Raw genomic sequence first — 144,179 nt, forward strand, 5'->3', positions numbered from 1 at the left:
GTGGAGTAAATTCTTCCCAGCACTTCAAACTGGATAGTTTACATAAGTTTTCAGTGCCTGTGCACTGCAATCTGCATGTGCAATCTGCAGAGATTACAGACATGATCCCCAGGCCCCACTGGCCCCTGCGGTGTTTTCCTGGAAGTTAGAAACATGTGCCCCTTCCAGGAGATCCAACCCCTGGATCGCACTGTTTGGCAAGACAAGCACTAGCTAGGCTTTCTCCCTGGCATGCCTTGTGTTCATTATCTATCTGCCACAACAACAGCAAAATGTGTTTTGCGTGGCAGAGTGTGCCCAAACTCAGTGACTTAAAATGACAGCCACTTACTGCTCATGAGCTTCTGGGTCACCTGGGAAGTTGTGGTCTGAGCTGGGCTCAGGGGACGCACTCAGCATCTGCAATCGGTGTGAGTCAGCTGAGCCGCTTCGCAGGGCTCTCCCTCCCATGTCCAGGTATCGGTTGAGAAAACAGGGGCAACCTGAGGTCACTTCTCTCATCCTGCATTCAAATAGCTAGGATCCATTACATGAAGGCGGCAGGGGTCCAAGAGAGGAATAAGCAAAGGCATAGAAGAGCCCTTGAAGTGCAGAACTGACACACTGACTTTTCCATCACATCCTGCCGTCAGCACCAGTGACAAAGGCAGCTCGGATTCTAGAGGAAAGGAAGCAGGCACCGCATTTTTTTTTTTTTTTTTTTTTTTTTTTAGTGCTGGAGATTTAACTCAGGGAGGGCCTTATGCATGCAGACCACATCTCCAGCCTAGACTGCACTCTTGATGGGAGACGCTATAAAAACTACATTTTGCACAGAGTGTGGATTTAGGGATGGCAGAAAATTTGGGGCATTTTTTTCAATCAACCTGCAATCCCAGGATTTGGAAGGCTGAGACAGGAGGATCACAAGTTTGAGTTCAGCCTCAGCAGTTTAGTAAGACTCTCAGCAACCTAGCAAGACCTGTTTTATAAAAAAAAAAAAAAAAAAAAAAAAAAAGAGCTAGGCATGGTGGTGCATGCTTGTAATCCCAGCACTTGGGAGGCTGAGACAGGAGGATCACAGTTTCCAGCTAGCCTCAGCTACATAGGCCCTCCACAACTTAGACCCTTTCTCAAAGTAAAGAATTAAAAATAGGGCTGAGCAGCCAGGTGTGGTAGCGCACGCTTGTAATCCCAGCATTTGAGAGGCTAAGACAGGAGGATCGTGATTCACGGACAGCCTCAGCTACTTAGGCCCTTTGCAACTCAGAGAGACCCTGTTTCAAAATAAAGAATAAAAAATAGGGCTGGGGTGTAGCTCGGAGGCAGAATGCCCCTGGATTCCACCCCCAATACTGCAAAATAAATAAATAAATAAATTTAAAAACGAAATAGGACTGAGGTTGTGGCTGAGAGGTAGAATGCCCCTGGGTTTGATCCTCAATACCCCCCTCACACACACACACACAAAGAAAACCCCCAGGTGGCCAGTCCTGTTTGGACTTTGCAGTGCTCTGGTTATCCATCCTATGTCTTCAGGTGGCATGTGTCTTTTACCTGGTCACTCGAGAGTTTCCTGACTCCTTTACAGATCTCAGTCCAGTGGGAAGCAGTGAGCTGTATCTGCCCAGCAACCAGTCTTACCCTTCTGCTGGCGAAAGCTCCCTGTTTTCCTTTGGAAAATGATCCTTCCCCTACTCCCAGGCCCTGGCGTGGTGCTAATTGGGTATGGATGGTTTTGTGTCAGGCTGGGCAGCTCCAAGCCAAACCAAGACTTAACCTGAGACTATTTGAAAAGGGAGGCTTCCTTTCCTCTGGAATTGCTGGGTGTGTAGTGGGTGGGAACCTGGAGAGAGCTGTCTGGGTATAAAGCGAAAAGAAGAGGGAAGGTCACCATCTTCATCTCTGTCCCTGGGTCTAACTGTGCCTGAAGGAGATAGCTGGATTTGTCAGTTTCCAAGCCACCAAATTCCCCCTCCATTAAAAAAAATTAAATTAATTATTTAACTGATTAATTTAGTGATTCTATGGATTGAACCCAAGGGCATTCTATTTCTGAGCTACACCCTCAGCCCTTTTATTTATTTATTATTTGTTTGTTTGTTTGTTTGTTTTGCAGTATTAGGGATGGAACCCAGGGACGTTCTACCTCCCAGCCCTATCTTTTAGCATTTATTTTGAAACAGGGTCTCACTGAGTTGCAGAGGAACTCACTAAGTAGCTGAGGCTGTCTGTGAACCACGATCCTCCAGTCTCAGCCTCCCAAATACTGGGACTACAAGCACGCGTGTGCCACCATGCCCGACAGCCCTTTTAATTTTTTATTTTGAAATGAGGTCTCACTAAGTTGTGGAGGGCCTCACTGCATTGCTGAGAGTGGCCATGAACCTGAAATCCTCCTGTCTCAGCCTCTCAAGTATTGGGCCCCTCCATTTTTAAATTTTTAAAATTTATTTTAACTTCTAGCTGGACAGGTTTGTGGCCAGCCCTGGCAACTTAATAATGTCCTCTGTGACTTAGTGAGACACTATTTAAAAAAAAAAAAAGATGCCGGGCGTGGTGGCGCACGCTTGTAATCCCCACACTTGGGAGGCGGAGACAGGAGGATCGCGCAGGTTCGAAGCCAGCCTTGCTGGCTTAAGAGACCCTGTATTCAAAAATAAAAAGCATAATATAGGTCTGGGAGTGTAGCCCAGAGGTAGAAGGGCTTCCAGGAACCCCAGTACCACCAAATAAATAAATAAATAAATAAAATAAATAAATAGGGCTGGAAGGGTAACTCAGAGGTGGAATGCCCCTGGATTCAATCTCCAGCACCAAAAAAAATTTTTTTTAATTTTAATTTCTTAGGTTAGTTCAAATGGGTTTCAGTTACATGCAACAATAGAAAGGTTGATTCACACACCCATCAATGTGGCTTATAGATGTTTAGTCCTTTTAACATGCTCAGTGAGCTCCCTTCATCCATACATGCCTTTGCCAATACTTATTGACATGTGCCAGACAGAATGCGGGATGCAGTTATTGCATAGGTCAGCCTCTTCGAGTTTAGTTTTCTGTCTTTTATGGTGGTTCTATCCCAGAGTCAGTGCACAGTTCTATATGAGAGCCTATGTGTCTCCTGCCCCCAGTTCCTCACCACATAACAATATGTGGACACAAACACTTAGTGCCCCAGGAAGTAATTTATCTCTGAATAATACTAACATAACTATGGAGTTTAATTATGCCCCACCTTTCCAAATAGTAATATCAGTTGATGTTTTACCAGGTAGTGTGCTTAGTGTTTTTACATGTTTTATTTTCTTTTCGCAACAACCCTCTGAGGTAGGTTTTGTTTTTACAAATAAGAGTCAGAAACTCAGGATATGTGACTTGCTAGATCTAAAACTCAAGTCTGTCTAAATCCAAAGCCCATTTTCTGAATAGAAATACCTTTGTTTTGCTAACACAATTCTTTTTATTTTATTCATTTTGTGTGTGTGTGTGTGTGTGTGTGTGGTACTGAGGGTGGAACCCAGGGGCTTTTCTACCTTCGGGCTATACTCCCAGACCTATGTTATACTTTATTTGGAAACAGGGTCTCACTAAGTTGCTGAGAGCCTCACTAAGTAGCTGAGGCTGGCTTTGAACCTGTGCGATCCTCCTGTCTCAGCCTCCCATACCGAAGGCAGCAGATACTGGTGACTCCAAACAAAAGCTCTTAGCTGGGCACACAGTGATGCATCCTGTAACCCCAGTACTTGGCATGCTGAGAAAAGAGGATCACAGGTTTGAAGCCAGCTTCAGCAACTTAGTGAGGCCCTCAGCAACTTATGAGACCCTGTTTCAAAATAAAATAAAATAAAATAGGACTGGGGTATAGCTCAGAAGTATAATGGCCCTGGGTTCGATCCCCAGTATCACTAAATAAATAAATAAATAAATGCCAACCCGGCATGGTGGTGCAGGCTTGTAATCCCAGCATTCGGGAGGCTGAAACCTGAGGATCACGGCTTGCAGACAGCCTCAGCTACTTAGGCCCTCTGCAACTTAGTGAGACCCTGTTTCAAAATAAAGAATAAAAAATAGGGCTGGGGGTGTAGCTCGGAGGTCAAATGCCCCTGAGTTCCATCCCCAGACCCACAAAATAAATAAATAAATAAATAAATAAATAAATCCCTTACCTCTTTTCTCATTTTCTCTCGCTCCAGCCTTGCCTGTATTAGTTCCCTTCAGCCACCATAACAAAACACCACCGACTGGGTAGTTAAACAACATTTGTTTTCTCACAAGTTTTAGAAGCTTGAAGTTTAAAATCAAGGTGTTGGCAGGTCTGGTTTCTCCTTGGCTTGCAGATGGCTACCTTTCCCCTCCATCCTCACATGGTCTTTCTTGGTACCTGTGCATCCTTGGTGTCTTTTCCTCTTATAAAGATATCAGTCCTCTTGGATTAGGGCCCTCCCATATGCCCACATTTCATCTTAATTACCTCTTTTTTTTTTTTTTTGGTGGTACTGGGGTTTCTGAAAGCCCTTCTACCTCCGGGCTACACTCCCAGACATACACACACACACACACACACACACACACACTTTTTTTTTTTTTTTTTGAAACAGGGTCTCTTAAGCCAGCACGGCTGGCTTCGAACCTGTACGATCCTCCTGTCTCCACCTCCCAAGCGTGGGGATTACAAGCGTGCGCCACCACACCTGGCTTAATTACCTCTTAAAGACCTTGTCTCCAGAGGATTGCATGTTTAAGGCCAGCTTTATCAACTTAGCAAAACCCTGTTTCTAAATAAATAAGTAAATCAGGCTGGAGATGTAGCTGGAGGTAGAATAACCCTGAGTTTAATTCCCAGTATTGCCGGGCGTGGTGGCGCACGCTTGTAATCCCCGCGCTTGGGAGGCTGAGACAGGAGGATTGCGCAGGTTCAAAGCCAGCCTCAGCTACTTAGTGAGGCTCTCAGCAACTTAGTGAGGCTCTCAGCAACTTAGTGAGGCTCTCAGCAACTTAGTGAGACCCTGTTTCCAAATAAAATAGAAAATAGGTCTGGGAGTATAGCCCGGAGGTAGAAAAGCCCCTGGGTTCCACCCCCAGTACCACAAAAAAAATAAAATAAAAATAAAAATTCCCATTATCTAAAAATAAAAACAAATATACTGTCTCCAAATATACTCACAGACATGTCCACAATTCAGTCTAATACTCTCCCTTATAGGTGCCAAGGAGAGCATAGTCCAAATCCCAGGAGTCCTCAAAGATCTCTGGGTAAGCTGATGCTTCATAGAGAAAGGAGTCTACTGGGCAGGACCCCCTCCCCCGCTGCAAGCTTCCATGCACCTGCCCCATTCTCCATTCTCATCCCATGGCGGTCAGGCCCTGCCCCCCTGCCCTCTTCCCCGCCAAGTGGGAGCTAATTTTCCATCTGTACCATGCACCCGCCTCCCCAAGCTCCCAGGGCCCTCAGTCCATCAGGGACCACAGATCACTGTCCACTGGCTCTTTTAGCTTCTCCTCCCGCCACCCTAAGAACAATTCCAACCCCAGCAGCTGTTCCTTACGCGTCCCCCTTCAGAGCAGAGCCTTTGGGGGCATTGTCTCTACCAGTTACCTCTGCATCCTCTGCTTCCCCCTGGGCATTCTGCGGTCTGACTTTCCCACCAGTTCCCTAAATCTGCCATGGCCCCTGTAGGAAGCCACAGGGGAAGCTTGTTCTCCTTATTTCCTTTGACCTTGAAACTCAGGCACTGTTTACCCTCCCTTGGCAAATTCACACACACCCAGAGTTCAGCCAGCAGGTACCTGCAAATAACCTCGTCAGCAGCTTAATTCCCATTGCCCCAGCTGCTTCTCCCCTTGTGTACAGCAAGTGCTCAATAACTGTCCATTAAATCAAACAGATAGTATCAAGGTAGGGGCCCCCAGCCAGGCGGGGGGGCGCACGCTTGTAACCCCAGCATTCGGGAGGCTGAGAGCCGAGGATCACGGTTCGCGGACAGCCTCATCTACTCAGTGAGGCCCTCTGCAACTCAGTGAGACCCGGTTTCAAAATAAAGAATAAAAAATAGGGCAGGGGGTGTAGCTCGGAGGTCGAATGCCTCTGGGTTCCATCCCCAGACCCGCAAAAATAAATAAATAAATAAATAAAAAAGTTAGGGACTACCAAATGGCCAGCTCCTTCCTTCCTTCCTTCCTTCCTTTTTTCCTGTGGTACTGGGGATTGAGCCCAGGGGCTTTCTACTTCTGAGCTACATCCCCAGCCCTATTTTTTTTTTTTTTTTATTGTGAAACAGGATCTTACTAAGTTGTGGAGGCTGGCCTCAAATCTGCAATCCTCGTCTCAGCCTCCCAAGTACTGGGATTATATAGGTATGCATTTAAGCAAGGGTTGTAAATTGAAAGTCTGGACAGCGTGTAAGAAAACCACGGCACAAGGCCAAGGGTGACACAGAGGGGTGGGGAGAGATGACAGGAGGGCTGGGGCCAAGGGAGCAGACGACTCCATGGGACTCTCTGATCCTTTTCAGCTGGTAGAATTCTACGAGGAAAGGCAGCATTTCCCAGCCCTTTTGCTGCCTGATCTTCTAGTTTTCTCAAAGGAAATCAGAAATTCAGATTTATTTATTTATTTATTTACTTATTTATTTTGGTACTGGGGTTCCTGGAAACCCTTCTAACTCCAGGCTACACCCCCAGACCTATTTTTTTTTTTTTTTTTTACTTTTTATTTGGAAACAGGGTCTCTTAAGCCAGCACAGCTGGCTTCAAACCTGTGTGATCCTCCTGTCTCCACCTCCCAAGAGCGGGGATTACAAGCATGCTCCATCACGCCCAGCTATTTATTTATTTATTTTTGCGGTGCTGGCGATAGAACCCAGGGGCATTTACCTCTGAGCTACACTCCCAGCCTTGTTTTTTAGTCTTTTCATTTCTGAAACAGGGTCTTACTGAGTTGCGAAAAGCCTCACTAAGTAGCCGAGGCTGTCCGTGAACCCTGATCCTCCTGAATGCTGGGATTACGAGCATGCACCACCACCCCTGGCTTTCAGATTCTTGTTTTATTTTATTTTTCTTTACTTTTGTTTATAAGTAGAACATATTGAAAATGGTATACATTTAGACTGTGCTTGGTGCCCTCTCCCCCGCCCTGTTCCCCTTTCCCCCCTCTCAACAATGAATGTCCAGGATAACCATGCTGTATTCATACTTTTACCCATATTCAGATGTAGCTCCTCCATTAATCAACCTCACCCTTCTTCCTCTCCTATCCTTCCATTCTAGCTTTGCTGAGATTTCCCCTCCATTATCTGGAGTCCTTCTGGTATCCCCAGTGCTCCCTAGTTTGGGCATATTAGAGAAAACATATGTCCCTTCTCTTTCTGTGCTTGTCTGGTCTCACTTAACATAATGTTCTCCAGATCTTTCCATCTTCTTGTGAATGCCATGATTTTGTTCTTTATAGCTGAATAGAATTCCATTTTGTGTATTTCCCATAATTTTGCAAACCATTCATCTGTTGATGGAGATCTGGGTTGGTTCCATTTTTGGCTATTACGAATTGTGCTGCTATGAACATATGTATGCATATGTTACTATAGTTCTCTGACTTCAACCCCTTTAGAAAAATACCCAGGAGTAGTAGAGCTGGATCATACGGTGGATCTATTCCCAGTTTTCTAAGAAATTTCCACACTGATCTTCATAGCAGCTAAACTAGTTTGCACTCCCACCAACAGTGTAAGAGTTCCTCTTTCCCCACATCCTCGCCTTGATTTCTTTATGCTTGCCACTCTGATTGGGGTTAAATGGAATCTCAGCGTAGTTTTGATTTGCATCTCCCTGATGGCTAATGATGTAGAACATCTTTCATGTATCTGTTGGCCATTAGTATCTCTTCTTTTGTGAAGTGTCTATTCAGTTAAGGCTATACTTTCAGGGATCATTTCTATAGTATGTTACTAGTCATACATCTTAATGGGATAAAAGATTTGTGGAGACATACTTGCACAGAGTCTTATTTTATTTTATTTATTTATTTTGGTGATACTGGGGTTCCTGGAAGCCCTTCTACCTCCGGGCTACACTCCCAGACCTATTTTATACTTTTTTTAATTTTTGGAAACAGGGTCTCATAAGCCAGTGCAGCTGGCTTCGAACTTGTATGATCCTCCTGTCTCTGCCTCCCAAGTGAGGAGATTACAAGCATGCGCCACCACTCCCGTCTAGTCTTATTTTATTTTATTTTTTTATTTTTATTTACTTTTATTTTTGGGTGGTACTGGGGTTACTGGAAACACTTCTCTGGGCTACACTCCCAGACACCTATTTTTTATATTTTTATTTGGAAACAGGGTCTCTTAAGCCAGGGCGACTGGTTTCTAACCTGCGCAATCCTCCTGTCTCCGCCTCCCAAGTGTGGAGATTACAAGCGTGCGCCACCATGCCCGGCTAGAGTCTTATTTTATTTTATTTTTATTTATTTATTTATTTATTTATTTATTTATTTTGCGGATCTGGGGATGGAACCCAGGGGCATTCAACCTCCGAGCTACACCTCCTGCCCTATTTTTTATTCTTTATTTTGAAACCGAGTCTCACTGAGTTGCAAAGAGCCTCACTAAATAGCTGAGGCTGTCCGCGAACCGCTATCCTCCGGTCTCAGCCTCCCAAATGCTGGGATTACAAGCATACGCCACCACGCCCGGCTTAGAGTCTTATTTTAAATGAACTGTTTTTTTTTTAAAATGTTGGCAAACAATTCATGATGTGAAGGAAACTGATCAATTATGAGCACACTTCTATTCTCCAAATGGAGCCCACCTTCAAGATTACAATTCCCAAAATAAAACACTCGTGCCGAGGGCTCGGATGTGACCTAGTGGTAGAACTGTTACCTAGCCCACATGAGGCCCTGGGCTCAGTCCCCAGCGCTGCAGGAGCTAGGATGAAAATTGTGCCATTTGACACATTTCTTCATTCCGGGGTATATTGGGATGCCTTCCTTTCATTATTAATTTTTCAGGAAAGGGAATCGTGCTTGGGGCTAGCTGGCAGTTCTGGCTTCTGGATGGAAAGACTCTGACTGCCTCATCCTGAAGATACTCTTGTTTTAGGAAAGTAGCACCGATGGCACCTTTAGTCATGAAAGACAAGACCCTCACGGCATCCTGGGGGAACCATGAGCTCACCATGAGCCATGTGTGAGCCACAGACTGAGTGGCTGTGGTTCTGTTTGGATGTACAGGTTTCACTACATCTTTTGCTGTGTGTTTATCGTACTAGGGATTGAACTCAACATCATTCTACCTCTTGGGTGAGCTACACTTCAGCCCTTTGCACCTTTTGTTTTGAAACAGGATCTCCCTAAATTGCTGAGGGTCTCATCAGATTGCTGAGACTAGCCTGTAACTTACAATTCTCCTGTCTGAGCCTCTGAAGTACTAGGATTACAGGCATGTGCCACTACGCCTGGCTTGTTATTTATTTATTTATTTTTATTTTGTGTGTGTGGTACTGGGGATGGAACCCAGGGGCATTCTACCTCCAAGCTGCATCCCCAGCCCTATTTTTTTTAATAATTTATTTTGAAACAGGGTCTCACTAAATTGCAGGGGGCCCAAGTACCTGAGGCTGTCCTTCAACCCGTGATCCTTCTGTCCTCCTATCTCAGCCTCGTATTTTTTATTTATTTTATTTTGGTGGTAATGAGGATGGAACCCAGGGACCTTCTACCTCCGGGCTACACTCCCAGACCTATTTCTTTCTTTCTTTTTTTTTTTTTTTTTTTTTGGTGGTACTGGGGTTTCTGGAAGCCCTTCTACCTCCGGGCTACACGCCCAGACCTATTTTTACATTTTTATTTGGAAACAGGGTCTCCTAAGCCAGTGCGCACGGCTGGCTCCGAACCTGCGCGATCCTCCTGTCTCTGCCTCCCAAGTGCGGGGATTACAAGCGTGCGCCACCATGCCCCGCCATAATATTGATTTTGAAACAGGATCTTACTAAGTTGCTATGGCTGGCCCACATCTTTATTTTAATAGTGCCCTGGAAGATAAGAAAAAATGTTTCTTTAAAAAGAGATTTTTTTTTTTTTGGTGGTGGTGGTGGTGGTACTAGGGATTGAATCCAGGGGCATTCTACCTCTGAGCTACACACCCCAGTCCTTTTTATTTGGAAACAGGGGCTGGCTAGGTTGCTGAGACTCTCAGTATGTTCCTGAGGCTGACTTAGAAACTGTGATCCTCCTATTTCAGCCTCCAAGTATGAGATTACAGGCATGTCTAGGAGGAAATAGATGTCCCATGGTAGAGCATCAAGGGGTAGGAAGGACTGTATGGTATGGTAGGGGCTCTGGGGTCTCCTGAGACATCCCTGAAGTCAGGTGGAGCACCAATCTGGAGTTTCTGTTATTCCCCAGGGGACCCAGGCAGCCACCACAATTTGGCCTTAGTTGTACTGGCAGGACTTGCACATGTCATTAGGGGGACATTGGTGTGGAGATGCAAGACAGAGTGCTCAGAGGAGCTGAGCATGTGGAAGATGGGCCAAGGTATAAGGACAGATTTGTAGCTCACAGGGCAGGTCCTTGAGGAGGAAACCCCAAGACCAGACTTCCTACCAACTTGAGTTACAGTGATTAGAGTCTTGGAATCGTTGTGACTGGAATACTTTTAAAAAAGCACATTACCAAACACCCCAATCCAGTGCTATGAGTCATATCAGTTACTAAAATATTTACCCCAAGCTGGGAATGTTGGCACATGCTTGTAATTCCAGCATTTGAGAGGCTGAGACAGGAGGATTGTGGTTTGCAGACAGCCTCAGCTATTTAGTGAGGCCTTTTGCAACTTAGTGAGACCCTGTTTCAAAATAAAGAATGAAAAATAGGGCTGGGAATGTAAGTCGGAGGTAGAATGCCCCTGGGTTTCATCCCCAGTAACACTAAGAAAAAGTTCACCCCAAGAAATAATCAGTAATGCACATGAACTTTGAGTTTTATGACTGTTTATTGTGGAGTCAATCAGAAGTAACCAAAATGTTAAAAAAATAAGAGGTTGGTGAAATAAATTATGTGATAGTCATATGTTAGAATATAATGTAGCTATTAAAATGCTAAAGGAAACTGGGTGCAATGGTGCAGGCCTAAAATCCAGTGGCTGGGGAGGCTGAGGCTGAAAGATTACAAGTTCAAGGCCAGGTTGGGCAATGTAGGGAGACCAAATAAAAAACAAAAAGTTCTGGGGATGTAGCTCAGTGGTAGAGCACTTGCCTAGCATGTGTGAGGCCCTGGGTTTAGTCCCTATTACACACACACACACACACACACACACACACACACACACACAGAGCTGAGGGCAGCTAGACACAGTGGTGTACATGTGCGGTCCTAGCTACTCAGAAAGCTGAGCCAAGAGGATTACTTGATCCCAAGAATTCAAAAGCAGCCTGGGAAACATAGCAAGATCATGTCTCAAAGAAACAAAACAGTGCCAGTCATAGTGGTACATGCTTATAATCCCAGCATTTGGGAGGCTGAGACCAGAGGATCACGGTTTACGAACAGCCTCAGCTACTTAGTGAGCCCTTTTGCAACTCAGTGAGACCTGGTTTCAAAATAAAGAATAAAAAGTAGGGCTGGGGATGTAGCTCAGAGGTAGAATGCCCCTGGGTTCCATCCCCAGTACCGCAAAAAAAAAAAAAAATAAATAAATCCCAGAGATTCCAGCCTTGTAATGGCTGCTGCTCTGGGTTAAAAAAGAGTGTGACCTTGCCAGGTGGGCCAGAAAAGCAGAGAACAGACCCCATAGTCGGACTAAAGAATCGGGTACATACCATTTCATCTGTTTTTTTCATTTCTTTTGCTGAAATTAATCTCAGATACAACCTCATACATATTGAGAGACTACATTTTAGCAGCAATCTTATGTGCAAAATGAAAGAATAAAGAAAAAAATATAATTTCATATCATTATATTACATAGCAGACTAAACTATGTCTCACAAACGCTAGGAGAGTAGGGGAAAAAAGATTCTATGAGAGCTGGGTATGGTGGTGCACGCTTGTAACCCCAGCATTTGGGAGGCTGAGACCGGAGGATCACGGTTCGTGGACAGCCTCGGCTACTTAGTGAGGCCCTCTGCAACTCAGTGAGACCCTGTTTCAAAATAAAGAATAAAAAATTGGGCAGGGGGTGTAGCTCAGAGGTAGAATGCCCCTGGGTTCCATCCCCGGACCTGCAAAAAAAAAAAAAAAAGATTATACGGGAATTGCAAATGCCCCCTTTTTATTTTTTTTGAAGATTTAAAGAAGTTTATTAAAAAGATAGAAATAGCCTGGCGCACTCTTGTAATCCCCGCGCTTGGGAGGCGGAGACAGGAGGACCGCGCAGGTTCGAAGCCAGCCGCGTGTGCTGGCTTAGGAGACCCTGTTTCCAAATAAAAATATAAAAATAGGTCTGGGAGTGTAGCCCGGAGGTAGAAGGGCTTCCAGGAACCCCAGTACCAAAAAAAAAAAAAAGATAGAAATACAGAAGATAGTTACAGCTCCGTGCCAGAATGGCATGGGGGGGTTCAAATGAATGCCCCTCCCACAAATGCCCTTTATATGTCTATGTCAATATAAGGCAATGTGTTAAAATTTTTACTAAAAAAGTAGCTCACAAAGCCTCCTCTATATTCAAAAATATATAGACATATTATACACAAAATGGAGGGAGAGATGGACAGAAGGCAGCTTTTTAAGTCTTCCAGCCATATCCCATCTCCCTCTAGTTATCATCCAGTGAATCTATTCTTTTCTTTTTGTACTGGAGGCTGAAGAGGCATTCCACCTCCCACAACATTGACAGCCTTGTTTTATTTTTTACTTTAAAATAGGGCTAGCTAAATTGCTGGGATTGTAGGCATGTACCCGTCGCCGTTCAAATATATTTCATCAAATGGATGTATCTGCTGATGAGGTTCGCGTCCTCATGATTCAGTGGTTTCATCTCTGAACAAGGCATTGCCAACACAGGAGCTTTTCTAGGGAACATTCCGAATCATATAACATGCATGTGGAATGGCTTTTCATGGACCCCAAACAGCACAGAAACATAGCATGTAAGACGGGAAATCCTAACAGGGAAGGTATACTCAGTGTATATTGAATTAGAAAAAAAAAAGTTTAAGCTGGGCTTGGTGGCACACACATGTAATCCCAGTACTTAGGAGGCTGAGACAGGAGGATCACTTATTCAAAGTCAGCCTCAGCAATTTAGCAAGGCCGTTAGCAACTTAGTGAGACCCTGTTTCAACAAAATAAAAATAATAAAGGCCGGGGTGTATATCTGTCCATGGGGACTATGTTTGTTCCTGGTCTCTTCTTTTTTCTCCCTCTGCTTCCTGGATGCCATGAGCTAAATAGCATCTTCCACCATACGTTATTGCCTTGATGTTTCTGTCTTGGAGCTGGCCAACCATGGACTCAATTCGCTGAAATCATGATCCAAATATATCTTTCCTCCTCTAAATTGCGTGTTAGCTGTTTTGGTCACAGTGACAGAAAACTAATATAATGCACTCATGTACAGACCACAGATTTGGCAAAATTAATACTGGTGATTGGACAGCAACACTGTTGTAGAAGCATCTTCTTATCTGACCATGCACATGATTTTGTGTGTGGGGGGGGTCTGGGGATGGAACTCAGGGACATTTGACCTCCGAGCTACACCCCCTGCTCTATTTTTTATTCTTTATTTTGAGACAGGGTCTCACTGAGTTGCAGAGGGCCTCATTAAGTAGCTGAGGCTGTCCGAGAATCGCGATCCTCTGGCTCAGCCTCCCGAATGCTGGGATTACAAGCGTGCACCACCACGCCCGGCTACATGATTGTTTTTGAATCAGCCAATAACTTCATTGGCTTCTTCAGGCAAATGCAACTTAAATCCATTAAAAGCTCCTGGAATTCTATAAGCTAGAAGGAACGTCAATGCAAACAAACAACGAAGTTTCACACTGAAGTTTTCGCTCTTACCTTATGCACAGTCAATCAGCTCATCTGAATTTTCCACCAAATGTATGGAGCTGAAAGGAAACACAAACTTTATTGGTTACACCTTAAAATTTGCTTTAGAAGTCTTGATCAGCCAGCCGTGGTTGTAATGCTTGTAATCCTAGTACTTGGGAGGCTGAGACATCATTGAAAGTTCATGTCCAACCTCAGCAATTTACAAGGCTCTCAGCAACCTAGTGAGCCTCTGTTTCAAAATTTAAAAATGAGTCAGGCGTGGTGGCGCACGCTTGTAATCCCCACACTTGGGAGGCAGAGACAGGAGGATCATGCATGCAGGTTTGGAGCTAGCCTTGCTAGCTTAAGAGACCCTGTTTCCAAATAAAAATATAAAAAAATAGGTGTCTGGGAGTGTAGCCCGGAGGTAGAAGGGTTTCCAGGAACCCCAGTACGACCAAAAAAATTTTTTTAAATGAAATAAAATAGCCAGGCATGGTGGCGCATGCTTGTAATCCCGGTGCTTAGGAGGCGGCGACAGGAGGATCACGCAGGTTTGAAGCCAGCCGCGCTGGCTTAAGGGACCCTGTTTCCAAAAATAAAAAAGTATAAAATAGGTCTGGGAGTGTAGCCCAGAGGTAGAAGGGCTTCCAGGAACCCCAGTACCACCAAGAAATGAAATAAAATAGAGCTGAGGGTGTAGATCAGAGGTAGAATGCCCCTGGGTTCAATACCCAGTACTAAAAGAAAGAAAAAAAAATGAAGCCTTAATTACACCTCTAAATCTATCATTATGTATTGGGGATTTGACTGAAATCCATCAAACCTCATAAAATAAATAAATTGCATTTCCCTGTCATTAATTTATAAGTGAGTAGCCAGATGGCTAAGGACTAGAATTCTTTGGATCCAACAGGGACATATTAGAGATTTTATTATATTATTTGTTTATTTATTTATTTATTTTTTGGTAGTACTGGGGATGGAACCCAGAGGCTTTCTACCTCTGGCTATACTCCCAGACCCATTTATATTTTATTTTGGAAACAGGGTCTCACTAAGTTGCTGAGAGCCTCACTAAGTAGCTGAGGCTGGCTTTGAAACTGTGCGATCCTCCTGTCTCAGCCTCCCAAGTGCGGGGATTACAAGCGTGCGCCACCACGCCAGGCTCGAGATTTTATTTTATTTATGTTTATTTATTTTTGGTACTGGGGATTGAGTCCAGGGTCTCTACCTCCGAGGTATCCTCCCAGCCCTAATTTTCATTTTTTATTTTGAAATCTCGCTAGGTTGATGAGAGTCTCACTACTTGTTGAAGCTGTCCTTGAACCCGTGATCCTTCTTTCTCAACCTCCCAAGTACTGGGATTACAATGTGTACCACTATGCTTGGCTTAGAGATTTTAGACTTTAAGGATTTTGATTTTTCAGGATTTCAACATTTCTGACTATGGTACCTGAGAATGTATCTTGTGAAATTATAATGGGTATTAGTACACATGATTTATTTTTATTTCTATGGAAATTTAGCAAAATAGCATGATTATAATTCCTGAGTACCCCTGTGTGAGGTACAAACTCCAGTACAATTCCTGTGTGTCTCTGGATAAAGTTGAATGTTTTATGCATCATCCTGTATTAGTTGTCTGTGACTGGGTAACAAATTACCCTAAAATTTAGCACCTTCAGACAATACATTTTTTTGTTTTCTTTCTTTCCTTTTTTTCAGTACTGGGGCTTGAACCCAGCAGCATTCTACCTCCGAGCTCTGCCCCCAGCCCTATTTTTTATTCTTTATTTTTGAAACAGAGTCTCACTAAGTTGCAGAGGGCCTCATTGAGCAGATACGGCTGGGCATGAACCTGTGATCCTCCTGTCTCATCCTCCCAAGTACAGGGATTATAAGTGTGCACCACCATGCCTGGACAGAATACATTTTCATTATCTCAGTTTCCTCCTCCTCCTCCTCCTCCTCCTCCTCCTCCTTCTTCCTCCTCCTCTTCCTCTTCTCCTTCTCCTCCTCCTCCTTCTTCTCCTCTTCCTCCTCCTCCTTCTCCTCTTCTTCCTCCTCCTCCTCCTCCTCTTCTTCCTCCTCCTCCTCCTCCTCCTTTTTTTGGTAGTACTAGAGATTGGACCAATATAAGCATTCTACCTCCAAGCTACATTCCCCAGACTGGTTTTTATTATTTGGAAACCAGGTCTCACTAGGTTGCTGAGGTTGGCTTTGAACCTGTGATTGGATAACAGGTGTGTGCCACCAGGCCTGACATTATCTCCATTTCTGAAGGCCAGGAATTTGGGAGCAGCTTAGTTGGGTGCCTCTGGCTCAGAAAATCTCACCAAGATGAGTAAACATAAATCTAAAACAACTTTCTCTGGTGCCAAAAAAAGAAGAAAAAAAAAGACACCCCTCCCAAACAGACAACTTTTTCTTTCAGAATTTCCTTTACAAACTTATAAACATACATCATTTTTTATTTCTTTCATATGTGTAGGTCATTTTCAAAGCTAAAAAAGCTTCTTGCCAGTTTTGCATCTCAGGACGTCTTTCTTGGGGACCTCTTTGAAATGTGAACATAATGGGTTGTATTTGCCTAGCTATACAGGAGGCTGAGACTTCTTTTTCTTTGAGAGTGCTTTAGCAGATCTTTGTAGTGGATGGATCGACTGTGATGGTCAGCAGAGTTGGCTTGTCTTTCTTTTCTTTTCTTTTTGGTACTAGGGAATGAACCCAGAGACAGTCTACATTTAGACTACTCCTCCAGTCCTTTTTATATTTTATCCTTTTTTTGTGTGTGGTCCTGGGAATTAAACCCAGGGATTTTCTACCTCCAAGCTACACCTACAGCCCTATTTTCTATTCTTTATTTTGAAACAAGGTCTCACTAAGTTGTGGAGGGCTTTATTAAGTAGCTGAGGCTGGCCACAAACGTGTGATCCTCCTGTCTCAGCCTCCCAAGTACTGGAATAACAAGTGTGTGCCACCATGACTGGCTTTACCCCCTCCCCCACCCTGGTACTGAGGACTGAACCTAGGGGTATTCTACCTCCAAGCTACACCCTTAGCCCTATTTCTTATTCTTTTTTTTTATATATTTATTTGCAGTACTGGGGATTGAACCTAGGGGCATTCTATTTCTGAGCTACTTCCCTAGCCCTACTTTTTTATTTCTTATTTAGAAACAAAATCTCATTAAGTGGCAGAAGTCCTTACTAAGTAGCCAAGGCTGAAGGCTAACCTGAGATTCTCCTATTTTAGTTGATTGACTGATTGTGGTCCTGGGATAGAACACAGGGGTGTTCTACCACTGGGCTACATCCCAGATCTTCTTTTATTTTTTATTTTGAAACAGGGTCTTGCTAAGTTACTACCTGCTTCTGGCCTCGAACTTGTCCTCCTGTATCACTCTTGCAAGTACTGGAATTACAAGCCTGCATTATACCATGCTAGGCTACAGTTTTTTATTCTTATTCAATAATAAAATGGGGCCTGGGGATATAGCTCAGTGGTAGAACTCTTGGCCTAGCAAGCATTGAGGCCCTGGGTTCACTCCCCAGTGTGACAATAAATAATAAATAAAATGGTTTACTTCTTTTCTACATTTTGAGCAGAGGTTTTACTGGGTTGGCAGGATATTTTATTTGTTTATTTTTTGGTTTTGGTTCTGAAGCCTAGAAATAAATCCTTTCCTTCCTCCTTTCTTTATTTCTCTCTCCCTTTTCTTTCTTTCTTTCTTTCTTTCTTTCTTTCTTTCTTTCTTTCTTTGTGTGTGATACTGGGAACTAAATTCAAGAGCATTCTACCTCTGAGCTACACTTGCAGCCCTTTTTACTTTTTATTTTGAAACAGGGTCTTGTTAGGTCGCTAAGAGTCTAACTACATTGCTAAGGCTGTCCTCGAAATGGTTTATCCTTCTGGTCTCAACATTCCAAAAACTGGGATCACAGGTGCCGCAGACTTGGCTCAGTCCAAATGGGGCACGAGTCCACTCGTGATCAAACCGATCTCAGAAAAAGATGGGTTCCGGGAAGATGGCGACCGAGAAAAGCGGGGCTTAAGAGTCCCGCTAACAACCAATCTCCATTACCACAAAAAGAGCGCCTTTCATAGCCAGAAAACACCATCACCAGAAAAACAAAAAAACCACCAGGCTCCAGAGAGAAAGCGGACTGAGAACAGAGCTCAGGGCCACAGAGGAGACACACGCGCCCGAGGACGCGGCAGCAGCGCCATACTGCCGGCGGCAGCGGCGAACTCAGCGGACGGCTACAGCAAGCCGAGGTGAGCCAATGCGGAACAGCCAGGCGGGATCTTTCGGCGCAGACAGCATTTAAAGCTCCCAGTGGCTGAGCTCAGCACACGCTGCAGGGATTCAGAGTGGAAATCAAAACCAGAGAAGAAAAAATACGCCAGCCTCATGGCCGAGGGTGTGGCAGAGGCGCCATATTGCCACCGGCAGCGGCAGCAGCAGTGAATTCACCGAGTCCAGTACAACTACATCTACGTACTCAAGAACAGTGAGTCAAATTGCGGGCCACAGAGGAGAAATCCCAGTATTGTGCCTCCTGGGTCTTGACCCAGTGAGGGAGTGGTGGTGGCAGAGATATCACACCATAGGAGAGCGTGCAACCTGGCACTCCCCCATAGTTTAAAGCAGCCTCTATTGACTCCCTGGGTCAGAGACTCTGTGATACAACCCAGTAAAGGAGTAGTAGGGTCTGAGATAATACAGACTCGAGATCCAGAGCACATTAAGTGAAGCCATAGTGACCCAAGGGAAGAACCCAGAGAAGGCACAAACCTCCGAAATCATGGGAAAGAGGAATAACACTGAAGTAATGAATGTGCACAACCCCACAACATCAGAACCTGATAAAACAGAAAATCAGAGATTTCTAGAAGATCAAATCAGGAAAATAACTGTAGAAATAATAGAGGTGCTTCGAAAAGAACTCAGAGAGAGCCAAAAAGAGATAAAGGATGCAATTAATGAAGTAAAGGCCTCAATTCAAAGCACAAACAACCGATTAGACCACATGGAGAACAGAATCTCGCTCTTAGAAGATGAGCAATCCAAAAATGAATGCATAGTTTCTAATCTAGAAAAAGATATCCAACAGCAGGAATCTGACATTGAAGAAATATGGGCCCATCTTAAGAGAGCTAACCTAAGAATAATTGGAATAGAGGAGGGAAAAGAAAGTGATACCAAAGGGATCAACAATCTCTTCAAGGAAGTAATAGCAGAAAATTTTCCAAATATAGAGCAAGAGGTTGATACACAGATCCAGGAAACTTATAGAACTCCCTTTAGACAGGATCCGAGAAGAGGATCCCCACGCCATATAATTGTCAAAATGACCAATGTGGAAGCCAAGCAGAGAATCTTAAAGGCAACAAAAACAAAGGGCCAACTGACATTCAGAGGCAAACCAATTAGAATCACTCCAGACTTCCCAAACCAAGTCATGAGAGCCAGAAGGGCTTGGAGTAACATATTCCAAACTCTGAAAGAAAACAACTTCCAGCCAAAAATTTCCTATCCAGCAAAACTTTCTATCAAATTAGATGGAGAAATAAGAAGCTTCCATGACAAACAGAAACTGAAGGAATTTATGTCTTCAAAACCAGCGCTAGAGAAAATACTCAAAGAGATTAACTACAAAGAAGAAATAGGTAACACACACCAGAACCAGAGAAACAAGAGTTTCCATCCAACAGACAACTAAGATTGGTTATCTGTGGAGATTCATTATTTATGTTAGTCTTTTACCTATCTCTAAATTGTATTGTTTGCCTTTATTGTTGTTAATTTTTAGGATTTCTAGTTGGAATATTAATATACCTTCAGATATAGCATTTGAAAATATTTTATCCAATTCTATTAGTAACTTTTAACTCTGTTTACATTGTCTTTGGATATACAATATTTTCTTTTATTTTTTAGGGAGTTTGTATATTCTTCTGTTGCCTGTGCCATTGAAATCATATCCAAGAAATCACTGCCAATTTCAATGTTGTGAGGTTTTATGACCCAGATTTTCTCCTAAAAGTTTATAGTCTTAAGATTTATATTTAGGTCTTTTATCTATTTTGAGTTAATACTTGTATATGGGATTAGGTAAGGGTCCAATTTTATTCTTTTCCATGTAATTATTATTTTTCAACAATATTTAGTTAAAAGATTATTATTTCCACCACCAAATCTTCGTGGAAACCTTGTCAAAAATAACTTGACAATATAGGGAAGAAGTTAGCTCTAGGCTTGTATTTAACTCCAATGGTCTATATATCTGCCTTTAGAACAGTACTACACTGTTTCAATTATTGTAGCTTTATATGGTTTGAAATCAGAAAATATACATCTTCTAGCTTTGTTTTTGCTTCGAGATTGTTTTGGGTATCTAGAGTCCATATTCCATATCAGGATAGATTTTTTTCTGAAAAATAAATATATGATAGTTTCACCTAAAAAAAAAGAAAAAAATATTCTCTGGTAAGAAAGAAAGCAAAAAGAAATATTGAAATGTTATCTTTAAGTCATCAAAAGCTTGGTATCAGACAAATGAAACTGTTATGTGAGATTATCATTTTTAATTTTGGATAAATTGCTATAATACTAGATGCCAACCACTAAGCCAAGCATGGGAGGGAGGGATGGGGAGAGAATGGGGTGGGGATCGGGTGGGGGCTGACTGGGCGATGTGTGCATGTATGTCTACAAAAGTTTGTATCCCACTATGATGTATGAATACAGTGCACCAATAAAATAAAATTAAAAAAAAAAAGAAAAAAAAAGAAAAAGATGGACGTGGATAGGGTGCCGTACTGCAGCCACTTATCTGCAGCGATTCTTTCCCCTCTAGGAAATAAATTTCTTTAAGTTCCTATTTATGGCGCTTCTGGAAAGAATCTGACATGGATCAATGCTTCTTGTGCAATCGAACAGTTTATTCTAGACACAAGATTTTTTATATTTCCCCATTTCCCCAGTGATTCCCTAGTAGAAAAGTGCAAACACCCAAAATACAATAGAGAGATACACATGCAAATCACCAACCCTGAACAAGACAAAAGTGAGGCCTGTGACATCACAGGTCCTTGTGATTGAAATCAGTCCCATTATCCCAGGTGGGTCTTGTGCTCCAAATCAGCCCCTCTGGCCTTGCAGCTGCAGAGGCTTTTAGTGGGCAAGTTCCAGAAGAACAAAAGTCACACCCAAAATCACTTGAAGAATCCAGTTTTTAAGAGTTTTCTTTTAACCCTTTCAGAACTTTTATTCCTAGGGCTTAGTCCAATGTCCTTCTCTATCTAGCAACCTCCTTTGAGCTGAATGGGGGACGAAGTCCGAGATTCCAGCTTTCATACATGTAGTTGATGTAGGGAAATCCGTGTACCTTTATGATGATTTTAGAGGATTTCGATGAATGTCTGCTGGATTTTGTCTGCAATACCATCTGCTGTCTGAAAGCTTAAGCAAGCTCATAACACAGTTTAGCAGGTAAACACCAAGAAATAACATGAAGTTTTTAGATTTAGTTGTCAGATGTACTTCTCTAGCAGCTGAGCACTTTTCCTCAAACGATAGGCTTATTAGAAGCCTATTCCTCTTTTAATAATCCATTTCCTCACCACAATCCTTCTGTAACCTGCTTTTAATCTTTCTAATTCCTTTCTTTCCTGTTTGGGACAATCTTAGGATAAGCTCCTCTTCATACAAAAATGCTTTCTTATTCTCACCATATTTTCTTTCTTTCACATTTACACATCTATTTTATCTGTCCTTTGTTTTGACATAGCTATTTTAACCAGGTGGTGTCACCCTGTCTCCAGGCAGCCTATCACTAGGTGCAAAGGTCAAGATTCCTTCTAGCCCTTGGCTCTATTGTAATGGTTAGAATGAAGGTCAAAGATAGGAAGGCGTTCTGCATTTGTAATTACATACTGGAATGCTGCCACTGCATCTAAATTCTAACTAGATTTTATTACCATTTGAACAAAGCCGAGGACATTTAGAGACTTAGACAAATTACCAGAAACTTTATTTTCCACGGACTCAGTTTCTCTTACATTCCTGATCTTACACCACCGGAGCAATTCATGTGGAGAATTAAAAGAATACTAAAAGAATAATAGTTATGAAAGAATATCTAAAAGTGGAGGAGTTTTTTGGCCAGAGACGACACCCTCTCTCGGGGGTAATTGCCGATTTGACTACATGGGGGGTTGTCAGACACATGCAGATGCCGAGAGGAAGTAGGTGGTCTCGGCAAAGTCTCGGCAACAGGTGTGCACTACCATGCCTGACTTGAATTTTCTTTTTCTTCCCTTCTTTTTTATGGGAGGTGTGTTTATGTGTGTGATACCAGGGATTGACCCCAAAGGCATTCTACCCCTGAGTTATACCCCCAGCTCTTTTCATTTTGAAATAAGGTCTTGGCAAGTGCTGAGGGTCTTGCTACATTACTGAGGCTGGCCTTGAGCCTGTGAGCCTCCTGTCTTAGCTTCTCAAGTCAGAGTACAGGCATGCGCCACCACACCAGGGAAAATTTTTATTTTTAATGATATTTTCGCAACAGTTAGTGAAGACATCAGCCAAGATTATATTTATCTAAGGATTGTCTGGAGCTGAAATACTGTCTCCAAGATGGTTCTCATGTGGTTGTTAGCAGAAGGCCCCTTCCTAGAGAGTGACAAGAAGACTTTACCACATGGACCTCTCCACATATTTGCTTTAAGTGTCCTCATGACGAGAGAGAGAGAGAGAGAGAGAGAGAGAGAGAGAAAAGAAGAAGAAGAAGAAGAAGAAGGAGGAGGAGGAGGAGGAGGAGGAGGAGAAGGAGGAGGAGGAAGAGGAGGAGGAGGAGGAAGAGAAAATAGAAGAAAGGAAAGGAGAGGAGAGGAGAGGAGAGGAGAGGAGAAGAAGAAGCTGTTGTCATTTCTACCAGTTATTTATTTATTGTTGTACTGGGGATTAAACCCACCGGCATTCTACCTCTGAGTTACACATCAGCCCTATTTTTGTTTTTCTATTGAAACAAGATCTCACTAAGTTTTGGAAGGCCTTGCTAAGTTGCTGAGATTGGCTGTGAACTTTGGATTTATTTTATTTATTTATTTATTTTTGGTGCTGGATATTGAATTCAGGGCCTTATGTATGCTAATTACATGCTCTACCACTATAATCCTATCCCTAACCTCTAACCACATTGTGTGTGTGTGTGTGTGTGTGTGTGTGTGTGTGTGTGTGTGTGTTACTGAGCCCAGGCCACATTTATTTAATTATATTTTTGTGACACTGGGGATTGGACCTAGGGTCATTCTATCCTCAGGCCTATTTATTTATTTATTTATTTATTTATGCAGTACAGGGGTTGGACCCAGGGGCATTGTACCTCCAAACTATACCCTCAGACCTATTTCTGTTTTTTTTGTTTTTGTTTTTGTTTTTTTTTTTTTTGTTTTTTTTTTTTTTGTTTTGGTGGTACTGGGGTTCCCGTAAACCCTTCTACTTTCGGGCTACACTCCCAGACCTATTTTTATACTTTTTTAAATTTGGAAACAGGGTCTCTTTTTTTTTTTTTTTTTGGTAGCACTGGGGTTCCTGGAAGCCCTTCTACCTCCGGGCTACACTCCCAGACCTATTTTATATTTTTGAAATAGGGTCTCTTACACCAGCGCGGCTGCGCGGCTGGCTTCGAACCTGCGCGATCCTCCTGTCTCCACCTCCTAAGTGCGGGTATTACATGCGTGCGCCACCACGCCCGGCTTTTTTTTTTTTTTTTTTTTTTAAACAGGGTCTCACTGAGTTGCAAAGGGCTTCACTAAGTAGCCTGAGGCTGTCTGCGATCTGCGATCCTCTGGGCCCCACCTCTCATATGCTGGGATTACAAGGCCCTGTTTTATTTTTATTCTGAAACAAATTCCCGCTAGGTTGATGAGAGTCTCACTATTTGCTGAGGGTGGTCTCAAACCTGTGATCCTCCTGTCTCAGCCTCCTAAATTCTGGGACTATCCCAGCCCACTTTTAAAAGAAAGGGAATTAAAGGGGAAGGGAACTAAGCTCCTCCCCTTAAGGGAAGTGTCAAGTAATTTGTGGACATATTTCAAAACCACCAAACCCACAAAACACAAAAGGGCTGACAAACTGGTTAACCAGTATGACCAGTTCCAAAAGTATTGCACATATTAGTCCCTACACGATAAAAAATAGACCAATCCTGAAATCTTACAGCTCATACAAAAAAGAAACGTGATGGAGGCGTCCCAAATGTAACAACTGTCCTAAAATGTCTATATTACAAATAACGAATTGAAAAGAGGAAAAATATTTTCTATCAAAAACATTTTTTATGTACCAGTACTCAGTAAATTGCTGAGGCTGGCATTCTCCTGTCTCGGTCTCTTAAGTGCTGGGATTAGAGGTGTGTGCCCCCATACCCAGCCTTGAAATCATTTTTTAAACTGAATGTGCAACCCAGAATGATTTTTTTCAAAACTTTTTTTTTTTTTTTTTTTTTTTTTGTGGGTCTGGGGATGGAACCCAGGGGCCTTCGACCTCCGAGCTACACCCCCTGCCCTACTTTTTTTTATTTTTTATTTTGAAACAGGGTCTCACTAAGTTGCGGAGGGCCTCACTAAGTAGCTGAGGCTGTCTCTGAACTGCGATCCTCCTGTCTTGGCCTCCCAAATGCTGGGATTACAAGCATGCGCCACCACGCCTGGCTCAGCCCTATTCTTTATTCTCTGTTTTGAAAATGGGTCTCACTGAGTTGCAAAGGGCCTCACTAAGTAGCTGAGGCTGTTGGCGAACTGCGATCCTCCCATCTCAGCCTCCTGAATGCTCGGATTACAAGCATGCGCCACAAAAAAAAAATTTTTTTTTTCAGTACTGGGGATGGAACCCAGGGGCATTGTACCTCTGAGCTATACCCCCACCCTATTTCTTAGTCTTTTTTATTTTTTAAACAGGGTATCACAGAGTTGGGAAGGGCCTCCCTAAGTATCTGAGTCTGTCCATGAACTGTGATCCTCTGGTCTCTGCCTCCCAAATCCTGGGATTACAAGCATGTGCCAACATGTGCCTGGCACAAAAAAAATTTTTTTTCAGGTTTGGGGATGGAGCCCAGGGGCATTTGACCTCCGAGCTACACCTCCTGCCCTATTTTTTATTCTTTATTTTTTTGAAACAGGGTCTCACTGAGTTGCAGAGGGCCTCGATATGTAGCTGAGGCTGTCTGCGAACCACGATCCTCTGGTCTCAGCCTCTTGAATGCTGGGATTACAAGTGTGCGCCACCACACCCGGCTTCTGGCACAAATTTTTTAAAAATACTTTTTTTTTCTTTTCATTTTGCTACTAGAAATTGAACCCAGGGGGCATTCTACCTTTGAGCTATATACCTAACCCTATTTTGATAAAGGTCTTACTAAGTTCCAGTGGCCTGGCTAAAGTTGCTGAGACTGGCCTAGAACCTGTTACTCTCATGTCTCAATTTCTCAGCCCAGGGATTACAAGCATGTGCCATCACACTGGACCAAAACACATTTTTTTTTTTTTTTGTGGTACTGGGGTGGAACCCAGGGGCATTCTACCTCTGAGCTACACTCCCAGGCCTATTTTATATTTTATTTGGAAGCAGGGTCTCACTAAGTTGCTAAGAGCTTCACTAAGTAGCTGAGGCTGGCTTCAAACCTGTGCAATCCTCCTGTCTCAGCCTCCCAACTGCTGGGATTACAAGAGTGTGGCACCACACCCAGCTTTTTATTCTTTATTTTGAAACAGGGTCTTACTAAGTTGCAAAGGGCCTCACCAAGTAACTGAGGCTGTCCGCGAACCACAATCCTCTTGTCTCAGCCTCCCAAATGCTGGGATTACAAATGTGTGCCACCACTCCCGGCCTAAAGCACATTTTTTTTTTGGTGGTACTGGGGGTGGAATCCAGAGGCTTTCTACCTCCGGGCTATACTCCCAAACCATATGTATTATTTGGAAACAGGGTCTCACTAAGTTGCTGAGAGCCTCACTAAGTAGCTGAGGCTGGCTTCAAACCCGTGCGATCCTCCTGTCTCAGCCTCCCAAGCACGGGTATTACAAGCGTGCGCCACCACGCCCGGCTTCTAAAGCACATTTTTTAAATTGGCCATGCTAGATAGAAGAGATTTTTCCATTCTCTCTATAGAAAATATGTCAAATCACTCTCATTAGAAAAGGTAATCAGGCCGGGCATGGTGGCGCACGCTTGTAATCCCCGCACTTGGGAGGCAGACAGGAGAATCACGCAGGTTCGAAGCCAGCTGCACTGGCTTAAGAGACCCTGTTTCCAAAAATAAAAAAAAGTATAAAATAGGTATAGTGTAGCCCGGAGGTAGAAGGGCTTCCAGGAACCCCAGTACCACCAAAATAAATAAATAAATAAAATAATAATAATAAGAAAAAGTAATCAGCAAGTGTACAGTGACAGAAATGTAGGAAAAAGAGTATTACAAAAGTGTATGAGGTAGTTAATCAGTAAAGTATCATTTCCTGTCTTTTGTGTTCTTTGTGGTAGGATATAAAGTGCGCTTGTTTCACAGGCAAGAAGGCCCATGGGCTTTAGAAAGTCCCGCACTCAGCCAGGCATGATAATGCACACCTGTGATCCCAGTACCTGGAAGGCTGAGATAGGAGGTTCACAGGTTTGAGGCCAGCTTCAGCAACTTAACAAGAACCTGATTCAAAATAAAAAACAAAAAGGGTGGAGTGGGACTTGTAATCCCAGCATTTGGGAGGCTGAGACAGAAGGATCGCGATTCATGGACAGCCTCAGCTACTTAGTGAGGCCCTTTGCAACTCAGTGAGAACCTGTTTCAAAATAAAGAATAAAAAACAGGGGCTGGGGGTGTAGCTCGGAGATAGAATGCCCCTGGGTCCCATCCCTAGTACTGCAATAAAAAAAAAAAAAGGTGGAGTGGGGAAGGAGTGTAGCTCAGAGGTAGAATGCCCCTGGGTTCAATTCCCAGTACGGAAAGATAGAGAAAAAAGAATCTCATACACAAGATTTAGACCTCTGCAGCCACTGGCTTGGAGTTTTCTAATACTTTCACCTTTGAATTTGTGTTTTGTAGTCAAGTCCAATGAGACAAGGAAGCATGAGACAGATTCAAAGCCTGGGCACATGTGTGATTTCACCTCTTCCTGCCTTTTTGCCCCCCCAGGGCGGGTTATTGGCCACCTGCTCCGTGATGCCGAGGCTGCTGGCAGCCCCTCACCCTCTGTTCTTGCCCAGTGACTACTGTCCCCCTCCACTGTGCAGAGCCCTGAGTGCAAGTACAGGGTGGGCTGGGTCAGGTCAGAGTGTGTACCCTGTAGCCTCCGGGCAGGGGACAGTAGCTATTGTCCACCATGGGTGTGCCAGGAGACTGTTTGGACAACTTAGCAGGGTAGCGCCTCTCACCCAATCTGGATTCAGGTGCCTGGCACAGGGGTTGCAATATCTTAAAGGTTGCCCTCTACCAGGGGTTAGAGTGACACCTTAAAAAGAATGATCCTGCCGGGTGGGGTGGAGCAGGCTTATAATCCCCGCGCTTGCGAGGCAGAGACAGGAGGATGGTGCAGGTTCGAAGCCAGCCACGCTGGCTTAAGAGACCCTGTTTCCAAATTTTAAAAAATATATAAAATAGGTCTGGGAGTGTAGCCCGGAGGTAAAATAACTTCCAGGAACCCCAGTACCACAAAAAAAGAAAAAAAAAATGATGCCTGGCTCCAGCAATCAGGCCCGAGTGCAAAATCTCTTCAAGTCCTGTTCCACATGAGTCTCTACACTTGCCCATCCAGCAGCCCCTATCTAAACGTGTGCCCCCTTGGTCTGCCATCTATCTGGGGGCCCTCTTCTTTCTTTCGACCTTCTTGGAGCCAGCCTATGTCTATCTCTCTGGCCAACTCCAGGTACCCTCCCCAGACAAACCAAGAAATACGAATCGTGTACTTTCAGTGATTTCCCCATCCTAGATAATGCTCTGTTATTTGCGTTCAAAACTGACATTGCTCAATATAAAGACAGGCGGTAAAATTCGTACTCAGAATTTAAAGTTTTAGCTGGGTGTGGTGGCGCACACCTGTAATTCCAGTACTTGGGAGGCTGAGACAGGAGGATCACAGGTTCCAGACCAGCCTCAGCAATTTAGTGAGGCCCTCTACAACTTAGTGAGACCCTGGGGTTGTTGTTGTTGTTGTTGTTGTTGTTGTTGTTGTGTGTGTGTGTGTGTGTGTGTGTGTGTGTGGTACTAGGGATTGAACCCAGGGGCATTCTACCTCCAAGCTACACCCTAGCCCTATTTTTTTTTTCTTATTCTTTATTTTGAGAAAGGGTCTAAGTTGTGGAGGGCCTAAGTAGCTGAATCTGGTGGCTAGTGAGACTCTGTTTTAACACACGCACCAAAAAATAGAGCTAAGGGGGTAGCTCAGAGGTAGAATGCCACTGGGTTCAATCAGGGTTCAATCCTTAGTACACAGACACACATAAAATTAAATTTAAAAAAATTAAAAAGGGGGTCTGGCTCAGAGGTAGAATTCCCCTGGGTTCCATCTCCATCACCTTTTCCTTTCTTCTTTCTTTCTCTCTTTCTTTCTTCCTTCCTTCCTTCCTTCCTTCTTTTCAATATTGGGGATAGAACCCAGGGGCATTTTACCTCTGAGCTACACCCCCAGCCCTATATTTTTTTATTCCTTATTTTGAAACAGAGTCTCACTGAGTTGCAAAGGGCCTCATTAAGTGGCTAAGGCTGTCCAAGAATCTCCGTCCTCCTGTCTCAGCCTCTCAAATCCTGGGATTACAAGGGTGCATCACCATGCCCTGACTTCCTCTCCTCTTTTTTGAACCAGGGACCCTATATTTTTATTTTGCATTAGTTGTGTAAATTATGTAGCAGAGTCTGTCGGTCGGTTTTGTTCCATTTGTAATTTCTTATGATCTATTTTTCTCATCCCACAGAAACTTCCACTTTTTTCAAATCTAATTTTGCATCCTTTCTTCATCTTTTCCGGTTCTGGGACTCAAACCCAAGGTGAATGTTTGCTTTGGCAGCACCTAACCTAAAAATCCAGGATGACATGTGTTCTACCACTGGGCTATACCCCAGCCTGCATTCTCTTTCTTAAAGTCAGTCCCCAGAAGAGTAAAATCTTCGGTTTCTCACATGAGCCGCATCCTCCAGGACACCCCCAAAATCGACCTAGAGTATGCAATCACGGATTAATTATTTTCTTATTTCACTTTTTCATACAATAAGCCTGTAGAGCTCTTTAAACCAGTCAGTGGTAAGGAAGGGCGGGGGGAGAGAGAGGGAAAAAAAAAAAAAAACTCTCACAACGGAATGTCATTTCAAAAACTAAAGGAAATTGCTGGCACTCGAAGGGAGGCCGGAAGCCGGGCAGAAGGAAGTGGGCGAGGACTCGGGGTCCTCGGCGGCGAGCCCCGCTGGGCCCCGGGGCCGGGCTTGCGCGTCCCCTTTAAGGGGCGGGGCCGGGGCGGGCCGGCGGCGGGCCGCTCTCCCAGGCTGCCCCGCGCGCGCGACGGCAGTTCGGCCACGTCCCCGGCCACGTCGCGCCCGCTCTCGCCATCTTCGCCGCTTCCTCACAGGGGCCGCCGCCGCCTCCCGAGCCGCCGAGCCCCGGGGCCGCCGCGCCGCCGCCACCGCCATGAACATCTTCCGGCTGACCGGGGACCTGTCCCACCTAGCGGCCATCGTCATCCTGCTGCTGAAGATCTGGAAGACGCGCTCCTGCGCGGGTGAGCGGCCGGGCGAGGCCCCGGGAGGCGAGGACGCGGGCCAGCCCGCCCGCCGCCCCGCCGCCCCGCCGCCGCCGGGCCCGCCACACCCCCGCGGCCGGCGGACCGGAGCAGTTGGCGTGGAGGGCGCGGCCCGCGCCGGGCAGGGCCCTGTGGTGTCCAAAAAGTTTGAGATGGGAGCGGGGGTCCGGCGGGCGCGGCCCCCGCCCTGGGGTTCCCGGGACGCTTCTCCAGGCCGGGCCCGGCTGGGGCCCGCGAATCAATGGGACCGGCGGGAGGAGGGCGGGCAGGACCCAGGCGGACTCGGCCTGACGTGGCAGCCCGGCCACCCGCGAGGTGGGGCGGCTGGGGCGGGCGAGGTCGTTCTGTGGTCCACCCGGTGCCCCGAAGGACCGGGGTGCAGGTTCTGGGCCGCGAGGTGTTGAGTCAGGCCGGTGCTTGGAGTTGTGTGAGCTTCAGCTCCGGTTCAGGATCACACCCACCACCGGAGAGGTGGTAGGAAGTAGGGCTTTCTATGAGTTGCTTAGCGCAGTTAATGCTGCTCTGAGAAGTGAATTGGCTCACATTCCGAATGTCTCCATCTAATAACTGGTTCTCTTAAAACTGTGGCGCTGGGGTACCGTTGAGGGCTCATGCAGTTCCTGGCTCCACGTCACCAGTGAGTTGGCCCAGTCCCTCCCCAGGAGTACACACACACACACACACACACACACACACACACACACGTTTCATGCAAGCATTGCTGGGAGGCAGTGAAAGAAATCTCTTGAGTTAATAGCTGAGGCCTTTTACATTTTACTAATTCTAAAAGCTTAAGAATTACTTTTATATACTTTCTTGGAAATCTTTTTTTTTTTTTTTTTTTTTTTTTTTGGTGGCACTGGGGGTGGAACCCAGAGGCTTTCTACCTCCAGGCCATACTCCCTGACCTATTTTATATTTTATTAGAAACAAGGTCTCACTAAGTTGCTGAGAACCTCACTAAGTAGCTGAGGCTGGCTTCGAACCTGTGCGATCCTCCTGTCTCAGCCTCCCAAGTGCAGGAATTACAAGTGTGCGCCACCACGCCTGGCTGCTTTTACATACTTTCTTAAAATGTGGTAGCTTCCTTGAATTTATTTTTGATGCTCTGGCCTTGAAATAACTTTTGATGAACTTAAGAGCTTAATTTTTTTTTTCAGAGGCAGTAAAAACGGGAGTCCTAAAGGACATAGGTGGCAGAGATTCCATTTATCTGACTTATTTATACAAATCTCCACATCTAAAGTAACACTGTTCTTGACTCTGCTATCTGCAGCCCTCCACTGTCTCCTTGGAACGAAGCTGAGATCTAGGAAGTAAGCAAAACTAAAATAGACCTTTGAGCAATCTGAATGGATGTCACAAAGTCCATGTGCTGAAACCAGAGTATCTGAGTTGGAGGTGATCTCAATTTTTACGTAGTTCTGAAAGGCTCGATTGCATGATTTCTAATGAGAGCAGACTTATTACAGCAATTATGATATCTAACATTTGGCACTTGAGTAGTAAGCTAAGTGCTTCATATATATGGCTTATCCCAGGCAGTCCTTAACCTTGGGGAGTTAGTTAAGTGTTGTTAGCCTCATTCTGAGAAGAAAGGAAGCAAATCCTGGGGAGATGAGCAAAAGTATTGACAGAGCCAGGATTAAAACACAACCAGTAATTCACAATTAAGACTTTTGAATAAATATCTGCCTGCTATGGCCTAAGTAAATTTTAGTTTAATCATTTGATGCCAGTAGTTTAAGTTCTTTTTTGTTGTGCTCAGATGTCACTGTTAATCTTTAGTTTTACTCTGATGTCTTTGTATGAGTCTCTTCATTTCTTGTTTCTCAGAATCCCCTCTTCTGGCAAGTAAAGTGTTGCAGTGTGCTGACTCCTAAAATTTATCCAGAAATAGAAATCTTGAGGGAACCTTAAGTAATAAGGAGAAAGTGAGGTTTGCTATTTTGTCTACTTTTTAATATGCTTTTCATTTGGGAGATTTAGGACACTTTATAAAGTACTTAAGCTAAAATTCTAAGAAAGTAAGATAAGTACACAAATTTGCGTGTATTTTTCAAGCATTCCTTGGGTATTATTAAACTATTCTCATTTCCAGACTTAGGATGATTTTCATTCTTGTATGTGAGTTTTCCTGACTTTGTAAAAATCAAAATCACAAAGATCATTTATTTAGAATTAAATGCTAAATTTGACTAGCTGCTTTGTTTTCCCATGCTAAATTATAAAAGTTGTTTAGAGATATTTGAAAGTGTAAGAACTTGATAAGAGTTTCTCAAATAACTGGAATAGGAGATGTGCATCCAGATTGTGTTTCTCATTTTGAAAATACTGGTATTGAGGCCCATTTTAGGATTTCTGCACCTGTTTTGAACATGCCTACAACCTTGGAATCACAGAATTTTTTCCCTCCAAAGGTGAGGAATGGGACAGGCTAATGAAGATAGTCTTTTCCTGGCAGTCTAATTTCATAACGGCTCCCTTTAAGGTTCTGGTTTGTTTGTTTATTTTTTGAGGTGCTGGGGATTGAACCCAGCGCCATTCTACCTTTGAGCTACACCCCCAGCCCTGTCTCAGCCTCCCAAGTACTAGGATTACATGTGTGCACCACCACACCCAGCTTAAGGACCTGTCTAAAAGTGAGAGCCATGTGTTGGTCTTGTCTGAATCTGCATTCCCTTCTGGTTGGATCTGCCATTGTCATTACAGAGGTGTCAAAATTAGATGTGTGTGTGTCTCCTATTCCTAACTATCATTGCAGCTTGTTCAAGTTGTCACTTAATTTTGTCCCAAACCCTGACATGAATAACCTTGGGAGAACAAACTGTTACTTTTATTTTTTTAAAAAAATTTTTTATTGGTGCATTGTAGTCATAATCTTAATGGAGTACAAGATGGTAAGCTGTCACTTTTAGGTAAAGGGCTTCCTATCTACATTATCCTGTAGGCTAATAATTATTAACTGTGCTATATCTACTGAGTTTAAATGACTAATAGAGTCCTTCTGAGATCAGTGACCCCTAGCTTTCATCACCTGGTTTGTTTGTTTGTTTGTTTCCTAGCAGTTAAAATGGGTTTTAAACTTTGCAGCCTACAAAACATGACAGGAGAGAACAGTGTCCCTGCACTTCACATAATTAGATAGTTCATATTTTTAAATAAATCGAAAATACCTTATCTTTTATTGACAGTACTTCAGGAAGTGTTTGTATCATACTCCCAGCTCCCTTTTAGGGCTGTCATCTCTGTTCGTTTGAGTGCCAGTCTCTTCAGTAATCATTGCTCTTTAGCATTTATTGACTACTCACTGCATGCAAAACACCAAGACACAATTCAGAGCAGTAGCCGGCAGAAAAGTTTTCTGCTTTCAAGAAAGCTGCAGTAGCAAAGTGCTTGCTCACTATGTGCAAGGTCTTGGGTTCTATCTCCAGCACAGAAAAAAAAAGAAAAGAAAAGAAAATGGCAGTTCAGTTTTGAGGATAAGACTTGTATGAAAAGATAAAAACTTGAGTGTCAAACTATATAGGCAATAGATCCTACAGTTATGAAACAACAAAAATTCCAGAGATGCCTCATCTAACTTTCCAACAGAAGAGTGTATATGATCTCTGAAGAAAGGAACAAAAAACTTTGCTGATGGACACAGAAGTTGACCTGAATATATATTCATATCATAGTCCTGGCTAGCACCAGCCAGGCTGATGAGGAAGCAAGATAATATATCCTTCCAGATTAATTTATTAATTCAGAATATCATTAAAGACAAACTGAGAGAAGTAATCAGTAGTATATGTGACAAAATAATATCCATTATAAAGTATTCCTTCAAATAAAACAACTTGATAAGCCAGGTTTGGTGGCACATGCCTGTAATCTAAGTACTTGAGAGGCTGAGACAAGAGGATTGCAAGTTTGAGGACAGTCTCAGCAACCTAGCAGAACCTAGTGAGACCCTGTTTCAAAACAAAATATAAAGAGGGTTGGGGTGTTGCTGAGAGGTAGAGTGCTCCAGGTTCCACCCCTGGTACCTCCACCCACATACAAACCCTGATAGAAAAATGAATAAAGATGGAAAGCTGGGCGTGGTGGCGTATGCTTGTAATCCCAGCATTTGGGAGGCTGAGACCGGAAGATCGCGGTTCAAGGACAGCCTCAGCTACTTAGTGAGGCTCTCTGCAACACAGTGAGACCTGGTTTCGAAAATAAAGGATAAAAAATAGGGCAGGGGGTGTAGCTCAGAGGTTGAATGCCCCTGAGTTCCATCCCCAGAACCGCAAAAAAAAAAAAAAAAGAAAAGAAAAGAAAAGAAAAATGAATAAAGTTAGGAGTTTGCAGGAGAATAAAAGACCAGTTAAGCATGAAGGAATGTCTAGCTTCACTAGGAGTTCAGAAGCTGGATATTAAAATGCCAGTGTAAGGGCCAGGCATGGTGGTGCACGCACATTCGGGGACATAGACCAGAGGATCACGGTTCACAGACAGCCTCAGCTACTTAGTAAGGCCTTGTTTCCAAATAAAGAATAAAAAATAGGGCTGGGGGTGTAGCTTGGAGGTTGAATGCCCTTGGGTTCCATCCTCAGACCCCCCCCCCAAAATGGCAGTGCAAGCTAGGCATGGTGACACACACCTGTCATCCCAGTACTTGGGAGGCTGAGTCAGGAGGATCTCAGGTTCGAGCCTCAGCAAGTAGTGAGGCTCTCAGCGATCTAGTGAGACCTTGTTTTGAAACAAAAAAATTAAAAATTGGGCTGGGGGGTAGCTCATTGGTAGAATAGCCTTGGGTTCAATCTCCAGTACCACAATGAAGAAATAAAGAAATAAAATTAAAATAACAGCACATACTGTTTATTCTCCTCCTGTGTAGGAAAAAGAGGTCTATAACATGAATTGTAGACACAGTTGTGGAAAAAGAGTATTCCCATCTGGTATTAATGGATAGGTAAATTGGCACTGCCTTTTCTAGGAAATTGTTTTTATTTTCTATATTTATTTGTTTTGTGGTGCTAAGATTGAACCCGGGGTGTTCACCCCAGCCATATATATATATATATATATATATATATATTTTTTTTTTTTTTTTTTTTTTTTTTTTAAGCAGGATCTCACTAAGTTGCTGAGTCTGGCCACAAACCTGTGATCCTTCTAGGAGAAATTTAACAATTCTTATCAAAATTTAAAATGTGTCTTTTGTTCTATCAATTCCAGGGGGTCTGAACTACAGAAATTATATATATGAATGATACATAGGTATATAATGTTCATTGTATTTCAATAAGTATAACACACTATAGATACAGAGATGTTTGTGCAGGATTCATAACAAACATTGAACAACCCTAATGTCTGTTAATGGAGTGGTCACACAAATTTTGATATATCCTCACTGGAACATTATACAGTCATTTTTTTAAAAATACGACTAAAGCTAGACCTATTAATAGTAGAATATCACAGATCTGATATACTAAGCTCAAAAAGCAAGTTGTAGGGCACAAGGTTGGCCCCACTTTAAGAGATAAACATGTATATGTTGCACAAATACATTTAGAAAAGGGACTTTTTAAAGTCTTAGAAAGGCTGGGCTTAGTGGTGTACACCTGTAAACTCTACTTGGGAAGCTGGAACAGGATTGCAAGTTAGAGGCCAATCTCAGCTATTTAGTGAGATCCTGTTTCAAAATAAAAAGTGCTAGAGGTGTAGTTCAGAGATAGGATGTCCTTGGGTTTGATCCCCAGTAACACACACACACACACACACACACACACACACACACACGGCTTGGAAATTTCCATTTAAAATGGAGAAGGGGGTATGTTAAGGCCTTTTTCACATTTTATTCCATATATTTTAGGTCACTTGAGTGTGTGTGCATGCGCACGTGTGAATTTTACCTCTGAGACATACCCCAACTCTTTTAATTTTGAAAAAGGGTCTTACTAGGTTGATGAGACTCTCACTTCCTGCTGAGGCTGTCCTGCAGGAGAATCTGCAATTCTCCTGTCTCAGCCTCCTAAGTACTGGGATTACAAGTATAGGCCACCATACCTGGCTATTTGTGAGTTTTTGTAAACTATACCTGACCCTGTGGGAAAATACAAGGATGACGTTAAGTTTAATTATTTCCATTTGGCAAGTTATATTCCTTAATGCGGGTATGTGATGCGTTTGCTATTGGGACATTAGTTTCTGAAACATTTACAGTTGAATATTCTCTTTGTGCTTGTTACATGATAGCTTTAGCATCCTTTAAAAACCAGGGAGTGGTAGAGTGCTTGCTTAGCATGCAGGAGCCCCTGGGTTCAATCCCCAGCATCATATACATACATAAATTTGGGAGGTAGCCATTCTGGCTTAGTAGTGGATATTACATACCTGCCCTCACCCAGATGATTTTTGCGCTGCCCCTTCCTTGGGACTTCTGAAAGACAGGACAGTTTTGCTTTTGTTGTGTGTGGTACTGGGGAGTCTACCTCCAAGCTATACCCCCAGGGCAATTTTATTTCTTATTTGGAAACAGTCTCACTAGGTTGATGAGAGTCTCACTTCTTACTGAGGCTGTCCTTGAGATCCTCCTTTCTCGGCCTCCCAAGCATGGGTATTACAGGCATGCGCCACCATGCCCAGCCAGTTTTGTAATTTTAAGGGGAAAAAGTGCTACTTGCTAATCAGGATTCAGACTAGGGAGACCAGTGTAGAACTATGTAAACATCCTTGGATTCCCAGGAGACCAGTTCCTACATAGATTCAACTCCACCGTGGGGCTTGCTGCCATTTCTCTCCTCTGCCCCATGCTCTCCTGGGGCTCTCTGACTCTCCAGCCAAAAGTAAATTAGGGCAGAGCCCATAGCATTGTCTATTTACAGTCAGAGACACAGTAAGACTTGGATATTCTTGAAAACTATTCTAAGATACCACACAATGAGAACTTGCCCCATGACATGAAGATAAGATGAATTTCATTTTCTGTTGTCCATGTGTTCATTCAGCAAATATTTTTGGACTCTGGCATGTATCAGACCCAGTGCCCAGCATAGGGATCACAAAATGGAATAAGGTGTGATCCTGGCCTTTAGTATCTCCCTGTCAGGTTGGGGTTTGGGGAAGACTGGAGGCGGGAACAAGATCATCACAGTGTATCTTTATAAAGCTCTATCAGGAGCTAGGGCAGCAGCTGGCATGAAATAGTTCTCCTTATGTACCTGTGAATGCATCAGCAGCCCTGAGGGAGGAGTCAGAGACGATCTCCCAAAGGAGGTGATAGGTGAGTTGGGTTTCAAGTAGGAGGGATCAGAGCTCTATGATGGTTATGGGTTTTAATATAGGAATGCTGAAAATGACAAAAATCCACCTGACTTCCAAAGCTCCAAACCCTTTCTGGCAAAATTTGCCCATCTGTATCCTTCTAAGTTTTTGTTTGAAATAGTGGAAAGAACCATGTAGCAAATGAATAGAACATTTCTCTCTCAAGGCTTCAACAAATACTAAATGTGAAATGTCTGCTCCCTGTTCTATCTTTCTCCTTTTTGTATTCTTTCTCCAGTTTTTAGCACCATCTTCATAGTTTCTGCTTTGGAACATAGATCTCAGAAGGAAAAGGTGTCTACATTGTTACAGAGGAAAAGACTAAACAGAGCAGTTTGCTGCTTGAATCTTCTCTTTTGGCCCTTGAAATTGATTTCTACTGATGAATTTGAAAGGATAGAATCAACTTTTACTTAATTTATATTTAGATGTCTTGTGAAGAGGCTGAAGCTGTAGTTAACTCATTTTCACAAAGTAGTGTCCTTATATCTGGGCTCTTAGTTTTAGCAAGCTGCAAAATGGTTGTGAAACATTACTGCAAATGTGATTTTCATGTTCCAGAGGATTGTTGCAAATGTCTTGCATGCACTGACATTTCTGTTAAATACATGCTTGCTAAATGTGTAATGATGTGAAATTTTGTATTGTAGTTGAGAGTGGGTAGGTTCTGTTAGCTAGTCAACTCTCAGTTTCCATAAATAATTTGCTCAGTCTCCAACCTCTGAAATCCATTGTCATACTTTTTGTCACATAAACATTGGCCAGGGTAGATATCAGAAAAGCATACAATGTGAATTTCTGGTCTCCTCCAGCCCAGTGTGCATGTGCACCTCTGGAGGTGGATTGGTGATTGGAGTGGAAACAGTTTCAAGATGTGTCAAGCTTACACTAATGCATTAAGATTGGTTATGCCTATAGGTACCTACCCTTGGGTTGTCATTAGCACCTAGGAACATTTTTATGCAAATAAGAGATTGGTTGTATGATGAATCTCAAAGATGGAGCTTTTAAGAATCTTAATATACAGCCAGGCATGGTGCATGCTTGTGATCCCATACTTGGGAGACTGAGACAATAGGGTCACAAGTTCAAAGCCAGCCTCTGCAACTTAGTGAGACCCTGTTTCCAAATAAGAAATAAAATTGGGCTGGGGGATATAACTTGGAGGTAGAATGCCTCTGGGTTCAATCTCCACTACTACCAAAAAAATGAAATAAAATAAAAAAATCTTAATATATCCAAGCAAATGTGGCTCTCAGCAAAGTAGTCACCTTGGGAAGTCCTGCATGCCATTATTCTTGGGGGTGGGGGTTACTGCTCACTCTTACATAAAGCAGTGTTCCTGAGTTGATTTCTCATCCCCTTTATCAGAGCAAATTTCACCTGCATCCCCAAGAGATTTGTCACCATGGATATACTGTTTTGAAATGGAAAGAAAGATCTGAAGGTAAAGACAAGTCAACACTAAATAACAGCACAGTTATTGAAAGAAATTTGTTCCTTTCCAAGGTGACACATTTGAGAAGCATAATGTTTATGTTCACTTAAAGATTACATATCTTGGCATGTTGGTGGCATCATGAAATCCTAGAGCCATCAGTCATAGTGAGACAAAAGTTGATAGGCCCTCTCAAAAGGAATGTTAAAGGAAAGCTGACACTGCTCTTGTTTACTCACAGTCCTCCCAGGACCTGGGCCTTTGACCCCAAGTGTCCACTTTCCCTATCTGCACTTCTTGCACAGAGGGATCTCAGGAATTGTAAAGCTCTCCAGGGTTTTTCTAACACTTTCCTTTTGTTGTTTTTAGGTATTTCTGGGAAAAGCCAGCTTCTATTTGCACTGGTCTTCACAACTCGTTACCTGGATCTTTTTACTTCATTTATTTCATTATATAATACATCTATGAAGGTATGGTATGGCATCCCGTAGAATGTATTTTACCAATAATGCACAGACCTATGGAAACTATTCATTTATGTCAGCTGTGGTTTTTGTTTTGATAGAAGAAATTGAACTGAGGGCTGATTTATAACTGAGTTACATCTGCAGCTTTTTATTTTTTATTTTGAGACAGGGTCTTGCTAAATTGTCCAGTCTGGCCTCAAACCTGTGATCATCCATGTAGCTGGGATCTGTGTACTTTTTTTTTTCTTTTTTTTTTTTTTTTTTGGTACTAGGATTGAACCCAGAAGCATTCTACCTCCAAGCTATACCCCCAGCCCCATTTTATTTCTTATATTTCTTATTTGGAAACAGGGACTCACTAGGTTGTTAAAGCTCTGTACTTTTAACAAAAAACCTCCAAAAATAGTACCTAAATATGCTGTATTTGATTTAAAAACCATCTAGACCATATTGTATATATAACTAGGAATAGTTATTAAGAATACTTTTTTCTGTTTCAAAACAATATATTTGATTAAAGTACTTTGAATTTAGACACTTCTAAACTTAAATTCCTTAAGTATACTAAATCTTCTAAAGCTCTTGATAACCCTATAAAAAAGAGGGATGACTATTATATTTTCAAGCAGTGGGAAATTACAGACTTCTGGAGAAATCCAGCAAGTCTACTGACTTGAGGAATGAAAAATAATGAGGAATTAAAGCTTACTCCAGGTTAGAGTGTCTCATTTTGCTGCTGTGTAAGGCACTATATGTAGGCTTCATTTTTTTTCTTTTTTCCATTTCATTTTTCTTAAACTTCTTCTATGCATGTGCTGACATTGTTTCTTTTGTCATGTTTAAATACCTGAGCCATAATTTACTTAATATTTTAAGCCTTCTGACTTGTCCTGATTAGACATTAGTGTTCTTAAGATTTTTCCTAATTTATACTAAAGCAAATATGTAACTATTAAAATACAAAATATTTGTGCACGACATAACATTTGCTTGCCCTTGGTGGTGGTTCCCCACATTTAGGGAGACACTGGACTAGGCAAGCCTCTGTACTTCCCAAGTCATTGACCATGTGGCAGAAAACAAGCACAAGTGCTGTAGGCTGGTGGGGAAGAAGGCTGCATACCTCAGCACTGAATAAAGGACTGCGATTTGTGAGGGGTGCTCTGAAGGAAAAGTAGCCGTGTGGGAATGCATAATAGGAGGCTTTCAATTCATGTGTTCCTTCTACAAAATCTGAGCACCTGGGTGCCAGGCATTGTTCTAGACTCTTGGTTCTAGGTATGCCCAGGAAAGTAATATTTAAGTTGAAGCCTATTGGTGTGGCATTTCAGTAGCTGCCTTCCTAACAATTTGTGTTCAGAAAGCATATTAAAAACACTGAAAAAACCAGGTGTGGTGGTGAACACTTGTAATCCCAGCATTGGGGAGGCTGAGACAGGAGGATTTTGGTTCAAAAACAGACTTAGCTCCTACTTAGTGAGGCCCTTTGCAACTCAGTGAGACCCTGTTTCAAAATAAAGAATAAAAAATAGGGCTGAGGATATAGCTCAGAGGTAGAATACCCCTGGGTTCAATCCCCAGTGCTACGGAAAAAAAAAAAAAAAAAATAGGCTAGGTCCCTGCTTGTTGTCTGGGCAAGTTAAAACTGCAGGCATTAGAGTTGTGTGAGCCAGAGTCTTTCTCCCTCCTCTTTAGGAGTCCCAGCTCTCAGAGGAATCTTTGCAAGTTGTAGTTACTAAGAAGAAGTAGTGTCAGGCAGTGTGGTCATTATCCCAGTTGTCTCTTCATGAACTAAATCTGCTATTGGATTCTTGGGGTTAATTTTCTGCAATTTAAAAATTGATGTAATTTCAGAATATCAGACTTTTCCTTGGAGTCAGGTGATTAGACGATGTTTGACCTTTTGAAGATGAAAGAACACATCACTTAATTGTAAGCCCTTGAGCAGCAGTGTTTTACAGTTTATTGTTAACTTTAGGTTTTGCTTTTGTTATGTTACCAGACAAAATTTCATTAGCAACAGTTTGATGTTCAGCATTAAAGTAACATAATTTAAGTAAAAAAAAAAAAATACGGCAAAGTTTAACATGATTTATCTTTTTTTTTTTTTTTTTTTTTTGGTACTGGGGATGGAACCCAGGGGCATTCTACCTCAGCTATACCCCCAGCCCTTTTTTTTTTTTTTTTTTTTTTTTTTTTGTGGTACTGAGGATGGAACCCAGGGGCCTTCTACCTCCAGTCTATACTCCCAGACCTATTTTATATTTTATTTGGAAACAGGGTCTCTTAAGCCAGATGAGGCTGGCTTCGAACCTGCGCAATCCTCCTGCTTCACCCTCCCAGGCACGGGGATTACAAGTGTGCACCACCACGCCCAGTTCCCAGCCCTATTTTTATACTTTTATTTTGAAACAGGGTCTCACTGAGTTGCAAAGGGCCTCACTAAGTAGCTGAGGCTGGCTGTGAACCACGATGCTCCTGTCTCAGCCTCCTGAATGTTGGGATTACAAATGTGCACCACCATGCCCGGCTGTTAGTCTTATCTTTTAAAAAGAGTTAGACGTTGGGACGTGGTGGCGCACGCTTGTAGTCCCAGCACTTGGGAGGCTGAGACATGAGGATTGCACAAGTTTGAAGCTAGCCTCAGCTGCTTAGTAAGGCTCTCAGGGTCTCAGTGAGACCCTGTTTCCAAATAAAATACAAAATAGGTCTGGGAGTATAGCCTGGAGGTAAAAAAAAAGTCTCTGGGTTCCACCCCCAGTACCACAAAAAATAAATAAAAATTTAAAAATAAAAAAAGTTAGCCAGGTGTGGTGGTGCAGGCTTGTAATTCCAATACTTGGGAGGCTAAGGAAGGAGGATCACAGGTTCACAGCCAGCCGCAGAAACTTGTGAGGCCCTCTACAACTTAGTGAGAGCCTGTTTCAAAATAAAGAATAAAAAATAGGGCTGGGGTGTAACTCAAGGTAGAATGCCCATGGGTTCCATCCCTAGTACTTCAATAAATAAATAAATACGCCGGGCGTGGTGGCGCACGCTTGTAATCCCCGCGCTTGGGAGGCGGAGACAGGAGGATCGCGCTGGTTCGGAGCCAGCCTCGCTGGCTTAAGAGACTCTGTTTCCACATAAAAATGTTAAAAAAAATAGGTCTGGGAGTGTAGCCCGTGGGAGTGTATACTGGAGGTAGAAGGGCTTCCAGGAACCCCAGTACCACCAAAAATAATAATAATAATAAATAAATAAGTAAATAAATAAATAAATTTATAAATATAAATATATATAAAATGCTAGCTAGCAGGGCATGATAGCACACGCTGTAATCCCAGTACTTGGGAGGCTGAGACAAGGATCGTAGTTTTGAAGCCAGCCTCAGCAGCTTAGTGAGGCTATTGGGAACTTATGGAGATCCTATTTTCAAATAAAATATAAAAATAGGTCTGGAGGTGTAGCTTAGAGGTAGAAGGCCCCTGGGTTCCATCCCCAGTAACACACACACACACACACACACACACACACACACACACACACACACACAGCTATCTAAGAAATACTGTCATGCTAGAAAGAAGTCCATTAGTTTTGAACTGTATTGAATTTTTCATTCTATTTTTTTTAAGCTTCAGTGTAATAGTTTAAGATGAGATTAAAATTTATTTCTTTGGCAGTGTCTTACAAAATTTAATTAACACTTAAGATTTGACCCAGTAAACACATTCCTATGTATAAACATAAGATAAATGAAAATTTATTTATTTATTTTTTTGGTGGTACTGGGGATGGAACCCAATGGCTTTCTACCTCCAGGCTACTATACTCCCAGACCCTATTGATATTTGTTTGGAAAGAGGGTCTCATTAAGTTGTTGAGAGCCTCACTAAGTAGCTGAGGCTGGCTTCGAACCTGCGCAATCCTCCTATCTTAGCCTCTCAAGTACTAGGATTACAAGCATGTGCCACTATGCCCGGCAGAAATGAAAATTTATATTCACATATAAGCCTGTAACAAATATTCATAGAAGCTTTATCCATCATTCCCCCCAAATTGGAAACAACCTACCTGTCTTCTAACTGGATAAACAAATCATGTTTTGTCTATGAGTAAGCAAATTATGGTCAGTCCGTAGAGTGGGCCAATACTCAGCAATAAAAAGGCATAAAGTAGCTGGGTGTGGTGGCGCACGCTTGTAATCCCCGCGTTTGGGAGGCAGAGACAGGAGGATCACGCAGGTTCGAAGCCAGCCGTGCTGGCTTAAGAGACCCTGTTTCCACATAAAAATATAAAATAGGTCTGGGAGGAGTGTAGCCCAGAGGTAGAAGGGCTTCCAGGAACCCCAGTACCACCAAAAAAAAAAAAAAAAGGCATAAAGTATTAATACATGCAAACATAGCTGGACATGGTGGTGCATGCCCATAATCCCGGATGCTCAGAAGCAAGAGAATTTAAAATTCAAGGGCATCCAGAGCAACTCAGACCCTGTCTCAAACTAAAAGGTCTGGGGATGTACTCAGTGGTAGAGTACTCCTGGGTCTAATCCTTAGTACCACAAAACAAACAAAAAACCCCAACAACAACAAAAAACTCATACAATAAAGTTTGGTTAGCTCTCAGATTCATTATGCCACCTGAACAAAGCCAGGCACAAAGGTAGTATGCTGCATGACTTCATTTATGTGGCATTCTAGAAAAGGCAAAACTGGGGACAGAGAGCACAGTAGTGATGTCCAGAGATAAAGCCTGGAGGAGGCTTGATTACAAAGAGGCAGCATGGTGGAATTTTGGGGTGATAGATCATTCTGTGTCCTAGTTGTGGTGGTGGTTGTTATATGACTCATAGAACTATACATCACCTAAAAGTGAATTTTACTATGTTTGAGTGTGTGTGTGTGTGTGTGTTGTATTGTATCAGGGATGCAACCCAGGGGCATTCTACCTCTGAGCTATACCCCCAGCCCTATTTTTTGTTCGTGTGTGTGTGTGTGTGTGTGTGTGGTACTGGGGGTGGAACCCAGGGGCTTTTCCTCTGGGCTATATTTCCACACCTGTTTTATACTTTATTTGGAAACAGAGTCTCACTAAGTTGCTGAGAGCCACACTAAGTAGCTGAGGCTGGCTTTGAACCTGTGCAATCCTCCTGTCTCAGCCTTCCAAGCCCTAGGATCAGTGCCACCACACCCAGCTATTTTTTATTCTTTATTTTGAAACAGGGTCTCACTAAGTTGCAAAGGGCCTCACTAAGTAGCTGAGGCTCTCTGCGAAATGAGATCTTTCTGTCAGCCTCCCAAATGCTGGGATTACAAGCGTGCGCCACCACACTCGGCTTATGTTTAAATTTAAAATGCAAAGAGAAAAAAAAAGAGGGAGCCAGTGATGGTGGTGCACACTTGTAATCTCAGTACTTGGGATGTGGGACAGGCGGATCGCATGTTCAAAGCCAGGTTCTTCTCTCAGCATCCTAGTGAGACCTTGTTTGCAAATGAGAAGTAAAATCGGGCTGGGAGTGTAGCATGGAGGTAGACTGTCTTTGAGTTGAGTCTCCAAGACCAAAATTTAAAAAAAAAAAAAAAAACCAGGATAGGTGATGTAGAACACTTGCAACATACTAATAACTTGGTATTTTTTCTTTCTTTTTTAGCTTATCTACATTGCTTGCTCTTATGCCACAGTGTATCTGATCTACATGAAATTTAAGGCAACCTATGATGGAAATCATGACACTTTCCGAGTGGAGTTTCTGGTGGTCCCTGTGGGAGGCCTCTCTTTTCTCGTCAATCACGATTTCTCTCCTCTTGAGGTTAGTTAAGAGTTATTTTATGACCCTATCTGGTTCTCTAGTAAATAGACCTATTTGCAGATAATGGATTTTTTGTGAGGTTTTGTTTTTGTTTTCCAGACAAACTTCTAATGTAACATAAATTATTTGGTGTAAAATTGTAGATAGGAAGTATTTGGGTGTCTGCTGACAGCTTATTCCCTGACAGTCCTTGAGAATATAAACCCGACCATATTTCATTTTCTTTACCTATGAGGTAACAAACACAGAGCTTTGCCTCTCCTCAGGTTTGAAGAACATGGTCTTTTCCCTACTCTGGCCAGCTTTTATTTCTTTTCCATATATCCATGTATGAATATTGCACATTAATACTATGTCTCCGTATCTCCTAAGCAGCACTGCTAAACTCCTAACCATTGGGAACAGACTTATGGTGCCCCTGGCACTGAGCAATGGGTGGCCTTTTCCCTCTGAGTGAAAAGCTGCAGTTACTTAGTATCCTTGAGTTTATTAAGTTACTGCCCTGCTCTTGGTTGTCTGTCTGGTAGATCCTGGGAAAGGCTGTACTATTTACCAATCCAATAGTTAGAATGAAAAAAGTTCCATGTTGGGCAGAGAGTTTTCATAATTACAACCCAATTTCTGACTCCTTTGAATTAACCACACCAAAAGCCTAAAGAAAATAAAAATTCAGATGTTCCTCAATTTACAAGGGGTAAAATAATGTCCTGATACATATTTTTTTATTTTTTATTTTTTGTGGTACTGTGGACTGAGCCCAGGGACGTTCTACCTCCGAGCTACATCCCCAACCCTTTTTATGTTTTGTTTTGAAACAGTCGCACTAGGTTGCTCAGAGTCTTACTACTTGCTGAGGCTGTCTTCGAACCATCATCCTATCTTAGCCTCCCAAGTACTGGGATTACAGGGGTTCACTACCATGCCCAGCTGAAAATATTATAACATGAAAAAACATTTAGTATGCCATTTATTTATTTATTATTTGGTGTGTGTGGTACTGTGGATTGAACCCAGGAGCTTTCTACCTCTGAGCTACACCCCCAGCTCTATTTTATTTTTATTTTACAACAGGGTCTCACTAGCTTGATGAGAGTCTCACTACTTGCTGAGACTGTCCTCAAACCTGCCATTCCTGTCTCAGCTTCCCAAGTACTGGGATTACAAGTTTGTGACACCATACCCAGCTTAATCTACTTATAACCTACCAGATATCATGGTTTAGCACCAGGATACATTATAGAATGTTGATTGTTTCCCTGTGGGCTTGCTGCTGCCCACTATCACAAGAGAGTATCACAGTGCTTATTAATAGCGTGAGAAAGGTCAGAATTCAAAGTATGGTTTCTATTGACTGTGTGTTGCTTTCCATCATCATAAAGTTGGAAAATCTTGTTGAACCCTTGCAAGTCAGAGACCATATGTTGTGAAAAATTTAGGTAGTCCATAAAAGAGATCAATGAGTGGGGAAAACAGCAGTGAGGAAGTAAAAGGAATCTAGTTATTGTCTAGTTATTGGTATTTCCCCCAGTACTGGGGATTGAATCCAGGGGCACTTTACCACTGCGCTCTACCCACAACCAACTCTTATTCTTTGTTTTCTCTCTCTCTTTCTTTCTTGTGGTACTGGGGTTTGAAATCAAGAGCATTTTACCTCCTAGCTACACCCCCAGCCCTAATTTATTTTTTATTTTAAAACATGGTCTCACTAAGTTGCTAAGGTTGTTCTCGAACCTGTGATCTTCCTGTCTCAGCCTCCCAAGTATAGTGGGATTACAAAACATGTGCAACAATGCCTGGCTTTATTTTTCATTTTGAGACAGGTTCGCACTAAATTGCTAAGGCTGGCTTTGAACTTGTAATCCTTCTGCTTCAGCCTCCCAAGTAGCAGGTATGCACCACCTTACCTAGAGAATTATCAGTATTGTTAACACTGGCAGAAAGTAGGGCTGATTTGGATTCTACATTCAAAATGAGACATGATGGTCCAGGAGAAGCATCATATGTGTAGATTTACAGAAAATTGTACATAGAAGAATAAGGTGTTTGAGAGACAAAGTAATGAAAATTCTAAGAGGTAAAGGTTAATCAGCTTGTCATGGGCAGTGACTTGCTTCTTCAGTATTACTTGTCTATCTGTAATACGTATGGTAGCTAAGCTGCTCTGTTTGGGGTTGAGATGCCTACACACCAGACTTCCCACTCTGTGCTCTTTGTGTATGGGGGTGAGGGTGTACTGGGGCTCCAACTCAGGGACATAATCCCTGAGCTGTACCCCCAGCCCTGTTTTATTTTTTGTTTTGAAACAGAGTCTTGCTAAATTATCATGTGGTGTTCTCCAACTTGGGTTCTTCCTGTTTCAGTCTTTTAAGTACTGGGATTCTGGTTGGCCCTGCCATGCCCTACTCTCGTTAAGCTGCTTCACAGTAAAGTATTTCCTCTGAGATCATGTTGGATGCTGAATTCTAACCAAAGCTTGCCCTTTCTCTTCCAGATTTTATGGACTTTCTCCATCTACCTGGAATCAGTGGCCATCCTTCCACAGCTCTTTATGATCAGCAAGACTGGGGAGGCTGAGACCATCACTACCCATTACTTGTTCTTCCTGGGCCTCTACCGTGCTTTGTATCTTGTCAACTGGATCTGGCGCTTTTATTTTGAGGGTTTCTTTGACCTCATTGCTGTGGTGGCTGGAGTAGTCCAAACCATTCTATACTGCGACTTCTTCTACTTGTACATTACAAAAGGTAAGTAGAAAGCCTCTGGGTTCCACCCCCAGTACCACCAAAAATAAATAAATAAATAAAGTGCTTAGATTAACCTCTTTATATATTTTTTGCATTTATATGAATAGAGGACAGGTGAAATTTACAAATATCTGATTAAAACTGTGGTCCTGTCAGGCGTGGTGGCACACGCTTGTAATCCCAATGCTTGGGAGGCTGAGACAGGAGGATCGCACAAGTTCAAAGCCAGCCTCAGCTATTTAGTGAGGCTCTCAGCAACTTAGTAAGACCCTGTTTCCAAATAAAATATAAAATAAATCTGGGAGTGTAGTCTGGAGGTAGAAAGCCTCTGGGTTCCGCACCCAGTACCACCAAAAAAAAAAAAAACAAAAAAAAAAAACTGTGGTCCTCGCTCAGAAAAAGTGCATATTTATGCCTATGCACAAATTCATGCATACACTTATAGGGAATTCAAGAACCCCTAACCGCAGGTCCCAACTTAAGAATTCCTACTATGCAGAAACATTCCTAATGGTAGACTTGCTTGATCAAAGGGCACATAGATCTTGTCTTTTTTTTATAATAAAATTTTAAGACCCCCCCCATAAATCACATTAAATATGTGTTGATTAGGAGGAAATCATATTAAAGAGCAGCTGGGAATTTGGGGGGTGCTTTTAGTTTAATTTGTATTTTTTAATGCAGTTGCTTATTTCTTTACTGGTTAGAATCTTGTATGTGGCAAACTTCTGGGAATGGCAAGAAGGAAACTAAGCTTGTCAATGTTAGTAATCTTTTGTTTCTCTTTCTCTCTTTCAAATTATAGTACTCAAGGGAAAGAAGCTCAGTTTGCCAGCTTAAGTGCCAAAGACCATCAGCAGCCTCTGTCCTTCAGGGTGCTCGGACAGAATTCTTACCACAGCAAAGGCATGAGATGCTTGATGCGGAAAACCAGAAACTTAACTCTTTTGTTGCAGATCGTCATCAGTGGCTCTATATGAACGCAGAGGAAAAAATGAACCAGAAGGTTTCTGTTTAATGCATCTTGCCTTATCTTTTTTTATTACTATGTACAAAGATTTTTTTACACAAAGAAACTTAATGCTGTATTAATAAATTCAGTGTGTAGCTTAATTGGTATGGATAGTTCCAAAAGTGATTTTGTGAGGAATAAGTGCAAACATTTTTATTTTAAAAAAATTCTTTGAAATTGTTGATTCTTTATGTCTGCAATGAAATTGTACTCCTTGACAGTTGGTAGATTATATATTTTAACATCTATCAAACTTACATTCCACTATATTTATTTTTTTGCCAAAAGATGAGCTATATCTGTTTGAACCCAAGACACTATGTTCTGTTATGTATCTGTCCAAATTTATTCCCACCTGCCATGGAAATCCTTGTGTGGACATCATAACACTACATGTAAGGTCAGTGGGGATGACTTGCAAGTCACATGGCTTTCATTACCAAAATGTTAAGGTTCTGAATGTAGATGGGGTATCAGCTAAGAGTCACCAAAGGTGCCTGCCCTTCACCCCTGCTGAGAAGTTCAAGTTGAGACTCTCCCAAGGGTGCCAGAATTCATGGGCGGGGTTCTGGGCTGCTTCCCAACTGAGTGTGTGATGGGAGGGACTGTAATGATTCGTTTGGATATAAGACTACTCTGAGGAATTGAACACAAATTGTTACCTATCACTTTCATTTGCAGTTCCAAAAATTACTATCACCATGCCCATGCTCAGATTGAATTATTTTTTTTTTATCCCTTTTGGGTAGTAAAATGATTTATAGCTTTTTAAATTGACAGCACCAATTACCATTCCTTATATTCTATTCTTTTTCAAATGAGCTCTTGCCTGTTACCATCCTAAATAAACATTAAACATAGAATAAATTCTTTTATGATTAGGCTTCTGAACAGCCTATATCGGAGATGATATTTTTGTTTTTCATTTGGCAGCAAAAGCTGTATGGGGCTGCAGACATTTTAAGTCCACTTGTAATAATCTGTAAAACCTTCTGTATTTTGTGGAAATACTAGAATTTTTCCTCCTGATTTTGCCATTATATTGATTTGCAACATTTTCTGATTTATGCAAAAGTATATGACTTTGTTTTTATATGATGCACCATATGAATATGAAAGTGTTGAACACTAACAGTGCTTACTACAAGGAGGATGTAGTGTTTTTGCTTCCTGCATTAAAATGTCTCATGGAGGGAGCTGGATGAGTTGTATTTTTATTTAATGTGGGTCTTAACATCTTTCTAAATTGGTGGTATAATTGCATATTTTAATGCCTCTTGTGGCTCTCATCTTACTGTTTCCCTTTTGCCTCATCTTTTTGCTTTATGTATCAGAGAACCTTTCTTCCCAGCATCTTAGTCTTCATTTAGTTGCTGTGGTCTGTTTTCATCTTCCTTGGGACAATTCTGAGAGTGTGGAGGAAAGGTGGGAAATTCCGTTGCAGTAAATCAAGACTGCTGCCGCCCACACTCGGGGTTAGGGTGGGGTGGGGGGGCTCACACTTGTCTTTGTGCATGTAAATCAGACACAAGCTGGGGTCACTCATTGCAGAGCACAATGCACAGAACAAGGATCTGGAACCTCAGCATGTCAAAAGCCTTTTGTAGTCGTTCTTCCCAAGTAAAAAAAAAATTGGGCAAGATGTTACCACCATTTTATGGTCAACTAAGATGACATCGTATTAAGGAGAGTGCCTGAGTTGGAAACAAAGGCCTTGCCTTGTGCAACACACCTTATGAAGCACTGTTTCATAGTTATTTCATTTCCTAAATAAAGGTTATCAGGTAATTAATATTTTTGAAGTGTTTTTATGTGTCTGTGAATTGATTTTTCTTTTCTTCTTCTTATGGAACCTGGGAACTCATACATCCTAGGCAAATGCTTTACCACTCAGATATTCCCCCAGTCCATGTATATGTGAATTTTTAAAAATGAAATCATGAAAACAAATAGAGTTCACATTTATAAAAGCTTTTGGGCTGGGCGTGGTGGCGCATGCTTGTAGTCCCAGCATTTGGGAGAATGAGACAGAAGGATCAGGGTTCACAGAAAGCCTCAGCTACTTAGGCCCTTTGCAACTCAGACCCTGTTTCAAAAGAATAAAGAATAAAAAATAGGGCTGGGGGTGTAGCTCAGAGGTAGAATGCCTCTGGGTTCCATCCCCAGTACCAAACAAAACAAAACAAAAAACTTCTGAGACAATACCAATCTGGGCCTGTCCAGTTCAGTCAGAGTGTTTGAATCAAGTTTCCTGCTGCCTCATGCTCTGGCCAAGAGAGATACAGGTAGAGAAATACTTTGGATAGAAATTATATTGTTTTAAGCCAGGCGTGGTGGTGCACACTTGTAATCCCAGCACTTGGGAGGCCGAGTCAGGAGGATCACACAGGTTTGAAGCCAGTCTCGGCTACTTAGGCTCTCAGCAAATTAGTGAGACCCTGTTTCCAAATAAAATATAAAATAGGTCTGGGAGTATAGCCCGGAGGTAGAAAAGTCCCTCAGTTCCACTTCCACTACCACACACAAAATTATATTGTTTAAAGGAACCCTAAATAAAAAGCTCAAGCTTTGGGCTCAGACAAGTATTAAGAGTCTCAACTGCTAAACCCTGGGATTTATTTATTTTTGAACTACTGGGGATTGGACTCAGGGTCATTCTACCTCCAGGCCACACCCCAGCCTATTTTTTATTCTTTTATTTTGAAACAGGGTCTAAGTTGTGGAAGACCTCAATAATTAGCTGAGGCTAGCGATGAACTTGTGATCTTCCTGTCTCAGCCTCCCAATGACTGGGATTACAAGTATGTGCCACCATGCCTGACTGGCCTGGGATTTAATATGAGCCTCATCCCCCTGTTACACAGTAAAACTACTGCCATAGGATTTCTGTGAGGCTTAAAAGAGCCTCTGCTGGTAAAGCTCGCAATACAGAGTTTGGTACACAGTCCCTCCCAAGACCCCTTTTCCCCTCCTTAGAGACAGCACCCTTGAAAGCTGTCTGGAATCTGGTACTGGCAGGAGCTTCTCTGGCCCAGTTTATGACAGTGGTCAGTTCTGCCAGAAGGTTCAAAATCCTTGTTGGAGAAGAGAGAGAGAAATTGACTCTTGGGTACTAGTGGGTTTTTTTCTGTGTGGTTTTGCCCTCTAGTGGCTAGATGTGGAATTTCCAGGTAACCTGAACTGCCTAGAACGTGCCCCCCTCAGAGGTCTGATCCTCTGAAATGTGGAATCTTGCCTAGGTTCTGTAAGGTGTTTCTCTTCCAGGTTTAAAATAATTCCTGCTTTTATACCTACAATTTATAAGCAAGTTGCAACATAACCATTATTTTTTTAAATAATGACACGAGGATACACATCTTAGCCATTTTTATTTTTCGTTTGAGACAGGCCAAAAAAAAAAAAAAATGCCCCCCTCCATCCAATGTAGACAACAGTGGTGAACACTAAAGTACGATTATTTTTTATCTGAGTCATAGGACTTACTCAAATCAGACAGTCACGTCCTAATCAGAAACTGAGGCTATGAACCAACCAGTTGGGAAAAAAATGAAAGATGTTAAAGATCCGATTTTCCAAGTTAATATGAAGATATAAAATGCCAAGTCTCGGAAGAATACTCATGGCGAGCCCTCAAGTGTTGGGCAGCCCTCAAGTGTTTCCATTTTATTGTTTATTTTTGTGGGAATGATGGGTTGAACCCAGGGTCATTCTACCTCCGAGCTACATCCACATCCCTATTTATATTTTGAAACAGGGTCTCACCAAATTGTTGAGGGCTCGCTAAGTTGCTGAAGCTGGCCGAGAACCTGTGATCCTCCTGTCTCAGCCTCCCAAGTACTAGGATGACAAGCACGCGCCACTACGCCTAACTAAAAACAATAACAACAACAAAAAGGCGTGATGAGCAGGGCGGGGTGGCGCACACTTGTCCCAGTACTTGGGAGAAGGGACAGGAGAATCACGGGTTCAAGCGTAGCTTCAGCAATGTAGCGAGCCTCAACGATCTAGCGAGACCCCGTTTCAAAAAAAAAAAAAAAGAGGGTAGGGGTGTAGCTTAGAGGTAGAATGCCCCTGTGTTCAATCCCCCAGAACCATATACACACACAGCATGATGAGTCATTCACCTTCTCAAGAGCTATACTTTGATTTGGGTAATTCATTTCGAAGTTATAAAATAGACCTACTGATGCCAGCCTGCGGCTTAGGGTCCAGCGTGCGAACGAAGTCCGGGGACGCCGGGGCGGCGGTGGAGGAGAGCAGGGGGCGTGGCGTCCTGCGCAGGCGCCGGCCTTGTCCCCGCGTGAGCATGCGCAGACCCTCGCGTGCGCCTACGCCTGCGCGGGCTCGCGGCGGAGTTCGCCGGCGGAGCCCGGAGAGCTCGGGGCTGCAAGTGGCGCGCCGTGCCGGGCGTGTGGTTGAGGCCGCGCGGCCGCGACTGCGCAATGCCGGGAATGGTGCTCTTCGGCCGGCGCTGGGCCATCGCCAGCGACGACCTGGTGTTCCCTGGGTTCTTCGAGCTGTTCCTGCGAGTGCTGTGGTAAGCGCGGCCGCTCGGCTGGTGGCTGGACAGCGCCGAGGAGGGGCGGGGGCGCGCGCCCGCGGCGACGGAGGTGCCCGCTCACCCGGCGCCGCGGCGCGTTCCCGGCGTAGTGCGCGCCGCCGCGGAGGGGTCGGTGCTGGCGCTCTCCGCCTGCGACTGATGGCAAGCAGACCCCGAGCGGTTCGCCGGGCGGCCCCGGGACACTGCGCCGCAGGGCAGCAGCACCGCCCCGGGTGGGGCCCTAAAGCCTGGCACAGGGGGAGCGAAGACGTCACTACCTACCAAAAGTCGTGGCCTCGAGCTGTCCTTTCTTGAGCCTGGTGCAGCCACTAGCAAAGAACCTGCTCCTGCAAAATTGAAGTTGGAAAACAGTGCTCTTCCTTGCCATTCTTGAGCCGTTCGTGGCTGAATTTTATGAGGCAGTCAGGCAGCAATTTAGACTCTTGTATTTGTGTGTGTGTGTGTGTGTGTGTGTGTGTGTGTGTGTGTGTTACTGGGGATTGAACCCACGTGCAGTTGTTACTGGGGATTGAACCCACGTGCAGTCTACTCAGCCCTATTTTATTTTTATTTTGAAACAGTCTCGCTAGGTCGATGAGAATCTCACTACTTGTTGAGGGTGTCCTTGAACCTGCGATCCTCCTGTCTCAGCCTCCCAAGTACTGGTATTAACAGGTGCGCGCCACAGTGCCAGGCTCCGTTCTCTTTCAATGTGTGGAATCTGGGAAGCAGCATTCGTGCATGAAGTCAGTTAGCAGAGAGTCTGGGCAGGGAATATCAGTTTTATGAAAAAGTTGATTCTTGGGGGGAGGAATATAAAAACAAGAAATATGCTTTCTCAGAATTTTTCTAGTTTTCAGAGCCAAGTTTTTCTGAGATCATTTTCCTGTTATTATCTCTATACATGGAGCCTGGTATTACAAAATTGACAGAAACAAAACGTTATCTAGTCCAATTCAATTCTTTCTTTCTTTCTTTCTTTCTTTCTTTCTTCTCTTTTATTTCCTCCCACCAGTGCTGAGGCTCAAACCCAGGGTCTCACACAAGAACTTTACAAAAGAACCAAATTCTCACTTCCCAGTTTCACTTCCTAAGAGGTCTGGGCTTAAATCTTTATTATTATTATTATTATTATTTTCTGGTACTTGAGATTGAACCCAGGCTCATTCCTTTTATTTACAGCCCTTTGGGTTTTTTATTTTTTTAATTAATTAATTTATTTTTGGTGGTACTGGGGATGGAACCCAGAGGCTTTCTACCTCCGGGCTATACTCCCAGACCTATTTTATATTTTATTTGGAAACAGGGTCTCACTAAGTTGCTGAGAGCCTCACTAGCTGAGGCTGGCTTCCAGCCTATGCAATCCTCCTGTCTCAGCCTCCCAAGTGCAGGGATTACAAGCATGTGCCACCACCCCTGACTTGAATCTTCAGTAAGACATTCTTGCCACATGATGCTCTGTATTCTGCTGAAATCCCTCTAGGGACTATTACTTTGTAATAGTGTTGACTTTCATTATTCTGCACTGAATTACAAAAATGTAGTTATGAGGCCAGTGGGCTTCTTTTGACTTTATCAGTCTTTACTTTGGAATATCTTTGCATAGCTTAGTTCCTTGCCTCTTGATTTTGAATTACAACACAACAGATTACAATGTTTGTTAATTTTATATTAATCTAAAAATGTATAAATTTCCATTCATAATTAACCATATAGTTTGGTTTACCAGTTGCATATCTCTGAGTCATAATGGATGATTTTCCAGCAGCTTACATTGTATTTACTTATTTATGGTTTTAATTTGTTTATTTTATTTTAGTTTTAGTTTTTTGTTGTTGGTTTTCTTTTTTCTTTTTCTTTTTTTTTTTTTTTTTTTTTCTTGCGGGTCTGGATGGAACCCAGGGGCATTTTATTCTTTATTTTTTTTGAAACCGGGTCTCACTGAGTTGCAGAGGGCCTCACTAGGTAGCTGAGGCTGCCCGCGATCCTCCGGTCTCAGCCTCCTGAGTGCCGGGATTACAGGCGTGCGCCACCACGCCCGGCTTATTTATGGTTTTAAATGGATTATGGCAGGCATAGAATAAGAACAGTGATTAAAAATAGGAATTATAGAAATCTTTAAGAAAAAAGAAAGCTATGTTCTTTAGTTGACTTAGGTGTGGGTGTGTGTGTGTGTGTGTGTGTGTGTGTGTGTGTGTTGCTGGGGATTGAACCCAGGGGCATTTTAACTCTGAGCTACACCCCTAGCCCAGTTTTATTTTTATTTTGAAACAGAGTCCCGCTAGATTGATGAATGTCTCACTACGTGCTGAACCTGTCTTCAGACCTGTGATCCTCTTGTCCTCCAAGCATTGGTATCACAGGCATGTGTGCCACCACACCCAGCTGACTTAGTGGTTCTTTTGTTGGTGAGAATTATGTTCCACAGCGAGCCCTACCTTGTTTTGGAAAACATTAACTCCCTTTACTTTTTTATTTCATGTTTTACAAAACAGCTCCTTGAATTCCTTTTCTGATCCTCCCTGTTTCTGAACAGGTGGATTGGCATTCTGACTTTGTACGTCATGCACAGAGGGAAGCTGGACTGTGCTGGTGGAGTTCTACTCAGCAGTTACCTGATCGTTCTCATTGTTCTTCTGGCAGTCATTATATGTACTGTGTGGGCCATAGTATGTGTCAGCATGAAAGGTAAAGAGTAACCTTTTCTATTTGATACTTATTCTTTTCACTTAATAGCCTTATTGTGATAATTTGCATACTATACAGTTCACCCATTTAAAAAATATTTTTAAATGATTGGACCCAGGGGCATTCTACCTCTATAGTTACATTGAACTACATATCCAGCATTTTTTATTTTTCTTTTTGGTGGTACTGGGGATTGAACTAGGTCTTATAAACTGGGTGTGGTGGCACATCCTTGTAATCCTAATACTTGGGAGGCTGAGACAGAAGGAGGAAGGATCAAGGTTCAAGGACAGCCTCAGCAAATAGTGAGACTTTCACCACCCTAGTGAGACCCTGTTTCAAAATGAAAATAACATAGGGCTGGGGATATAGCTCAGAGGTAGAATGTCCCTAGGTTCTATCCCAAATGCTATACAAAAACAAAAAAGCAAAACACTGGAATTATAGGTATGTGCCACCATGCCAGGCTATACCTACTTCTGAAGATCAGTTTTTTCTACATATTTTAGTTATATGCAATCATTTCTCTGAGGCTCTCTCTAGAAATGTTGGAATTCTTTGATTGCTGTGGTTCATAAGATGAACTGATCACTGTTGATGACTAGTAAAGAGATGCATTAGTAAATAAAAATTCAGCAGGCAGAAGAAGGGCTGTATGACATGTCACCATCCACCTTGTTCTGGTGTGTTAGCACTGCTTGAGTCAGGATGTAGGAAGATGCTTATCAAATTGTAGATGATGACAGTACACTGAAAGGGTGACTGATATAGCAAGTGACAGAGTCAAGAATTTTAGCTAGGCATCGTGGCAAGCGTCTGTAATTCCAGTATTTGGGAGGCTGGTAAGGAGGATCACAGGTTTGAAACCAGCTGTAACAACTTAGGGAGACCCTGTTTCCAAATAAAAATTTAAATAGGGTTGGGGATGTAACATGGAGGTGAAATGTCCCTTGATTCAATCCTCAGCACCACAATCTATCATCAGTCAATCAATAAGTAAATAAATAGATAAATATTTCTTACAGATTGGAATGATGGGCAGAAACACGTATTAGCTCATGGAAGAAATGTGTGGGGTGAGATCTTAGTGACAAAGTATTTCATGAGGAAAGAACTTAAGAGTTTTGGATGACTAAGAAGCATGGCATGTGCTCATTTACTATGATAACTTATAGAAAATAGAGCTCAGTGTATTTTAGTATACCTCCAAAAATGGATGCATGGAGTCTAGATTGAAGCAGGTCCAAGTTCTGTTGTCTGTGTTGCTCCCCAGGTCTGAGTTTTCATTGGCGCAAATGCTGAAGGAAAAGAAGGAGTTGAAACCAGGTGTGATAACATACACTTATAATCTCAGTGCTTGGGAAGCTGAGAAAGGAGGATCACTAAGTTGGTGGCCAGTCTTAGCTATTTAGTGAGGCCTCAGACTCTGTTTCAAAAAAAAAAAAAACAAGCCAGGTATGGTGGCACACATTGTAAATCCAGCTTTTGGGAGGTTGAGACAGGAGGATCGCAGTTCACGAACAGCCTCAGTGAGGCCCTATTTCAAAATAAAGAATAAAAAAAGTAGGGCTAGGGGGATAGCTTGGAGGAGAATGCCCCTGGTTTCCATTCCTAGTACCAACAAAAATTACACACACACACACACACACACACACACACACACACACACACACACACGGCTGGTGGTCTAGTTCAGAGGTAGAATGCCTCTGAGTACAATCCCCAGTACCAAGAAAGAAAGAAAGAAAGAAAGAAAAGAAGGAACTGAATGTTTATAGCTTGGCTTAGCAATATGATACTTCTAAAACATTAAGAGTTTAGACTGGTGTAATTTTAAAGATAGCATTATCTGATTTATTTACTCTTTTTTGTTCATATATGTTACATTCTGTTTAGACCATAAACTATTTTCCTCTTAACATTTGTTTTTCTTCATATACTTTTTGGTGTCAGGGCACATTCACATTCCTGTGATGGATGCTCATATTCATTTCTCCTAGATATTCCCATGATGCCTGCACCATGACATACCCATGATCAGAGCTCAGGATTCACCTGCAGGTCATGGCAGCATCGTGGGTTGACTATCCTGCAACCTCCTCCAAATAGAACCCAGTTTTATTTAGTGCATTCCCCATCTCCCACATACCAAGCATGTGTCAGAGAAGCTGGTCATAAGCCCAGCTCAGGAATGATCCTCCTGTGTGGATGTATGGTTCAGCAATGGACATGGGATCTGGTTTGGGCCAGTGAAAATCAGGAATATTTGCTGGAAGGTTCTGGGGAAGTGCTTCCTTGCCCATATAGCAAAAATCCAGAAGCCACATGTGTTTTTCTTTCTGAATTGGTGCTGCTTCTCCACCCACAACCCAGGATGAGCAGGCACACCGAAGAAAGCTGTGCTCTGAGCTCTGTGTGGGGGCAAACACCTGTAATCCTAGTACTTAAGGCTGAGACAGGAGAATCACAGGTTCAAGACCAGCCTCAGCAATATAGTGAGATCCTATTTCAGAATAAAAAACACAAGCTGGGAGTTGTGGCACATGCTTTTAATCCCAGTATCTGTCAGGCTGAGACAGGAGGATCACAGGTTCAAAGGAAGCCTCAGCAACTTAGTGATGCCTTGTTTCAAAATAAAAAAAATAACATAGGCTGGGGGTGTAGCTCAGAGGTAGAATGTCCCTGGGTTTAATCCGCAGTACCAAAATAAAATTAAATTAAATTAAAAGGCAGTGCTGTGAGAAGCATGATGCCCCTTGACTCCCTACAGGTCCTTCCTGCCTTTAAACCAGTTTGAGTTGGATTTCTTGTTGCTTGTGACTAGAGGGATCCCAACTGAACTGAAAACAACATTTTATGAAAAACATTATGCTGAGCTGAGTGTGGTAGCACACATTTGTAATCCCAGTACTTGGGAGGCTGAGATAGGAGGATTGCAGGTTTGCCCCCAGCCTCAGCTACTTAGTGAGGCCCTCCACAACTTAGTGAGACACTGTTTCAAAATAAAGAATAAAAATTCGGGCTGGGGAAGTAATTCAGAGGTAGAATCTCCAGTACTACAAAAAAAAAAAAAAAAAAAATCAAAAAATCCAGGCGTGGTGGTTCACTCTTGTAATTTAGGAGGCTAAGACAAGAGGATCCTGTAGGTTTGAAGCCATTCTCAGCTACTTGGTGAGGCTGTCAGCAACTTAGTGAGAAACTGTTTCCAAATAAAATATAAAATAGGTCTGGGAATATAGCCCAGAGGTAGAATGCCCCGGGTTCCATCCCCAGTACCACTAAAAATATTTAAAAATAAATAAAAACATGTTAGTTTAATTACTGATTTGCTACAAATAATTAGTACTGGATTCTTTTTTTTTTTTAATTTTTATTTTTGTGGTACTGGGGTTTCTGGAAGCCCTTCTACCTCTGGGCTACACTCCCAGACATTTTTATTTGGAAACAGGGTCTCCTAAGCCAGCACGCGTGGCTGGCTTCGAACCTGCGCGATCCTCCTGTCTCTGTCTCCCAAGCGCAGGGATTACAAGCGTGCGCCACCACACCCGGCTGGATTCTTATTTTTAAAAAAACATTTATTAGCCTGGTATGGTGGTACACGATTTATAATATACCCAGTACTTGGGAGGCTGAGACAGGAGGATCCAGATTCGTGGACAGCCTCAGCTACTTAGTGAGGCCCTCTGCAATTTAGTGAGAACCTATTTTCAAATAAAAAATAGAGTAGGGGTGGATATATAGCTCAGAGGTTAAAAAAAAAAAAAAGCCCAGCACCACACACAAAAAAGTTTTTATCAATTTCAATGAATACAATTTTAAAAACAAGAAGGTATTTATAATACAAGACAAAAAGAGGCAATCTCCTTAGTATGTAAGGGTTTCTGTAATGAATAGGAAAAGCACCCATGGGCAGGAGAAAAAGAACATGGAGATACATGATTTCTAAATGTATAAAATATCCAGCCTCCATCACAAAGAAGAAAACTTTACATTGTGTTGGTGAGGCTGGGCAGAAATAGGTAGCTTATTTTGTTGTTGGGAATCTAACTGAATTTTTTAAGAGGGGCCAGTATGGCAATATGTGTATACGTATCAGTTTATTCCTATATATTTGCACTTGTACAAAGGAGTCCATGTAAGTATCTTCATTGCAGTGTTGTTTGTAGAAACAAGATTAGAAAGTCGCCAGGCGTGGTGGCGCAGACTTGTAATCCCCGCTCTTGGGAGGCAGAGACAGGGAGGATCGCACTGGTTCGGAGCCAGCCTCACTGGCTTAAAAGACCCTGTTTCAAATAAAAATATAAAAATAGGTCTGGGAGTGTTGCCCGGACGTAGAAGGGCTTCCAGGAACCCCAGTACCACCAAAAAAAAAAAAAAAAAAAAAGAAGAAAGAAAGAAAGAAAGAAACAAGATTAGAAAGAATTACTCCTGTCCACAGGTCACTAGTTAAGTAAACTGTTATTTATTTATTTATTTATTTATTTATTTATTTATTTTTGTAGTACTAGGGATTGAACCCCCCCCAAAAAAAAAGTCCATGGATTTGGATTTACGGCAGCATCATCCCCCAGGGCCTCTCTAGTATCTTATGCAGAGCAGACTGTGACCCAGAACTATTGCTTGACCTCTGCCCCTAGGCTGCTGGCACTAAAGCAAGTTGCATGGTGGAAGGGGGAGAGAGAACTTTGTGATCAGCTTTGTGAACAGATAAGGGTTGATTTATAATGGACTAAGGTACAAGACTTTTTTTTTTTTTTTTTTTTTTTTGCAGTACTATGGTTGGAACCCAGGGGCATTCTACCTCCGAGCTATGCCCCATCCCTATTTTTTATTCTTTATTTTGAAACAGATCTCACTGAGTTGCAAAAGGCCTAAGTAGCTGAGGCTGTCCACAAATCCAGATCCTCCTTTCCCAGCCTTCCAAGTACTGGGATTACAAGCATACGCCACCATGCCCAGCTGGTACAAGACATTTTATATCATTTGCTGCTTTTTCCTCAAAGGCTATATACATTTTCATGAATAGACTTCCTGGGAGGATACACAGCCATTGGTTTCCTTCTAGGGATGGTAGCTGAAGGACTAGGGGCTCAAGGGTGGGAGGAATATTTAAAATTTACTTTAAAAAATTTTTTTTGTGTGTGTGATGTTGGGGAGCAAACCCAGGGCATTATCATGCTAGGTAAGAACTCTGCCTCTGATATACACTCACCACTAAAATTTACTTTATACCTACTTGACCTATTAGAACTTTTTAACCTTTATATGCATTACTTGCACAGAATCAACTTGTGTGTGTGTGGGGGGGTACTAGGGATGAAAACCCAGGGGCCTTCTACCTCCAGGCTATACTTCCAGACCTATTTTTTATATTTTATTTGGAAACAGGGTCTCCTAAGCCAGCAGAGGCTGGCTTCAAACCTGCGCAATCCTCCTGTCTCAGCCTCCCAAGTGCGGGGATTACAAGCGTGCGCCACCACGACCAGCTAGAATCAATGTATTTTTTAAAAAATAAACTTTAATTTTCAGGTCTATTTAAAGATAATATGTTGGTAAATTTTATTCTTGGTACATGAATAATTTCTATTGCTGCTTTTGTTTAACTAGTCAATTCTCAATAATTTGTCATTTGAGCTGAAGGAAAATGTATATTTAATTTGGGGCTGATATTCTCTCTTTTAAAAAATCACCAGTTGTAGAGGGAGCATTTGGAACAAATAAAATTTAGTCATCTTTATCTAAAAGACTAACCCCCTTTTTCTTAGTTATAAACATATCTAGATTTGTTGAGAACAATATTGATATTGTGATCTTTTTTTATTTCTTTTTTTTTCCTTTGGTACTAGAGAATGAACCCACAGGCATTCTGCCTCCAAGCTACACTCCCAGCCTGCTTGCTTGCTTATTTACTTATTTATTTATTTATTTACTTACTTACTTACTTACTTACTTAATTTATTTATAGTGATACTGGGGATGGAGCCCAGGCCAGGGGCTTTTCTACCTCTGGGCTACACTCCCAGACCTATTTTATATTTTATTTGGAAACAAGGTCTCACTAAGCTGCTGAGAGCCTCACTACAATCTTCTTGTCTCAGCCTCCCAAGCACTGAGATTACAAGCATGTGCCACCACCCCTGGCTAGCCTTTTTATTTTTGAAACAGGGTCTTCCTGAGTTGCTAAGAGTCTTGCTAAGTTACCGAGGCTGTCCTTGAACTTGCAGTTCCCTTGTCTCAGCCTCCCAAGTACTGGTATTAGAGGGTAGCACCACCATACCCAACGGTCGTTTCTGTTTTTGATCAGAGAATCTCCCAAATGAAATCTTGGGAGATAGTTGCTCTTGTGTGGGTGGTTTAATTAGGAACAGTCCATTCTCATGACTACCACATTTTAACAGGAGAACACCCTTGACAAATAAAGGCTGCCATTCATCATATTTGGCTTCAGTTACGGGGTGTCTCCTTCTCTGGATGTGTTTCTCAGGAGCTCATTGCTTATCTCCTGCTGGAGAAGATGGCTGCGGGGGCTAGAGGCAATTCAGTGGCGCAGGCCTTCTCCTTGTTGCTCTTCCTCATACGTGGCTGTGGCTGTTAAAGGCCATAGGTCATTTAAGGAAGACTGTGGGGGACATTCCAGCACAGCTGTGCTTCTTGATAATGGCACATCAAGTCAGGGTACCTACTGCAGTGGCCAGGTCCACACCAGCCTCTTGACCTTGAGGAGAAAGTAAATAAGGAAATAAAATAAAAATGTTTCTTAGACATACCCAATGTAAAGGAGACTTGTATTCTGTATCTTATTTATTTTCTGGAAGCTTAATCAGAAACACTCCAGTTTTGCTTCCTTGTCTATGTTCATTAGTGCATCAGTGATAACTATTATCACTTGTATTTCAAGCTGAGGTACTACAGACAGTGTTGGGACGTGTGTGTGTGTGTGTGTGTGTGTGTGTGTGTGTGTGTGTGTGTGTTTGTTTGTGGTACTGGGGATTGAGCCCAGGACGTTCAACCTTCAAGCTACACCCTCAGCCCTATTTTTGTGTGTGTGTGTGTGTGTGTGTGTGTGGTACTGGGGTTCCTGGAAACCCTTCTACCTCGGGGCTACACTCCCAACACCTATTTTTCATATTTTTATTTGGAAACAGGGTCTCTTAAGTCAGCAAGGCTGGCTTCGAACCTGTGCGATCCTCCTGTCTCCGCCTCCCAAGCAGGGGGATTACAAACGTGCGCCACCACGCCCAGCTCCCAGCCCTATTTTTTATTCTTCTCTTTTTTCTTTTCTTTATTTCTTTTCTTTTCTTTTTCTTTTTTTTTTTTTTTGTTGTTGTTGTTTTGCAGGTCTGGGGATGGAACCCAGGGGCCTGCCCTATTTTTTATTCTTTTTCATTTGAAACAGGGTCTCACAAAATTGCGGAGGGCCTCACTAAGTAGCTGAGGCTGTCCGCGAACCTCGATCATCCAATCTCAGCCTCCCGAATGCTGGGATTACAAGCGTGCACCACCACACCCAGCTTATTCTTTTATTTTTTGAAACAGGGTCTCACTGAGTTGCAAAGGGCCTCACTAAGTAGCTGAGGCTGTCCACGAACCGCGATCATCTGATCTCAGCCTCCCAAATGCTAGGATTACAAGTGTGAGCCACCACGCCTGGCTTTCATATGGCATTTTTATGTTACTTAGATTTGTATTCATCACAACTTTTTCCCAAAGGGAGAGAGCTGATATTTATGTCAAGAATTAAAGTATAGCCAGACAAAAATAAAGAATAAAAAATTGGGCAGGGTGTAGCTCAGAGGTCAAATGCCTCTGGGTTCCATCCCTACCTGCAAAAAAAAAAAAAAAAAAAAAAGAAGAAGAAGAAGAAAAAGGAAAGAATAATTCACTTCAAAAGTGAATACCTGAGCCAGGCGTGGTGGCGCACGCTTGTAATCCCTGCGCTTAGGAGGCTGAGACAGGAGGATCACACGGGTTCGAAGCCAGCCTCAGCTACTTAGGCTTTCAGCAACTTAGTAAGACCCTGTTTCCAAATAAAGTATATATTAAAAAAAAGGTCTGGGATTGTAGCCTGGATGTAGAAAGCCTCTGGGTTCCACCCCCAGTACCACCAAAAAAAAAAAAAAGTGATTACCTGGAGAATATTTTAGAAAGTACCCATATCAGCCCCCCCCCCTTTTTTTTGGCGGTACTGGGGATTGAACCAAGGGGCATTCTACCTCCAAGCTACACTCCAGGCCCTACATTTTATTTCTAATTTTGAAACAGGGTCTCACTAAGATACAGAGAGCCCCTTACTAAGTAGCTGAGGCTGAGGCTGGGGGCAAACCTGCAATCTTCTTGTCTCAGCCTCCCAAGTGCTGATATTACAGGCGTGCACCACCACCACTTAGGTTTCTTCATTTGTAACATAGGATAATGAGTAACCCACAGTTCATGAGAATTGGAGAGTAATGGGCATAAAATAGTTAGGATGGTATATAGGACAATGTAGATCTCCATAGATGTGGAGCTCGTTTTTCTGGCTGTTAGAATATAGGCACCTATCTCCCTATTTGCTTTGGACAGTTCTGTTGCATGACTAGTAACATAATTATTAACAATTTTAGCTGGACGTGGTGGCACACACTTGTAATCCCAGCATTTGGGAGGCTGAGACTGAAAGATTGGGGTTCGAGGACAGCTCAGCTAATGAGGCCCTCTGCAACTCAGTGAGACCTGGTTTCAAAATAAAGAATAAAAAATAGGGCAGGGGGTGTACCTCAGAGGTAGAATGCTCCTGGGTTCCATCCCCAAACCCACAAAAACAAAAGCCAGGCGTGGTGGCGCACGCGTGTAATCCCCGCGCTTGGAAGGTGGAGACAGGAGGATTGCGCTGGTTCAAAGCCAGCCGTGCTGGCTTAAGAGACCCTGTTTCCAAATAAAAATATAAAAATAGGTCTAGGAGTGTAGCCCGGAGATAGAAGGGTTTCCAGGAACCCCAGTACCACAAAATAAATAAATAAATAAATAAAAGAACACCTGCGTTTTGCTCTCTGAAGTCTCTATTTGGACAGTGATTACATGGTGTCACTTGTCAGAACCCAGAAGCAGCTTTAATCTCCAGTGAGTCTAAGGAATGAATGTGAAGCCAGGCGTGGTGGTGCACACTTGGGATCCCAGTACCTGGGAGGCTGAGACAGGAGGATTGTAGTTTGAGGCCAGCCTTGGCTATTTAGTGACGCCCTCCACTACTTAGTGAGACCTTGTTTCAAAATAAAGAATAAAAAATAGGGCTAGGGGTGAAGTTCGGAGATAGAATGCCCATGGTTTTCATCCCAAGTCCTGCAAAAAAAAAGAAAAAAAGAAAGAAAGGAAGGAAGGAAGGGAGGGAGGGAGAGAAATGGCTGAGGCTTTTTGTCATGCTTCCAACTCTAGGTTCTCACTTGCTGTCAAACTTGGGCATTGGTTATCAAGTACAAGTAGAGGGATGCAGAAGGTGGATGTTGGTACATACAAATGTATGTTCTCATAGCTGTGGAAAGGAAGCTCCTTTCTGAGGAGGCAAGTGAGCAGTTGATTGTTTTCTGTATTTCAGGAACCATTTGTAACCCTGGACCACGGAAGTCTATGTCTAAGCTGATTTACATCCGCCTAGCGCTGTTTCTGCCAGAGATGGTCTGGGCTTCTCTGGGGGCCACATGGGTGGCCGACGGTGTCCAGTGTGACAGGACAGTTGTGAATGGCATCATTGCAACCGTCATTGTCAGGTGAGGTCTTCTCTCTTTTTGTTTCTTCTCATCACACATGCATTTGAGATGCAGGGTAAACAAGCCTTTCTTAAGCTCATGGCAGATAGCCCAGTGTCATGTGGATTTCTTAACAGAGTTAGAATCGGGCCTTTCTGAGTAACTTGTGAAAGCTTATTTGTACATGAGAAATAATTCATCTTCCATTACGCATTTGTCGATGTTTTCTTTCTTATTGGTTCTCACTTTTCTGCATTCTCTCTCTCTTCTTATAAGAAGGAAGAAAGCAGAAGACCACACAAAGACAAAAACTAAAGGTAGAATGAGAAGAAATAAAAGTGTCAGAATTTGAATAGGGAATAATACTCTAGTAAGGTTTCACATCTTCTAGGCTAAAAATCTTAGAGATTTAGTTCTGTCTCCTTATTAGGAATAAGGGAACTGAGGCTCAGGGTATTACCACCTTCCCCGAAGTTACACAGCCAGAGGCAGCGGAGTCTGCTCACGGAGGTGCATCTTCCCAGCAGCACAGCGCTTGTGAACTCACAGGGCCTCACACCATGGACAATCTGGAAATCTTTAAACATGTGGAAAAAGAACTATCAGAGTGTTCCAGAAAATGGAAATTCTTTTAGTTTTATTGGGAAGAACTCTGGAGCACTAAGGAATAAGGGCCTGGACTGTGGGGACCAATGAGAGCTAGATCCTGCTGCTTCTGTGTCGAGGCTGCAACGCCGCCTACCAGACAGCTCCATGTTCCTCTCTAGTGTTTACTTTTAGCACTGATCTTTGTGGGGCCCGAGTTAGCAATGGGTTCATGAGGAAAGGTCTAGAAGAAACCAGTTGCTTGTCTCCCGAGTTCCGGGAGACCCGCGTCCTCCTCGGGAAGGACGGCCTCTGTGGAGATGGAGGAACCCCGGGGGGGCACCGCGGACTGCACCTGGAGGTGGCCGCAGTCACTGAGCCTTTCCACTCTCTGTTTTGCAGTTGGATCATCATCGCCGCCACTGTGGTCACCATTATCATTGTCTTTGACCCACTGGGGGGGAAAATGGCTCCATATTCTTCGACTGGTCCCAGTCACCTGGATAGTAATGATTCAAGCCAGTTACTTAATGGCCTCAAGACAGCAGCTACAAGCGTGTGGGAAACCAGAATCAAGCTCTTATGCTGTTGCGTTGGGAAAGACGACCATACTCGAGTTGCTTTTTCGAGTACGGCAGAGCTTTTCTCAACCTACTTTTCAGTAAGCTGAAGGGATCTGGTTTGGTCTCTTTGTTCTGTTTCAGTAAATGCTTCTTATGTGAAGATGAGCACTCTGAGTTTTAAGCTAGTCCGCCAGTTGTATAAAGTGGTTTTTGAGAACCTGGAACCTTTGGGCATGGGGTTGGGGCCAGTACTTCCAGGATAAGTACCCGGGAGCTGCTACCTGCAAGGGCCATGCTTTTTTACATTCTACCTCACTGGTCAGATGTGTCCTTTCATTGACACCTGCTCATTAGACTGTCGAGATTTTTTTTTTTTTTTTTTTGGTGTCACTGGGGTTCCTGGAAGCCCTTCTACTTCCGGGCTACACTCCCAGACCTATTTTTAAATTTTTATTTGGAAACAAGGTCTCCTAAGCCAGTGCGCACAGCTGGCTTCGAACCTGTGCGATCCCCCATCTCTGCCTCCCAAGCGCGGGGATTACAAGTGTGCGCCACCACGCCTGGTTTACTGTCGAGATTTTGAACTAGGTTTTTTATTTGTGTGTGTGTGTGTGTGTGTGTGTGTGTGTGTACTAGGGATTAAACCTGGGCATTTACCTCTGAATGAGATCCCCCTTAGCCTTTTTAAAATTTTATTTATTTTATTGTGGTACTGGGGAAGGAACCCAGTACCTCCAAGTTATACCCCAGCCTAATTTTTTATCCCTTATTTGGAAACAGGGTCTCACTAAATTGTGGAGGGCCTTGCTTTATAAATTGCCAAGGCTGGCTTCGAACCTGCAATCCTCCTGTCTCAGCCTCCCAAGTACTGGGATTGCAGGTATGGGCTGCCGCACCCTGCTCTTTTTTTTTTTTTTTTTTTTTAACAATATTTCTCTAAATGGCTGGGGCTGACTGTGAATCTTCCTCAGAGGCTAACTCTGAACTGTCTCAGCCTCCCAAGTACTAGGATTATAGGCTTGTGCCACCATGCCTGGCTATAAGATTTTACATTAGGTTTTTTTGAGTGTGTGTGATACTGAGGATTGAACCCCTAAGCATTCTGCCTCTGAGCTTCACCCCCAGCCCTATTTTATTTGTTATTTGGAAACAAGTTCTCACTAAATTGCTGAGGCTCTCCTCAAACCTGACGATTTTCCTATCTCAGCCTCCCAAGTATTAGGATTACAGGTCCTAATTACATTAGGATTACAAACCCAGCTTGAACTAGTTTTTAAGAAACTAAATAATGTAACCTGTACAATCAGGGAATAATTTACCAGTTTTCTCTTTATGTATTCTCTACCCAGCTGACTCAGCAGATACTGTGTATAGGCAGTATCATGTATTTAGAGTAGTATTAGGTAGTAATTTCTTACCACTTTATATCATGATAGAAATGATAAACTATTCTATCTATAAGGAAAGCTTGAATTATTGCAGTGCAAGATGGTGTTGTCATTCTATGGCAGTGTCTTTAGTGATTTGAAAGTACTTGTTTTTCTTTCATATCCAGTTTGTGATTTTGTCTTTTCATATAACATTTTCTGATAAACTGCTGTTATTTTCAGTATTGAGACAAGGAAGGAGGAAGAGTTCTTTTGACATCCTACGCATCTCCCTGCCTTTCTCACTTCTCAGTGGTATCTGACTTGTGCTGTTCAGGGCCAGCCCTAGAGCCTGACACCAGGCCAGAGTAGCAAACTCTGTGTGGATATTAGAGAAGGGTATAAACCCCTAAGTTGTTGTTTTGTTTTGTTTTTGTGGTACTGGGGATGAAACCCAGGGGCTTTTTACCTCCAGGTTACACTCCCAGACTTATTTATACTTTATTTAGAAACAGGGTCTCACTAAGTTACTGAGAGCCTCACTAAGTAACTGAGGCTCGATTCGAATCTGTGCGATCCTCCTGTCTCAGCCTCCCAAGTGCTGGGATTACAAATGTGCACCACCACACCTAGCTTCTCCTAAGTCTTAAAGGAGTGCTTCAACTTGGTCTTAAGATATTCATAAGGAGCCAGGCATGGTGGCCCACACTTGTAATCCCAGCATTTGAGAGACTGAGACTGGAGGATCGCGGTTTGCCGACAGCCTCAGCTACTTAGGCCCTTTGCAACTTCAGTAAGACCCTGTTTCAAAATAAAGAATAAAATACAGGGCAGTGGATGTAGCTCAGAGGTCAAATGCCCGTTTCCATCCCCAGACATGCAAAAAAAAAAAAAAAAAAAAAAAGATAATCAGAAGGAAGCAGAAGAAAAACTGGCTATTTTCTCACAGGATTTCTCATTCCACATCATAGGCAGAACTGATGGCCCAGGGGCCCAGTGACTGACACATGATCCATTCTTTTAAGCTAAAAGTTCTTGCCATTGGTGGAGGATTTCTGACTCTTCCAAATCTGTCCTAAAGAAAGAAAAAGGGATAAGGTCAGGCTCCAGGGGACAGCTCTGTTGCTTTGCTGGTTTGGGGTTTCTTTTGGGGTAGGCTTAACCCAGAAAGCATACATTCAGCCTTGCGAATCTGTCATAGACTGTGTTTTCACAAAACCTTCACAGCATTTTAAGAAATGAGAGTATAAATTTGTGTTAAAATTGTGCATTACTAGCTGGGCGTGGTGGCGCACGCTTGTAATCCCAGTGCTTGGAGAGGCTGAGACAGGAGGATTGCACCGGTTTGAAGCCAGCCTCAGCTACTTAGTGAGGCTCTCAGCAACTTAGTCAGACCCTGTTTCCAAATAAAGTATAAAATAGGTCTAGGAGTATAGCCCGGAGGTAGAAAAGCCCCTGGGTTCTACCCCCAGTATCCCCCCACACACAAATTGTGTATAACTAAAGAGATGAAGGACTTAGTCCTTTATTTCTCCACTTTATAGAACATTTGAGGTAGATTAGAAATAGTAGTCACTTGCAGTAAAATTTTGAGAGATCAATCTAGTGGGTTTGTCTTAGGACAGGATATGAAAATATCACAAACTCACCAATGGAAGGAGTCCTGCAAGGAAAGTACTTTATAAAATGCCTTTGTACATGTAACTGTATCTCTGTTGTATATGTATGTGTGCCTGTGAGGCATATAAAACTGGATTTTAAGGAGTTCCTGGGAAGTTTCTGCTGGGTTTTATGACAGGCTATTTTTATTTCCCACCCAGGACACAGATCTGGTGCCCAGTGACATTGCGGCAGGCCTCACCCTTCTCCACCAGCAACAGGACAACATATGCAGCAACCAGGAGCCTCCCGATGTGAACAGCCAGTCCCCAGGGCATTCCCAGGTAATCCTGAATTCCTATTGGATTCTACAGTTTTGGCATTCATGCCTCAGTGTAGATCTTCAAAAACTATACAATTAGCCACAAGCAGTTTCAGTAATGATTGGGCTGGAATCTGACTTGTGGCTTCTGCTTGTTGTACTGTGTGACCTGTCACTGTAATCCAGATAGTAGGAGCCCATTCCTGGCTAGTTAACCGTGAATTATATTTTCTTTCTTTCTTTCTTTCTTTCTTTCTTTCTTTCTTTCTTTCTTTCTTCCTTTCTTTCTTTCTTTCTCCCTTTCCTTCCTTCTTTCCTTCCTTCCTTCCTTTCTTTCTATCTTCTTCTTTTTTTCGGTGCTAGGGATTAAACACAGAGGCATTCTACCTCTGAGCTATATCCCCAGCCCTGTTTTTTTTTTATTTTTTATTTGGAAACAGGGTCTTGCTAAGTGGCTGGCAGCCTTACTAAATTGCTAAGGCTGACTTCAAGCCTGTGATCCTCCGATCTCAACCTCCCAAGAACTGGGATTTTAAGTGTATGCCACCATGCCCGGGATGCATTGTGTTTTAAAAGCTTTCTGTTTTAGGAAATTTACTGATGGGTTCTATGTACCAAAAAAATTCTTTCTAGGGTGGAACTTGAGTCTGGGGAGCTAAATAGTTTGCCTTTGCTTAGTGATGATTTTCCTGTCATAGATTGTTATGCTTTCAAAAGAGAAAATTGCACATAAGCCATATTTCTCTGTCCCTTGCTAAAACAGCACCTGTTGGAGTGGAGAAAATCTGCTAATGCTTCTAGGCAGGATAGGAAGCACCAGCTTGTCCTAAGAGGAGTCAGAAGACTCATTCTGGTCTCGTTGCTGTTCACTCCCTTTGTCCTTGCTGCATTCCTGGAGGAGTCTATTCCAGTTTGTATTTAAGGGCCAGTTTTTCCTACAGAGGTTCTCTGAGAGTGTTAGTCAGTGAGGAAACTTGAGGGAGAAGCAAGAATCTAAAGTTCAGGATTAAGATGTTGGTTTGTAGCCAGGCATGGTGGCACACACTTGTAATCTCAGCATTGGGAAGGCTGAGACTGGAGGATTGCAGTTTGCAGACGGCCTCGGCTCCTTAGTGAGGCCCTCTGCAACTCAGTGAGACCCGGTTTCAAAATAAAGAATAAAAAATAGGGCAGAGGTTGTAGCTCGGAGGTCTGCCCCTGGGTTCCATCCCCAGACCTGCAAAAAAAAAAAAAAAAAGAAAAAAAATCTTGGTTTGTTCATCCTCCTGTGTGAGTTCCCCTAAACAACAAGCTTTTTTTTCTCTCTCTTCCAGGAAGCTGACTTGGATGCAGAATTAGAAAACTGCCGTCATTATATGCATTTTGCAGCAGCTGCCTATGGGTGGCCTCTCTATATTTATAGAAACCCATTTACAGGACTGTGCAAGATTGGTGGTGACTGGTAGGTTGGCACAGTGTGAAGCCTACATGTCCACATTTCTTCACCCACCGCCATTCTATTTTTGAATACTTCAAAACCTTGCAAAAACAGAACAGAGTCCTCTAAATCCTTTATCTGATTCACCCGTTCTGACTCATCATGTCACGTTTGCTATATGAGGCTCTCCCTATAAATATAGTTTTTCTCCTGAACCACTTAAGGATTTATTTTATTTTATTTGTGTGTGGGGGGGTAGTAAAGTCTGAACCTAAAGGTATCTTACCTCTGAGCTATACCCCCAGTCCTGTTTTTTATTCTTTGTTTTGAAACCAGGTCTCATTAAGTTGCAGAGGGACTCCTCAGTAGCCGGGGCTGTCTGTGAAGCACAATCTTCCCATCTCAGCCTCTCAAATGCTGGGTTTACAAGCGTGAGCCACCACACCCACCCACCCCCCTTTTTTATGCAGTACTAAAGATGGAACCCAGGGACATTCTACCTCCAAGCTACACCCCCAGCCCTATTTTTTATTCTTTATTTTGAAATAGAGTCTCACTGAGTTGCAAAGGGCCTCACTAAGTAGCTGAGACTGTCCACAAATCGTGATCCTCTTTTCTCAGCCTCCCAATGCTGGGATTATAGCATGTGCCACCATGCATGGCTCCCAGCCCTTTTTTATTTTTTGTTTTTTAAATACAGTCTTGCTAGGTTCCTGAGAGGCTTGCTAAGTTGCTGTGCTGTCCTCAAACCTGCGATCCTCCTGTCTCAACCTTCCAAGTATTGGGATGGCATGTGCCACCATGCCCGGCTCTATTTGAGATTTACTTGTACACTCCATGCTGCTTTATTTCTAATTACTTCAGCCTGAATTTCTTAAGGACAATTTTTTTTTTTTTTTTTTTTTTGTGGTACTGGGGTTTCTGGAAGCCCTTCTACCTCTGGGCTACACTCCCAGACCTATTTTTATATTTTTTATTTGAAAACAGGGTCTCCTAAACCAGCGCACGGCTGGCTTCGAACCTGCGCGATCCTCCTGTCTCTGCCTCCCAAGCGCGGGGATTACAAGCGTGCGCGGCCACGCCCGGCAAGGACAATTTTTTTTTAATAATTCAAAAAAAAATGAAAAATTTAGAACTTTATCATTGATCATCAATTACTTTGCAGCTTGTATTCAAATTCTTCCAAATGTCCCAATAATACCCCCTTTCACAATTTTTTCTCCAGTAGGGATTATACTTTGCATTGAGTTGTCATATTTTCTTTTTTGTTGAATTGATGGTGCTGCGGATCAAACCCATGGCCTGTGTGTGAGGCAAGTGCTTTGCCACTGTGCTACATCACCCCCCCAGTCCTTTGCACATCTTTTTTTTTTTTTTTCCTGATGGTACTGGGGATTGAACCCAGAGGCATTCTACCTCTGAGCTACAACCCTGAACCTATTTTTTAATTTTCAAACGGGGTCTCACTAGGTTGCGGAGAGTCTTGTTAAGTTGCTGGGGCTCTCCTCAAACCTGTGATCCTCCTGTCTCAACGTCTCAAGTATTGGGATGACCAGTGTGCATCACCACGCCAGACTTGCTACATCTCCTTAGCCTCTTTTGGTTTGGAACAGATCCTCAGCCATTCTTTGTCTTTAGCGATACTGAGGTTTTGAAGAGGGCAGTATATACTGCATGGGTCTGATGGCGTCTTTCTGATTACATTCAAGTTTGGGTTTTGGGGTAGGAATTCCCTGTGAGGAACTCTGCATCTTCCCCAGTAACTTTTGCCTTGTAGTTTTGGTAGCCATTGATTCTCTCATGTGAATCAAATGTTTCTAGAATGGTTGCAGAATTGTGATTTTTTTTTTCTAAATTCAACATTTCTTCTCTATTATTAGTCCATTATAAAGAAGAGCTTTTTCAGCCAGGCATGGCGACTCACTCCCCTGTAATCCTAGTACTTGGGAGGCTGAAACAGTAGTATTGACAAGCTCGAGTCCAGCCTCAGCAATTTAGCGAGGCTCTTAGCATCATAGCAACTTATTCATTTATTTATTTATTTTTGTGTGTGGTGTTGGGGATTGAACCCAGAGGCATTCTACCTCCAAGCTGCACCCCCATCCCAATTTTTATTCTTTATTTTGAAGCAGGGTCTCACTAAGTTGCAGAGGGCCTAAGTAGCTGAGGCTGTCCGCAAACCTGGGATGCTCCTGTCTCGGCCTCCCAAGTACTGGGATTACAAGTGTGCACCACCACACATGGCTCAACTCTCAGCAATTTAGTGGGATCTATCTTTCTTTCTTTCTTTCTTTCTTTCTTTCTTTCTTTCTTTCTTTCTTTCTTTCTTTCTTTCTTTCTCTCATGTGTGTTACTGGAGATGGAACCCAGGGGCATTCTACCTCCGAGCTACACCCCCAGGCCTATTTTTTATTCTCTATTTTTTTTTTTTTTTTTGGTGGTAATGGGGTTCCTGGAAGCCCTTCTACCTCCGGGCTACACTCCCAGACCTATTTTTACATTTTCATTTTTTGGAAACAGGGTCTCCTAAGCCAGCGCGCATGGCTGGCTTCGAACCTGCGCGATCCTCCTGTCTCCGCCTCCCAAGCGCGGGGATTACAAGCGTGCGCCACCACGCCCGGCTTTATTCTCTATTTTGAAACAGGATCTCACTGAGTTACAAAGGGCCTCAGTAAGTAGCTAAGGCTGTCTGTGAACCGCAGTCCTCCTGTCTTAGCCTCCCAAATGCTGGGATTGCAAGCATGCACCACCACGCCTGGCAGTGGGATCCTGTTTCAAAATAAAATAATAAAAAGGGCTGAGGACAGAGCTTGGCAATAGAATCCCCAGCTGGGTTCAATTCCTAGTACCAAAAAAAGAAAAAATAGGATCTTTTCCTTCCTTACAATTTATTGTCAGTATGAATATATAGATTCTTATTTATTCTTTTGGTTATGATTCATTACTGTTCATTTTGCAATAAGTATAATTTTTATTTGGTGCTCAAAATGGCCCAGGCTTGGCCCTGCAGGCCAACTGACTCCTGTGTTCTTTTGACATGGCCCCAACACTTTTTGATTATTTCCTGAATTTCTGACATAAGATACTCAGCCTTATTTTGTGTTTTCCTTGGAACTGTTTCTGTGGGGCTCCCTCTCAGTGTGGGCAGTGGTAAATCCAAGTATGCATATCATTCTTGGAGTGTTACTGCTTCTGGGCCTTTTCAGGTGATAGAGTTGGGGAAAAATAACAATGTTATGCTATATGACTGACTGACGTTATTTATTTTTTATTTATTTTGTCAAATTGGGCATGGAACCCAGGAACGTTCTACCTCTGAGCTCTACCCCAGCTCTAATTTTTTTTATTTTAAACAGGGTTTCACTAAGTTGCTGAGGCTGGTCATGAACTATACTGCCCACACTGGGATTACAAGCATGGGCCACCATGCCTGGGTCTGTATTTTTTTTTTTTTTTTTTTTTTAATTTAGGAGTTGGGGATGTAGGTTGCTGATAGAGACTAGTGTGCATGAGGCCCTGGATTCTACCTCCAAAACCGAAAAGAAAAATCCTGAATTTGTACTTATGTTCCAGTCCAAAACCAGAGACATTTTCTTTGCCTTCTCCCACACTGCAGCCACAGTACTCATGCTCAGTACCCCAGTCTTCCAAAATAGTTTCAGCATTGCTAAACCCAGTATTGCTACAGAACAGATATGCTAAGAAAAATGTGTAATGTTTGTAGTCCTTTTTTGTTATACTGTATTCAAAAGTTCAGTTAGCTCTTTGTTGCTGCTTCTTCTGTATAATGTTAAATGCTCTTTTTTTTCCTTTTTTTTTTTTTTTTTCTGGTGCTAAGCAAGAGTTCTACCACTGAGCTGCAGCACCCCTACCCCTAATGTTAGTTTGGGAGGGTTTGGTTCAGCTGCTTTAATGGGCAGTTCTAGTGTCTCTCCCATCCTTGTTGGGTTTAATTTGTCTTTAAATATGTAAAGCATTAACAAGATGCTAGAAGTGAAAACTCTAGTAAGAGGTTTACACAAAGAAATGTTTATCGGTCAGCCAGGCTATCCTGGGAGTTGTCGCCTCTAGTCCTCCTGTTTGCGAGGTGTCCATGACAGCGAGGATTTGTGTTTTTGGTAAGGGGCTCAGACAGGCACAGTAACCTCTTTGTGTTCTTTTAGTTGCAGAAGCAGAACAACAGAATATGACTTGGTTGGAGGTGATCAGCTCAACTGCCACTTTGGCTCCATCCTTCAAACAACGGGGCTACAGTACAGGGACTTCATTCACATAAGCTTTCATGACAAGGTATGGTGTCACACAGTGACCGTGAACTACTTTTGGGTCCTGGAGACCTTTGAGATTCTGTTGAGAATTATTCTTCATATAACTTAGAGGCAGTCACACATATCACACCCAAATCTTGTGTGGAGTTCACAGATCCCCTGAAAGCCCACACAGGTTTCTGGATACATATTAAAAACCCAATTTTAACAGAAGGTGGAGCAACAAGGCTTCGTTAGCAATACCATACTATGTTTCTTACGTAAGCCCATCTTTTTTTACAGAACAGAAGCTCTTTCAGAATGAGTCCCATCCAGGTTTCTGGTTGCCAGTCTTAGGTTGTGGGTCTTCAGAGCCATCAACAGTGTGCAGTGCTAAGGGTCTCTTGCTTTGGAGCTTTCTTAGTCACCTTGGGATTTATTTTATTTTTTGTGCCAGATTAAAATAGGGGTGTTGTGCCTCAGAGCCATATTCAACCTTATTTTATTTGTTAATTATTATTATTATTTTATTTATTTATTTATTTATTTTGGTGGTACTAGGGTTCCTGGAAACCCTTCTACCTCCGGGCTACACTCCCAGACCTATTATATATATATATATATATATATATATATATATATATATATATATATATTTTTTTTTTTTTTTTTTTTTTTTTTTTTTTTTTTAAACAGTCTCTTACGCCAGCGTGGCTGGCTTCAAACCTGCGCGATCCTCCTGTCTCCACCTCTCAATCGCAGGGATTACAAGCGTGCGCCACCACGCCCAGCGTCTTAATTTTTTTAAAAAACGTAATCTAAAGTTGTGGAGGGCCTCATTTAGTTGCTGAGGCTGGCCAGGAACCTGCGATCCTCCTGTCTCGCCTCCCAAGTACTGAGATTACAAGCGTGTGCCACCACACCCAGCACCTGAGGAACTTAACGAAGCTGCAAAAGCCAGCGCTGTCTTTTGACATCAGTGGCCTGAGCTCATCGTTGCTCAGTAGCTCCCTGAGTAGTTTTCCTCCACACGAAAACCAAAACACTGTCAGTACGGTGCAGCGTTCCGACTCTGCGGCCTAACAGATCTCCTAGGGAGCTTTTAAAATACCTAAAGTCTAGGCCACCCCCAGATCAACTCAGACAGTGGAGACCAGGCCCACTCAGGGTTTTTAAAGTCTCCCAGTTGGTAGGCTGAGACAGGAGGATTGCAAGTTTGAGGCCTCAGCAGATGAGTATCACAGTAGACCTTGCTAACTCTGAGGATAGGGAGGGAGCAGTCAGTCCTTTCCAGTCGTGGTAAACAAGGTTTCTTTGCAGTAACCTGCTGCATGTCATTAGTGACAGCAGGATGGTCTTTGGTCATTAGCTGTGTACCTCCATTATTTGTCCTCATGTGTGTTCCTTATCTTTCAGGTATATGAGCTGCCCTTTTTAGTGGCTCTGGATCACAGGATGGAATCTGTGGTGGTTGCTGTTAGAGGGACCATGTCTCTCCAGGTAACTCCGGCCCCTGACTGATTAGACATGGGACCTGGGGTGGAAGCAAGGAGCACAGACTGTGAGCTGCAGACGCTCAAAGTGGAGAAAAACATTCTTAGGCCATAGATACAAGAAAACACCAAGGATAGAAAACAAGGAAGTGAACCCAGGGTTGGGAAGTACTTTTTTGTGTGGGGGGGCGGCGGGGGGATACTGGGGGTGGAACCCAGGGGCTTTTCTACCTCCGAGCTATACTCTGAGACCTATTTTATTTGGAAACAGGGTCTCCCTAAGTTGCTGAGAGATTCACTAAGTAACTAAGGCTGGCTTCGAACCTGTGAGATCCTCCTGTTGCAGCCTCCCAAGTGCAGGGATTACAAGCCTGCGCCACCACGCCCGGCTGAGAAGTACTTCTTTGCAAATCTTAAATGAGCTGTTCCCTTCATAAGTGACACCAGTTGGAGCAGAGATGCCAGCAGATCAGCCAGAGGGGCAATTGCTTGGTTCTCCTCAAGCTTTCCATGCCCATGGCTGGATGGGACATAAGTTCAGTCTTGCTGTTGAAAATCACATGATCTTTACCAATTTCCTCTTCCAGTTCCTCACCAGCCAACCCTCCCACCAGTCCCCACACAGCTATCTCTTCTCCAGGAGCAGTGGAAACTCCCTTTGTCTCTCCCCAGCCCCCGGCTCCTCTTCTGTGCTCCACCCCTGACTTCTCAGTTTCTCGGAGGCACCAGGCAGCAGTCTCCCTGTTCAACTTTCTTCCTTCTGCTTCTGTGTCCTGCCTTCTGGTTTCTTCTCGCTGCTCCTCAGTCTCACTTTCATAACTCTCTGCTGATTCTAAAATGCACTCAGGCTCCTCATCTTGTGGAGCTCCTCATCTTCCTGAGAAGAGGGCCCTTGACCCTCTCCTACTTGTGGCCAGCTCTGGGGGCAGCACCCCCAAGCCCAGGACCCCACCTGCATCTTCAAGGCCGTCGGGGCCTCCTCGTGGCCCTCCTCCCCCCAGGCCTGCCTGCCAGAGGCCTCCTGTTTATACTCTTCCCACCAGTATCCTCCCACTACCCAGTGGGGACAGCGAGGTTGTCTTGCTTTCTGTGCTCACCTTTGTCCAGTCAGCTGTGTGTGAAGTCCAGGCCCTGGGCTCCCTGGCCATCTCTCCTCCATTCCCAGCGGTCTTTTCTCTCTGTCCCTGCCTAGGTGCTCATCTTCCCAGCCTCCTTTAACCTTTCCAGATCTTACCGGCCTCAGAAACCGCCAGTGCTCCACACAGCTCTTAACATGCAGTCCACATTTCTCATCATAGCCGCGTGGCTGCTTTATGCCCTGACCGTTACCATTCTGCACACAGCACACTGTGGCTTCTCGGCAAACCACGTGTGGGGCTTTCTAAATAGCGTAGGTGTGGAGCCCCACCCCCAACAAGCCTCCTGGGGTCCAGGGGTACCTGGAGCTTGGGTCATGCCTATACCCTGGGACCTACTGTCCCCCCATTGAGAACAGGACTCTTCTCTGCTTCCTGGACCAGCCTTTCCTTCAAGCTCTGGCTCACGCACCCCCTCCTCCAGGAAGTGCCCTGTTCTCAGTCTCTGTCCCCTCCTGCATCTCCCCTTGGTATGGCAAGAGTCCCATGGGCCTCTTGCTCTCGTAGTCCAGGGAGCTGGACTGCATCTCTGAGGACAGGAACAGTACTTTGTTTAAAACCCCAGTATAGCTGGGCGTGGTGGTGCACACTTGTAATCCCCGCGCTTGGGAGGCAGAGACAGGAGGATGGCGCAGGTTCGAAGCCAGCCGCACTGGCTTAAGAGACACTGTTTCCAAATAAAAATATAAAAAAAAAATAGGTGTCTGGGAGTGTACCCCGGAGGTAAAAGAGTTTCCAGGAACCCCAGTACCACCACCAAAAAAAAAAACCAGTATACTCTGTGCTGAGAGCCCATAGACTGTGCACAGTGGGTAAGGCAGAGGTGTGTGTGGTCTTGGATGTGCCCATGTCCCTTCCGCCATGCATGCCTGGCCCGGACCTGATGCACTTGAACCCTTAGGTGCTGCTTGCTTCTCTGGGGCTTCTCTGCTGAGGCGAGGCACCACAGGATCCGCCCTCAGCAGTCCACCGTGCCTGGCGGGTATCCTGGGGGTGGACGTCGTTAGTCTCAGGGTACACATCCACCTGCAGCACCACAGGCTAACCTTGTTCTGCCCATGCCTTTCTGTAGGACATCCTTACCGATCTGTCCGCTGAGAGCGAGAGCCTCCACCTGGACATCGAGGTGCAGGACTGTGTGGCACACAAGGTAGGGCGCTGGCTTGCCAGTCTCTCCTGTCAGTGCTGGCTGAGTAACGGGGCACGTGCCGGCTGCTGTGCAGAAATGCTTGTTATTACCATGGTGCTGATTCTCACACCAGGCAGGTGTGTGTGTGAGAGAGAAACTGGTTCAAAGAGATTGAATAATTTACCTGAAGCCACGTAATTGGAATAAGTGTCAAACTGGGTATTTGAGTTAGAAAAGCACTGGCGTGTGTGTGTGTGTGTGTGTGTTTCACTGGAGATTGAACCCAGGGATATTCTACTTCAGGGCTGCACCCTCAGCACCTTTTCTTAAGGTTTGTTTTGTTTTGTTTGAAACAGGATCTCACTAGATTGCTCAGAGTCTCACCAAGTTGCTGAAGCTGGTCTTGAACTTGGGATCCTCCTGTTTTAGCATCATAAGTACTGGAATTACAGGCATTTACCACCACACCTGGCCTTGGCTTTTCTTCCCTCTTAATTAAAGTCTGTTGTCATGGTGATAGAGCTTTCGTACAGTTCACACCTAGTACTGTGCACATGATTTCACAATTCTCTGTATGGATGAGGCCAGAGCCCAGTTCTCAGTTTCACTCTTACTATGCTGTGGGGTGGGGTATATGCTCCTCCTGATGGAACAAAGCCACCTGCCCAGAGCAGAGAGTCTTGCTGCTTGCTGAGGCTGTCCTTGAACCTGTGGTCCTCCTGTCTCAAACTCGCAAGTACTGGCATTTCAGGTGTGTGCCACCGTGCCCAGTAGCCCTGGGTTTTTTAAACAGTTTTCTTAATAGTGGTAAAATATACATGATATTTATTCTTTTAACCTTTGTAAGTGTATAATTCAGTGGTATTAGTGAGTGTTTGCACAATGCTCTGTATCTGTCACCACTGTATACCCAGAATTCTCTCTTAACCGCAACATAAGCTCTGTGCTCGTTAAACACTAACAGCCACTTCTCTGCCCTCTGGTAATCTTTCTTCTGCTTTCTGTGTCTGGACTTTCATGCTCTAGAGACCTCATACGAGTGGAATGTAGAATATGGAGACTATTCTTTTTGTGACAGTCTTATTTCACTCAGCATAGTGTTTTCCAGGTTCACCCACGTTGTAGCATGGTGCTGGAGACTGAGCCCGGGGGTGTTCGACCTTTGAGTTACACACCTAGCCCTGTTTTGTTTTATTTGAAAACAGTCTTGCTAAGTTGCAGAGAGCCTCACTAAGTTATTGAGGCTGGCTGTAAATCTGTGATCCTCCTGTCTCAGCCTCCCACATATGGGATTACAAGTGTACACCACCACTTCCTGTATGTCACTTTTTTTTTCTCCAGGTGCTATGGATTGAACCTGGGGCTTTCTACCTCTGAGCTCTACCCCTAGCCCTATTTTATTTCTTATTTGGAATCAGGGTCTTGCTAAGGCTGGCTTCAAACTTGCAATCCTCCCATCTCAGCTTCCCAAGTACTGGGATTACAGGTGTGTACCACCACACCCAGCTACGTCATTCCTTTTTAAGGCTGAACAGTATTGCATTTAGTGGACAAGCCACACCTTGCTTATCTGTTCGCCCACCGCGGACTTGTCTCTGTCTTTGGCTGCCATGACCAGTGCGGCTGTGAACATGGGTGTTCCTCCTTTCACTTCTTCAGGGTATGGATGTAGGAGTGGAATTGCTGGACTATGTGGTAATTTTGTGTTTGTAAGGAGCCACCAAACTGATTTCCACAGTGTCCGCACCATTTTACATTCCAGCTGGGAGTGTTTGAGAGTTCTGATTTCTCTCTATCATTGTCATCGGCAGTCGTTATTTTCATTTTGTTGACGGTACTCCCTGATGGGTATGAGGGTATCTCACTGTGGTTTTGGTTGGTGTTTCTCTGATGACTGGATGCTGCAGAGTTGCTGAGAATGTTGGGATGATTCACTCCCAGAAGTTCCAGTGGCTGCACTTGGGAGGAGGCCCCAAGCTGTCAGTGTGCAAGGCAATGACTTTGCTTTTTACATTTCATTTGTTTTTATGACCAGAACAGGTACTATTTTTGTAGTAGTTTTTGTTTTTGTTTTTTTGACAATGGTGGGGATGGACCCTAGAGCCCAGAGCATACTTAGGCAGACACTCTACCACTAAACTACACCCTCAGTGAGAATTAATTTTCTTTAACTTTTAGCTGTCTTTTGTGCCTCAATTCACAAAAAAACCCTCCAGTTTATTGTTGTGCCTATGTGAAGAGAAAACAAAAACAAAAAAAAATTAAACTCTATCCTAGAGATCTGTCAAAGCAGCTAAGCCCAGATTTTGTTCAGAGCCATTTTCTTGGCCTTGGCTGGGGCTCTAATGAGGAAAAGACTTCCCATGACCACAAACGAGCTTCCCCCTCACACCAGTGTTAATATTTCCAATGACAGTTCATCCATCAGGCTGGGAAGGCAGCCACTCAAGGGCTGTTCTTTTGGCTCCGATGCAGTTGCGGGCCACGTCGTTTGGTTCTGAATGCACAGAACTAGGTACTTAGCAGCTAATGTTGCCTGGAGTTGACTGCATCACAGCTGCAGGAGAGTAAAAGTGGGTCTGGTGGCTGGTCAAAAAGTTCTGCCCTGAGCCAGGCGTAATGGCACACACTTGTAATCTCAGCATTCGGGAGGCTGAGATGGGAGGATCACAGTTCATGGACAGCCTCAGCTACTTAGTGAGGCCCTCTGCAACTTAGTGAGACCCTGTTTCAAAATAGATAATAAAAAAAATAGGGCTGGGGGGGGGTATAGTTCAAAGATAGAATGCTCCTGTACTGCAAAAAAAAAGTCCTGTCCAAAGCCAGGTATGGTGGCACCCATCTGTAATCCTAGTACTAGAGAGGCAGAGACAGAAGGATCATGAGTTCAAGGCCAGCTTCAGCAATGTAGACCCTGTTTCAAAATTTTAAAAGGCTGGGGGTAGCCAGGAGTGGTGGCGTATGCTTGTAATCCCAGCTGAGACTGGGAGGCTGGGACTGGAGGATAGCGGTTTGTGGACAGCCTCAGCTACTTAGGCCCTCAAAAACTTAGTGAGACCCTGTTTCACAATAAAGAATAAAAAATTGGGCAGGGGTTGTAGCTCAGAAGTTGAATGACTCTGGGTTCCATCCTCATACCCCCCAAAAAAAAGAAGAAAAAAAAAAAGGCCGGATATGTAGCTCAGAAATAGCCTGGTTTCAATTCCTAGTACCAAAAAAAGAAAAAAAAGAAGTCCTCTCTTGAACAGACATAGAAGGTCAAAGCCTTTTGATCTATCTTACATGGTGCACAGTTCAAATCTACTTGCAGAATTATCAAGTTATTGAATCTAGGAGATTGCAATTGTTTTAGAGATTATCAAAAGTTTTTCATCCTAGGCTAGGCATAGTGGCAAATGCTTGTAATTCCAGCATCTGAGAGGTGGAGATCGGAGGATCGCACTTCATGGACAGCCTCGGCTACTTAGCAAGGCCCTTTGCAACTCAGTGAGACCCTGTTTCAAAAAAATAAAAAGACTATAGGGCTGGGGGTGTTGCTCGGAGGTACAATGGCCCTGGTTTTCATCCCCAGTACCACAAAAAAGTTTTCCATCCAAGTTCCCTCTACCTCCTCCTCTTAGACCATTAGTCTCATGAGGATGGGGCCCAGCAGAGAAACTGTAGAGGCCCCCCCTGTTCATTCACAGGATACTCTCTCCTCTGTTGGAGCTGTTTTATTTATTTATTTATTTATTTATTTATTTACTTATTTATTTATTTATTTATTTATGGTACTGGGGGTGGAACCCTGGGGAATTCTACCACAGAGCTATACCCCCAACCCTATCTTTTATTCTTTATTTTGAAACAGCATCTCACTGCTGGCCAAAAACCATGATCCTTCTGTCTCAGCCTCCCAAATGCTGGGATTACAAGCGTGTGCCACCATGCTCTGCTATCCCCAGTCCTTTTTATTTTATAATTTGAGACAGTCTAAGTTGCTAAGTCTAGCCTCAAACCTCTGATTCTAGTTTTGCCTTTTTGAGGACTGTCAATGCTTTATCAGTGTCACTGATTTTTTTTTTTTTTTTTTTTTTTTGTGGTACTGGGGTTCTTGGAAGCCCTTCTACCTCCGGGCTACACTCCCAGACCTATTTTTACATCTTTATTTGGAAACAGGGTCTCCTAAGCCAGCACGTGCGGCTGTCTTCGAACCTGCGCGATCTTCCTGTCTCTGCCTCCCAAGAGCGGGGATTACAAGTGTGCGCCACCACGCCCGGCAGTGTCACTGATTTTGAACTGTATACTTTAATGTTTAAAAAGCTCAGTTATGAGCCAAGCATGGTGGTACACACTTGTAATCCCAGTACTTGGTAGGCTGAGACAAAAGGGTTGCAGGCCTGTGGCCAGCCTCAGCTACTTAATGAGGATCTCCGTTACTTAGTGAGACCCTTTTTCAAAATAAAGAATAAAAAATAGGGCTGGGGGTATAGCTGGGAGGTAGAATGCCCCTGGGTTCAAACCTCAGTATTACAAAAAATAAACGATAAGTAAAAATGCAAAAAGGACTGGGAATGTATCTCAGAGGTAGAATCTCCTGTGTTCAGTCCCCAGCAACACAGAAATAAATTTTTGTAAAAAGCTCAGTTATGCCCGGCGTAGTGGCGCACGTCTAGTACATAGGATGCACTCCTAGTACATAGGAGTTTGAAACAGGAGGATCAAAGGTTTAAAGTCAACCTCAGCAACTTAGTGAGGCTCTCAGCAACTTAGCCCGTTTCTAAAGAAAAAATAAAATAGGGCTGAAGGTATAGCCCAGAGGTAGAAGGCCTTGGTGTTCCACCCCCAGCACCATACACATAAAAATAAGTAAAATAAATGGGTAGCTCAGTTATAATCTAAGTCTGACCAGCCACAGGGACTTGGCTAAAGTAAATTGTGGTATATCCATATAACCACAGGAGGGGCTGTAGAATGTCTGCTCACATAGATGTCCCTGGTGTCGTCCATTCACTTAACTACAGTGAGCACCCGCTCCGTCCAGTGTCTGGACCAGGTCTCACACCACAGCAGTGCACAGCGGGGCTGATGACCCCTGCGGATATGCCTTCCTTGGGAATAATTAGAGAATCATAAACAGTGCACATATAGTGTGGGCCTGTCTTCTGGGTCCTGCTGAATCCACCCTGTTTGTGTTTTAGGGGATTTCTCAGGCTGCAAGATACATTTACCGACGACTCATCAATGATGGGATTTTGAGCCAAGCATTCAGCATCGCCCCTGTGAGCTTTCGTTTCGCTTTCCTTTTCTTCTGTCCTTAGCTGTGTGTTGCCTTCACCTTTACTCACACTGCTTTGTCCTCTAGGAATACAGGCTTGTGGTGGTGGGCCACAGCCTGGGGGCTGGAGCCGCGTCCCTGCTGGCCATCATGCTCCGGAGCGCATACCCACAGGTCCGGGCTTACGCCTTTTCCCCTCCCAGAGGGCTGTTAAGGTAATGCTTCCCTGTCCTGTGTGTAACCAGGGACTGCTTACAAGTTCGGTGGTCCACTCATCTTTTATTTTCAATTTAATTATAATTTCTCATTCTCAGAAGTTTGTGTTTTAAAGAACTGTTTAGTTGAAGAAAAACTATAGCCTTTTTTAGGTCTGAATAGAGCTTTAATTTTCTACATGATAGAATTCTAAGATTTGCTCTGCTGTGTATGGGGGTGAGGGTGGTACTGGAGATTGATCCCAGGGCATTCTGCCTCTGAGCTGCTCCCACGGCCCTATTTTTTTATGTTGAAAAAAGTTCTCACTCTGTTGGGTAGGGATTTGCTAAGTTGCTGAGGCTGACCTCAAACCTGCAATCCTCCTGTCTCAGCGTCCCAAGTACTAGGATTACAAGCATGCACCACCACTCACAGCTTAAGATTTGCTTTTTAACTAACTTTATTTTTTAGAGTTTTGTGGAATTGAGCAAAGGTATATAGAGTTCCTGTCTACCCCAACCCCTTGCTCACAAGCTTCCCTGGCTGCCAGCGCCCCTCCAGATCCATACACGTGTTATCATCGATGAACCTGTATCAGCACATCGCTACCATCCAGGAGCCATAGTTTGCATTAAGGTTCACTGTTGGATGTGTACTTTGATGGGCTTGGAGAAATATCGAATGACATTTTTATATGTTTAAAAAGTGTTTCTCAAGCCGGGCATGGTGGCGCACGCTTGTAATCCCCACGCTTGGGAGGCTGAGACAGGAGGAGCACACAGGTTCGAAGCCAGCCTCAGCTACCTAGTGAGGCTCTCAGCAACTTAGTGAGACCCTGTTTCCAAATAAAATATAAAATAGATCTGGGAAGCCGAGCGTGGTGGCACACACTTGTAATCCCAGCCTTAGGGAGGCTGAGGCTGAAGGATCGCAGTTTGCCGACAGCCTCAGCTACTTAGTGAGGCCCTCTGCAACTTAGTGAGACCCGGTTTCAAATTAAAGAATAAAAAATAGGGCAGGGGCTGTAACTCGGAGTTCGAATGCCCCTGGGTTCCATCCCCAGACCCGCAAAAAAAAAAAAAAGCCCCTGGGTTCCAGCCCCAATACCACACAAACAAAAAAAAGTATTTCTCAGAGTTGGGCGTGGTGGCACATGCTTATAATCCCAGTATTTGGGAGGCTGACACAGGAGGATCGCAAGTTTGTGGACAGCCTCAGCTACTTAGACCTGTTTCCAAATAAAGAATTAAAAAAAAAAAAATAGGTCTGGGAGTGTAGCTCAGAGGTAGAATGCCCCTGGGTTCAATCCCCAGTTCTATGGGAGGAAAAAAAGTGTTTCTCTTTGCTGATTCAACATAGTGACTGAACTGTCCTATGTAATCTTTTACCACAATTACAAAATAAATTTGTGCAACAATTTTATTTTTATTTTATTTATTTATTTATTTTTGCGATACTGGGAATGGAACCCAGGGGCATTACCTCTGAGCTACACCCCCAGCCCTGTTTTTATATATTCTTTATTTTGAAACAGGGTCTCACTGAGTTGCAAGGTACCTCACTAAGTAGCTGAGGCTGTCCTCAAACCGCCATCCTCCGGTCTCAGCCTTCCAAATGCTGTGATTACTGGTGTGTACCACCATGCCCGGCTTGTACAAAAATTTTAAAAAGAAACAAATTAAGCCAGACATGGTAGCCCATGCCTATAATCCCAGTACTGTAGCTCAGAGGTAGAATGCCCTGGGTTCAATCCCTAGTATCAAAAAAGGGAGGGAGGGAGTGAGGGCCGGGCAAATTAAGAACCAAAACATAAGAGAAAAAGATTTTGTACCTATCACAGAAAATTTGGAGAATATAAAAAAGTGGGAAAATCTCTTTTTTGTGATGCTGGGGATTAAGCCAAAGCCTTGCACATGTTAGGCAAGTGCTCTAACCCCAGCCCCTAAGTAAAAACCTCAAATGGAAGTGGAGAGTATAGCTGAGCACAGTACTATATGCCTATTGTCCTACTTACTAGGAGGTTGAGGCAGGAGGATCACTAGAGCCCAGGAATTTGAGATGGACTTGAAACCCCATCTCAAAAAAAGAGAGAGAGAGTAGGGTTGGAGATGTAGCTCAGTGGTACAATGTTTGCCTAGCATGCTCAAGACCCTAGGTTCAGTCCCCAGCACCACAAAAAAAGAAAAATAAAGATGAATACAGTATACAAACCTCCATGTAATCAGTATCAGTAATTATTAACACGGCTAATCCATTATGTACCCTCATCCTTCTCCCTATATAATCCCCACAGCTGAATTACTTTGAAGCAAATTGGAGACATGATACCATTTTCTCTATAAATACTTAAATATATCTAAAATATAAAGTGTTAAATTTCTTAATTCCTGGATGTCTAGTAATTGATCACATATTCCAAATTATCGCCTAAATTTATTTTATTTTATTTTTTTTATTTTTGGTGGTGGTACTGGAGATGGAACCCAGAGGCCTTCTACGTCCGGGCTACACTCTCAGACCTATTTTATATTTTGTTTGGAAACAGGGTCTCACTAAGTTGCTGAGAGCCTCATTAAGTAGCTGAGGCTGGCTTTGAACCTGTGCAGTCCTCCTGTCTCAGCCTCCCAAGCGCAGGGATTACAAGTCCACGCCCAGCTCCTCCTAAATGTGTTATAGTTGATTTGTCTGCATGACAATCAAAACAGGGTTCTCACATTGGGTGTGGTAGATTTGCCTTATAACTGTCTTTTTTTTTTTTTTTGGTGGCACTGGGATGGAACCCAGGGCCTCACATTTGGTGGGTAAAAACTTTACCACCAAGTTATATCCCCTGCTGTATAACTGTTTTTTAATGTATAAGTGGGGTTTTTTTTTTGTTGTTGTTGTTGTTTTCTTTTGGTTTGTTTTTGTGTGTGGAGTACTGGGGAATACTGGGGATTGAACTCCAGGGTGTTCTACCTCCAAGCTACCCCCTCCCTAGCCCTATTTTATTATTTTGAAACAGGGCCTAAGTTATGGAGGGTCTCACTTAGTTGCTAAAGCTGGCAACAAACCTGTGACCCTTCTGTCTCAGCCTCCCAAGTACTGGGATTACAAGCGTGCACCACCACACCTGGCTTATGTATAGATTTTCCTCTCCCTCTTCTCTTTGTTGATGAAGCCAGGAGATGTGTTCTGAAGAACTTGTCGCGTTTGGGATTTGAGTCATTGTATACATAGTCATAGTGTCATCAAACACGTTCTCTATCCTATTTAGGTTGTTTGTATGTCTTTGAAAATGGTAGACTTGATCGGATTCAGTATGGATTTTCCTGCAAGATGATGTCATAGGTGGTGGTGTTAACTTCCTGTCACGTTATATCGGGGGCCATGCCGTCTGCTTGTTTCTCTCTGTGATGTTAGTCTTAGTAATTGTTACTGAGACACAAGTTTTACTAGAGGTTGCAAAGGGGTAATAGCCTGTTTCTGTCATTCCTTCTGCATTTATTAGCTGAAAATTATATATAAAGAACTTGTCTAAGCTTGTTCTACAAGCTAGGCGTGGTGGCGCATGCTTGTAATCCCAGCACTTGGAAAGCTGAGACAGGAGGATCACGATTTAAGGCCAACCTCAGCTACTTAGGCCCTTTTCAACTCAGTGAGACCCTGTTTCAAAATAAGTAATAAAAAAAAAAAAATAAGGGCTGGGGGTGTAGCTCGGAGGTAGAATATCCCTGGGTTCCATCCCCAGTACCACAAAAAAACAAAAAACAAAAAACAAAAAACTTGGCTTAGCTGGGCATGATGGCACATACTTGTAATCCCAATACTTGGAAGGCTGAGACAGGAGGATCACAGGTTTGAAGCCAGCCTCAGCAACTGAGACCCTGTTTCAAAAATAAAGAATAAAAAAAAGAGCAGGGGGTGTAGCTCAGAGGTCGAATGCCCCTGGGTTTCATCCCCAGACCCACACGCAAAAAAAGAAAAATAGGACCAGGAGGAATGCATAAATGCTAGAATCTTTCTCATTATTTAGCAGTGGTTGGAAGATGGAGCCAGCATTCTAGCAGTCTCCAGAGACTTGGTTTTTTGTGTGTGTGGTACTGGGGATTGAACCCAAGGGTGCTCTGCCACTGAGCTACTCCTCTAGCCCTTTGTATTTATTTTGACACAGGATCTGGTTAAGTGACCACTAACTGGCCTCGAACTTGTGATCCTCCTGGCTCAGCTCAGCTTCCAAGTACTGGAAACATAGGTGGTACCACCACAGCAGCTCAGGCCTTAATTCCTTCCCCTGTTGTGAAGTGTGATGTTAACGTCTTGTTCCAGTGGTTGCAGCTGCCTATTTTCTGTTCACTGTGTCCAGGTCGCGGCCAGTGGGAGTCCCTTCAGAGGAAGCTCCTGCTGCTTCTGGACACAATCCAGTGGTCTGCTAGTTTTCTTGCTTTCTGGTAAAACAAAATCTTGTCACGTTTTGGGCTTGAAATGGCCTTAGGTTTTTTTCCCTGTTCATATCTGGAATGAAACATTTCTCCAAGGAATTGTGGTGCCTTTTATGGCAAAGAGTCCTTAGAGTCTACAGCTGGGGCACCGGGGTGCTTTCAGTGGAAGGAGGCAGGAAATGGTTGTCATACCCTCCTCCCCGTGTGGATATAAGTACACAAATCGAGTTGCAGAGCATAACTTCTACCTGTATGAGTACTAGAAATCGTTTGAGATACTTGCAGTTTGTTTTATTCATAGCATCTGTTCCTACTAGAGATATATAGGCAAATTAGTTTTAAAATTACTTTAAATAGCTATGCTCAGTTCATTTGCCTCATTTGGCTTTTGATTTTAGGGATAGCTTTTGTGTGTGTATGTGTGATACTGGGGATTGAACCTAGGAGCATTTTAACTGAGCTACACCCCAGGTTCTTTTTTTAACAGAGTTTCACTAAGTTGTTGAGGACAGCCTTAAACCTGCAACCTTCCTATCTCAGCTTCCCAAGTACTGGGATTAGGGATGTTTCACCACACCCATTTGTTATTTAATTTTGTTTTCTAAGTCGCATAACCAAACATTAACATGGTTCCATAAATAACTATGCAAAGCAAGTACATTCAAAAATAGAGTTTCTAATCTTCTCAAAAATGTACTTTCCTAGCCAGGTATGGTGGTGCATGCCTGTAATCCCAGTTCTTGGGAGGCTGAGACAGGAGGATCACAAATTCAAGGACAGCCTCAGCAATATAGCAACACTCAGCAACCTACTGAGACCCTGTTTGTTTTTGTTTTTGTTTTTGGTGGTACTGGGGTTCCTGGAAGCCCTTCTACTCTGGGCTACACTCCCAGACCTATTTTTATACTTTTTTTAATTTGGAAACAGGGTTTCTTAACCCAGTGCAGCTGGCTTCGAACCTGTGCGATCCTCCCGTCTCTGCTTCCCAAGCGCAGAGACCCTGTTTTTTTTTGTTTTTTTTTTTTGTTTTTTTTTTTGGTGGTACTGGGGTTCCTGGAAGCCCTTCTTCCTCCGGGCTACACTCCCAGACCTATTTTATATTTTTGAAACAGGGTCTCTTACGCCAGCGCGGCTGGCTTCGAACCTGCGCGATCCTCCTGTCTCCGCCTCCCAAGCGCGGGGATTACAAGCGTGCGCCACCACGCCCGGCTGAGACCCTGTTTTAAAACAAAAAAATTGCTGGGTGTGAGCGCCGGGCATGGTGGCGCAGGCTTGAAATCCCTGAGCTTGGGTGGCAGAGACAGGATCCTGCAGGTTCAAAGCCAGCCGCACTGGCTTAAGAGACCGTTTCCAAATTTAAAAGAAATATATATATATATATATATACATATATACATACACACACATATACATATATGTCTGGAAGTGTAGCCCGGCAGTAGAAGGGTTTCCAGGAACCCCAGTATCGCACAAAAAAATTGCTGTGCGTGGTGGCACACGCTTGTAATCCCAGTACTTGGGAGGCTGAAACAGGAGGATCACAGGTTCGCAGCCAGCCTCGCCTACTTAGTGAAGCCCTTTGCAACTCAGTGAGACCCTGTTTCAGAAATAAAAATAAAAAATAGGGCTGGCAGTTTACCTCAGAGATAAGAATGCCCCTGGGTTCAATCCTGGGTACCACCAAAAAAAAAAAAAAAAAAAAAGGTTCACTTTGCCTCATAGCTGTGAAGGACTCGTCCTGTAGAACAAGTTACAAGTGTCTGTGGAGAGACACTTGGGTGTTCTCAGCTTCTACTCTCACCAGTAGAACTGCAGTGAGTAGCCTTGGCCTCTACCCTCCTGCGTCTGCCAGTGCGTCTGAGGCAGATTCTGCCCGTGGAGTTGCTGAGCCACAGGCTGAGCGCATCTGCTTGGTCTGCTGCCTGGTCCCCTGGCGTTTTAGCCACGGCGTCTCCGTTCAGTGTCTGCTGTGGCTCCAGTGGAATCTGGCCGGAGTGTCGCGTCATCTCTCCCCGTCAGAGGAAGGAGATGGCGACAGAGCCTCCCACCGACTTGGCCGCGCTGCTCGGTTCCCTCTGAAGCCCCCAACGACTGACTCGGCTTCTCTTGTTTGCAATTTCAGCAAATCTCTTTACGAGTACTCCAAGGACTTCATTGTGTCCCTTGTCCTAGGAAAGGATGTGATCCCCAGGTCAGTGCTGGATGGTTGGTCTGTGGGTTGGGGGAGGTGAAAATGCTGCGTACTAGGTCTCAATCTTCTTTTTTGCTGAACAGGTTGAGCGTGACCAACTTGGAAGATTTGAAGAAAAGAATCTTGCGTGTGATCGCTCACTGTAATAAGCCCAAGGTAATCTGGTGCCAGTGCTAGGAGGATCCGCAGGCGGAGGTCGTACATGGAGCCGAGAGCAGCTGTCCTCCTCTGCAGCCTTATGGCCCAGGGCATTTTATGTTGGGGCTTGAGTTCTGCCCTCTGAGCAATTTTTGTGTAGAACTATGTGTGAAGCCTGAGAGAGCAAATGGTGCCAGGTGTGGTGCCGTGTACCTGTATTCCCGGTACTCAGGAGGCTGAGATAGGAGGATCGCAGGTTTGAGGCACCAAGGCAAGCAAGGAAATGGCTAGAATGGTAGAAATGCTGTACCAGAGCCGGGCGTGATGGTGCACACCTGTAATCCGAGTACTTGTGAGGTGGGGACAGGAGGATTTCGAGTTCAAGAACAGCCTCAGCAACTTAGTAAGACCCTGTTTCAAAATAAAAAATAAAGGTCAGGGGTGGAGCTTAGAGATAGGAAGCCCCTGGGTTCAATCCCCAGCACCACAAAAAACAAAAAAGAAGATACTGTAACAGAGCCATTCCTGTCCTAGTTCAATGATTTGCCTGTCAGGCATCTTTGTAGTGTCTGGTAACTGATAGTATTCTAGTGCTTTTGATTATATTGTCCCCAAGCTTAGAAAATAAGGCTGTCAAATACAGACTTTAGGAGGTACTGGTATATCACATGGTAGACACTATGCAGTTGTTAAGAATGATGATGGAAGCCAGGCAGAATGGGGCATGTCTGTAATCTCAGTACTTGGGAGGCTGAGATAAGAGGATCGCAGATTTGAGTAGTGAGACTCTCGTCAACCTAGTGAGACCCTGTTTCAAAGTAAAAATAAAATAAGGCAGGAGGTGTAGCTTGGAAATAAAATGCCCCTGGGTTCAATCCCCAGAAAGGAAGAAATGAAGGGAAGGAGGGAAGAAGGAAAGGAGAGAAAAAAATTGGGCTGGGGTATAGCTAGAAGGTAGAGTGCCACCGGGCGTGGTGGCACACGCTTGTAATCCCAGCGCCAGGGAGGCCGAGACAGGAGGATCGCACAGGTTCGAAGCCAGCCTCAGCTACTTAGTGAGGCTCCCAGCAACTTAGTGAGACCGTTTCCAGATAAAGTATAAAATAGGTCTGGGAGTATAGCCTGGAGGTAGAAAAGCCTCTGGGTTCCACCCCAGTATCACAAAATAAATGGATGGATGGGTGGATGGATGGATGATGTAGCCAATGATAGTATGCTTAGCATGTGTGGGGCCCTGGGTTCACTCCCCAGCATTGCCCCCACCCCACCCCCTAAGAAAAGGAGAGAAAATTGTATTTATGAATAGAACTGATGTCAATAAATATTGAAGTTTCAAAGGGGGAAGGGGAGAGCTGAGGATGTAGCTCTGTAGTAGAGCACCTGCCTAGCATGCATTAGCATTCTCTGAGCTACACCCTCAGCCCTATTTTATCTTTTGTTCTATTTAGCTAAGTAGCTGAGGCTGGCTGTGAACCTGTGGTCCTCCTGTCTCAGCCTCCCAAGTACTGGGATTCCAAACCTGCACCACCATACCCAGCAAGGACCTTGTTTCAAAACAAAAAGTAAAAGGACTGGGGGTGTAGCTCAGAGGTAGAATGTCCCTGCAGTCAATCTCCAATACCATAAAAATAAATACTGTCCAAGTACAATGGCTTCATCACCCAAGAAGCAGCCAACGCTCACAACCCACATTTGGGTGGGACATGCTGAGCCCTGAGGTTGCTGCCACCTAGCGCAGCCCTGCCGGTGGCTCCGGTCAGGACGGTGACCGCCTGCCTCAGGGGACCAACCTTCTGTTGTCTCGGTCTCACCCTCAGTACAAGATCCTGCTGCGTGGCTGCTGGTACGAGCTCTTTGGAGGGAGTCCCGATAACTTCCCAACGGAGCTGGAAGGAGGCGACCAGGCAGACCTAACGCAGCCTCTTCTGGGGGAGCAGAGTCTGCTGACACACTGGTCCCCGGCATACAGCTTCTCCAGCGACTCCCCCCTGGACTCACCCCCCAAGTACCCGCCTCTGTACCCTCCTGGCAGGATCATCCACCTGGAGGAAGAGGGCCCCTCAGGGAGGTGAGTGCGTGCCTGCGGGAGTCTGCCACTCCCCGCCAGGAGGGAGGCCGAGCTCGAGCGCAGCTCTGCTAGCTGGCGTTCTCTTTTCTGTTTAAGGTGCGGCTGCTGGTCTGCTGCTCAGTACAGGGCAAGGTGGTCACATGAAGCAGAGTTCAGCAAAATACTTATAGGCCCAAAGATGCTGACAGACCACATGCCAGACGTCCTGATGAAAGCCTTGGACACTGTGGTGGCCGACAGAGCAGCCTGTCTCTCATGCCCAGGACACGGGGCCTCGAACGTGGACGTGGTGTAACCAGGCCCGCGGCGGCGGACTCGTGCATCTGCTCCTAAGATGACTCGATGGATGTGCACATACTTCCATGAGGCCAGTACGCTGGCAGGAGATGGTCAATTCAGTGAGCTTCCACACGACTCAACAGTTTACGGAACTACTTTTGAGCATAGCCTTAGCGGGATAGGGGAGCGCGCCAAGGCCGTGGTGCTCCCCATGGGCGGTGTAGAGGCCCCACCCAGTGGCCACCTGAGAACCGCCTCCACGGGCAGAATCCAGCCGCATCGGAAAACCTGAGTGACCTGTAGCCCCCACTTCAGGGTCTTGTTATACCACCGTGTAGATAGCTCTGATGACAACCGTAGTTTGTTTTTCAATATTTTCAGGGCACTAAGAGCGGCCCTGAGCTCCAACTGTGAATGAAGACAGCCAGGGCCAGAGGTGAGCGGAGGCCACACCCCTGCTGCCCAGTCCAGCACTCTGGCTTCTTGCTCACCAGTCGGGTGTTTGAGCAGCCAGAGTTGATTCTTTAATTCTCATAGATGATTCTGGTTCTGAGGCCACTTAGTGGGTTCAGACGTTTTAAAATAAAATGTTTGGGGTGGGGCATGATGGCACACATCTGGAATCCCAGTAAATAGGAGGCTGAGGCAGGACGTTCACAGGTTCAATACCAGCAACTTATAAGGCCAGGCTATTTCAACATTTTTTAAAAATCTAAAAAGGGAGCTAAGGATATAGCCTGGAGGTAGAATGCCCCTGGGTTCAATGCCCCAATACCAAAATAAATAAAGCAGTTATACATCGTGAATGTCTGTAGTTTCTAAGTAGGGCCACTTATGTTTTCTGGGCATTCTGGCCAAAGATTGAAGTCCACACAGGCATCAATCAGCTTTCACCCATGAGAAGCCCAATAAAATGACAGTGGAGGGATTTCTCTAAAAAGCAGAAACCCACAAGGATGGGGAAAACGAGAAAAGGGTAATCAGATGACAGAAGACTGAATCCCAAGGGGAGTTGGGACACAGATTTCCACAAACCTTGAGGAGAGATGGTGAGGAGGCCCAGCGGGTTTGGACAGGAAACCTGGCCCTTCCTTTGCTCTGAGGTGGAGCGAGGGGATTGGACGCCAGCAGGCAAGGAGAGGGGATGGCCTTCCTCAGCTCCTCCCACTCCACTAGCAACATTCAGGGAGAAAGCTTGAGAAATCTGACTTCAGACTTCTCCAGGCACCAGCTGTTACAGCCATGCCTCCATAGAACTTTCTGTTTATGTATTTTGTGTGATACTGGGGATTGAACCCAGGGGCATTCTACCTCCAAGGTACACCCCTAGCCCTATTTTTTTATTCATTTTGAAACAGGATCTCCCTGAGTTGCAAAGGGCCTCACTAAGTAGCTGAGGCTGACCTCGAACCACGATCCTCCTGTCTCAGCCTCCCAAATGCTGGGATTACAAGCCTGTGCCACCACATCTATTATTTTCTTTTTGAAACAGGGTCTTCCTAGGTTGATGTAACATTCACTACTTGCTGAAGCTGGTCTTCAACCTGAGATCCTCCTGTCTTGGCCTTCCAGGAATTACAGGCATATGCAACCATGCCCAGAGTCCCTTAGATCTTTGGAGACCTGCAAAGGTTGTTCCTTAAAACTTTAGTCAAGAGCCAGCCATGGTGATGCAGGTTTGTAATCCCAGCATTCAAGAGGTGGAGACCGGAGGACTGCGGTTCAGACAGGCTCAGGTACTTAGCAAGGGCCTTGGCGACTCAGTGAGACCCTGTTTCAAAAATAAAAAGACTAAACCAGGCGTGGTGGCGCACGCTTGTAATCCCAGCACTTGGGAGGCTGAGACAGGAGGATCACACAGGTTCGAAGCCAGCCTCAGCTCCTCAGTGAGGCTCTCAGCTACTTAGTGAGACCCTGTTTCCAAATAAAATATAAAATAAGTCTGGGAGTGTAGCCTGAAGGTAGAAAAGCCCCTGGGGTTCAACCCCCATCCCATTAAAAAGACTAAAAAATAGGGCTGATAGTGTACCTCAAAGGTACAACACCCCTGGGTTCAATTACACACACACACACACACACACAACTCAACCCTGGGTGAATACCTACAGCAGGGAGGTGGGGGTAATGTTGAAACGGCATGGTAGCATGCCACAAAAAGTTTGTTTGCATTCGCCCTGAGCTTCCCTAGGGGCAGGAAGGTAAGATCTGGCTCATGCTCTAGTGTTACCAGTGTTCCTCTCCCAAGCTTGACCTTAAGCACACACCTGTAATCCCAGTTCGTGGGAGGCTGAGATAGGAGAATCACAGGTTCTGGCCAGCCTCAACTACTTAATGAGGCCCTCAACAACTTTTAAATGAGACCCTGTTTCAAAGTAAGAAAAGCTGAGCCGGGTGTGGTGGCGCACGCTTGTAATCCCCACACTTGGGAGGCTGAGACAGGAGGATCGCACAGGTTCGAAGCCAGCCTCAGCTACTTAGTGAGGCTCTCAGCAACTTTGAGACCCTGTTCCCAAATAAAATATAAAATAGGTCTGGGAGGATAGCCTGGAGGTAGAAAGCCCCTGGGTTCCATTCCTAGTACTACCAAAAAACAAATAAGAAAAGCTGGGTGTGGTGGCAATGGCTTGTAATCCCAACATTTGGGAGGCTGAGACCGGAGGATCGCGGTTCGCAGACAGCCACAGCTACTTAGTGAGACCCTCTTTCAAAATAAAGAATAAAAATGGGGCTGGGGAGCCAGGCGTGGTGACGCACACTTGTATTCCCCGCGCTTGGGAGGCAGACACAAGAGGATCGCGCAGGTTCAAAGCCAGCCATGCTGGCTTAAGAGACCCTGTTTCTAGATAAATATATATTAAAAAAAATAGGTCTGGGAGTGCTGCCCTGAGGTAGAAGGGCTTCCAGGAACCCCAGTACCACCACACACACACAAAAAAGAATGTAAGACTTGAGGAATGGATCAAAGGTAGTACACCCAAGTTAAATACCTAGTACAAAAAACCTGAAGGAATTACCCATCTCTTAAGTTTACACCAAGCCAAAAAAGTTTCTAGTAGAATGGGTATTTTCAAAGATACAAGGGCTCAAAATATACACTTCTCATACATTTTTCTCAGGGACAATCTTGGGGAAGTTATTCAACAGGATAAAGGATTAAAACATGGATTCAGGATGTAGAAAACTAAAAATGAACATATATGAAGTAAAGGCCAGATGATTCTGATACTTAGGAAAATGAAAACTGATAAATTAACATACCTTGAAGTATTTGGACAACAGATGGAAGTTCACAGGGTTATTAAAAAGTACACAGAAGCCGGGAGTGGTGGCACACGCTTGTAATCCCAGCATTCGGGAGGCTGAGACCAGAGGATCGCGGTTCGCAGGCAGCCTCAGCTATTTAGTGAGGCCCTTTGCAAGTCAGTGAGACTCTGTTTCAAAATAAAGAATAAAAAATAGGGTTGGGGGTGTGGCTCGGAGGTAGAATGCTTCTGGGTTCCATCTCTGGTACTGCAAAAAAAAAAAAAAATACAGAAAACTAAAACAATTAAGCATTATCTCAAAGGAAACCAGAAGTACAGGAAAGTCAAAGTCCTGTTACTACATGGAACCACTCTAAGTAATTTACATAGTAGACACTTAAATATAATATTGATGAGAAAGGTGTTTGGGGGAAGAGGACACAGTTGGGAGAGCAGCTTTGTGTCTTCCACAATGGGAATGTCAATAATGGCATAATCTGAAAGATTCAACAAGAAAAGCATAAAATGTAGACATGGAGTAAATATGGAAAGCTAAGCTGGCAGAGCACTTGTTTTTGCAGTGCTGGAGAGCTCCTCCCCAGCACTGCAAAAACAAGAGTTACCTCCGGAGAGGATATAAAGGCCATTAGACTGCTGTTTACAAACTTTTACAACTATCTTTTGTTTCTAAACTGCTTATTTACCTTTAGCAAATAAAAGCTCAAAATTCAAGATTTTTCAAAGAAAACTGATTCTAACATGAACTTTACGTACAAATTCAGGCCCTGTAAGTAGATCATGTGGTCAACCCAGCCTCCACCCTGCATGGCACCGACCTCTGTAGCCCTGAGTTCTGGCCGACGATAGGTGCACATGCACAGACAGGCCTGTGAACACGCACACACGTGCCCCAGTATCTCCATGTGGGCATCTTCAAATCCAACAGGCCCTAACAGGAACCCTACGTCCCACCCCATGTTGTCTAGCTGTGGGCTTACCCCTTTCCCCTAGAAGTGGCGGTCCCTCTGTCCCTCCAGTGTGAGAATGAACACCTCCAACGACCCCAGATTTTTTTTTTTTTTTTTTTTTGCGGGTCTGGGGGTGGAACCCAGGGGCATTGGACCTCTGAGCTACACCCCCTGCCCGGTTTTTTATTCTTTACTTTGAAACCGGGTCTCACTGAGTTGCAGAGGGCCTCACTAAGTAGCTGAGGCTGTCCGCAAACCGCGATCCTCAGGTCTCAGCCTCCCGAATGCTGAAATTACAAGTGTGCACCACCACGCCTGGCGGACCCCGGATTTTTTTAAAGTGAGGCAAACACACACTAGAAGCTTGTTCGTCAAATTCTCAAAAATTCAAGTAGTACCAGGCTTATGATTCAAGGATTTATTAAGTCATACATGCAAAACATACTGCTAATTGCATTAGCAAAAGATCAATGTAAAAACACTCCACAATTCTGCAACTGTCAATTTAAAAAATTTTGTTCTAGTGGTTGAAAGGTCCAACATTGTGTTCTTGCCAGTGAGTCAGGTTGTACAGAACATGGTTAGCACTAGCACAGTTTACAGAACCTCAAGGCCCAAAGGAACATTGTTAGGCAAAGCCACGACAGGAAGCGTGTGTCCGTGTGGGTGAGGTAAAGAGGGTCAGTATTAGTCACGTGACAGTGTTGGTAATCTGGCAAGACAGTGATGTTAGGAAGGTTCATAGTTTAAGAATATCTAAAATATTTTAAAAACCGTTAAGAGTTGCAACACATGATTTTTACACCTAGTTACTAGAAAACTAAGGAAAGCACTTATTAGATTTGAATAAAGTAATGTGAAAACAGGAATGCACTTTTACTAATCTACCAAAAAAATGTCTAATGCGTTATCAGAAAGATTTTATAGTACAAGTCGGAGGCATATTGCTCATTAAGAAGGGATTCTATAAGAAAAGCACTTACTAAGTTAGCAACTATAGAAATGGCCAGTTGAAAGGTGAATTAAATGCCCAATTTTGGGAGGGATGGCAAGTAGAGGAAAAAGGAAAAGCTTAAAAGACACTGATAATACCGACCTTTCTTCATCATCTGCATTTGACAGAAATTAACCTTTAAAAATCGTTACCCGTGACATTTTATTCCATTGAATTATCCCGTGTACAATGTAGTGTAAATTAATCTCCACTTCATATTTAGTCAAAATACTGTCTTCATCCTTTGATCATGCTGTGTTTCACACTCCACCCGGCACACCCACGACTAGGAACAGAATACTTCGTTAGAGAAAACGTGAGGGAGTTCTGTTCGAAGTCTCCGCAAAGGCTAGTCAACTGTTTTAGAAAACCCGCTATGAAATCAAAGACTGATCCAGGAGCTGAGTTATACTCATCCCATCATGACATACAGTACAAAGTTACATAATGAACATGTGTGGTAAGTTACTGGTGTGTTTTGTTAAAACGGCAACATTTCGTTAAGAAGGCTGTGCTGCTTCACACAATCAAACTACTTGGAAGTGTCTGCGCCTCCTGACTCCAGAAGCGCAGTCTTCTTAGACAAAGGTCTCTCAACAGTTTGGTGCTTAGTGTTCTCAGCACAACAACACAACTTAGTTCAGAAGGTATTTTGGCAACTCTTAATCTGAGCAAGAATAGGGGCTTTTGAAAAATAAGGCTTTAAGAAGGCTTGTCATTTTAGGGCTATCTTTTAATAGAATGTGAGTTTGAACTCGTACACTTAGAACAAAACCTTAAAATTACTGATTGGTTCAAAATGGTTTTATGGAAAAATTAATCTGTAACAAAAACTTGGCATTGAGTGCGAAGGCTCCACCGTTTTTGAGCAAAGCGTACAAAGGTTCCAAGGGACAGGACCAAGAATGAAGGACGTGGACATTACAACAGCAGGCATTTTCTCTTCCTCTTCTTGACAGGAGGTGGGCAGAGAACCGCTCGGATAGCTTCATCAAACACTGTCTTGAGGCCTCGCTGTGTGAGCGCTGAGCACTCCAGGTATTTTACAGCACCTACGAAAAGCACAGCCACAAGGCGAGGTCCACCTAACTGATCAGAACAGCATCAAGAGGCAGCTCCCGGTGTCCTAGAACCTTCTTCCAGCATGGATGGCAAAGCCAACTCCTGGCCCCACCTCTACCTCCCACATGTCAGTACTAAGACCCAGAAAGGACCTGGCATAATTAGCTGGTTCCCCAAAAGTTAACCAGACCCTGAATAGGAAAAACATTCTACTTTCCCAGACTGGCCTCCAGCCTCATCACTGCAGACATGCAAAGCGGGGTCTCCTACCGATCTCCTTAGCCATGGCCAGCCCCTGCGGATAGGTGATGGGAGTCAGCTTCTTCTCCTTCAGCTTCTCAATCGTGTCTTTATCATCCCTAAGATCGAGCTTCGTTCCCACTAGGATGATGGGAGTGTTGGGACAATGGTGTCGCACTTCTGGATACCACTAGATGTGGAGAAAGGAACATAGGCTGTGCCAAACTCCATCACAGACGCCCTTCACCTACAAACAGGGCGCCAGACGGTGCCACTCGCCACCTCAGCCCCACCTGCCACAGAGCACGCGCGTCTCACCTTCCACCTGAGCCGTTGGCAACACCCCCACAGCGGGCACACTAGAACCACCCAAGGGGAACGTAGTAGCCTTGGGTGCAATAGGGGGTAAGATTAAAGGAAAAGGTGGAAGTGCCTAGAGGGGCGCTGAATATTTTTTTTCCTAAAAGGGGGCAAAAGGCAGTGAGTTTAGGAATCTAAGGACTATGCCAGGCATGATGGCACACACCTGTAATCCCAGTACTTGGGAGGTTGAGGCAGGAGGATCACAGGTTCAATGACAGCCTCAGCAACTCACTTAGTAAGAATAAAAAAATAAAATCAGGCTGGAGGTATAGCTCAGAGGTAGAAAATGTCCCTAAGCTCTACCTGTCAAGGAGTTGGAGAAAGGAAAAGAGGAGGGAAGGAAGGTGCCCCAAAAGTAAACCACTTTACTTCTGGTTAAAGTTCAATTCATTGGATCATTTCAGAAAACCCATCATCCCCAGGTGTGTGGCTCACACCTGTGATCCCGGTACTTGGGAGGCTAAGAGAGAAGATCACAGGTTCATGGCCAGCCTCAGCAACAGGAGGACCTCCTCCTCCACAATTTAGTAAGACACTGTTTCAAAATAAATAATAAAATAGATGGAGCTGGGGAGATGGCACACACTTGTAATCCCAGCATGTGGAAGGCTGAGACAGGAGGATCTTGGTTCAAAGACAGCCTTAGCTACTTAGTAAGGCCCTTTGCGACACAGTGAGACCCTGTTTCAAAATAAAGAATAAAAAATAGAGCTAGGGGTGTAGCTCGGAGGTAGAATGTCCCTGGGTTCAATTCCCAGCACAGGAAGGAAGGAAGGGAGTGAGTGAGTCATGAGACCAACTTCAAACTGATGCTGAATTTTAGTGAGGAACACCCATTTTCTAAATGAGACCTGAAGCTTTAGAAATCTATATACTAAAGCCATAATGCTTAAAAGCTGAATAGGCACCTAAGTAGTAAAATCACTAAAAACATTTTATTTATTTTTTTGGTGGTACTGGGGGTAGAACCCAGGGGCTTTCTGCTTCCGGGCTATACTCCCAGACCTATTTTATATTTTATTTGGAAACAGGGTCTCACTAAGTAGCTGAGGCTGGCTTCGAACTTGCACGATCCTCCTGTCTCAACCTCCCAAGCACTGGGATTACAAGTGTGCGCCACCATGCCCGGCTACTAAAAACATTCTAAATAACTGAAAATTCCTAACAATAAATGGCATTTTACTTTTCTTCCTGAGAAATGTTTCTTCCTGAGAGTGGGACTAAGTAAGAACATATGTATATATTTAAATCCCCATTAGCCAAGTATGGTGGTGGTGCCCATCTATAATCCCACTACTCGGGATGGAGGTAAGAGGAATGCAAGTTCAAGCCTTGGGAGCTTAGCAAGACCCTGTCTCAAAAATAAAAAACTTAGCCAGGCGTGGTGGCGCACACTTGTAATCCCCGCGCTTGGGAGGCGGAGACAGGAGGATCACACTGGTTCGAAGCCAGCTGCGCTAGCTTAAGAGACCCTGTTTCCAAATAAAAATAGGTCTGTGAGTGTAGCCCTGAGTTAGAAGGGCTTCCAGGAACCCCAGTACCACCAAAAAAATAAATATTTAAAAAATTAAAAACTTAAACTAGCCGGGCATGGTGGCGCACACTTGTAATCTCCATGCTTGGGAGGCTGAGACAGGAGGATTGCACGGGTTCGAAGCCAGCCTTGGCTACTTAGTGAGGCTCTCAGCAACTTAGTGAGACCCTATTTCCAAATAAAGTATAAAATAGGTCTGGGAGTATAGCCCAGAGGTAGAAAGCCTCTGGGTTCCACCCCCAGTAGCACCAAAAACAATAAAAAAAATCAAAACAAAAAAACTTAAGCTGGGTGTGGCGGCACACACTTGTAATCCCAGTAATCTGGGGGGCCCAGACAGGAGGATCACAGGTTTATGGCCAGCCTTAGCTACTTGAGTGAGGCCCTCTGCAACTTAGATGCCATTTCAAAATAAAAAATAAAAATAGGGCTGGGGTTTATTCTCTATACTCTGTGTTCTACCCCTGTACTCAGAGGCAGGATGCCCCTGGGCTCAATCCCCAGTACCGCAAAAAATAAAAATAAATTTAAAAATAAACAATTTAAGCCAAGCTTGATGGCACACGTTTGTAATCCCAGTACTTAAGAGGCTGAAACAGAAGGATCAAAGTTTTGAGGAGAACTTTAACAAGTAGCTAGACCCTTCAACCTAGTGAGAACTTGTTTCAAAATAAAAATAAAATAGGGCTGAGAGTACAGTTCAGAGGTAGAATGCCCCTGGGTCCAATCCTAAGTGCCACAAAAAAATTTTGACAAGCCAGGTGTGTTGGCACACACCTGTAATCCCAGTACTTTGGATGCTGAGACGGAAGATCTCAGGTTCAAGACCAGCCTCAGCAAATTAGCAAAACTTTCAGCAACATAAGGAGTCCCTGTTTCAAAACAAAAATAAGAAGGGGGAGGTGGAGTATAGCTCACAGTAGGATGCCCCTGCGGCTCAATTCCCAGTACAATCAATAAACTAAAAATTTTAAAAATTAAAAATTTAAAGGACTTGGAATATAGCTCAGAAAAGTGCCCCTGGGTTCAATTCCCCATATGGGGGTACAGAGATCCCCCACTTACCTTTGCACGGACATTTTCAAATGATGCAGGACTCACAAGGGAAAAGCAAATTAAGAATACATCCTATAAAAAGGAGACAGGGAAACAGTTAGAAAACAATCTCAATACGATGAATGTGCTTTGCTTTTTAAATGCTGCTGGAATGAGTCACTGGGCACAGCGCGTGCCTACTGGTACCAGCAGCTGATGTCAGAAGCTTGCTCCCCACTCACTCTCCCGCCTGTCAGTCACATGGCTCTCAAACCAGAACCGGCATGTCAAGCAGTCATGACTTGTGAGAAAGGGAAAAGTGGAAGAAGAAATATGCTGGGAGCTGTCTGAAACTGGAGAGGCATTGAACCAGGCCCCAGAGAGGCCTCCTTCTCATCACCCCAACTCTCCACTAGGAACCTATCTGTTCTAAAGAGACAAGTTATGGTCATACTATTCCAATGCTGCTGGTAAAATGTGGTCTCTCAGTTTAAAAACTTATCTACAGACAATACACTTTTCATTAAGTTTTCTGTTTGCTAAGTACAAACATTCTTAGATTATCACCAAGTTCCAAATAAACTGCTTGTCACCAAGCTCCAGGCACAAGACAGTGGCTCGTAGTCGCTATCCAGCCCACTCTTCTGAAGGAAGGGTGGCTTAGTGTAGGAGTGGCATCTTCCTGGCTGACAACCACCCTGACGCTGTCACAGCTTCTCAAGCACAACCAGAAGCCCTGGAGAACGTGCCCCAGGGCAGGAGAGATGCAAAGGAAAAGCAGCACAGAATACGTATTTGGAGAAAATTTCTAACTAATATATGAGTCTTCCAATCTGGTATTATAAAGTAAAATTCAAATATTTACCTGTGTAAGAAATGCCCAAGAATTTCTAAAATGCTAAGTTTATAAAACATATCCCTAGAAAAAGGCAATTATGCTGTTCTGTGAAATGCATACAATTCCCAAGCTAGCACTTTAAACCATCCAGCCGGTTATCTTGTACCTGAAAAGGAAAGAAACATCCCACACAACAGCTTTTTATAAATGACATTGTTTTAGTGCTGGCGCATGCACAAGCTTATCTAAAATCACCCGGGCATCCCGGCATCCAAGTTGATTGGGAACCATCTCGAAGCATGGATGGGTTAGCTCACCAGCGCTGCAGAGCCACCCCAACAGCCCAACCATACAGGATACCACAGCAGAGAGAAAGACCTGGCAGCAAGGTTAGTCCTGCCCCAGCTCCATACACCACCCACGTGAGCTCCCAGGCGGCTTCTCCGCAGCTGCACCTCCCACCAGCCTGGAGAGAAGGCCTCTTTCTAACCCCTCCTCTCATCTGGGAGGACGGGAGCAAGCAGTTCACAAACTGCTTCAATCAAGCTGGTAGGTAAACCGTCACGCTCCGAGGAAAACTTATTACGTCAAGCAAAACCCCACCTTGAGTGAATTAAATATAAAACACTCAAGGAACTTGAGGCTCAATAAGAATTCCTAGGAAAACTAAGTGAAATGAGAGAACAGATAAAGCTTGAGACTGAAGTCGATTGAAAGTCTTACATACGGCAATTGGCTTGTCTTTGCCCCTGGAGGTTATATCCTTACCATACGTGTCTCCAACCTAGTAACGCATGAGAACTTTGTTTGAATTCAGTAAGAACTAAGGAAAACAAAAATCAACGTAACCTACTATTTATTCTTAATCAGAATTTCATCTCAACTCTTCTAAGGGATCCAAAAGCATATAATGTCCTTGATGCCAAGTGCCTCCAAATCACTCCATGGAAACTGGCCAAAAAAAAAGGGAGGCTGTCCATCTGTGCAGTTAACAACAGCGAAGGGGCGCAGCAGAGACATTCCTTCTGCCTGTGGCAACATGCACCAAAAATTTTTTTTAGGTACTGGGAATTAAACCCAGGGGCATTCCACCTCCAAGCTACACACCACCCCTATGTTTTATTCTTTATTTTGAAACAAGGTCTCAGTAAGTTGCAGAGGGCCTAAGTATAGCTGAGGCTGGCTGTGAACCTGCAATCCTCCTATCTCAGCCTCTCAGTGCACCACCACGCCCGGCTTATTCTTTATTTTGAAACAGGGTCTCACTAAATTGTAGAGGGCCTCACTGAGTAGCTGAGGCTGGCCGAGAATCTGAGATCCTCCTGTCTCAGCCTCCCAAAAATAGGGATCACAAGAGTATGTCACCAAACCCGCTTTTAGTATGATTTTGAAACAGGATCTCACTGAGTTGCAGGGGCCTAAGTAGCTGAGGCTGGCTGCGAACCTGTGATCCTCCTGTCTCAGTCTCCCAAGTACTGGGATTACAAGTGTGCGCCACACCACCCGGCTGCAAGCCAGAATGTAATACGTTCCCACCAAGGTAGAATCATTAACAAATGTCCCAAGGCCTGCTGTTAACTGTCACTGGCATCCATCAGCAAGAGGTACATCTTCAAAGAGTTCCATGTGAAGCTGGGCGTGGTGGTACAAGTTTATAATCCCAGTACTTGGAGGCTGAGACAGGAGGATCATAGGCTTGTGGCCAGCCTCAGCTACTCAGTGAGGCTCTCTGCAACTCTGTGAGACCCTGTTTCAAAATAAAGAATAAAAAAGGCTGGGGGTATAGCTAGAAGGCAGAATGCCCGTGGGTTCAATTCCCAGTACCTTGGGGGAAAAAAAAAAAAATCAGATATGGTGGTACACACTTATACTTGGGAGGCTAAGACAGGAGGATCTCAAGTTCAAGGACAATCTCGGCAAGTAGTTAGACTCTCATCAACCCAGTGAGACCCTGTTTCAAAAAAAAAAATAAAATAAAATAGTAGCTGGGCGTGGTGGCCCATGCTTATAATCCCAGCGCTTGGGAGGCTGAGACAGGAGGATCGTACAGGTTCAAAGCCAGCCTCAGCTGCTTGGTGAGGCTCTCAGCAACTTAGTGAGACCCTGTTTCCAAATAAAGTATAAAATAGGTTTGGGAATATAGCCCAGAGGTAGAAAAGCTCCTGGGTTCCACCCCTAGTACCACAAAAAAAAAAAAAAAAAAAAAAAAAAAAAGGAAAAAAGGGCTTGGGGGTGTAGTTTGGAGGTAGAATGCCCCTGAGCTCAATTCCCAGTGCCATGCACTAACACAAAAAGAGTTCCATGCAAATTCTCAAAGATGAACCTAGCTGAAGCCTGAGCAAACAGAAAAGGCACCTGCCTGTGAAATGTTACTATGAATCAGGACATGGCCAGAGCCAAGAGTTCACAATCCCAGTGCTGTCTAAACTTTGAGTCTCCTGTGCAGAATTGTGATCCTGTCTTCCCCCGAGTTCTGGGAGTTGTTTGGATTGACAGACTTGCACTACTGAAATGAAGTGTTATTCTAAGACTTTTAGTTTCAGGGTTCTTCGCAAATTTTGGTGAGGCTGTTCCTTAGTGACAAATTTTAGAAGTGACATTTCCAGTTTTATCAAAATGCTTTCAATTAATTTCTTTGCTGCAATAAAAATCAGCAGACTGAGCCAAGGTGTGGTGGCACACCTGTAATCCCAGCTACTCAAGGCAGAAGGGATTGATCACATGTTTGAGGCCAGCCTTACAACTCAGTGATACCCTGTCTCAACATAAAAATAAACAGGTATGGTGGCTCCTGCCTCTAATACCAATACTTGCGAGGCTAAGAACAGGAGAATCACAGGTTTGAGGCCAGCCTAAGCAACTTAGCACATGCCTGTTTCAAAATAAAAAGGACTGGGCATGTAGCTCACAGGCAGAATTCCCCTGCTTTCATGTACCAAAGAAACAAAATATAAATAATAATTTTTAAAAAGAACTGGGATAAAGGTCAGTGGTAGAGTGCCCCTGGGATTAACTGGCAGTACTACAAACAAAAAACAAAACAAAACAAAACAAAAACATTGTGATACATACTCATCAAGATCAGTCACACAAAGACAAGATCCTTTAAACCTGGAGGTAGCTCAGGCCTGTAATCCCAGTGTATGGGAGGCCAAGACAGGATTACAGATTTGAAACCAGCCTCAACACCTTTGTGAGATTTTGTTTCAAAATAAAAAATAATATAGGGCTAGGGGTGCAGCTCAGAGGTAGAATGCCCCAGTGCTCCCACACACACACTATCCTCTAACTACGTGTGTCATGCCCTTTTCAGCTTCTAAGATCATCTTTTTTTGATGGTAAGGGACACGCACACTAGAGCCACACAGTTCCACTTCCCATCCCATGTGAGCATCACACCATCTGCCTGTTCCTTCCTAGTTCCTTTTCTTCCCCCAGTCTAAATATAGCTTTCAGGAACATGTCTGGTGCTTCTGGTACTTATTTTCTACCATCAAATCCTTCCAACTTTGCTTTCCTGACACCAAAGCACATGAAGGTTGTGCTGGTCTGCCTTGGCGGGTGCGCTATTCTTTCACGTCCAGTAACACTGTGCACTCCTCAGGAGCACCTGTCTTGGGGTCTGTGGTCTTTCTTCTGAGTTAGAATGCCCCTGGTCACTGGTCCATCTTTCTTGTGGATTTGAACATTGCTCTTCTTAGATCAGGACATTTCTAAGTACACCAGATGCGCAGCACACCTTTTACAAAAGCTGCCCATCTTCAATGTCTTTTACCCCATCAAGCCACTTCCTTCCTCACCGGTCACGGGTACAGCTAGACTACTCCCTCCAGCACTCCTCTGCCAGCCAGTGGTACAGGCCACAAAGATGGGCCTGCTTTTAGCAGAAGGACACTGGGCAGGTTCTTGGATGAATGAGATCTCATTATAATCACAAGATTGTTTCTTTCATTTTATTTTCATCCAAATGTTTTCAACCTAGCTTTACTCTCAGATTTAGATTTTTTTTATTCCACCTTGCAGGACTGAATATTGAGCTTAGGGCACTTTACTACTAAGCTATACCCCCAGCCTTTAAACTGTTTTTACTTGTGGTACTGGGGATGGAACCCAGGGGCGTAGCTACCTCCAAGCTATACCCCCAGCCCTATTACAAGCACACACTCGTAATCTCAGCATTTGGGAGGCTGAGACAGGAGCACTGTGGTTTGCAGACAGCCTCAGCTATTTAGTGAGGCCCTCTGCAACTCAGTGAGACCCTATTTCAAAATGAAGAATAAAAATCAGGGCTATACTAGGAATTGAAGCCAGAAATGTTCACTACCTCCAAACTATATCCCCCAGCCCGTTTTTTTTTTGTGTGTGTGGGTCTGGGGATGGAACCCAGGGGCATTCGGCCTCCAAGCCACACCCTCTGCCCTATTTTTTTATTCTTTGAGACAGGGTCTCACTAAGTAGTTGAGGCTGGCTGTAAACCTGGGATCCTCCTGTCTTTGCTTCCTAAGTACTGGGATTACAAACATATACCACCATGCCCGGCAAAAAGGCAAAAAAACCTGGACATATGTCATCAGTGAGGAGCCTCTCAGAAAAACACTCAGAGAGCCAGGTGTGGTGATGCACGTTTGTAATCCCAGCATTTGGGAGGCTGAGATCAGAGGATCGCGGTTCGCAGATAGCCTCAGCTACCAAGTGAGGCCCTCCGCAACTCAGTGAGACCCTGTTTCAAAATAAAGAATAAAAAATTGGGCAGGGGGTATAGCTCAGAGGTTGAATACCCCTGGGTTCCATCCCCAGACCCGCAAAAAAAAAAAAAAAAAAAAAAAAAAGAAGGAAGGCAGGCAGGCAGGCAGGCACTCAGAAAAAAGAAAAGCAGCCTGATCCTTGGGAAGGAACCTGGTGGAGGAACCTTTGCATGGTGATGTAACAATCTCCCATAGGATCAACATCAGACAGGACGCCCCAAGACCATGCTGAAACTAAAGCAAAAGCAAATAAAGAGTAAAAGACCACTTCACAATTTTATGTGAGTAGCAATAGACCCAAGATTACTGTGCAGACTACATAATCACTACACCTCCCTCTCTCCCAGACAGTATCAATGACTACTTCTTTACCCATCACAGGTGTTAGCCTCATACATAGCCAGGTGCAACGGGGCAGGCCTGTAATCCCTGTACTTGGGAGGCTGACACAGGAGGACTGCAGGTTCAAGGCCAGGGCGTGGTAATTTAGCAAGACCCAATTTTAAATTTTTAATTTTTTTAGTCCAAGCATGGTAACACATGCTTGTAACCCCAGTACTACTCGGGAGGCTGTGACAAGAGGATCACGTAGGTTCGAAGCCAGCCTCAGCTACTTAGTGAGGCTTTCAGCAACTTAGTGAGACCCTGGAGATTAAAAAAAAAAAAAAAAAGGGCATGGTGACACACGCTTGAAATCCCAGTACTTGGGAGGCTAAGACAGGAGGATCACAGGTTTGCGGCCAGCCTCAGCTACTTAAGTGAGGCCCTCCAAAACTAAGCAGGACTCTGTTTCAAAATAAATAATAGCTGGGCATGGTGGCACACACTTGTAATCCTAGCATTTGGGAGGCTGAGACAGGAGGATTGCGGTTCGCGGACAGCCTCAGGTACTCAGTGAGGCTCTCTGCAACTTAGTGAGACCCTGTTTCAAAATAAAGAATAAAAAATAGGGCAGGAGATGTAGCTCAGAGGTAGAGCACCCCTGGGTTCAATCTTCAGTACCGCAAAAAAAAAAAAAAAAATAGAAAAAATTAATTTTTTTTTAAAAAGAGCATCAGAGCTCCTCTAGGTTCAACTCCCAGCACCCCTTCTGCCTCCCACAAAATAAAGCTAGATCATAGAATTGCTCTGCCTCCTGGGCAGCATTCATCTAGAACAAACTCCTCCTTTTTTGTGCCCTTTCATTCCCCGATCATTCATACACAGAAGCCCAAGCCTCACCCTACAGTCTCTCCAGCTGTGCCTCCTGGTGGTTACACTATAGTTCCATGGAATTACTCAACAGAAAAGAATATCACTAAATGACTACAGGAAACATAACATCTCTTTTTAGGGTGCCTTAATTAAGAAATAGTCTGCTCTCTTCAAGAGTAGGACATCCTCCCTCTTCAGGAGTAGGTTTGAGCAGTCTTGGATAAGCCACGTAAAGAGGCCCACAACTCTAACTCTAAAATCACAGACGATGTTCCAGTCAGCATAAAGTTTAAGGTTTCCCCTTTATTAACAAGAGACCAGCGTGCCATTCTATAACTCTCAGGCCTATTCCTCTTGGTAGAACAGTGTGGTTTAAAATAATGAGATCATCCAGGAGTGGTAACCCACACACACCTTTAATCCCAATCCTGGGAGGCTGATATAGGAGGACCACAGGTTTGAGGACAGCCTCAGCAAATTGTGAGACTCTCATCAACCTAGCAAGATCCTGTTTCAAAATTAAAAGAAAATAAATAAATAGGGCTAGGGGTATAGCTAGGAGGCAAAATGCCCCTGGGTTCAATCCCCAGTGCCACAAAAAATAATGAGACCTTGCAGGCATTAGTATTTGAGCATTTGGGGCCTACCCCTTAAATGCCAAGGTATTTTCCTTAACTCCAAGGTTCCCAAGCAGGCATATGTTTAACAGTTAGTAGGCAACAGTGCCCTCCCCTCTTTGTTCCCTAAGCAGCCCCTATCAGTATTCCCATGCTGGCACATGGTATATTACAAAGCGATCACTTTGGGGACTTTTCTTGAGCTCCTTGAGAGCAAAAATCGTATCTTACTCCCTTCTAGCAGTCTACCCAATACAAGCAGATAAGGCAGAAGAGTTTAAGTCTTAAGCCCCATAAAGACAACACCCACTTTGATTTCAGGCCTCAGGCATTACAGCTTTATTCCCCCTGAGGAGCGTCCGCAGTACTTACCTGTGTGCCTCAGTGCACAGTGGGACTCTTGCCAGGTCACCTTTGGCTGGCTGCGCTGACTCCCTTAGAGACAGGCCTCGCCCTATCCTGCACCCCTGAGTCACAGTGGTAGTCACTTCTCATTTCTCAGAAATGACACCACACCCTTCCAGATACAAGTAGTAGGGGGTTGGAGATTCCTACTCTACCAGTTACTATGCTTTAAAATCCACTTAAAAATCAGAAATTATTTGATGCTTGCTGGTTATACAATAGTTTTGCAAGATATTATTAAAGAATCTAAATTGTTTGGTGGTGATTATGGCCTTTTTTTTGGGGGGGGTAAAACTCAGGGGCCTTCTACCTCCAGGTTGCACCCCTAGTCCTATTTTACTTTTAATTCGGAAATGGTCTTGTTAAGTTGCTGACAGCCTAAGTTGCTAAGGCTGACTTTGAATCCACACTCCTCCAGGCTCAGCCTCCCAAGTACTAAGATTACAAGTGTGCATCACCACACCCTGCCTGATTTTTAACACTCAGTGATTTAACACTCATAGTGATTTTTTTTTTTTTAGCTATAGATTTAACTGAGAAACCACCCAATTAAAACTTGTCCATGTTATATTTGTGGTCTTTATTTAGCACTGTTAACTAAAATTAAGCTAAAGTAAAATTAGCAAAAATCTACAGCTCAAATAGATTATCTACTGGCAATACTTCCAGCAGAAAACAAAATGCACAAGGCAATGATAACTGGAGGGGAAAAGCTATATTCAAAAATTTAAAACTATCAGGCAATGATAACTGGAGGGGAAAAGCTATACTCAAAAATTTAAAACTATCACCAAACAGGAAGTTCATTTAAAAAAAAAAAAAAAAACAATGAGAAGGGACACTGAAGAAATGTGCCAAATACTATCATTTTAACCTCACCATGATGTATAATGACAATGTACTAATGGAGGCATAAAAATAAAGAATTATAAAAAAAAATCACAAAATTGTGGTAGACTAGAGCTACAGGAGGAAAAGAAGGATTAAGCCAATTAAAGTTGCCTCGCCAATCAGGCTCAAATCCTGCCTTTGTCTTAGCTGCTCCCTTGATCCCAACGCAAGACTCTTGGCCAATGCTGACTTGCCAAGCATGCTCATGGGATATCACGCTTGTGTGGGCACAATGTGGGAATCAGAAGCCTCAAGACTCAAGACTGATCAAGTCACATCAATAAGGAAGGGGAGGAATTTGAATAGCAGCTAACAATGAAGTGTGTGCATTACATGTATCAACTCATCTTACCCTAGAACAAAAAGGCAAAGACCAGAGAAATGAAGACACTGCTGCAGGTCACACAGCCAGGAAGTGGGCAAGCACAATCTGAACCCAAGGAATCCCCTTGCTGCTTCCCACGTGTATGTATGTATGTAAAGCTTTGCTTTCACCAGTTACTGTCTCCAAAACTGTTCTAAAATACACTTTACAAAATGAAGAATAAATGTTATTAAGATCAGCAAATGACATATGTAAGAGCTACTTGTCTAAAGTGGCTTCTACTCAGGACCCTATCTTTTTACAAACCCACTCTTCTTGCTAGCTACTACTCTAATTGGCTTTAGTAAACATTTAGTTGTCTCATACAAAAAAACTAATCTAAATGTTTTTTCTGATTGGACACAGCACACATTTTATAAAACTGAAAAACTGATATGTGAAAACAAACATCATAGTACCTATTTCATATGGTTGTCAAACTAAATGAAAGAATATAAAATGCAGTTGGGCATGGTGGTACACACTTGTAATCCCAATACTTGGAAGGCTGAGACAGGAGGATCACAAGTTTGAGGCCATCTTGAGAAACAGCAAAACCCTGTTTCCAAATTTAAAATACAAAAAGGGCTGGAAGTATAACTCAGAGGTAGAATGCCCCTGGGTTCAATACCCAGTACTGTCCCCAAGAAATGTAAAATGCACAAAGCTAAATATTGTTAATGCTGCCAGGCATGTGGCATACACGCGTAATCCCAGTACTTGGAAAAACTGAGACAGAAGGATCACTCAGGTTCGAAGCCAGCCTCAGCTACTTAGTGAGGCTCTCAGCAACTTAGAGAGACCCTGTTTCCAAATAAAATATAAAATAGGTCTGGGGAGTGGGCATGGTAGCACACACTTGTAATCCCAGCACTTGTGAGGTTAACAGGAGGATCGCACAGGTTCGAAGCCAACCTCTGCTAATTAGTGAGGCTCTCAACAACTTAGTCAGACCCTGTTTCCAAATAAAGTATAAAACAGGTCTGGGAGTACAACCCGGAGGTAGAAAAGCTCCTGGGTTCCACCCCCAGTACCATTTAAAAAAAAAAAAAAGTTGAGTGCCTCTGGGTTCAATGCCCCCCGTCTGGGATTGTGGCTCAGTGGTACAGCATGCACAAACCCCTGAGTTTATTTATTTTTATTTTTTATTAAAGACATATCCAAGCTGGGCGTGGTGGTGCACACTTGTAATCCCAGCATCTGGAAGGCTGAGACCTGGAGGATCGCGGTTCGCGGACAGCCTCAGCTACTTAGTGAGGCCCTCTGAAACTCAGTGACACCTGGTTTCAAAATAAAGAATAAAAAATAGGGCAGGGGGTGTAGCTCGGAGGCCAAATGCCCCTGGGTACCCTGAGTACTTGCTACTACTCAATATATCCAAATCATGGCAATACAACCAAATCTGTAGGTGATAAGCATTAAGTAGACATTCAAGAACTGTAAGAGACACATAAAAATCAGTCGCAATTCTTACTGTTTGTGGATAGGAGAGGGGACGTAATCTGTCATAATCTTCTTGTCCAGCTGTATCCCATAACCCCAGGTTCACTGGTTTTCCATCTACCATAACATTGGCAGAATAGTTGTCAAAGCTGTAGAGTGGTATAGAAGTAGTTAGTCAGACATGGCACCAAAGTCACTGTCCTAGCAGCATCCCAGAGGAGGTACTGAGAAGCAGCAAATGGAAATGGATGCTGCCAGGCCAGAAAATGTCCCTAAGGCATGAAGAGGAGAAGCGTGGAGAGAAGGGGGAACGCTGAAATATATGGGGAACCAGCAAAACACAGAACTTAAGAAAAATACTTGAAAAACAAAGGACGAGCTACAAAATGTAAGTGAAATAAATAACTTTGGGCAATTAAAAAAAATTTGCCTTTAATAAATTGCTAAAGATTTTTCAACCCAAGAAAAATAAAGGGTGGAATTAGTCCCTCTTTCAATTCATACTTGCTGACGTATTTCTGTTCTTTGTTTTTTGTTTTTGTTTTTTTTCTCCCAGATCTGGGGATGGAACCTAGGAGCATTAGACCTCTGAGCTACACCCCAGCCCTATTTTTTATTTTTGGGTGGTACTGGGCCTCCTGGAAACCCTTCTACCTCTGGGCTACACTTATTACAGACCTATTTTATATTTTTATTTGGAAACAGGGTCTCTTAAGCCAGAGAGGCTGGCTTCCAACCCGCATGTCACAATTCTCAAACAGCCTCAGCTATTTAATGAGGCCCTCCACAACTTAGTGAGACCCTATTTCAAAGTAAAGAATTAAAAAAAAAAAAAAATAGGGCTGAGGGAGTAGCTCAGAGGCACACCTGGGTTCCATCCCCAGTACCACAAAAAAAAAAAAAAAAAAAAAAAAAAGAAAGAAAATTGGGCAGGGACATAGCTCAGAAGTAAATGCCTCTCAGTTCAATCCCAGTACCCTTGGGAGGCGGAGACAGGAGGATCGCGCAGGTTTGAAGCCAGCCTCGCTGGCTTAAGAGACCCTGTTTCCAAATAAAAATAATAGGTGTCTGGGAGTGTAGCCCGGAGGTAGAAGGGTTTCCAGGAACCCCGGTACCACCAAAGAAAAAAAAAAAGAAAGGTTTGACAAATGTAGTAATTCTGCTTCTATGAGGAAAGGACAGATAATTCAATGAAATGGCATTATGTTATTTCCCTCCCATTGTAAAAATATAATCAGTGGCTTGCCTGATACTATACCAAAAGTTAATTCAAAATCAATTAAAGATAAAACTTTAGCCAAAAAAAATCCTAAAAAAATGTTAGAGAATATTCTTATATTTTTAAAACAGGAAAGGGAGGACTCAAGAGACCAGTGATATAACAGTGATAGTAGTTCAAAACCCATAGTCATTGAGGATTTAAGCTCTATCTATACATGTAGATAAGGAAAATCCTCGCCATAAATACAGGACAAGAAAAAATACTTCCACTTCCACTTTTAAAAAATGCACACGTCAAGCCGGGCGTGGTGGCGCACGCTTGTAATCCCCGCACTTGGGAGGCGGAGACAGGATGATCATGATCGCTTAGGTTCGAAGCCAGCCTCAGCTACTTAGTGAGGCTCTCAGCAACTTAGTGAGACCCTGTTTCCAATTAAAATATAAAATGGGTTTGGGAGTGTAGCCCAGAGGTAGAAAGCCTCTGGGTTCCACCCTCAGTACCACCAAAAAAAAAAAAAAAAAAAGCACACATCACTTGTGCCTGAGCAGGATGGTACTTGAAGTGGCTCCTCTCCCTGGGGTCCCTGCCTTCACTGGTAGCCACAGGATGCAGATGTGAGGACAGAACTCACTGTGGCCACACGGTGGTGCATCATAAGGCTTGACTACTTGGAGATCTCTGGTAACCTATCATCAAAAAGGCACTTTTCCGCCACCACCCAATTCTGCTGTCTGTGGGGAATAAACAGCAATAGCTAATTCCACCCTCCCACCCTGACTTCAACTCTCAAGCCCTATATAACTCAACAGTGACCTGTATCCCACTGATGACTTGCCAGAAAAAACAAAACCTAATGATCATGTTCCGGTTCCCACAGAACCAAATTTATCAAAAACTTTTTTAACTAAAAAGGGACTGTTTCTGACCAAACCTTGGTCAGGCCCCTTTTGGCTCTAGCTTTATATAATCATCCAAACGCTATACTTCAGTTAGTTTAAACTTTCTTTGCACCGGGCGTGGTGGCACACGCTTGCAATCCCTGTGCTTGGGAGGTGGAGACAAGAGGATCGCGCAGGTTTGAAGCCAGCCGCTCTAGCATAAGAGACCCTGTTTCCAAAAATAAATAGATCTGGGAGTATAGCCCGGAGGTAGAAGGGCTTCCAGGAACCCCAGTACCACAAAAATAAATAAATAAATAAATAAATAAATAAATAAATAAACTTTCTTTGCTTTCCAGAGTGTCTAAAAATCCATCAGGAAACCTGTGTTTGTTCTATCATATGAGAAAACTGTTGTTAAACTAAATATTTTTTAGAAGCCCCAGCCGGGCATGGTGGCATACACACTTGTAATCCCAACATTCTGGGAGCAGAGACTAGAGGATTGCTCGCAGGCAGCCTCAGCTACTTAGCGAGACCCTTTGCAAATCAGTGAGACCCTTTGCAAAAATAAAAAGACTAAAAATAATAGGACTGGGGATATAGCTCAGAGGTGCAATGCCTCTGGGTTCCATTCCCAGTACCACAAAAATAAAAGCCCCCAAATACCTTACAATTAGATCCCACTCAATGTTTCAAGGAAAATAAGCGATATCAGTTAATATAAGCATTAAGAAGGACTTCGTAGCAAAACAAACATCCAAAGAAAGCAGAAAAACATATTGCAAAGAAGTAAACTCACAACTGAAGATACTTACACAGTGGGGATATACTCTCCAGGAAATGCATTGGTTGTGTAACTGATCAGTAGGCAAGTTTTACCTACAGCACTAGAGGGGAAGAAAAAACATCTGCTTAGTCAATATGAATGTTATTCTAGTTTCCATTATTCTGTTAAAATAATTTCTAGGAAAAGGAAAAGAAACCGTGTATACATACCACATTCACGTCGTTAAACAGTTTTTATAACCTTTATTTAAACACTACACATATATCTGTATCAAATTCAAAGTAAACAAACTAGAATTCTTCAGAAAGAGATTTGAGAGCTGTCTAGTTCTATTTAGGCACACAGCATTAGCACTGATAGTTAAAAAATTGTAGTAAAAGACAAAAATCAAAAGGAACTGTGCGTATGTGTGTGTTTGGCTGGGGACTGAACCCAGAGGCATTGTACTCCTGAGCTACACACCCAGCCCTATTTTTTTATTCTTTATTTTGAAACAAGGTCTCATTAAATTGTGGAGGGCCTCACTAAATTGCTGAGGATGGCCAGGAATCTGCAATCCTCCTGTCTCATCCTCCTAAGTACTAGGATTACAAGTGTGCACCACTTTTTTGCAGTACTGGGGATGGAACCCAGGGGCATTCTTCTTCCAAGCTACACCCCAACCCTATTTTTTATCCTTTATTTTGAAACAGGGGCTAAGTTGCGGAGGGCCTCACTAAGCTGAGGCTGGCCACAAACCTGTAATCCTCCTGTCTCATCCTCCTAAGTACTGGGATCACAGGCCCACTATGCATGCTTTGAATTTTTTTCAATAAAATAATCCTAAAAATTGCCGGGCGTAGTGGCACATGCTTGTAATCCCAGCATTTGGGAGGCTGAGGCCAGAGGATCCAGGTTACCAGACAGCCTCAGCTACTTAGTGAGGCCCTCTGCAACTCAGTGAGACCCAGTTTCAAAATAAAGAATAAGCCGGGCGTGGTGGCGCACGCTTGTAATCCCCCCCACACACACACTTGGGAGGCAGAGACAGGAGGATCGCACAGGTTCGAAGCCAGCCACGTGCGCTGGCTTAGGAGACCCTGTTTCCAAATAAAAATATAAAAACAGGTCTGGGAGTGTAGCCCGGAGATAGAAGGGCTTCCAGGAACCCCAGTACCACCAATAATAATAATAATAATAATAAATAATAATAATAATAATAATAATAATGCATCAAAAATAGGGCAGAGGGTGTAGCTCGGAGGTCGAATGCCCCTGGGTTCCATCCCCAGACCCGCAAAAAAAAAAAAAAAAAAAAAAAATCCTAAAAATTAAGGTCAGTGGCTAGGTACAACGGTACATACCCATAATCCAAGCTACTCAGAAGATGAGATAGAAAGATCACAAGTTCAAGGCCAGTCTGGGCAACTTAGGGAGACTTTCAAAAAAAGGGGCTGGGAATGTAACTCAGTGATAGAATGCTTGCCTACCTTGTATGAGGGTGGGTTCAATCCTCAATGTTGCAAAATGAACAAGTAAATAAACAGTAAAGTCACTGCACCATTTGAAGAGGGGGGTTCCAGGTTTCAGTTATAGTACTGAGGATTGAATCCAGGGGCATTCTACCTCTGAGCTACATCCTCAGCCCTATTTTTTTTTTTTTTTTTGGCAGTACTAGGATTGAATCCAGGGGCATTCTACCTCCAAGATACACCCTCAGCCCTATTTTTTATTCTTTATTTTTAAACAGGGTCTCACTAAGTAGCTGAGGCCAGCCATGAATCTACGATCCTGTCTCAGCCTCCCATTACAAGCACCCACCACCATGCCCAACTTTTATTTTATTTTGAAACAGGGTCTCACTGGGTCGATGAGTCTCACTACTTAATGAGGCTGACCTTGAACCTGTGATCCTCCAGTCTTAGCCTCCCAAGTACTGAGTTTACAAGCATGCGCCACCACACCCCACTGTGTCCAAGTTTTATGACACTCACAGGTCAACCTCAGGGACTTGAGAGTGAGTCGCTGCCATCCTGAGGGGTCAATTCACCAAATGCTCTCTGTAATGAGTCTAGCTCCCCTCAATCTTCTGTTGTTACTAAGGCTAAGATGATACACTAGTATTGATTTGTAAGGTTTTATTGTTTAATCTCTACTATACTTCAGGATTTGTTTAAGGCAAAAATGTCCCAACAAGGGTAGATTACAGGCCCATTCAGTCCTGCCAATACTTGTTTTACTCATAACATTATTAAGAGCTTAACAGAAGTTGGAACTCCCCACCCCAAAGACCTCACAGTCAAACATTACATCATCAGGAGTTAACTTCCAAGTGCTAAAGGCTTTCTAAATAGAAATGACTCACTCATTTTGTGAAAGGCTTAGAATGTCAAAATAAGCCCATAGGAGAAAGAGCCAAGGATTTGGAGTCAGAAGCCTGTATTTGAAATGCAGGGCCAACTATATCACTTACTGGCTATCATTTTTTGGCAAGTTCAAACTTCCTTCGTATGCCTCAGTTTTGCCTGTAAAATGGACGCAAAACTACCAAATCTTTGCCAAACTATTGTGAGCATTAATTCAATTCCAATGTATACCAACTAAGTGTGTGCTAGCCAGGAAGTATACTAGGTGCTAAAAATAATTTAATGAGCAAGACTTCATGTAGCTTATGCAGTTATTAAATTTTTAAAAATGAAGCCAAATGTGGTGATGCAAGCCTGTAATCCCAGTATTTGGGAGGAAGATCACAGGTTTGAGGCCAGGCTCAGCCTAGCAAGACCCTGTTTCAAAATAAAAATAAATAAATAAAATAGGGCTTGGAGTTTAGCACAGAGGTAGAATGCCTGAGTTCAGTTGCCAATACCACCAAAAAGGAGGAGGTGGTGGTGGTGTCAGCAGCAATCATTATATTACATAAAATTATAAGTGTGGTATTATTAAAGATGCTATGGATATATATAAACAAGAGCTAACCTAGTCTTGAGGACAGTTAGAGAAGGCTGCCATGTATATTAAGAGTTATGAGAAATAGCCAGGCGTGGTGGCCCAAACCTATAATTTCAGTACTTGGGAGGCTGAGACACAAAGATCACAGGTTTGAAGCCAGCCTCAACAATTTGGTGAGGCCCTCCACAACTTAGTGAGACCATGTTTAAAAACAAAACATAGCCAGGTGTGGTGGTGCACACTTGCAATCCCAACATTTGGGAGGCTGAGACAGGAGGATTGCAGTTTGCACCCAGCCTCAGCTACTTAGTGAGGCCCTTTGCAACTCAGTAAGACCTTGTTTCAAAATAAAGAATAAAAAAATAGGGTTGGGGGTGTAGCTCGGAGGTGGAATACCCTGGGGTTTCATCCTCAGTACCACAAAGTAAATAAATAAAGCCAAACGTGGTGGCACACGCTTGTAATCCCAGCATTTAGGAGGCTGAGATAGGAAGATCCAGGTTTGTAGACAGTCTCACCTACTTACGAGGCCCTTTGCAACTCAGTGAGACCCTGTTTCAAAATAAAGAATAAAAAACAGGGCTGGGGGTGTAGCTCAGAGGTAAAATGCCCGAGTTCTACCCCCAGTACCAAAAAATAAAATTAAAATAGTTCTGGGGGTGTAGCACAGAGGTAGAATGTCCCTGAATTCAATCTCTAGTACTACAATAAATAAATAAATAAATAAATAAATAAATAAATAAATAAATAAATGTTAGGAGGAATGGAGAAAGAATGAAAGAACCAAACCATCATCATATGGGGAAGCCAAGAACAACAACAACAAAAAAGCCCAGTATAATTTAAGAATAAGAAAGTAGGAGAAAAAAAATATGAAGAGATTGTCATCTCTTCTTGCTAAGGACATGGGATGATCTTACTTATAGAAATAACCAAGATTAAAGCCAGTAACTTATGTTCTGTTATAATCTTCATTTTTCCATTAAGACAACTGTTTGAGACCATCCTAGAAAACTCAGCAAAATCCTGTCTCAAAATAAAAAGTAAAAAAAAGGTCTGGGAGTGTAGCTCAATAGTACAGTGCCCCTGGGTTCAATCCTCAGTAAAGCAAACAAAGAAGAAAATGAAAGAGAACGAGACAGACAGACAGACAGATCCAGAGAGCATAAAAATTTTCCCAACTCCAGCCAGGTGTGAAGGCGCGCACGCTTGTACTCCCAGTATTTGGGAGGCTGAGACAGGAGGATCGTGCAGGTTCAAAGCCAGCCTAGGCTACTTAGTGAGGCTCTCAGGAACTTAGTGAGCCCTGTTTCCAAATAAAATGTAAAAAATACATCTGGAAATGTAGCACAGAAGTAGCAAGCCCCTGGGTTCCATCCCCAGTACCACCACCAAAAAAAAAAAAAGTCTTCACTATGTTAAGGATAGAACTCAGGGCCTTGTGCCTATACTAGGCAAGGTGTTGTTTTTCGTGTATGTAGCATTGGGGATTAAACCCAGGGGAATTCTATCTCTGAGCTGACACCCCAGCCCTTTTACTCTGAAATGGTCTAAATTGCAGGCAGTCTCATTAAATTACTAATGCTAGTCATAAACCTGCAGATCCTCCTGTCTTCTCAGCCTCCCAAAGTACTGGGATTACAGGTGTGCACTGCCACATACAAGGGGGAAAAAAACTAAAAACTTCACCCAGGGACATTCTACATTCAAGCTACACTCCCAGTCCTTTTAAATAAAAGTTTTAATTTTGCCAGGCATGGTGGCGCACGCTTGTAATCCCAGCATTAGGGAGGCTGAGACAGGAGGACTGCAGTTTGCAGACAGCCTTAGCTACTTAGTTGAGGCCCTTGGCAACTCAGTGAGACCCTGTTTCAAAATAAAAATAGGGCTGGGAGAGGTAGAAAGCACTTGGGTTCCATCCCCAGTACTGGGGGGGGGGGGGACACCTCAAGGCCAGGAACTCATTTTTATGTTTGTAATACACCCTCACACAGCCTCATGGTAATAAAAACAGAAGCTAGAGCTTAGTTTAGTGATAGAGCATCTGCCTAACGTGAGGTAAGGCCCTGGGTTCAACCTTCAGCAGCAAAAATAACAACAATGATAACTGGCACTTACTAAGCACTCATCAACAGGCCAGGCACTTAAGAGACTCTTAATGTACAGCTTCTTGTTTAGTCTTGTTTAACTTCGCCTTGAGGAACCTCCCATGGGAGGGGGAGGGATTTGCTTAGGGTTACCCTATAAGTAAGTGGTGTATGGGAATGAAGGGAGGATCTAGATCCCACAGTAGGCCTTCAACAAGTATCTGACTAAATAAAAGCCAATATAGGGCTAGAGGTGTAGCTAAGAGAGCTTGCCTAGCATGCTTGATCCCCATGCCTAGCGTGGGGATCCCCGGGTTGAGCCCCAACATTGGCTGGTGAGGGGATACATTAGGAATGGCACAGGTCCCTGATCTGTTACTATTAAATAAATTAAATATGTCTACTGTGCTTATATTTTAGTCTTACAAATTTTCAAATACATACTATGATTGGGTACTGAATTAGCAGCAATTCTATTTATTTATGCATTTAGTTAGTTAAGGGGACTGAACCCATGGGTGCTTTACCACTGGCCTACATCCCCAGTCCTTTCCCCCTCCCCTTTCTGGTACTGGAGATTGAAAGCAAAGGCATCCTACCTATTCCAACCCAGCCTTATTTTATTTTCTATTTGGAAACAGGGACAGGGTCTAAGTTGCTAAGCTACCCTTAAACCTGAGATAGCCTGTCTCAGCTTCCCAAGTACTGGGATTATAGCTGTGCAACACACCTGGCTCCTTTTTATTTTCTATTTGAGACAGGATCTTGCTAAATTGGCCAGGCTGGGCTCAAACTTTTTTTTTTTTTTTTTTTAGTACTGGGAATGGGACGCAGGAGCCTTTTACCTTCTAGCTACACCTCCACCCTATATTTTATTCTTTATTTTGAAACAAGGGCTCACTAAATTGCAAAGGCCCTCACTCACTACTTGGCCTCACTAAATAGCTGAGGCTGTCCAAAAACCTGAGATCCTCCTGTCTCAGGCTCCCAAGTACTGGTATTACAAGTGTGCGCAACCATACTTGGCTTGGCCTCAAACTTTTTATATTCCTGATTCTGCCTCTGGAGTAGCTGGGATTATAGGCATGTACCACCACACCCTACCAATTTAACTCCCCCCTCCCCAGCACGGGGACCAAACCCAGGAGGCGTTCGCCCTTTTTATTTTGAAATGGTCTCACTAAGTTGATCAGGGCCTAGCTAAATTGCTGAGGCTGACTTCAAACTTGTGATGCTCCTGTCTCAGCCTCCCAAGTTCTGGAATTACAGGTGTTCGCCACCAACCCAGCTCCAAATGGACTTTTAAAAAAACTAGCATGTAGCCAGGCACAATGATACACACCTATAATCCCAGTACTTGTGAGGCTAAGGCAGGAAGATCACAGTTTCCAGGCCAGCACGGGCAATTTAGCAAGACCTTGCTTCGAAGTGAAGCCCTCCCAACTTAATGAGAACCTGTTTCAAAAAAAAAAAAAGAATAAAATAGGACTGGGGGTGTAGCTTGGAGGCAGAATGCTTTTTCCAGTAACAAAAAAAAAAAAAAGGATTAGGGATGTACCTCAAAGGTGGAGCGTCCTGGGTTCTCCAGTGCGCCCACATGCATGTACACACAAAAAACTGCTACGTAGGACTTCATATTCTAAGCATTACCAATTCAACATTTTTAACTTTTCAAGTTCAAATTAACTGTGAATGTTCCTAAGACAAAGTGAAATGCAAAAGAATCAAAACTTCATTTAAACTAATTCACTGAGGTCACAATCAAACCAATTAACTGAGCTTTTTCAAGTGACAAAGTAAAACTTTCTTTTAAAAGGTTAAAGAAAGTAGCACACACATTCCTGAGTGAAACTTGGTTACAGAGATAAAACCAGGAAGTGTTAATAAAATCTTTCACTTTTTTTTTTTTTTTTGCAGTACTAGGGATGGAACCCAGGGGTATTCTACCTCTGAGCTACACCCTCAGCCCTAATTTTTATTCTTTTATTTTGAAACAGGGCCTCACTGAGTTGCAAAGGGTCTCATTAAGTAGGACCTGAGGCTGTCTGAGAACCCGGATCCTACTGTCTCAGCCTCCCAAATGCTGAGATTACCAGAGTGAGCCACCACACCTGGCCAAAAACTTTCACTTTTGTGAGACAAATCTCAGACTGGCCTTAGAAAAAAATCAGGAGCCTGGCATGGTGGAGCATGCTTGTTAATCCCAGTACTTGGGAGGCTGAGATAGAAGGATCGATCGCAGGTTCAGGGGCAGCCTCAGTTACCTCCTGAGGCCCTCTGCAACTTAGTGAGACAGTTCAAAAGAAAATACGGCTGGGGGTGTAACTCGGAGATAGAAGGTTCCTGAGTTCAATATCCCCAGTACCACTAAAAAAAAAAAAAAAGAAAGATCAGCTGACTTCCTACTTTACATCTAAATTCCAGAAATAATTTTAAGTTTAACGTAGATAAGGTGTAAATCTGTGAATACATTTAGAGGCATAAAAGCAAAATCAGTTCTAATGACGGGTTTGGAGACTACTGACCAAAAGTTAACAGTAATGCCAGAACTCTTCCCTCCACTTAGCTCTACTTGAAAATGTACCAGTTGCATCCTGCGCTTCATCGAACTGGTTAGCAATTTTCCGGGCTTCCTCGTTAACACTAACCTACACAAGCAGCGCTGAGACGCGCAATTTTGCTCGGATTACACTGAGATTCTTGTTTCTACGGGAGGAGGGGGGAAAAAAACTGAATAAGACGAGTCTTGTCTTCCTCGAGCGCCCGTAACCACCATGGACCGTCATGAAAAGAAATGCCTTGAGTCACCACAGGAAAGCCGGTTCTGCTCCCGCCATACCTAACGCGTTAAGCAAAGGCCAATCTTTTTGCTATATATATATATATATTTTTTTAAATGTAGACACCACGTTCAGAGAGCGGAAATTAAAAAAAAAAAAAGCAACAGTCTCCATCACACACACACAGCCCGCGCTCCCCACGGCTAACCTCTCAACAAGTTTCCCCACGGAAAGCCCGACCCCGACGGTTTCGGGGCCCCCGCCCGGTCCAAGTTCAGTTCCGGGTCACGGTGCAAACGCGCGCGCCGGGGGCTCGGGGGACGCAGACCCCGCGGCGGAGAAGAAAACAGAGGCGCCGGCCTGCATCCCGCCCCCGGCCGCCCGGGCCGCCCCGGCCTCCCCCCGGCCGCCCTCGGCCGCCCCGGCCGGCCGCGCACTCACCCGTCTCCCACCACCACACACTTGATGGCCTGCATCGGGGCCGCGCGCGGGGCCGCGGGGGCGGCGGCGGGCTCGGGGCGCGGCGGGCGGCGGCGGCGGCGGGGCGCGGGGAGCGGGGCCGCGGTCCACGCCGCCTCGCCCTCGGCGAACTGGGAGCCGACGCCGGGCAGCGGCCACCACCCAAGGCTGAGGGAAACTGCAGAGAAACAGGAAATGGCCGCTCCGCTCACATCCGGCCTCCCCTCCCCCGGCGGCGCCCCGCTCCCCGCTCGGGGCGGGGCCGCGCCCGCCCGCCCGGCTCCGGCTCCGGCTCCCGCTCCTCTCGGCTTCGGCCGCGCTCGGCAGCGCTCGGGCCGCGCGGGCGGCGGGCGGCCTACTGGGCGGCCATCTTGGCGCGCGGACGCGCTGGGCGCGGCGGGCCCGGAGGAGCCTGGCGTCGCCGCCCGGCCTCGGCTCTGGGAAGGAGACCCCTCGAGGCTGTCGTGTGTGTGTGTGTGTGTGTGTGTGTGTGTGTGTGTGTGTGTGTGTGTGTGTGTGTGTGTGTGTGTGTGTGTGTGTGTGTGTGTGTGGTGCTAGGAATCAAGCCCGGGTGTGTGTCCGTGTGTGTGTGTGTGTGTGTGTGTGGTGTGCTAGGAATCAAGCCCGGGTGTGTGTGTGGGGGGGGGGGGGGTGTGCTGGGAATCAAGCCCGGGCGCCTGCGGCCTCCGACCTGCACTCTCAGACCACCCCCTTTTTTTTTCGTGGTAGTGGGACTTGAACCCAGAAACTTCCTAACCCAGAGGCGTTGTACCTCTGAGATACACCCCCAGCCTGATTTTTATTTCGAAACAGGCAGGGTCTCGCTAAGAAGCTGAGACTGTTCTCCAACTTGTGTCTCAACCTCCAAAGTACTGGGAATAAAAGTAAATAAAAGCCACCATGCTCAGCTTTTTGGGGGGGAGGGAGTGGGGGTTGGAGTGTGTACGGGGTTGAACTCAGAGGATTCTACCTTCAAGATAAACCCTTTTATATTATTTATTTATTTGTGTGGCACCGGGGATTTAAGCCCAGGGGTGTTCTACCTCTGAGCGACACCCCCAGCCCTATTTTATTCTTTATTTTTGAAACAGGGTTTCGCTAAATTGAAGGGCCTCACTAAGTAGCTGAGGCTGGCTACGAACCTGCAGTCCTCCTGTGTCAGCCTCCCAAATACTGGGATCACAAGCCTGCACCACCAGGCCCGGATTTTATGTTTTGTTGTGTAACAGGTCTTACTAGGTTGATGAGAATCCCCCTACTTGTTGAGGCTGTCCTCCATCCAACCAAGCGTCCTCCTTTCTCAGCCTCCCAAGTACTGGGTCTACAGGTTTATACCACCACAAGCCCAAATAAGAAAGCATAAGTCTTTTTCTTTTTTTTTTTTCTTTTCTTTTTTTTTTTTTTTTTTTTTTTTTTGCGGCACTGGGGATGGAACCCAAGAGCATTCTACCTCCGAGCTACATACATTCCCAGCCTATTTTTAATTCTTTTTTTTTTTTCTTTTTGGTGGTACTGGGGTTCCTGGAAGCCCTTCTACCTCCGGGTTACACTCCCAGACCCATTTTTATACTTTTTAAATTTGGAAACAGGGTCTCTTAAGGCAGCGTGGCTGGCTTTGAACCTGCGCAGATCCTCCTGTCTCTGCTTCCCAAGCGCCGGGATTACAAGCGTGCGCCACCACGCCTGGCTCTTAATTCTCTACTTTGAAACACAGTCCCACTAAATTGCAGAGAGCCTCACTGAGCAGCTTAAGCTGGCTGGGAACCTACAATCCTGTCTCAGCCTCCCAAATACTGGGATTACAAGCATGTACCATCCCGGGGAGAAATCATAAGTCTTGAAACAGGAAATGGAATAGTTCTGGGTTTCTCCACAGTTGCAGTGTTGGGGCAATGCTTTCTTTCACAATTCCGAAGAAGAATGGTATTCAAAGTAGAATTCTACTCATAGCCAAACTATTGATCAAGTGGGCGGATAAAATAAGAACATTTTCAGACAAGTTCTCAAAAACGTTTTACTTCCCACATACCATGTCCCAGGAAGCTACTAGAACATATGTTCCTCCAGCAGGAGGAAACAAAACAAAAGAAGCTATGAAAGGCAAAACCGGAGATCCAGAGGAGCAGAAGAGAGACCCCTCCACACCCAGGTCTTGGTGACTATTGTCAGACCAGGAAGACTATGATTTCAACACACAGAGGCTGCGTCAGGGCCACTCCCTTTAACATGAGCAGCCAGCCAGGAATAGGGAAAGACATGCAGCATTTTGCTGGCGAGCTCTGCCCTGATGACTTGGCAGGGAGAGGAAAACGAGAAGATAAGGATGGGACAATAGAGAATTGTGTCTTTTTTTTCTTGTGGCACTGGGGATTGAACCAAGAGGTGTTCTATCTCCAAGCTACACCCCAGACTGTCTGTGTGTGTGTGTTTGGGGATTGAACCAGGTGCATTCTACCTCTGAGCTACACCCCAATCCCTATTTGAAACCATCTAAGTTGAGGAAGGTGTTACTAAATTGCTGAGGCTGGCCAGGAACCTGCAGTCCTCCTGTCTCAGCCTCACAAATACTGGGATTATAGGCATGGGCCTCCACACCCACTTGAGCCTTGTGTCTTGATATCAATGACTATACCTTTCTTTTCCCTGCCTTCAACATTCTATTATAAAATTTTTTAGCCAGCCGTGGTGCTACACGCTTATTATCCCAGTACTTGGGAGGCTGAGACAGGAGGATAGCAGGTTGGAGACCAGCCTCAGGTACTTAAGCTTTCCTCAATTTAGTGAGACACTGTTTCAAAATAATAGGGGGAAAAAATTAAAAAAATAAAAAATAAAACAAAATAATAGGGGAGCCAGGTGTGGTGGCTCAGGCTTGTAATCCTGGCTTTTGGAAGGTTGAGACAGCTACTTAGTGAGACCCTCTGCAACTCACACCCTGTTTCAAAATAAAGAAAAGCCGGGCATGGTGACACGTGTTTGTAATCCAGCATTTGGGAGGCTGAGACTGGAGGATCGGGATTTGCAGACAGCCTCAGCTACTTAGGCCCTTTGAAACTCAGTGAGACCCTGTTTCAAAATAAGGAATAAAAAAAAATAGGGCTGGGCGTGTAGCTCGGAGGTAGAATCCCCCTGGGTTCCATCCCCAGTACTGTAAAATAAATAAATAAATAATAAAAAAATAAGACTAGGGGTATATCTCAGAGGTAGAATAATTAGGCTACACCCCTAGCTCTATTTTATTATTATTATTATTATTATTATTTTGTGCTGTGCCTTCTACTTTTGGGCTACACCCCCAGACTTATTTTTTATATGGAAACAGGGCCTCACTAGGTTGTGAAGGGCATCACCAAGTTGTTGAAGCTTCAAACCTGCAATCCATCTGTCTCAGCCTCCCAAGTGCTGGGATTACAAAGTACACCCCCATCCCTGGCTCTGTTTTTTTATTTGGAAACAGGGAATCATCAAGTTGTTGAGGGCCTCACTAAATTGCTGAGGCTAACACTGAACCTGCCATCCTCCTTTCTCAGCCTCTTGAATACTGAGATTATAGGCTTGAGCCACCATGCCCAGCTCACGTAGTTTACTACAGCATCACGAATAGACCAAGACACAACAGGAGAATGTCAGCTATAGGTCTTAAATTGCAGGTAAAGTGGGTTGGGGAGAAAGAGAACAAGGGATGAATATTTACTAGGTAGCTCACAGAACAAAAGGAAAAGCTGAATTCAGAAATATAAAATCTAAGCCGGGCATGGTGGCGCACGCTTGTAATCCCCGCGCTTGGGAGGCTGAGACAGGAGGATCGCACAGGTTTGAAGCCAGCCTCAGCTACTTAGGCTCTCAGCAACTTAGTGAGACCCCGTTTCCAAATAAAATATAAAATAGGTCTGGGAGTATAGCCCAGAGGTAGAAACCCTCTGGGTTCCACCCCCAGTACCACCAAAAAAAGAAAAAAGAAATATAAATTCTAGAAGCCGGGCGTGGTTGTGCATACTTGTAATCCCAGCATCCAGGAAGTTGAGACAGGAAGGATCGGGGTTCATAGATAGCCTCAGCTACTGCTTAGTGAGGCCCTCTGCAACTCAGTGAGACCCTGTTTCAAAATAAAGAATAAAAAATAGGGCTGGGGGTGTCACTCAGAGGTAGAATACCCCTGGGTCCCATCCCCAGTACTGCAAAAAGAAAAAAAAAAATTTAACATGCTTATAGTCCCAGTATTTGGGATGCTAAAACAAGAGGATTGCTTGTTTAAGTCCAGCCTCAGCAACTTTAGTGACACGCTCAGCTACTTAGCAAGACCCTATTTCAAAATAAAAAATAAATCCAGGCATGGTGGTGGGTGCTTGTAATCACAGTACTTGGGAGACTGAAACAGGAGGATTGCAAGTTTGAGGCCTGCTTTAGCAACTTAAGACCCTGTTTCAAATAAAAAATACAAAAAAAAAATAGGTCTGGAGGTGTAACTTGGAGGTAGAATGCCCCTGGGTTCAATCCCTAGTACCATAAAAAATAAATAAATAAGAGCTGGGGATTTAGCTTGAAGGTAGCCTCTGGGTTCCATTCCCAGAACAACAACAACAAAAAAGGAGAGAATGTAGGGCCACTCAAGGACTCTCCAGAATCGTCCTTTGGAGGCAGTATCATTACAATAACATAGACCCATCTGCCTCAGGTCTCTGTGCCTCTCCACCCAGGTTTCTATTCCTCATGAGAGAGAGGAGGGAGTCTTGGTAGGTCTGGTGTGGCCACCAGCCCAGCCACTGGAGAAAAGATAGGAGCTTGATGACTCACAGACCCACAGAGAATTGGGCCGAGGAAGTTCTCTCAAAGAACGGGAAATTGTGGCTGGGCATGCAAAAACAAGATAACCACTGCATCATGAGGAGTGGGTTCAGCGCCAGTGACAGAGCCACAGTGACAAGGGCTTAACCAAGATCAAAGTCTGTTTCTTTCATGTGTAAAAACTCAGAGGTAGATCATTCGAGCTGCTGCATGGCTCCTCTCCATGAAATCTCATGGCCATACCATGCACAAGAGTGTAATATCAGTATTTGGGAGGCTGAGACAGGTGGATGGCAGGTTCAAGGCTAGCGAGGGGTAATTTAACGATATTCTCTTTCACAACAAAAAATTCAATAGGATCTGGAGTGTAGCTCCAAGGTACACTCCAGTACCTTGTATTGAATCCCCAGTATTCTACTACATACACACACACACACACACACACACACACACACACACACACAATCTCATGCCCTGGCTCCTTCCATGGGACAATATGGAGTTTAGGTGAGCACATCTATGCTCTAAGCAAATGATGGAGAAATAGGAAAAGGGCAAAGAAAGTGTGATAAGTGTCACTTCAGGATGATTCTGGGAAGCCGCCATGCTTTGTGTGTTTGGGGGGCAGGAGCAGAGTACTGGGGAATGAACCCAGAGTCATTCTACCTTTAAGCTATACCTCCAGCCCTATATTATTTTTTATTTGGAAAAAGGGTCTCACTAAGTTGCTGAAGAGCTCCACCCCCCCCCAACTAAATTTCTGAGGCTGACTTTGAACCTGCAATCCTCCAGTCTCAGCCTCCCAAGCACTGGGATCAAAAGTATACGCCACCATGGTCGGCTAACCACCATGCTGCTTCTTACATCCCATTGGCCAGAACCTAGTCACAAGACCACACCAAGCCGCAGTGCAGGCTGGGAAATATAGACCCTGCTGAAAATTCCCTTACCTCTAAGAAAGAGAAGAATGGATCCTAAGGAGCAATTATTAGGTCCTGCCGTGGCCGCCATATGCCATCTGGCTGCCCACCTCTCACAGGCATCTATCTTCCCACACATTTAATATTTTAAATGCTCCTGTGTGTGTAATCATTATCTTCCATTCCCCCAGGAACACACACCTTGCCTTCTCAAGAGAAACAACACAGCGGCAGTAAATTGTTAATGGCTCCAAGTCTAGGACCTCTGGGGAATATCTTCCTCCTTCAGTCCCATCTCAGCGTTGTGCCAACAGTGCAGCAGTAGATCAAACAGAACTTTAACCAGCACCAGCTCACGCTACAAAGACTAATGAGCAAAAGAAGGAGTGAAGAGATGGGAGTGTGTGTGTGTGTGTGTGTGTGTGTGTGTGTGTGTTGCTAGGAATGGAAGATGAAATCCAGGGGCATTCTACCTCTGAACTACATTCCCAGCCCTATTTCATTTATTTTATTTTTATTTATGTATTTATTTATTGCAGAACTGGGGGTTGAACCCAGGGGCATTCTACTTCCAAGCTACACCCCCAGCCCTATTTTTTATTCTTGTGTGTGTGTGTGGGGGGGGAGTCTGGGGATAGAACCCAGGGGCGTTTGACCTCCGAGCTACACCTCCTGCCCTATCGTGTGGGGATGGAACCCAGGGGCATTCGACCTCTGAGCTACACCCCCTGCCCTGTTTTTTATTCTTTATTTTGAAACAGGGTCTCACTAAGTTATGGAGGGCCTAAGTACTGAGGCTGTCCACGAACCGCAATCCTCTGGTCTCAGCCTCCCGAATGCTGGGATTACAAGCATGCACCACCACTCTCAGCTTATTTTTTATTCTTTATTTTGAAACAGAGTCTCACTAAGTTGCAGAGGGCATCACTAAATACCTGAGGCTGGCTGTGAACTTGCGATCCTCCTGTCTCAGCCTCCAAAGTAGTGGGATTAAAAGTATGCACCAGCTGGGCGTGGGTTCTGGGTCAGCCTTAGCTAGTTAGTGAGGCCCTCCACAACTTAGTGAGACCCTGTTTCAAAATAAAGAATAAAAAATTGGGCTGGGGGTGTAGCTCAGAGGTAGAATGCCCCTGGGTTCAAACCCCAGCACCACAAAAAAAAAAAAAGAAGGAAAGAAGAAAGAAAGGAAGAAAGGAAGAAAGAAAGAGATCTTAATAAATTACTGAAGGATCTTGCTAAGTTGCTGAGGCTAGGCTCAAACCTGTGCTTCTCCTGTCTCAGTCTCCCAAGTATTGGTATTACAGGCATGTACTACCACACCCAGATGATATTTTATAATTTTTTTTTGGTACTAGGGGTGGAACCCAGGGGCTTTTCTACCTCCTAGCTACACTCCCAGACCTATTTTATACTTTATTTGGAAACAGGGTCTCACTAAGTTGCTGAGAGCCTCACTAAGTAGCTGAGGCTGGCTTTGAACCTGTGTGATCCTCCTGTCTCAGCCTCCCAAACTATTATCTTGGTTTTATTTCTATCTTCACTCATGTGTGTGTATGAATGTTTGTGTGTCCACATTATATGTATAATTGAGTCCAGGGTTGTACATATGCTAGGCAAGTGCTCTACCACTAAGCTATACCCCCTTCTAATTTTTTTTTATTTTTTATTTTTTTGCAGGTTTGGGGATGGAACCCAGGGGCATTCGACCTCCGAGCTACCCACTCTGCCCTATTTTTTTTTTTTTTTTTTGGTGGTACTGGGGTTCCTGGAAGTCCTTCTACCTCCAGGCTACACTCCCAGACCTATTTTATTTTTTGGAAACAGGGTCTCCTAAGCCAGCACGGCTGGCTTCGAACCTGCGCAATCCTCCTGTCTCCGCCTCCCAAGCACGGGGATTACAAGTGTTCACCACCACTCCTGGCCTATTTTTTATTCTTTATTTTTGGTGGTACAGGGATTGAACCCAGGGTCTTTTCTACCTCTGGGCTATACTCCCAGACTTTTTTTTTTTTGGGGAAACAGGGCCTCACTAAGTTGCTGAGAGTCTCACTAAGTAGCTGAGGCTGGCTTCGAACCTGTGTGATCCTCCTGTCTCAGCCTCCCAAGCACAGGGATTACAAGCGTGCGCCACCACACCCAGCTTTATTTATTTTTGAAACAGGGTCTTGCTAAGTTGTGGAGAGCCTAAGTAGCTGAGGCTGCCCACAAACCATGATCCTTCAGTCTCAGCCTCCGGAATGCTGGGATTACAAGCCTGTGCCACCACGCCCAGCTTCCCCCTTCTAATTTTGATGTTATTATTTTATTTTATTATTTTTCATTACTTTTGTGCATGTGTGCATTTTGTTCATAATTACAGGAGATTGAACACAGGACATTCTACATCTGAGCTACACCCCCAGCCCAATTTTTTTTTCTTTTTTCTTTTTTTTGTGGTTCTGTGGATGGAACCCAGAGGCATTCGACCTCCAACCTACACCCCCTGCCCTATTTTTTTATTCTTTATGTTGAAACAAGGTCTCACTAAGTTACAGAGGGCATCATTAAGTAGCTGAGACTGTCCGCAAACCGCCTCCAGTCTCAGCCTCAGGAATGCTGGAATTACAAGCGTGTGTGCCACCATGCCTGGCTCCTCTTTTTTCCTTTTTTTTTTTTTTTCAGTACTGGGCATGCAACCCAGGGGCATTCTACCTCTGAGCTATACCCCCAGCCCTATTTTTTAGTCATTTTACTTCTTTATTTCCTTTTTTTTTTTTTTTTTTTTGCAGTTCTGGGGATGGAATCCAGGGGCATTTGACCTCTGAGCTACACCTCCTGCCCTAATTTTTTTTTTTTTTTTTGGTACTGTGTATGGACCCAGAATCAAGGTCTCACTAAGTTATGGAGGGCCTCACTAAATAGTTGAGGCTGTCCACAAACTGTGATCCTCAGTCTCAGCCTGGGATTACAAGCCTGTGCCACCATCACCACCAACTGCTGTCTTTTTATTTCTTGAAACAGAGTTGCAAAGGACCTCACTAAGTAGCTGAAGCTGTCCAAGAACTATGATCCTCTGCCTCCAAAATGCTGGGATTACAGGCCTGCACCACCACTCCTGGCTTTTATTTTTCATTTTGAAACAGGGCCTCACTAAATTGCTGAGGCTGGCCTTGAACCTGTAATCCTGTCTCAGTCTCCCAAGTACTAGGATTATAAGAGTGTGCCATTATGCCCAGTTTCTAACTTTTATTATTTTGTGTTTTATATTTTATTTCAGTACTGGAGTTTGAACCAAAGGCCTAGCAAATTGGAATTGATCCCAGGGGCGTTCTACCTCTGAGTTATACCCCTAGCCCTATTTTATTCTTTTGTTTTGAAATAAATTCTCACTTAGTTGTGGAGTGCCTCACTAAGTAGCTGAGGCTGGCAGAAAAACTGCAGTCCTGCTCAGCCTCCCAAGTACTGGGATTACAACCATGCACCACCACACCCAGCTTTTTTTTTTTTTTTTTTTTTTTTTTAGTGCTGGGGTTGAGCCCTGGGGCATTCTACCTCCAAGCTATACTCCCATTCCTATTTTCACTTCTTATTTTGAAATAGAATCTCACTAATTGCAGAGGGCCTCACTAAGTTGCTGAGACTTGCAGTGAACCTGTGATCCTCCTGTCTCAGCCTCCCAAGTATTGGGAGTACAGGCATTTGACACCACACCCAACTACAGTTATACATTTTTATGAATTACCCATTTTATGGGTAATCTTAAGTCATATATATTCACTATCGTACATTTTTATTATTTGAAAGTAAATTACATACATCATAGATTATTCTTATAAGTAGTCCATGTGTACTTCTAAAAGATAAGCTCTTTTTACAAACCTAACTGTAAGTCTATTATTTAAAAACCTAACTGTAAGTCTGTACATTTAAAAAATTTCTTTTCAGCAGCACGATGGCACAAGACTGTAGGAAGGCTGAGGTAGGAGGATTGTAGCTTTGAGGCCAGCCTCAGCAACCTAGCAAGACCTTGGGGACCTTAACAGGACCCTGTTTCAAAAGTTAAAAAAAAATTTTTTTTTAAAGGTCTGGGGATGTACCTCAGCTGTAGAATAATGCCCTTGGGCCTAATTCCAGTAGCATACAATAAATAAATAAAATAAAATTGGGCTGGGCTAAACTGGTGTGGTGAAGCACACATGTAATCCCAGCATTCTGGAAGCTGAGACAGGAGGATCAAGGTTCGAGGCCAGCCTCAGCTACTTAGTAAAGCCCTTTGCAACTCAGTGAGACCCTGTTTCAAAATAAAGAATAAAAAATAGGACCTGGGGGGGGGGTGTAGCTCAGATGTAGAATGCTCCGGGGTTCCATCCCCAGTAACACACACACACACTCACACACACACAGACACACACACACACACACACACACACACACACTCACACTCCTTTTTTCATTTATTTACTTTGCATTGCTGGGGATCCAACTATGCCCAGCTATGCTAGGTGAGCGTCCTACCAATAAAGTAGATTTCCAGCCCTTCAAATTCCTTAAGATCATCTTTGCTGGAAAAAAAAATGGTTCCTTCTCCTCTCATACCACAACCTAGAAGACGTCTGTGACCCTCAAAGCTGTGGGGGTTTCTTCCCCACCAGCATGCAGGCAAGCAATTAGCCAATTCTTCAGCAGACACTAGCTGGGCGTCCTCCAGTCCACACAGGTAGAGGGCTCAGACCCTAAGATCCTCCTCCCTCAGCTCTGTATGCCAGTCCCGAGCTGCACTAACTGAAGTTCCTACAACCCCTTCCTACAGTGTGTTCGTTCTATCTCTCTCTCCCTCCCTCTCTCTCTCTCCCTCTCCCTCTCCCTCTCCCTCCCTCTCCCCCTCTCCCCCTCTCTCTCCCTCCCCCCCCCCTCTCTCTCTCTCTCTCTCTCTCTCTCTTTCTCTCTCTCTCCTCTCTCCTCTCTCCCTCCCTCCCTCCGTGTGTGTGTGTGTGTGTGTGTGTGTGTGTGTGTGTGTGTGTGACTGGAGATTGAACCCAGGACGTTCTACCTCTGAGCTACACCCCCAGCTCTGTTTTATCTTTTATTTCAAAACAGGGTCTCGCTAAATTGCTGAGGCTTTCCCTAACTTGCTTAGGCTGGCCTTGAACCTGCAATCCTCCTGTTTCCCAAGTACTGGGATTACAAACTTGTGCCACATTGCTGGGCTTCCTAAGGAAATTGTTTCCAAACAATTTCCAGAACTCAAGGAGACGGTGTGTACTGGGTTAGTACAAAGCAGATGACAAAAGAATCCGGATGAGACTCAGTGGGCACGCTGGGGAAAGGAGTGTGCGGTTAGTTTCCGACCTTTCCGGATCTGCCACCCTCCAGGAAACTTCAAGTATAGCTGTTGGAAGCTACCCTGTCCGTTTTCTTGTTTGGTGTGTGTGTGTGTGTGTGTGTGTGTGTGTGTGTGTGTGTGTGTGTTTATTTTTATTTTTTGGTACTGGGGATGGAACCCAGGGCCATTCTACTCCCGAGCTACACACCCAGTCCTAGTTTTTAGTCTTTTTATTATTTTGAAACAGAAACTCACTGAGTTGCGAAGGGCCTCGCTAATAGCTGAGGCTGTCCGCGAACCCTGAACCGCGCTCCTCCGGTCTCCACCGCCCAAATGCTGGGATTACAAGTGTGCGCATGAACGGCTCTCCTCCCCTTTTTAAAGTAATTTAATCAGGGGCATTCTACCTCTGAGCTACATCCCCAGGCCAATTTTATTTTATGTTTTTATTTGTAAGCAGAGTCTCGCCAAGTTGTTGGGGCTGGCCTCGGATCTGCGATCCTCCTGCGTCAGCCCCCCCCCCCCAAGTACTGGGATTACCGGTGTGGGCCACTGCACCCCGCTTCCATCCCGTCCTTTTGGGTGTACACAGACTCAGTGCGCAGGCGCCATGCGAGCGTGGTCCCTGCGTTGAATTGTGACGGACGCAAAAGGCCCGCCCTGATGTTGGTGGACCTGGAAACCCAGCAAGACCTGTCTGTTCTGATTCTTGGCCTCCTTGCGCATTATTCCTTCCTCCTGGGTATGGGGCAGAAGCCTCCTGGAATGAGGAGGGTCTTATGACCTACTAATGGATACGGGTAGGCCAGATAATTCCTTCCTTCCTCTTTTTTTTTTTTTTTCCCAGTACTAGGGATAGAACACAGGGGCGTTCTACCTCCGAGCTACACCCCCAGCCCTATCTTTTATTCTTTATTTTGAGAGAGTCTCATTAAGTTGCAAAGGGCATCATTAAGTAGCTGAGTAGCTGAGATTGGCTGCAAACCTGTGGTCCTCCTGTTTCAGCATCCCCAATACTGGAATTAAAAGTGTAAGCCACCACACTGGCTGATTTCTTCTTTTTCTTTTTCTTTTTTTCTTCTTTCTTTTTTTCTTTTCTGGTGGGTGAGAGTACTAGGAATTGAACACAGGAACCTTCTACCTCCAGCTTACACCCCCAGCCCTTTCTTTCTTTTTTTGTTTTGGGGTGTGTGTGTGTGTGTGTGTGTGTGTGTGTGTGTTACTGGGGATAGAATCAGGGCATTATACCTTCAAGCTACTACGCTAGTCCTATTTTACTTTTATTTTAAAATAGGTTCTCACTAAGCTGTGGAGATCCTATTACATTGCTCAGGCTGGCTTCAAACCTCCGATCCTCCTATGTGTACCTCCCAAGTACTGGGATTACAAGCATGAACCACAAGGCCGGCTATTTTTTGTTTTGAACACAGTTTCACTAGGTTGTTGAAGCTGTCCTCAAACTTGTGATCCTCCTGTCTCAGCCTCCCGTGCACTGAGATTACAGGCATTAGCCACCATACCCAGCTTTAGGAACCATATTTATTTATTTATTTATTTATTTATTTATTTATTTATTTTTATTATTTATTCATTCATTTATTTTTTGCAGTACTAGGGATGGAACCCAGTGGTATTGTACTTCCAAACTACACCCCAGCCCTATTTTTTTTTAGACCTTTTTAAATTTTGAAACAGGGTCTCACTGAGTTGTGAAGAGCCTCGCTAAGTAGCTGAGGCTGTCTGTGAACCCTGATACTCCAGTTTCAGCCTCCCAAATGCTGGGATTACAAGCATGTGCCACCGTGGCCCACTGTTTTTTTTTTTTTGGTTTGTTTTTGTTTTTGTTTTTTTGGTGGTACTGGGTTTCCTGGGAACCCTTCTACCTTCGGGCTACACTCCCAGACCTATTTTTATATATTTCTTTTATTTGGAAACAGGGTCTCTTAAACCAGTGAGGCTGGCTTCAAACCTGCGCAATCCTCTGGTCTCTGCCTCCCAAGCACTGAGATTACAAGCGTTCGCCACCACGCCCAGCATGCCCCACTGTTTTTTGTTCTTTTTTTTTTTTTTTTTTTGAGGGTGGGGATGGAACCCAGAGGCATTTAACCGCTGAGCTACACCCCTTGCCTTGCCTATTTTTAAAATTATTTTGAAACAGGGTCTCACTGAGTTGCAGCGGGCCTTACTAAGTAGCTGAGGCTGTCCGTGAACCATGATCCTCTGGTCTCAGCCTCCTGATTACAAGCATGCGCCTGGCTTTGTTCTTTGTTCTTTTTTTTTTTTTTTTTCAGTACTGAGGAATTGAACTCAGGGAATTTTATCTCTGAGCTACACCCCCAGTGCCTTTTTTTTTTTGTTTCTTGAGAAAGGGTCTCATTAGGTTACTCAGAGTCTCCATACATTGCTCAGGCTGTCCTCAAACCTTTGATCCTCCTGTCTCAGCCTCCCAAGTACTGGGATCACAGGGATGCACCATCAAACCCGGAATAATTATATTTTTGTGATGTTGGCAGCCATTGATGGTCACTGCTTAAGTTAATTCATTAAGGACTGCAAAATTATGATATCATTTTTCCCCTGCAATGCTGGGATTAAGTTGAGGGCCTTGCTGCATGCCAGGAAGGCACTGTCCTACTGAGCTAAATCTCCAGCCCCCTACCCCTTTTATACCAGGAATCAAACCAAGGGATATTTTGTGTGTGTGTGTGTGTGTGTGTGTGTGTGTGTGTGTGTGTCTGGGGATGGAACCCAGGGACATTCTACCTCTGAGCTATACCCCCTGCCCTATTTTTTTTATTCTTTATCTTGAAATAGGATCTCACTGAATTGGGGAGGGCCTCACTAAGTAGCTGAGGCTGTCCGCAATCCTCCAGTCTCAGCCTCCCGATTGCTGGGATTACAAGTGTTCATCACCACGCCCGGCTAAACCAAGGGGTATTCTACGTCTGAGCTACAACCAGCCCAATTTTTATTTTTATTTTTGTTTTGAAAAATAGGGTCTGCCAGGCGTTGGTGGTGCACACTTGTAATCTCAACATTTGGGAGGCTGAGGACTGTGGTTCATGGACAGCCTTAGCTACTTAGTGAGGTTCTTTGCAACTCAGTGAGACCCTGTTTCAAAACGAAGACTAAAAAATAGCACTGGGGGTGTAACTCGGAGGTAGAATGCCCCTGGGTTCCATCCCCAGTACCACCCCCAAAAGAAGAAAGAAAAATAGGGTCTAGGGTTGCTGAGAATTTTGCTACATTGCTGGAGCTGTCCTTAAAACTGCAATTTTCTTGTCTCCCGTAGTACTAGGATTACAGGTGTGCACGACCTTATCTCCATATCTGACTTTTTGTGTGTGTGTGGGTCTGGGGATGGAACCCAGGGGCATTCTACCTCCTAGCTACAGCCCCAACACTATTTTTTATTCTTTATTTTGAAACAAGGTCTCACTGAGTTGCAGAGGGCCTCACTAAGTAGCTGAGGCTGTCCACAAACAAGTGATCCTCAGGTCTCAGCCTCCAGAATGCTGGGATTAGGAGTGTGGCACCACACCCGGCTCCTCCCTCTTACTTTTACACTTAACCTTATGCACCACTTGTGTGTTAGCACTGTCACTACATTGGCCATGATTGGTCATGTGTATGGGATACACTATCTGCCTGGAAAGAGTCCTTCTGTGGGACTGGAGACCTGCCTTCTCTCAAAATGGCAACTAAATTCACATGTTTTTGTTTGTTTTTGCTGTACTAGGGATTGAACCCAGGGGTATTCTCCCTCCAAACTATAATCCCAGTCCCAGTCCCATTTTTTTTTTTTTTAGTAATGGGGATGAAACCCAGGGGCATTCTACCTCTGAACTATACCCCTACTCCTATTTTTTAGCCTTTTTAAAATTTCTTTTTATTGAAACAGGGTCTCACTGAGTTGCGAAGGGCCTCACTAAGTAGCTGAGGCTGTCCCCAAACAGCGATCTTCTGGTCTCAGCCTCCCGAATGCTAGGATTACAAGCGTGCACCACCAAACTTTATTTTGCAACAGGGTCTCATTAAGTTGTGGAAGGCCTCACTAAGTAGCTGAGGCTGGCGGTGAAGCTACAACCCTCTTGTCTCAGCCTCCCAAGTACCAGGATTACAAACATATGCTATTATACCTAGCTCTAAACTCACATGTTTAAATCTGTCCCACCCTTCCTGGTCTCCATGGGAATGAGCAAAAGAACAGAACTGATTTCTCTGATTTCTCTTTCTTTCTTCTTTTTCTTTCTTTTTCTTTTTTCTTTCTTTCTTTCTTTTTTTTTTTTTTTTTTTTTTTGCTACACCAACAAATCTTTATTACTGGGAGGAGGCCACGATGCTGGATACACTTTTGTGTGTGTGTGTGGTGGTACGGGAGTTCCTGGAAACCCTTCTACCTCCGGGCTACACTCCCAGACACCTATTTTTTATATTTTTATTTGGAAACGGGGTCTCTTAAGCCAGCAAGGCTGGCTTTGAACCTGTGTGATCCTCCTGTCTCCCCCTCCCAAGTGTGGGGATTATAAACGTGCGCCACCACGCCCAGCTGGATACACTTTTGGTGGTACTGGGGGTGGAACCCAGAGGCTTTCTACCTCTGGGCTATACTCCCAGACCTATTTTTTAAAATATTTTATTTGGAAACAGGGTCTCACTAGGTTTCTGAGAGCCTCACTAAGTAGCTGAGGCTGGCTTCTAACCTGTGCGATCTTCCTGTCTCAGCCTCCCAAGCGCGGGGATTACAAGCCTGCGCCACCACACCCGCTGGATACACTTTTAAGGTTGATCTTCTCCACGAAGTTTTTGGGTTTACTGCTTTCTTCCAGGCTGCAGATGAAGATCTGCCCTGGCTTGTCGGCACTCCCGCAGTACTTGCTCATCCATACCTTTAGCTGTCTGTCTGGCAGGTCCCCAAGCATCTCAGCCAGCAGCCAGTGGTTGATGTGCTGATACATGATGCCCGCAACATGGCAGATGAATTTTCAGACAGAGTCTTCAAAGCCAGTTATACCTTCCAAGAGGTCCACGTTCTCATCCGGAGCTTGCCAGAAGACCTGGAAAGGGCAGGTCTCCAGCAGGTCCCCAAGGTACAAAAAATGTCTGATGGCCCGCTCTTCTTGGTGTGCCTGGTCAATCATGCACTTGCAAAGGATGAAGTCAGTGTGGGGCAGGTTGGTGAGGGCCTTCAGCAGGATCTGGGCAGTGATGCTGGTCTGAAAGAAGGCTGGGTTGCAGTGGTACAACTTGAGGACAGCAAGGTTGGCTTCATAGGTCAGAGGCATTCTCTTTGGCCTGAATCACCACATAGCGCTCCAGGGTGCCAGTTTCTTGGGATTGTACCATTTGATGTCCTGGAGCAATTTGCCCATGTTCGCTCTCATCTGCTCAAACATCACCATAACTTCTGTCACCTTCCACAACCATGGCTGGAATTGAACACCCACGCGGCACCCTCAGGGACCAACAGAACCAATTTCTAACTCATGTTCTGGCTCATGTGCACCCCTGCTTTATTCTTTTTTTGTGTGTGTGCCCCCAGTCCTATTTTTTTATTCTTTATATTTTTTGAAACAGGGTCTCACTGAGTTGCGAAGGGCCTTGCTAAGTAGCTGAGGCTGTCCATGAACCGCGATCCTCCGGTCTCGGCCTCCCAAATGCTGGGATTTCAAGCGTGCGCCACCACGCCCAGCAGGATGCAAAGCCTCAGGAGCTCTGGCAAGAACGTAGCTGCCACTTTCTGGGTGCCCTCTATTTGCCGGGGACTATGTCGGATGCTGCACACCTGACCTCATTTTCCTCTCCCAGTACCCTGGAGGCTGAGTGTCCTTATCCTCGTTTCACAGAGCCAGGTCAGGAGCACTGAGAAGTGCAGGCAGAGCAGACGGATCCTGTTGATGCGTTGTGAATAAAATTATTTTTCTTTTAGCCTTTTCTCATAATGCTTTGTGCCTCTATGAAAGTATTTTTTTAGCTGGGCATGGCAGTGTAGGCCTGTAATTCCAGTACTTGGGAAGCTGAGAGGGGATCGCAGGTTCAAGGCCATTACATGGTAACTTAGCAAGACCCTGTTTCAAAAATAAAATAGGACTTGTACTCAGAGGTAGAACACTGCTCGGTTTAATCCCCTAGTACTTCTCCCTGCACACACACACACACACACACACACACACACACACACATACACACATACACACATACATACACACATACACACACAGACACAAGGCTCATTGCCTTAATGGCCTTTTGTGTGTATTTGGGGGGACTGGAAAGAGAATACAGGGGCATTCTATCTCTGAACTCTACTCTTATTTTTATTTGAAAGGGGGTTTCATTAGGTTGCTGAGAATCTTACAGGCGTGTACTACCATGCCTGTTTTATAAATTTTATTTATTTATTTATTTATTTATTTATTTATTTTTGTGGTACTGGAGATGGAACTCAGGGGCTTTCTACCTCCCAGGCCCATTTTCCATTCTATATTTTATTTGGAAACAGTCTCACTAAGCAGCCGAGATCCTCACTAAGTAGCTGAAGCTGACTTCAAACCTACATGATCCTCCTGCATCAGCCTCCCAAGTACTGGGATTACAAGTGCCACCACCCTCAGCCCCCTTTTTTTTTTATTTTAAATTTTGAAATAGTCTTGCTAGATTCCTGAGGCTGCCCTGGAACCTGCACTCCTCCTGTATCAGCCTCCCAAGTATCGGATTACAGGTATGTGCCATGGTGCCCAGCTGCCTCTACCCCATTTAGAGACGAAGAAATGAGTAACCAGGGAGGATATCTATGTATATAGATGTATTTCTCACAATGCCACAGCCCATCTGGTCGTTCAACATAGTTTGGATAAACAGGACTGAGAATTCGCCACCAAATTTTATAAGCCTGACAATAATTTAGCTGATCTCCAAACCTGTTGACACGCTGTCAAATTGATTTTTTTTTTTGTCTTCTGGCAAATGTTCTTCTGAAGACTCCAGCCTGTAAGGTCTTTATTTTCCTAAATACTATATAAAGACTTTTTCATTTTGCTGTTTTTAAGGGGATAGCTTGAAAAACAATGATAATTCAAGCAGCATGTGTTCTGCAGTGCTCAAAGATAGCATTCCATGTGCACTGAAAGGAAAAAATAGCTTACAAGGAAAGGAAGAGAGCTTTTTAATGTCAACCATAAATGTGGCAAAATGTAATGTTGCAAAAATAAGGGAGACTAAAGGATTGTGGAATTATTTTTTTGGGGAGAGGGTCCTAGTGATTAAACCCAGGGGCATTCTTTCTCAGAGCTGCACCCCCAGCCCTATTTTATTTTTCCAAAACTGGGGATAGAATCCAGGGGCATTCTACCTCTGAGCTATACTTCCAGCCCTATTTTTTATTCTTTATTTTGAAACAGGGTCTCACTCAGTTGCAAAGGGCCTAGGTAGCTGAGGCTGTCTGCGAACCACGATCCTCCTGTCTCAGCCTCCCAAGTGCTGGGATTACAGGTATGTGCCACCATGCCCTATCTTATTTTTACTTATTTGTTTTTGGTACTGGGGATTGAACCCAGGGGCATTCTGTCTCCAAGCCATATCCCCAGCCCTGTTTTTAATTCTTTATTTTGAAACAGAGTCTCACTAAGTTGCAGAGGGCCTCATAAGTTGCTGAGGCTGGCCATGAACCTACAGTTCTCCTGTCTCAGCCTCTTAAGCACTGGGATTACAAGCATGCCCCACCACACCTGGTGGCTTTTTATTTTTTTATTTTGAAACAGGGTCTTTCCAAATTGCAGAGGGCCTCAATAAGTTTCTGAGGTAGACCTCAAACCTGGAATCCTTCTGTCTCAGCCTCCCAAATACTGGGATAACAGCTGTGTGTCACCACATTTGTCTAAAATCATTTTGAAAACAACAATAATAATATAATTATATTAATATTAATTATAATTATATTAATGAATAATAATAATAATATTATTATTATTATTAGCCGGGCGTGGTGGCGCACGCTTGTAATCCCAGCATTCAGGAGGCTGAGACCGGAGGATTGCAGTTCGCGGACAGCTTCAGCTACTTAGTGAGGCCCTTTGCAACTTAGTGAGACCTGGTTTCAAAATAAAGAATAAAAAATAGGGCAGGGGGTGTAGCTCGGAGGTCAAATGCCCTTGGGTTCCATTCCCAAACCAACCAAAAAAAAATTATTATTATTATTATTATTATTATTTTGCAGAACTAGGGCTTGAACCCAGG

The 144,179-nt window shown here is 44.0% G+C and overlaps 3 protein-coding genes and 1 pseudogene across 6 annotated transcripts; 2 read left to right on the forward strand and 2 right to left on the reverse strand.

Moving 5' to 3' along the window:
• Positions 1 to 29,632: 29,632 nt before the first annotated feature.
• KDELR2 (KDEL endoplasmic reticulum protein retention receptor 2) lies at positions 29,633 to 48,507 on the forward strand (the record flags this gene model as incomplete). 2 transcript variants are annotated; one of them, XM_080703407.1, is made up of 5 exons in its annotated part: positions 29,633 to 29,723; positions 38,857 to 38,957; positions 44,587 to 44,745; positions 47,237 to 47,489; positions 48,295 to 48,388. In XM_080703407.1, 5 exons carry the CDS (start codon positions 29,633 to 29,635, stop codon positions 48,327 to 48,329), a joined length of 639 nt encoding a protein of 212 aa, XP_080559533.1. The 2 variants fall into 2 exon arrangements, with proteins under 2 accessions (XP_080559533.1, XP_080559534.1); XM_080703408.1 differs by lacking the exon at positions 47,237 to 47,489 and having other exon boundaries at positions 48,295 to 48,507.
• Positions 48,508 to 52,943: 4,436 nt separating this feature from the next.
• DAGLB (diacylglycerol lipase beta) lies at positions 52,944 to 93,874 on the forward strand (the record flags this gene model as incomplete). Its single annotated transcript, XM_080702776.1, has 15 exons — positions 52,944 to 53,038; positions 55,578 to 55,729; positions 65,301 to 65,472; positions 66,439 to 66,697; positions 69,787 to 69,909; positions 71,201 to 71,328; positions 75,468 to 75,594; positions 76,968 to 77,051; positions 79,253 to 79,330; positions 84,490 to 84,570; positions 84,654 to 84,781; positions 91,305 to 91,373; positions 91,457 to 91,529; positions 93,329 to 93,579; positions 93,676 to 93,874. 15 exons carry the CDS (start codon positions 52,944 to 52,946, stop codon positions 93,872 to 93,874), a joined length of 2,019 nt encoding a protein of 672 aa, XP_080558902.1.
• Positions 93,875 to 99,983: 6,109 nt separating this feature from the next.
• Positions 99,984 to 124,995, reverse strand: RAC1 (Rac family small GTPase 1; the record flags this gene model as incomplete). Of its 2 annotated transcripts, XM_080703229.1 has the most annotated exons (7): positions 124,920 to 124,995; positions 116,712 to 116,783; positions 113,825 to 113,942; positions 104,862 to 104,918; positions 103,327 to 103,389; positions 100,395 to 100,554; positions 99,984 to 100,114 (listed from the first exon to the last, which is right to left on the reverse strand). In XM_080703229.1, the coding sequence occupies exons 1-7, from the start codon at positions 124,952 to 124,954 to the stop codon at positions 99,984 to 99,986; spliced, it is 636 nt and encodes a 211-aa protein (XP_080559355.1). In that variant the 5' UTR covers positions 124,955 to 124,995. The 2 variants fall into 2 exon arrangements, with proteins under 2 accessions (XP_080559355.1, XP_080559356.1); XM_080703230.1 differs by lacking the exon at positions 104,862 to 104,918.
• A 5,903-nt stretch (positions 124,996 to 130,898) lies between these two features.
• On the reverse strand, positions 130,899 to 141,346 carry LOC308268720 (eukaryotic translation initiation factor 3 subunit K-like; annotated as a pseudogene). Its single transcript has 3 exons — positions 140,709 to 141,346; positions 136,638 to 136,704; positions 130,899 to 131,000 (listed from the first exon to the last, which is right to left on the reverse strand). The product of its transcript is annotated as a eukaryotic translation initiation factor 3 subunit K-like (transcript).
• Between the last annotated feature and the right edge of the window lie 2,833 nt (positions 141,347 to 144,179).

The sequence above is a fragment of the Muscardinus avellanarius genome, assembly GCF_963383645.1.
Source record: "Muscardinus avellanarius genome assembly, chromosome: 10".
NCBI lineage: Eukaryota > Metazoa > Chordata > Mammalia > Rodentia > Gliridae > Muscardinus > Muscardinus avellanarius.